Genomic DNA, 144,179 nt, shown 5'->3' with positions numbered 1-144,179 from the left:
TGAAGAGTAGGACATATTACAGACAACACTAGTCAATATTTTTTAGGATTCTAGACATTCTATTTTGATAGGGTATTTGTTTTGGAGGGTCCTAACATTAATGCAATTTTAATTTTTAAAATTTTCATCTGAAATAGTCCCTTAAAAGAGAAATAATTTCATGTGATATATGAAATGGTTTAGTACAATATTTAAACACCATTTTAGGTTCTGAAGAACCTAGGGGCAGGACAGGAATAAAGACACAGACATAGAGAATGGACTTGAGGACACGAGGAGGGGGAAGGGTAAGTTGGGAAGAAGTGAGAGAGTAGCATTGACATATATACACTACCAAATGTAAAATAGATAGCTAGTGAGAAGCAGCTGCACGGCACAGGGAGACCAGCTTGGTGCTTTGTGTCCACCTAGAGGGGTGGGATAGGGAGGGTGGAGGGAGACGTAAGAGGGAGGGGATATGGGGATATATGGATACGTATAGCTGATTCACTTTGTTATACAGCAGAAACAAACACACCATTGTAAAGTAATTATACTCCAATAAGGATGTTAAAAAAATTAAACACCATTTTAAATATAGTTTATGTTGAATAGATGTATTTTAAGAACAGTTTTATTGATATAAAATTGAGGACCCAAGGGTGTGAGTTGGTGGTATGGAAATTTATAACTTTGGCTGAGACGCCTTCTCTTCTTTGACCTCTAACTGATTATGGATCATGTACCAAAGAGTTTTGCCATAAAACTCCCAGTGATGGTTCAAATAGTGGCAGATTAAGCCAGATGGTTAATGAATTTACCAATGGAAAATAGCTCAAATATTATTGTTGTTGCTCTAAGGATGTCACTTCACCTCTTTTACAGCATTTGGCAGATTCAGAACTATCTCACTCATACATCCAGAGGGGATATATCAGAAGAATACCTTGTGAGATATGAGGAAGCAAATGTGGAGGCAGAAATTACATAACTATACAGTTTCCAATCTATATCAGTTCAAGCAGTTTACTAGTAGCTTATAGAGAGGGGAGGGACGTTTAAAATCATGAGTTGGCAGTACATTCTGCTTTCTCTCTTTCCTATGGAATGCTGAATTATCATTCTTCTAGAATCTGATTCCTAAAAATAAAATCCAACCTTCCTGAAGTATTGATATTGTCACCCTGCATTTGCTAACACTTCATCGCAGGACAATGAATTTATTGTGTCTTATAGAATTACAACTTGAGAAAAAGTGGGGAGGATAATCGTAAAGAAACATTCAAGATCTTAAAAAATGAGGACAAGAGCAATTGAATGGTCATTTGGAGTTGGCCTTTTTTCAATTTCCCTGGTCCTAAATGTGGCATCATTATTTTAGGATAGTACCCATAACATGACTAGCCAGAAATAGAGAGAGAAAAATATTTAGTTTGACAAACTGCGCCAGGGGAGATGAAGGGGTTTGGAATGAAGCAAATAAGTTCTTTGAATTCTGCAGGGGGCAAGAGGGAGTTAAGGGGGTGCTAACATCAATCTAGAGCGCCCCTCTTTACTTCAAATGTGGAACTTTGAGTTAGATGAAAATCATTAGAATGAAACTACATTTTAAAACTATCACTTACCTTTCATTTTTATTAAGAAAAAAGAGCTTAATACCTTAATTAATCATGAGTGAAAGAAGTTAAATTTAAAAGAGAATAATTGGCATTCTAAAAATTAGAAATAGGCAAGTCACAGGCTCTGAAAAATGTATTTTTGCAGATGTTATGTAAGAGTCAATTAATTCATGGAACTATTTTTGCCATCCTAGTGTTAGTGTTACAGCATCTTATGAAAGAGAGGTTAAAATGATACATTTAATAACTTTGGAATCATGGTTGGTTATTTTTGTGTTAGCTTTATTAAAAGGTCAGTCTGAAAAGTTCTGTCATTGATAGCACTGTGAATGAACTAACCAAACACATTTAATACAGGGTTGCAGCTAAAGGTGACATCTATGTAACTCTGAATGAATGATTGGTATAACTTCACTGGCACTAATCATTTCATTTTGGCTTCATCTTGGGCTTGTATTATTCTTGTGACATTTAATAAAATCTATAAACCAACTTAAAAAGCTTATTCAACAATTATGTACTTTGGGCTTTTAAACGTATTTTATTTAAGCCAAGAAGTTATTGGCCTCTTCTTTTGACACAATTGCTTTGTGGAGTGTAGGATTCTATCATCTGTTTAATGGAGATTAACAATTGGAATCTATGTGGTCAAATTAGTTCTGTATATTAGACTCAAGTACGTTTTATGGGTATATGCAAAGAACGCTCTCCATCACAGAAGTAATTAAAAGATTTATGGAATTCCTACTTAAAAACTGATCTCTGGCTTTGCTTCTCTTTTAGTTTAAAAACCCATTGATGTATTCTTCTCAGCAGTATAAAAAATAATCACATCATATGCATTGTTCCTTAAATAAGTTCTTTTCATAGTCTAGAACACCCTGCACGATCTGGTTCCTATTTTCCTAATCTAGCCCCCAGTCATTCTTTTCCCTCTCACTATACTGCAAATTGGCTTAACAGTTTTTCAGACTTAACTTGCTCACCTCTAATGGGGAGCTTTTGCATATACTGTTCCATCTGCCCTGCTCTTTGCATGCAGGGCCCCTTTTCATTCTTCAGGTTAATGGTTCTGTTTGTTAATGGGCCTCCTTCTTCAAGGCAGCTTCTGTTTGTTACTATTTATGTGAGCATTTGCTTATCTGTTGAAATTTTGACAACTCCATTAACCTAAAGCTCTGTGAGAGTAGACACTCTTAAACTCATTCACCCTTTGTCCACAGCAGCCAACAAATGCTAGATATGTAATAGCTGCTTAATTAATTGCTATTCAATGAAAACACAACTGCAATAACTCAAAATAAATTGAGTACTTAATTAGTGCATAGCTCTGAAATAGATGCTTTCAAACAATTGCCAGATACTATTGAAACTGATACATGAAAAGCAATGGATTCTTGAAGGTTTTGAAAAAATATAAAGACGTATAAGGCATACTCAGGAAGCACTACAAGGCAGGATTATTTACTTTTGGAATTATATTTCAGAATTATAATAATGGTCAAATATTGAAAATTTACAGAAACGGTGTAGACTCACCACAGGTGATTTCTTTAAATATCCTGATAATATTGGGATTAGTTCATATATTACGGGAACCTCAATACGACATGTAAAAACTAAATCTCAGTTCAGATCTTGGCTGACAAATGTGCAAAAAGTCATTTTTATTAGAATGGGCTGTGACTCAGTGTAGGAAGGTGGAATAAATAATTTAATATTGCTGAATGTTCAGCAATTTGTTAAAGAATTTTTATGTTATAAATAATGTATTTATGACAATTAGTACAGAAGAAAATTTAATTGTGTCATTAGAAGTTTATGAAAGATTATATCATGAAATAAGTTTTAATCAAATCTTAAAGTTGCTTGGTTTATTCTGTAGGTAACCCAGTGAAAATATTTTAGGCAAAGCTCGAAAAGATGCTGGAAGGCCAAGCAAAAATGCCAAGAATTGGGTTAATTGGCATAATACAAGGTGGCTGGGCACAGTTGGGGAAAGTGTCAGAGTAGGGAGAATCCCTACCAAGAAAGACTGTTTGTGCAATTAGCTCTCTGAACTTTAACCCTTCCAGAATAATTAATGAGTAACAGAGGGGATCAAGACAAAGACACAAAGTGATATGGTGGGTGCTAGCAAGTAATACATCAAAGAATGCTTGTAATTGGCCCTGTGGCTTTCATTCTTTGCCCTATTTCTTTCAATCCATTGACTCAAAATAATGGGTTCAGGTTCATTATCAACAGGTTTTTAGCTGTAAGAGTACAGCATTACAACAAAGCTTGGATTGTGGCAGTGTTGATGGCTAAGTAAGAAGTTGTAGTTGGTAACTACACTTTGAGGAGGGAAAATAACAGATTCCTTCTAAATGAATCAACAGCTTTTACGCACATATTCAGAATCTTGAAAGCCTTAAATTCTCCAACTCTACAATGCTGGAATATGATTGTTGTGGGCAGGTATGTGTATTTCTATTTGAATGATTGATGTTTGAGGCTGTGGTGAAAGGTTTATCATCCCTATATTATTTTAAATGAAACTGAATTTTTGGTATATGACACACAAAGACACCAAGGGTTTTGTCACTCCAAGCCTGTAACTGTAGATTATTTCTTATATAAGTTTGCAGAAATTTTGATTTCCTTTAATTATTTACTTTAGATCATAATGGGAGAAAATTTGGACATTTCTAAGATAAGTGGTCTGATTTCTTTTAATTTAGTGAGCTAAACTTAATAAGAACTTATATTGTACACAAGATATGTATATAGTTTCAAGATTTATGCTTTGTTATTTTATTTAATTTTGTGTGATCATAATGTAAGGCAGGGTAAATTTTATTTTTGTACTTCAATACTTAAAAATATCTTTATTAATCACTCTAAAGTCTTTAAAAATTAGCATTGCAGTTATTAATTTATATTACCATACCAGTACAGGTAATTTCAATTGTAGAAATTAGATATCATTATGCAATTACAAATATCAGAATCTAAAACTAATTAATGCATCTAATGTTTATCATTTAAAATTTCAAATATTTTCATAGTGCTTAATATTATCATTTTATCTAACTAAAAATTTAGCTGTATATTTTGAACTAGAATTTTATTAAAAGCTTCTGTATTTTCAGCTATTATATTGTCTTTCTCAAAAGGATATCATTTACTGGTAAACAAGCCATCTATTTGTTGTTAATGTTGCAATCAAATTTCTCTCAGACTTTAAATACATATTGGAGTCAAATACTGAATATTAGATTGACTGAGTTAGACATTTAGCTTTGGGATTCTCATTCATTAGACATCTATTAAAATGTATTGAAAATGATTGATGGAGATGAGATTCACTAGATATATATGTATGTATATGTATGTGTATTTTTGTATGTATATGTATTGTATATGTATTTTTGTATGTTATATATGTATGTTGTTTTTGTATGTTATATATGTAATTTTATTGTGAGATAATAATATTATCTCACAATAATGAAATTATACTAATTACCTAGCATGTATCTGCTGAGACTACAATTTGCCAACAAAATATTTATGACAGTATCACTAGTTCATATGAGCATATCATTGGAAATCATTATGCTTATGATCATGATTCACTCTAACAAATCTATGAATTTACAAATTTAGCTTTTACATTTCCTGGTGGACAGTGTTTCACTTAGCATAGTTTCTTTTGTTTTAGATCATAATGGTACATTAGATTTTAAAAGAGGAAGATACTCATTTTTAAAAATCAGTAACAGAAAGAACTTTTTCATTTGGTTAATAAATGATTCATTAATACATAATATTGGCCAAGTATTTCCTATAGTGAGTTAAAATGTTCTTGGACTTAAAAGTTTAGAGTTTTAAAGACTCCTTAGAGAGCATTCTTTGACTTTAGTTTATCAAGTTAATCTAGAAAAAGGTCCTCCTAGCTCTAATATGCTATGCTAAATCTGGGTGAAATAGCAAATTTAGGAGTGAGGCTTTGGAGGATTTGTCTGTCTCTCAGCGTTAAATTCTCCACTTACCCTGAAGCAAATGTGTATGTATAACATCCATTAATTCTGTATGTGTTTTATGCTTTAATAAGAATTAATTAAGCATTTCCTAATATAACAAGGATTCTAATGGATGGATTGGAAAATCAAAGGTGAATAAATGTGTTATCACTAAGCTCACAGTCTACTGAGGAAAACAGATGTGTAAACAAATAATAACAATACAACAGTGTTCAATACTATAATGAAGATATGAATAAAATTCTTCCCAAGCAGAAGAAAAGAACCACTAAATATACCTGAGGGGGTCTCCTAGAAGACTTCATAGAAAAGGTGGCATCTAAACTTGGGTCTTGATTGATAAATAAGAATTAATCTAATCAGACAGGAAAGGTGAGAGGTGGAGAGGATGTATAAACTTTAGTCAAGGTTACTGAGGCATAAAGAGCATACTAAGTTCAAATAGCAGCAAGTTGCTTAAAAGATTACTTTGAGTACTGAGTACTGGTTGGAAAGTTGTAGGGATATTAGGCTAATTTGTTGTATGGGGTCAGGTTGAAAAATACCTGAATCTATGCTAAAGATTTTGGACTTAATTCTGGGAGCTATGGGGGAACTCTGGAATATCTCTCAGAGCATGCTTTAGGAAGACAAGTGTATAGGCAGTGAGTAGCTGGTCTGGAGAGAGCAGAGACTGGTGGCTGACAGCAAGGACTTCTGGGAGGTAGCTATGATTATTTAGACAGTAAACTATGACCTAATCAACTGAGGCAAGGGCAAGGAGAAGAGTAGGAAGGATTTAAAGAAGATTGCGGAATGGTTCCACAGGATTTTGATACTGCCATGTAAAGAAGATGGTATAGCTGAGAGAAAACCCTGAGGTTTTTTTTTTTTTTTTTGGTGTTTGAGACATTGTAGGTGTAATATTTCTTTGTGGGAAAATAATGAGATGGACATTTAAAAAATAGCATCATTGAGATATAATTCATATACTATTCAGTTCACTCACTTAAAATGTACAATTCAATGTTGTTTTTTTTTAAGCATATTCACAGAGTTGTGCAAAATCACCACAATCTAATTTTAGAATGTTTTCATCATCCTCCCCCCAAAACACCATAACAATTGGCAGCCACTCCTTGTTATCCCCGTTTTCCCAACTCTGGGCAACTACTACTGTGCCTTCTGTTTTTGGTCTATTCTTGTCATTTCGTATAAATGGACTCATACAATATGTAGTGTTTTGTCACTGGCTTCTTTGATTTAGCATAATGATTTCAAGGTTCATCCATATTGTAGCATGTATCAGAACTTTGTTCTTCATTCTTTTTTATTGGCAAATAATATTTCATTGTATGAACATATTTCATTTTATTCATCCATTAATTGGTTGACGGATGTTTGGGTTGCTTCTACTTCTTGACTATTTTGAATAATGCTGCTATAATATATGGGTATAAGTTTTTATGTGGAGGTATTCTCTCATTTTCAATTCACAAAGGTGTCGAATTACTTGGTTTTTATAGTAACTCTATGTTTAACATTTAAAGTCATATTTTCCAAAGTGACTGCACAATTTTACATTCCTACCAGAAATGCATGAAGGTTCCAATTTCTCCACATCCTCATCAATACTTATTATTGTCTGCCTTTTTGTTATAGTCATCCTGGTGTGTGTGTGTGAAGTCATTGTGGTTTGGATTTACATTTTCCTGGTGAATAATGTTGTTCAGCATCTGTTCTTGTGTTAATTGGCTATTTGTATATCCTCTCTGGAGAAATGTCTATTCAAATTCTTTGCCAATTTTTAAATTGGGCTCTTATAATTTTTTTTTAATTTTTGAGTTGTAAGAATTCTTTACATATTTTGGATAAAAGCCCCTTGTGAGGTGTATGATTTGCAAATATTTTCTCACATTATGTGGGTGGTCTTTTCACTTTCTTGATGGTGTCTTTTGAAGGACAAATATTTTTAATTTTGGAAGTCCAATTTACATATTTTTTCTTGCATCACTTGTGCTTTGAATGAAACCTCTAAGAAAGCATTGCCTAACCCAAGGCCACAAAAAGTTGTTTCCATGTTTTTTTCTAAGAATTTTATAGCTTTAGCTCTTATAAAGTCTAGGATCCCTTTTTAGTCAATTTTTGTGTTTAGTGTGAGTAAGGTGTTCAGCTTTATTCTTTTGCATGTGGATATCCACTTGTCTCAGCACCGTTTGCTGAAAAGATTATTCTTTCCCATTTTACTGTTTGAGCACACTGTTAAAAATCAGTTGACCATAAAGGTAAGGGTTTATTTCTGGACATTCAATTCTATTCCATTAATTTATGTCTATCCTTGGCTAGTACCATTGTATTGATTACTGTAGCTTTATTGTAAGTTTTGAAATTGGGGATAGTAAGTCTTCCAACTAATTGTTTGTTGTTCTTTTTTAGTACTTGTTTTGGTTATTCTGGGTCCATTAAATTTCGATATGAATTTTAGGATCAGTTTGTCAATTTCTGCAAAACAGCCCACTGGGATTTTCATAGGGATTTTGTTGAATCCGTAGATCTATTTGGTACACATTGCAGTTTTAACAGAGTTGAATATTCTTATCCATAACCATGGGATATCTCTTCAAATATTTAGAACTTTGTTTTCTTTCAACAATATTTTATAGTTTTAGTATACAAGTCATATTTTCATTAAATTTATTCCTAAGTATTGTTTCATTTTGGTGCTGTTGTAAATGATATTGTTTTCTCAATTTTATTGTTTGCATTGCTCATTGTGGTTTATAGAAATATAATTTTTGTTTATTGATCTTCGTATCCTGCAACCTTGCTGAATTTATTTATAAGTTTTAATAGTTTTTCAGTGGATTCCTTAGGATTTTCTGTGTACAAGATCATGTCATTTGCAAATGTAGATAACTTTTCTTCCTTTTCAATCTGGATGCCTTTTATTTATTTTTTTAGCCTAATTGCTCTGGCTAAACTCTCTAGTACAATGTTGAATAGAAGTGGTACAACATCCTTCTCTTGTTCCTGGTCTTAAAGGGATAGCATTTAGTCTTTCACCATTACGTATGAGCTATGTTTTCTTCAAAGATTCCCTTTATCAAGTTGAGGAAGTACCCTTCTATCCCTAGTTTGTTTGGTTTTTTTTTTGTGATAAAAATGTGTTGAATTTTTTCAGATTCTTTCTCTGCATCTATTAAGATGTTCACGTGGTTTTGATGGGATGGAATGAAATTTAAAAAGAATTAGTCCATGGATACACATAAATACAACATTATAAGACTACTTAAACATTTTTGTAGCAAACATTTTATTGTTAATATGTATTTTTAAGAAAAACGTTTGGGCCCAAATACAAAGGCATGATCTGTGTATTCCATACTTTAGTATCCCATACTGAATATATCTTTTTGTATAAGATTTAAAATACATTCTTTTTGTCTATAAAATAAAAATTAACCAATTTTATAAACACACACAGGTATGAAACTGCAGCTATATTTTTTGCATGTGTGCATTTTCAGTAGAGACAGAATAAGGGCTAATCTTTGGGAAAGACATGATCAATGAATAAATTTACTCCATAGAGTCTTGTTTGTATTTCAGTTATGACAAAAACACATTTTCTTGTTTATGTAGTACTAAGTATTTTACTTAAAATTGTGGCATACATTACTAAAAATGGGTTTCTACTTTGATATGTGGTATTTAGACTTGAGAAAATCAAGTGCATTATCATAGACAGTGAGGCATTATAAGCAGGTGTTTAGATCAGAATATGAAATTATTAACATTTATAGGAGAATTATTTAAAATGAGATTTGTGTATTATGTGGCAGCTGCAGAATTTCTCTCACTATACCCTTTACATAATTATAGCAATCATTATAAATAGACTAAAGAAATCTCTTTATATCTAATAAAGTATACATTTTAGGAAAAGGAAAGAGGGATATTTTAGAAATTCAGTAGTTATTCTTAAAATAATAAGTCATTTCTGAAATGTACCTTTGATTATATAGTCTATTAAAATCTCAGTTCAAGATAAATATTTCTGTATTGCTACATACCTGAGTTGCCCTTTAAATGCCTAATACCTTGATTCATATTCAGGGTTTTTTTTTAACTTTAGTCTGCCTGCTGTGATGAAAGAGTCATCTCATCTTGTATTAATTTCATTTGATATATAGAATATCATTATGTCATAGCTGTTGGGTAAGCTTAAATTTCAGAGAATCTCTAAATTTTAAAAGTAATATTTTACATTTTTCTTGTGTTGGGTGTATTTTTCCTTTTCATAAAAATGTCTATTTTAGCATCACCTAATATAGTAAAAATATTAACTTGTTGAGCATCAGAATATTTTAAGAATTCCCCTTCTTATACAATAACCAAATAAAATAGCTTAAAATGTGTATATGCATATTCCTTATCATTTGAATCTTTGCCTTTTTTTCCTTTAATCATTATGCATGGAGAATACAGATCATGTTCAGATTTATAGCTTAGAGGAATATTTTAAGTCGATTTCATTGTGCATTACTTGAGCGAGCATGTGTGTGTCTATGTGTTGCTTTGGGGTTTATGCCCTTACTTTTTTGTTCTGTATTGCTCTTCTTAGAGGATTATTTCTTCAGATACATTTTTGAAAAAGTATTTTTTCATGCTTCTCTGATAATAGTAACATGAATAGTCACATTGTTAAATTTGATTTTAACTACATGATAAAAATATCGAAGAGTGCACCACAATTTGGTCATAAGAGAACATTATTACTTTAAAATGAAATTTTGTCATTGAAACTTCAGTTTAGATCTAATAGACACTTGTGTTTATTGTTATATATATTAAAAGATGATGTTTCTAATCAACTGCCAAATAGAATATGTATGTTGAATGTGTTTCTTTTTCTTTCTAATGTGTTTATGTTTTCTTCAGATTTATCTCATAACCTAATTATACTCATTTCTGAGAGTATAATACTAGATTCTTAAGTACCAAAACACTAAAATACCTAACTCTATAACTTTGTATTAGGTGATCTGAGAGAATTTATTTGTTTATAAATATTACATTTATAAATAACCTTATTTTTTCAAACAAATACATGTTAGGAGATTTTTGTAGAAGTCAACAAAAATGATCCATTTGTTTGCTTTATTATCTCTTGTTTTGTCTGGTGACAAAAAAGTAATAAATGAATATACTTGACATTTTAATACAAGGAAGCATATTGAATTTTATAGGTTTTACTAACAATTAACAAGGTTGGATTTCTTTGGAAATTTTGAAAATGGCTTTGTACTTATACACACACATTTATATTGCTTTTATATTGCTTTATATATGCATACATTTATGTATATATAAAATAAATACATACGCATATTATATTTTTATATTATTTAATAATGATTTTATTTTATATATGTATATGCTTATATATGTATTTATATTGTTCTGAAGAGCATATCTCAGAGAAAATTAGAGTATACATCATCACTGGAGACTAAAAATGGTTAAATATCTTGATATATTAAAATTAGCCCAGACCAGTAATTTGAGGTAAATTTCTAAAAATATTTTAAATTTGATTAGTAGAAAGATTAATTTTGGTTGGCAAAAGACCATTTAGGAAGCTTTCATAATTTTTCAGACAAAAAACCATGAACCCATCAACTAAAGCAGGGGCAGTGAGAGTGGAAAAGTGGGAAGGTTTTTAAACTATTGATTAACACATAATGATATAGGATTAAACATTAATTATGACATCTCTGGAAAAAGAAGCAGTGCTCACTAAAAACCTATATGCATAAATCATGCCAATCTAAAATTATCGTTAAGAATCATGACAGCAGACTATTACATTGTTGATTAATAGTGTTTTATCAACCTGGCAGTAAGGCTCTAGCAGCATTTCAGAAAATATAGTCTTTGAACTTTTCCTCTTCAGGAATTTTTATCATCAACAAGAAGAGGAAATGTGCATCAAATGTGTGCATAGGATTACTCGACCTCTTCATTTCTTATTGAGTCAATTCTGATGAGACATAATTTTAGGAATTTGTAAATTTTATTTTCAAAATCAGAGTCTTATAATTTCTATAATATTCTCTCATTACTTTCTTTATTCTTTTAATCCGTTTTGTCAGAGATTTGTCTGTTTTGTTAGGCTTTTTTTTTTTGCCCCTCAAACAACCAACTTCAGCTTTGTTGATCTTCTCTAGAGTACCTCTGGGTGCTATTTCATTGAATTTTAAAAATGATCACTCTTTCTATGCTCAACATTTTAGCCAAGAATCAAGTACGGAGAAATGTAACGTTTGTTAACCCCACATTTAACAAATATTAATGAATTGTATGTATCTATTTTTCCTGTTGTCTAAAAGTTGTGTTCTTATTTCTTCTTCATGTTGTGTTTGTATTCATTTTTATTATTTCAATGTGTTCAAGTACAGTATATCCTATTCTTGGAAATATCCTTAGAAAATATGTGTTACTAAAACTGAGAAAGTGGATCTTTGTTAAATAGCCTGCATATAAATTAAAGAACTAGATATAGCTAACAAATTTTCTGCAGTTGCTTTATGATTTTGATGTATTTTTTGCCTTTTACTTTTAGATTTATTATTAAGATTTGTGAAGGCAAAGCATTCTTTTCTGGTAGTGTTAAAGTAGTAATTAAAATTTTATTTCATAGATGATCTGTTCATATACAAGTCAACTTTTCTCCCACTTTATTAGTTATTCCAAAATTTTCCAGTCAAATTATTTTAAAAATCTATAGCTACAGTGTATTGTAATATTGTTTGGAATATTAGAACTTTTAGTGTCAGGGACTCAGCTTAATTATTTCTTTGACATAGATGGTATGTTTTCTAGCTTTTTGTCTTCCCATTTGTTTATACATCCACATTATACACCCACAGTTTACTCTCCTACCCTTTTAGGTTTATAGAGTCAGAATCTCTGAATCCTTGTTTTTAAGTTGCACTTAATGTAATACTTAAACTATTTCCAAGCTTAGCAACATTGAAATAGTTATTAACCCTGATTTAGGGAGATCAGGGCTGGGCTTATAGGAAAAATAATTAATCATCCTGTTATACAATGTAAAGGAAACAGAGACCTCCAAGTCTCCCCACCACCCTCAAAAATACAAAAATGTAATTGCTTCTATCTTGCTAGAAATCCTCATTTCATTTGGCAACACTCCTTGAAAGTCTACCAATTAAACATTCATTTGTGATATTAAGTATTCCCTTTCAAAACAAACAAGAAAAAATTCTCAAATAGTGCATATTTATGTGGATTTATTCTTTTTTAAGTATATTAAATTAGAAAGATAGAGTAGGACTTCTGAGAGGAGAAAATGGTGAGCAAATTCTAGGTCAAGATTTTCAGTGAAGGAAGGGCTTAGGTGATGTCAGTAGTGCACTGTGAGTTAAAACTGAGAGGAGAGCTCCTCCCTTTTCCTACTCCCTCAGGAAATTTAATTTACCGAAGATCCATTTGATAGCACTGAATGTTGCAGGTTAATGGCCAAACAGATTATTAAGTGGAGGAGGACTGTGGTATTAGTGCAAGAAAGACTTTAGTCAACACCATACCTTTGCACTAAAAGATAGATTATTTGAGTGAGTTTGGGAATAATAGCTATGAGTAGTACATAGTAAATCTTTATGTATGTATGTATGTATTTATTTATTTATGGCTGCGTTGGGTTTTCGTTGCTGCATGCGGGCTTTCTCTGGTTGTGGTGAGCGGAGGCTGCTCTGCATTGCGATGCATGGGCTTCTCATTGTGGTGGCTTCTCTTGTTGCAGAGCACGGGCTCTAGGAGCGCAGGTTTCAGTAGTTGTGGCTCACGGGCTCTAGAGTGCAGGCTCAGTAGTTGTGACGCACGGGCTTAGTTGCTTTGTGGCATGTGGGATCTTCCCAGACCAGGGCTCGAACCCGTGTCCCCTGCATTGGCAGGCAGATTCTTAACCACTGTGCCATCAGGGAAGCCCCATAGTAAATCTTAATAAATATTTGCTTAATTAACAAATAAATGCATGATCAAAGAAGGTAGAAGCAAGTGTCAACATTCAAAGCCATTGAGACAGGATAATGTGTCATTAATTGCCCTGCGCACTTGCTCTAAGCAATACAATCTGAAAATCAGTTGAGCAGAACGCTTGTAGTCATGGATACCCAAAATTCTTGGTGGTTTGACTACAGGTTTTTCCATATTTCTCTTGTCCTCATTTCTTGCTTCACCTTCTCTTCCATAATCCAGAGCTAAGAATGGTCAACATTTCACTCAAGGTGCCCTTTGTTTTTACTGAAATCAGAGGCTATACAAACATTCTCAAATTAGCACTTGAAAATCATTGGTTCATCTCTGCCTTATACGTGGAAATATCCATGAAAAATAGGTCTTTCCTAATCAACTGAAATGAGTAAATCAAAGTTTGTGGAAAATCAGGGAATCCTGAGTAATAAAAGCAATGAAAGGTAAAGAGCTTGTCCTGCCTCGTGTTTTACAGCCTTATCCTTCTTCACTAGAGGGGCTGTCCCAAAGATCCTTCTAACTCTCCCCTTTATAAAACTCTATATTAGAACAATAATAATTAGAATCTAAGAAATGTTAGTAGACAAATTGGAGTTTAAATGTTCACTTAAAATGTATTTTACATTTTATATAAACTGATCACAAAGCTCATTATATTATTTAATTTTTATCCTTAAATACAAATTATTCTTAGGTGAGAGAATGTTAAACTCTCAATATTTCACTTGAAATCACCTCTTGGCCAAGATGAACTGTGGTCTTACATAAACTGTACATTGACTTTAATGGGTCATATATGCCTACTGTGTAAACTATGCCTAGGGAATAATTTAGTAGACTGTAGATTGCTTTATCTTCTCAAGACTACTAGGGTACCATTCAGCTTCCAGACACAGTAGACATAATTAATGTTATTTATTCAGTTTCAGATATTTAAAAAAAATTTTAAGTGCATTTTTTAAACATCACATAAAATAATTACAGTTTAGCAAACTTGTTTTATCTGAACTAGTTTAACACTTCCCCAGCTAAGTTCAAAGTTCTTGAGCATTTTAAACTTTTCCTAGGCTCATTACAACTCAGAGGAAAAAAAATTCTCAAATGTAATTGAACATTTTCAAATTAGTATATGTATTGCTATTCAGATTTATCTCATACACATATTCCCTGACAGTTTAAAAAACATGATCTCCTATTTCATCTCCCCTAACCCAGAATTACAAACTAAAAAAAATGTCTTATTTTCTAACATATTAAATGTTGATTAATCTCTTAGGGAGGAACCTACTTTAACCTAGATCTAAAGAAACATTGTAAATTGTATTAATTTCCAATGAGAAATGCAAATACCAAGGGTGCTATATATTTGTGTCCTCTGATGAGTGCATATAATTTTTATAGCTTTGTGATAGGCCTGGTTCAAATGTCTAATGGTGGCAGGTAATGAAAGATGGGTAAATTCATTTCCTCAATAGGGACAGAAGAGCCACCAGGGCCATCAGGCTGTGTTATGTAAATAGGGCAGCTTCTTCCTTGGGTAGGCCTTGAATTGACATTGCCAGCATTCACCAGAAAGATTCTAATTTTACTTGGCTCCCTTTGCTGAACAAGGCTCCTTCTGTTTTATGTATTCTTTCTTTAGGTAAGATAATAACCTCAGTCAGGTTGCATTCAATTTTTTTTAGCTGACTGGGAAGCCCTTTTCTCTAAGATGACATTGTAACTTCATTGTGGTCTGTTATGTCTCATTTCTCCTGCGGACGACAATCTCATGTTCCTAGTGGAACATCATCCACATCAAAACCATATATAAGTGTGCACATATGTATAGACACTTTTGTATTAGCCACTATCATACAGTAGGTGAAGAAGACTGGCAATTTCAAATGGTGAGATAATCTTTGGTTTCAGTTTATAATTCATGCTCTAGTAAGTGAATGTGTTATAATAAAAGTCTGTACTGGATGTAAAACTTTTTGTTGGTTTCCAGTTTAGTCAAAGTTGTACATATTCAAATAGTTCAACAAGGCTTTTATGAAAATCTACCATACTCACCCTCTTCCTCCATTTTCCCTGTGCCAGAAGCAACTCCATTCATGACTTTAGTTGATTTGTTTGGTACTAGTCTCTAAATAATGTAATAAAAATTATACATTTTGGTTTCTCAGTTTTATGCATTATCAATCGCCTTCCCATTCCTAAGACTTAACTCTTCTCTACCCACCCCATAATGCATATACATATTGCATAATATAAAATCTTCCCAGTCCCCCCCACCCCCAATTTCCCTATACAATTATGTTGTTATTTAGGTTAGATAAATATTATGTTTAGATTATTATGACCATGTAAGCACTATCTAGAACTGAACAATATGGTAAATCATGATTAATTTCCTTTACTGTTCAATGTTCTGTTTTTCCTAGAGATATTACTTTCCTTCCTCATTTAAATGATTTTTTAAATGTATTTGTAACTTATTTAGTACCAAAGACTCCCCAACATTGTCTGTGTCTTCCTTCAAGATGTTCAAGTACATCAGTATACTATCAATTTCATCTTTTTTTGGAGTAGCCTGATATTCTCCAGTACAGACTAGTTGTACTTTATACCTGGCGCATAACAGTCATATGGAACCTCCTGCACCATCACCCTGCATGCGCCCATTGTCTCCACCATGTTGGGTCTGCTATGTCCTCCCCCATGTCTTCCTTATAGGTTTAATGCCTTATCTTGTATATAAAATAACATATCCATTTTTTTCATGTCTGCAATTATCTTTTGCTTGGAAATAATTTTCTTTCAGAATTTTCTTGAACCAATTCTCAGTGATGGTTTATTGAGAAGAGGCCATTTGATACTTAATCTTGCTGTATTGCTGAGACTTTTTATCAAGAATGAATCTTCTAGTTTGTCAAATGCTTTTTTTAATGTCTTCTGAGATGATCTTATCATTTTTCTTTTTAATTATGTTAATAAGGCAAATTACATAGATTAAGATTTGAATGGTAAACCAACCTTGTGTTTGTAGGATGAACTCCACTGAGTAATGATTATTTCTTTCATTTGATATATTGTTGGATTATATTTGCAAAAGTTTTGTTTAAAATTCCTGCATTTGTGTTCATGAAGGATATTGATATGGAGTTTTCTTGTTTTGTAACATCTGGTTTTGATTCAAGGTAATACTGACCTCATAGAATTAGTGAGAAAGGATTCCCACCTTTTCAGTTGTCTAGAAAACTTTGTGTAGAATTGAAATTATTTATCCATAAAAGTTTGGTAGAATTCATCAGTGAAGCTATCTGATTTTGGAGTTTTCTTTTTGGTAAGAATGTTAACTTCATATTCTATTTTTTTTAGATAGATGTAGGCTATTCAGCTTATCCATTTCTTCTTGAAGTCTTGTTTGTGCCTTTTAACAAATTTGTCCATTTAATTTTTTAAAAAGTTTTGAGGGTTTTTTGGAATAGAGTTATTTGTAATATACATTGATCATCTTTTCAAGTAGCTGTAGTATCTGTAGTGATATCATCTCTTTCATTCCTTATTGAGTGATTTGTGTTTTCTCTTTTTTACTCTCTTTTTGGATCAGTATGGCTAGAGTTTTATCAATTTTATTGATTTTCTCAAAGAACAGCTTTTGGTTTCATTTATTTCTTTATTTTATCAATTTTCATCCTGATCTTTATTATTTCCTTTCTTTTTTAACTTAATTTGTAATTTGTTTCCTTTTTCCAGTTTCTTAAGGTAGAAGCTGAGGGTTGATATGAGACCTTTCTTCTTTTTAAATATAGTCATTTAGTGCTAAAGATGTATCCTCAAGTACTGCTTCATTAGTACTTCACCCATTTATTTAGCTCACGTAGTTTTGTTTTTATTTTTATTCAGTTCAAAATACTTCCTAACGTCCCTTTTGATTTCTTTTCTGATCATGAGTTATTTAGAAGCATATTACTTTGTTCCAGATATTTGGAGATTTTCCATAAATCTTTCTGTTTTGATTTCCAATTTAATTACACTATGCAGAGAACCATACTTTGTATGACATGATTTCTGTTATATTTATTTATTGCCCATAATATGTTATCTAGGTAAATTTTCCATGTGAATGTAAAAATAATGTGTATTTGTTGTTGCTGGGTAGAATGTTCTGTAAATATCAATTAGGACAAGTTCGTTGATAATCCAACATCTTGCTTACATCTTCTATATTCTGATTTACTGTCTTCTATCTGTTATTAAAAGAAGGTTATTAAAATTTCTAACTAAAATTGTAAAATTTTTAATTTCTCATTGTAGTTCCATCAGTTTTTGCTTCATATACTTTGAAGCTTTGTTATTAGGTGTATAATTGTTTAAAATCATTATATTTGTTTAAATGAATTGACAGTTTCATTATTATAAAATTACCTTCTTTATCCCTGCTAATATTCATTGCTGAATAACCTAGTTTAACTGATATTAATACAGTCACTCCAACTTTCTTTTGATTAGTGTTAGTAAGGGTATAGCTTTTTCCACCCTTTCACTTTAAAACTATTTCTTACTGTATATTTAAAGGGAATTTCTTGTAGGAAGCATATAGTTGGGTCTTGCTTTAAAAAAAAAATGCAATCCTACAATCTTTGCCTTTTAATTAGGGTAATAAGACATTCAATGTGATTAGTAATTTGAGTGGTTTAAAACTATTATTATTTGTTTTCTATTTTTTCCATCTATTCCTTTTTCTCCTTTCCTCTTTTTCTGCCTCGTTTTGGATTAGTCAAATTAAACAAATACTGCTTATGATTGCACTTTATCTCTTTTGTTGGCTTATTCTCTATAACTCTTTATTTATTTCAACGACTACTTTAGGGTTTATAGCTATGTCTTTGACTTCATACAGTTTTCCCTCAAGTGATATAACTTTATGTATAGTGAAGAACCTCACAATAGTATACTTCCATTTCTTTTCTCCCAGCTTTTGTGTTATTTTTTTTTTAATTTTTTTTTTTTTTGCGGTAGGCGGGCCTCTCACTGTTGTGGCCTCTCCTGTTGAGGAGCACAGGCTCCGGACGCACAGGCCCAGCAGCCACGGCTCACGGGCCCAGCCGCTCCGCGGCATGTGGGATCTTCCTGGACTGGGGCACGAACCCGTGTCCCCTGCATCGGCAGGCGGACTCTCAACCACTGCGCCACCAGGGAAGCCCTTGTGTTATTTTTATTAATTTTATTTTTATGTTATAAACCTCACACTGCATTATTATTAATTTTGTTTAAATAATCAATTATATTTTAGAGAGATTTAAATAATAAGAAAAAATCATAAATATGTACCCATAAATTAGTTTCTAGTCCTCTTCTTTCTTTAACATTTCTGATAGTATGGGTCTGCTGGTGTTGAATGCTTTCAGATTTTGTATGTCTGGAAAAGTATTTCACCTTCATTTTCAAAAGATGTTTTTGTTGAGTTTAGAAATCTAGGTTTACCATTATTATCTTTCAGCACCTTAATGACGCTGTTTCACTATCTTCAGTGACAGAAATCTGCTGTCATCCTTATCTTTGTTCCTCTGTACATAACATGTTTTCTCTGGCTACTTTTAAGATTTTGTCTTTATCACTGGCTTTGAACAATTTAGTAATGGTATGCCATGATGTTTAGGGCTTGGAGTTATTTAATTGAGCTTCTTGGGTTTATATGGGTTTATAGTTTTTACCGTATTTGAAGAGTTTTGGGCTACCATTTCATCCTTTTTTTTTTTTTTTTTTTTCTGTTCTCTTTCTCTTTCCTAACTCTGGGAACTACAATTACACATATTTTAGGCTACAAGAAGTTGTCCCATAGCTAGCTGGCACTCTGTTCATTTTTGTTCTTATTATTCTTATTTTACTCTGTGTTTCATTTTGGATAGTTTATTTTGTTATGACTTTAAGTGTACTAATTTTTTTTTTCTTTTTTTTGCAGCAGTATCTAATCTGCTGTTATTCCCATCTGGCACATTTTGCATCTCACACACTGTAGTTTTTATCCCTAGAAGTTCAACCAAGTCCTTTTTATATCTTATATGTCTTTACATAATTTTTCAAACATATCATATGCAATACAGTTATAATGTTTTAATGTCATTTTCTTCTAATTCTTAACATCTGTGTTGGTTTTTATTGGTTTATTGATTGATTGATTTTTATCCCCATTATGGGCTGGGTTTCCTTGTTTCTTTGCATGTTTGATAGTCTTTTATTGGATGTCAGACATCATGAATTTTATCTTATTGGATGCTGGATATTTTTGTATTCTTATAAATGTTTTTAAACTTTGTTTTGGGACACAATTTAGTTACTTGGAAAGAGTTTGAATTTTGCTGGTTATATTTTTAAGATTTCTTTTAAATGGGAGCAGAGCAGTGCTAGATCTAGGGCTATAATTATCCTCATAATTGAGGCAAGATCCTTCTGTATTCTCTTACTGCATACCTGTGAGTCATATGATTTTCACTATGGTTCTCAGCATTTACCTCTAATTTCAAGTGGTTCTTTTTCTGGTTTGGAGTATTTTCATACAAGAATGCACTTATCAGTACTTAGCTGAATGCTTTGAGAGAACCGCCTACAGATATCTGGAGTTCTCTCTCTGTGCAGCTCTTTCTTCTCCAGTATATTTGGAACTCTAGCCACCTTGGTTTCCCCATATTTTCAGATCTTCCCCACTCAGAGTCTGCCAGCTTCTGCCTGGGTTGACTTACTGTGTACCACAGCCTCAAACTCTCTGATGGCAGTAAGCTAGGGAAATCATTGAGCTCACTTTTTCTCCTGAATGTTTCCTGTCTCTCAGGGATCATTTTCTTTTATTGACTGATGCCCAGTCTCTTGAAAGCTAGTGTTTCAAATATTTTGTCTGTTTGTTGGTTGTTTTCGTTAGGAACGTAGATTTGGCCCCAGTTACTCTGTGTTGGTCAGGTGTAGTAACATCAAGTTTATGCTTTCTTAATATTTTTATTAAGGTTTTAGTGAGATTTCAACAATGTGCTGTCAATAATTATAAATTGATCTGTAATAGCTGCTAATTATAATATCAATAAAACCAGAAAAAATATGGTACAGTATGCATCAGATAGGAGCATCTGAAGATGTAGGTTATCGGAGTACAAAGATCACAGAACCAATAATAAGAGTATCTGGTCCTTGAATGAAACTTGCCATTGATCAGTGTGTCACACTTTAAGTTTTCTGTTTATTCTTGATTGTCTTATTTGCAAAAAAGATATTATTACAGTCATAGTATCTTCTTCAAAGACTTGTGAAATCATGTTGCATGTAAAATTTCTTTGAAAAATCAACACTTTATGTACATTTAAGACCTCTTTAAATATTTTCGCTATTAATTTTATAAAATGTTTATTACAAATATTTTTATAGTATATAATCCATGTATGTTTCATATGTTACTTATATATTTTTCAGGAAAAGCCCATAGTATGAAAACATTAAAAGACTCCTAGTAGATTGTAAAATCACTATGTAAGTAATATCAGAAAATATTTGAATATTTAATTTATTTTGAATTTAGACTTCTATTCTTCTTTTACACACGTTTTACTATCTTTCTTGATCTTGATTTTGTCTACATCATTCAAAAAAAGCTTAAATTAAAGATAAGATAGTGTGAAATAGTACTGGAAAAAGCAAAAAAAAACCCCACAAAAAACACATTTAAATGACAGAGATTACTATAGCATTGATTGCAAACTGTGGGGCCTATTGCTTTTAAAAGCATAACATCAAGCACAATGCTAAATTGTTTTAAATATAACTATGGAATTACTGAGAGTAATCTTTTTCCATTTATGTCAAAGATAAAAGATAATTTGTGATGATGCATAGTTATTTTCCTGTCATCATAATCAAACTTATTCTCTAAACTGTGTTAACAACAGGAATGATCAGGGAGCCTACCCACTGATATCTTACTACACATATAACTTGTGATACAAATTTTAGACCACAGTTTATGCTTTCAAAATGCTTTCACTTTCATAAAATGCCATGTGCATTTATATATTCATATGAATATCATATTTAAGATCATGAAATGCATTTACTCTAGTTTAGCAAACTATGAGTATAATTTTTGACTTGATAAGATTTATTCATTACTTTATTTGCTTAAATTAATACTAGCAATAAAGATATGTTATCAAGCTTAGGAACTAAATCTGTGAGTTGGAAAAATGTGAATTCAGATGCTGGCTCCATTAGCAAGGTTGCCAGATAAAACATAGGGTGCCCAGGTCTACATTTATTTTTACATCTTGATTGCAGTATAATTGCTCTACAATGCTTTGCTAGTTTCTGCTTTATAACAAAGTGAGTCAGTTATACATGTACATATGTTCCCATCTCTCTTCCCTCTTGTGTCTCCCTCCCTCCCACCCTCCGTATCCCACCCCTCTAGGTGGTCATAAAGCACCGAGCTGATCTCCCTGTTCTATGCGGCTGCTTCCCACTAGCTCTCTATTTTACGTTTGGTAGTGTATATATGTCCATGCCACTCTCTCGCTTTGCCACAGCTTACTCTTCCCCCTCCCCATATCCTCAAGCCCATTCTCTAGTAGGTCTGTGTCTTTATTCCTGTCTTAACCCTAGGATCTTCATGACATTTTTTTTTCTTAAATTCCATATATATGTGTTAGCATATAGTATTTGTCTTTCTCTTTCTGACTTACTTCACTCTGTATGACAGACTCTAGGTCCATCCACCTCATTACAAATAGCTCAATTTCATTTCTTTCTATGGCTGACTAATATTCCATTGTATATATGTGCCAGATCTTCTTTATGCATTCATCCAATGATGGACACTTAGGTTGTTTCCATCTCCGGGCTATTATAAATAGAGCAGCAATGAACATTTTGGTACATGACTCGTTTTGAATTATGGTTTTCTCAGGGTATATGCCCAGTAGTGGGATTGCTGGATCACATGGTAGTTCTATTTGTAGTTTTTTAAGGAACCTCCATACTGTTCTCCATAGTGGCTGTACCAATTCACATTCTCACCAGCAGTGCAAGAGTGTTCCCTTTTCTCCACACCCTCTCCAGCATTTATTGTTTCTAGATTTTTTGATGATGGCCATTTTGACTGGTGTGAGATGATATCTCATTGTAGTTTGGATTTGCATTTCTCTAATGATTAATGATGTTGAGCATCCTTTCAAGTGTTTGTTGGCAGTCTGTATATCTTTGGAGAAATGTCTATTTAGGTCTTCTGTGCATTTTTGGATTGGGTTGTTTGTTTTTTTGTAATTGAGCTGCATGAGCTGCTTGTAAATTTTGGAGATTAATCGTTTGTCAGTTGCATCATTTGCAAATATTTTCTCCCATTCTGAGGGTTGTCTTGTGGTCTTGCTTATGGTTTCCTTTGCTGTGCAAAAGCTTTGAAGTTTCATTAGGTCCCATTTGTTTGTTTTTATTTCCATTTCTCTGGGAGCTTGGTCAAAAAGGATCTTGCTGTGATTTATGTCATAGAGTGTTCTGCCTATGTTTTCCTCTAAGTTTGATAGTTTCTGGCCTTACATTTAGGTCTTTAATCCATTTTGAGCTTATTTTTGTGTATGGTGTTAGGGAGTGATCTAATCTCCTACTTTTACATGTAGCTGTCCAGTTTTCCCAGCACCACTTATTGAGGAGGCTGTCCTTTCTCCATTGTACATTCCTGTCTCCTTTATCAAAAATAAGGTGACCATATGTGCGTGGGTTTATCTCTGGGCTTTCTATCCTGTTCCATTGATCTATCTTTCTGTTTTTGTGCCAGTACCATACTGTCTTGGTTACTGTAGTTTTGTAGTATAGTCTGAAGTCAGGGAGCCTTATTCCTCCAGCTCCGTTTTTCGTTCTCAAGATTGCTTTGGCTATTTGGGGTCTTTTGTGTTTCCATATAGATTGTGAAATTTTTTTTCTAGTTCTGTGAAAAATGCCAGTGATATGATAAGGATTGCATTGAATCTGTAGGTTGCTTTGGGTAGTAGAGTCATTTCACAATGTTGATTCTTCCAATCCAAGAACATGGTATATCTCTCCATCCGTTTGTATCATCTTTAATTTCTTTCATCAGTGTCTTATGGTTTTCTGCATTCAGGTTTTTGTCTTCTTAAGTAGGTTTATTCTTAGGTATTTTATTCTTCATGTTGCAATGGCAAATAGGAGTATTTCCTTAATTTCTCTTTCAGATTTTTCATCATTAGTGTAGAGGCATGTAAGAGATTTCTGTACATTCGTTGTGTATCCTGCTACTTTACCAAATTCATTGATTAGCTCTAGTAGTTTTCTGGTAGCAGCTTTAGGATTCTCTATGTATAGTATCATGTCATCTGCAAACAGTGACAGCTTTACTTCTTCTTTTCCAATATGGATTCCTTTTATTTCCTTTTCTTCTCTGATTGCTGTGGCTAAAACTTCCAAAACTATGTTAAGCAAGAGTGGTGAGAGTGGGCAACCTTGTCTTGTTCCTGATCTTAGTGGAAATGCTTTCAGTTTTTTACCATTGAAGATGATGTTGGCTGTGGGTTTGTCATATATGGCCTTTATTATGTTGAGGAAAGTTCCCTCTATGCCTACTTTCTGCAGGGTTTTTATCATAAATGGGTGTCGAATTTTGTCAAAAGCTTTCTCTACATCTATTGAGATGATCATATGGTTTTTCTTCTTCAATTTGTTAATATGGTGTATCACGTTGATTGATTTGCATATATTGAAGAATCCTTGCATTCCTGGAATAAAGCCCACTTGATCATGGTGTGCTGTTGGATTCTGTTTGCTAGTATTTTGTTGAGGATTTTTGCATCTATGTTCATCAGTGATATTGGCCTGTAGTTTCCTTTCTTTGTGACATCTTTGTCTGGTTTTGGTAGCAGGGTGATGGTGGCCTCATAGAATGAGTTTGGGAGTGTTCCTCCCTCTGCTATATTTTGGAAGAGTTTGAGAAGGATAGGTGTTAGCTCTTCTCTAAATGTTTGATAGAATTCGCCTGTGAAGCCATCTCATCCTGGGCTTTTGTTTGTTGGAAGATTTTTAATCACAGTTTCAATTTCAGTGCTTGTGATTCTTCTGTTCATATTTTCTATTTCTTCCTGATTCAGTCTTGGCAGAATGTGCCTTTCTAAGAATTTGTCCATTTCTTCCAGGTTGTCCATTTTATTGGCATAGAGTTGCTTATAGTAATCTCTCATGATCTTTTGTATTTCTGCAGTGTCAGTTGTTACTTCTCCTTTTTCATTTCTAATTCTATTGATTTGAGTCTTCTCCCTTTTTTTCTTGATGAGTCTGGCTAATGGTTTATCAATTTTGTTTATCTTCTCAAAGAACCAGCTTTTAGTTTTATTGATCTTTGCTATCGTTTCCTTCCTTTCTTTTTCATTTATTTCTGATCTGATCTTTATGATTTCTTTCTTTCTGCTAACTTTGGGGTTTTTTTTATTCTTCTTTTTCTAATTGCTCTAGGTGCAATGTTAGGTTGTTTATTTGGGATGTTTCCTGTTTCTTAAGGTAGAATTATATTGCTATAAACTTCCCTCTTAGAACTGCTTTTGCTGCATCCCATAGATTTTTGGGTCATCGTGTCTCCATTGTCATTTGTTTCTAGATACTTTTTGATTTCCTCTTTGATTTCTTCAGTGATCACTTCGTTACTAAGTAGTGTATTGTTTAGCCTCCATGTGTTTGTATTTTTTAAAGATCTTTTCCTGTAATTGATATCTAGTTTCATAGCGTTGTGCTCGGAAAAGATACTCGATACAATTTCAGTTTTCTTAAATTTACCAAAGCTTGATTTGTGACCCAAAAAATGATCTATCCTGGTGAATGTTCCATGAGCACTTCAAAAAAATGTGTATTCTGTTGTTTTTGGATGGAATGTCCGATAAATATCAATTAAGTCCATATTGTTTAATGTATCATTTAAAGCTTGTGTTTCCTTATTTATTTTCATTTTGGATAATCTGTCCATTGGTCAAAGTGGGGTGTTAAAGTCCCCTACTATGAATGTGTTACTGTCAGTTTCCCCTTTTACAGCTGTTAGTATTTGCCTTATGTATTGAGGTGCTCCTATGTTGGGTGCATAAATATTTACAATTGTTATATCTTCTTCTTGGATCGATCCCTTGATCATTATGTAATGTCCTTCTTTTTCTCTTCTAATAGTCCTTATTTTAAAGTCTATTTTGTCTGATATGAGAATTGCTACTCCAGCTTTCCTTTGGTTTCCATTTGCATGGAATATCTTTTTCCATCCCCTCACTTTCAGTCTGTATGTGTCTCTAGGTCTGAAGTGGGTCTCCTGTAGACAGCATATGTATGGGTCTTGTTTTCATATCCATTCAGCCAAGTCTGTGTTTTTTGGTGGGAGCATTTAATCCAATTACATTTAAGGTAATTATCAACATGTATGTTCCTATTCCCATTTTCTTAAGTGTTTTGGGTTTGTTATTGTAGGTCTTTTCCTTCTCTTGTGTTTCTTGCCTAGAGAAGTTCCTTTAGCATTTGTTGTAAAGCTGGTTTGGTGGTGCTGAACTCTTTGAGCTTTTGCTTGTCTGTAAAGTTTTAATTTCTCCATCAAATCTGAATGAGATCCTTGCTGGGTAGAGTGATGTTGGTTGTAAGTTTTTCTACTTCATCACTTTAAGTATATCCTGCCAGTCCCTTCTGGCTTGCAGAGTTTCTCTGAAAGATCAGCTGTTAACCTTATGGGGATTCCCTTGTGTGTTATTTGTTGTTATTCCCTTGCTGCATTTAATATGTTTTCTTTCATTTAATTTTTGACAGTTTGATTAATGTGTGTCTTGGCATGTTTCTCCTTGGATTTATCCTGTGTGGGACTCTCTGTGCTTCCTGGACTTGATTAACTATTTCCTTTCCCATATTAGGGAAGTTTTCAACTATCATCTCTTCAAATATTTTCTCAGTCCCTTTCTTTTTCTCTTCTTCTTCTGGAACCCCTATAATTCGAATATTGGTGCATTTAGTGTTGTCCCAGAGGTCTCTGAGACTGTCCTCAGTTCTTTTCATTCTTTTTTCTTTATTCTGCTCTGCAGTATTTATTTCCACTATTTTATCTTCCAGGTCACTTATCCATTCTTCTGCCTCAGTTATTCTGCTATTGATCCCATCTAGAGTATTTTTTTTTTTTTTTTTTTTTTTTTTTTTGCAGTACGTAGACGTCACACTGCTGTGGCCTCTCCCGTTGTGGAGCACAGGCTCCGGACGCACAGGCTCAGTGGCCATGGCTCACGGGCCCAGCCGCTCCGTGGCATGTGGGATCTTCCCGGACTGGGGCACAAACCTGTGTCCCCTGCATTGGCAGGCAGACTCTCAACCACTGCACCACCAGGGAAGCCCCCATCTAGAGTATTTTTAATTTCATTTATTGTGTTGTTCATTGTTACTTGTTTCATCTTTACTTCTTCTAGGTCCTTGATAAATGTTTCTTGCATTTTATCTATTCTATTTCCAAGATTTTGGATCACTTTACTATCATTATTCTGAATTCTTTTTCAGGTAGACTGCCTATTTCCTCTTCATTTGTTAGGTCTGGTGGGTTTTTATCTTGCTCCTTCATCTGCTGTGTGTTTTTCTGTCTTCTCATTTTGCTTATCTTACTGTGTTTCGGGTCTCCTTTTTGCAGGCTGCAGGTTCATAGTTCCCGTTGTTTTTGGTGTCTGTCCCCAGTGGCTACTGTTGTTTCAATAGGCTTCCTGGTGGAGGGGACTTGTGCCTGTGTTCTGGTGGATGAGCTGGATCTTGTCTTTCTGGTGGGCAGGTCCACGTCTGGTGGTGTGTTTTGTGGTGTCTGTGGACTTATGATGTTTTTAGGTAGCCTCTCTGTTAATGGGTGAGGTTGTGTTCCTGTCTTGCTAGTTGTTTGGCATAGGGTGTCCAGCACTGTAGCTTGCTGGTCGTTGAGTGAAGCTGGGTGCTGGTGTTAAGATGGAGATCTCTGGGAGATTTTCGCCGTTTGCTATTATGTGGAGCTGGGAGGTGTCTTGTGGACCAGTGTACTGAAGTTGGCTCTCCCACCTCAGAGGCACAGCACTGACTCCTGGCTGCAGCACCAAGAGCCTTTCATCCACACGGCTCAGAATAAAAGGGAGAAAAAGTGAAAGAAAGAAAGAAAGAAAGAAAGAAAGAAAGAAAGAAAGAAAGAAAAAAAGAAAGAAAGAAAGAGAAAGGAAGAAGGAAGGAAAGGAAGGAAGGAGGGAGGGAGGGAAGGAAGGAAGAAAGAAAGAAAGAGGATAAAATAAAATAGTGTAAGATAAAGTTATTAAAATAAAAAATAATTATTAAGAAAAAAAAATTTTTTAAAGAAAACAGCAACAAAAAAACGGACGGATAGAACCGTAGGACAAATGGTGACAGCAAAGCTATACAGACAAAATCTCACACAAAAACATACACACTCACAAAAAGAGGAAAAGGGGAAAAAAATCATAAATCTTGCTCTCAAAGTCCACCTCCTCAATTTGGGATGATTCGTGGTCTATTCAAGTATTCCACAGATGCAGGGTACATCAAGTTGATTGTGGAGCTTTAATCTGCTGCTTCTGAGGCTGCTGGGAGAGATTTCCCTTTCTCTTCTTTGTTTGCACAGCTCCCGGGGCTCAGCTTTGGATTTGGTCCCGCCTCTCCGTGTAGGTCGCCGTAGGGCTTCTGTTCTTGCTCAGACAGGACTGGGTTAAAGGAGCAGCTGCTTTGGGGACTCTGGCTCACTCGGGCCGGGGGGAGGGAGGGGTGCGGATGCGGGGTGAGCCTGCGGCAGCAGAGGCCAGGGGGACGTTGCACCAGCCTGCGGCGCGCCGTGCGTTCTCCCGGGGAAGTTGTCCCTGGATCCCGGGACCCTGGCTGTGGCGGGCTGCACAGGCTCCCTGGAAGGGAGGTATGGATAGTGACCTGTGCTCGCACACAGGCTTCTTGGTGGCAGCAGCAGCAGCCTTAACGTCTCATCCCCGTCTCTGGGGCCTGTGCTGTTAGCCGCGGCTCGCGCCCATCTCTGGAGCTCCTTTAAGCGGCGCTCTGAATCCCCTCTCCTCGCGCACCAGGAAACTAAGAGGCAAGAAAAAGTCTCTTGCCTCTTCGGCAGGTCCAGACTTTTCCCGGGACTCTCTCCCGGCTAGCCGTGGTGCACTAACCCCCTGCAGGCTGTGTTCACGCCGCCAACCCCAGTCCTATCCCTGCGCCCCGACCGAAGCCCGATCCTCAGCTCCCAGCCCCCACCCGCCCCGGCGGGTGAGCAGACAAGCCTCTCAGGCTGGTGAGTGCCGGTCGGCCCTGATCCTCTGTGCGGGAATCTCTCCGCTTTGCCTTCCGCACCCCTCTTGCTGCACTCTCCTCGGTGGCCCCGAAGCTTCCCCCCTCTGCCACTCGCAGTCTCTGCCCGCCAAGGGGCTTCCTAGTGTGTGGAAACATTTCCTCCTTCACAGCTCCCTCCCACTGGTGCAGGGCCCGTCCCTATCCTTTTGTCTCTGTTTATTCTTTTTTCTTTTGCCCTACCCAGGTACGTGGGGAGTTTCTTGCCTGTTGGGAAGTCTGAGGTCTTCTGCCAGCGTTCAGTAGGTGTTCTGTAGGAGTTGTTCCACGTGTAGATGTATTTCTGGTGTTTCTGTGGGGAGGAAGGTGATCTCCGCTTCTTACTCTTCTGCCATCTTCCTGATTCCCCCGCCTCCAGGTCTACATTTGAGTTTCAGGTGAACAACACATTATTATTTGGTATGTATATGTCCCATACAATATTTGGACATACGCAAAGAATATTTATTTTTCTTATCTGAAATTAAAATATATCTGTGCATCTTATATTTTTATTTACTAAATCTGGCAACCCTATCCATCAGTCACCATTTTAATGACAATCTCCTTATTCCCTCAACATTTTAGCCCCTGGATCTATGTCATTCTCTCTTCAAATTGTTCTGTCTTGGTGAGATCAATTTTTCTGCAGATAATGTCTCCAGTACTTTGGTCTCTTACTTCCTTAACCTCTTTTCTTCCAGTGATCTTTCTCTATTATGTTAACCACCCTTCTACATTAATTATTATATCTAGACCTCACCATTCCAAATATATGCACTTCCCTCATAATATTTAATTCCAAGAATTCCACTGTCCAGCTAACACTTCTGATTTTTTTATTGTACATCATTGAAAATCCACAGCTGTAGTATTTGTTCTTTTTTACTCCACTGGAACCTACAGTCCACTGATCCTTCTACCATTTCATTCTTCATGTTCTTAATTCACTCCTTATTTGATAGATTCCACAGTTGTTCATGGCAGTATGGAATTATTATTATATGGATCCAGACTACCTGGAATTAAAGGACTTAAATCCTGCCTTCACCATTCACTATCTATAACTTTCAACAATTTACTTAGTCATTCTGCCTCAGTTTACTCATCTATAAAATGGCAATACTAATAGTTAAACATGCCACGTAAGGCTATGGTGAAGAATAAATAATTTATGTAATGTGTTTTGAACAGTTCCCTCCTGGTGCAAAGTCTGCACTATAAATTTAGCTGTTGTTATCATTATCATCGTTAACATTATTACCATTGGCAACATCAAAATGCCCTAATTCACACTCTTAAATCCTTTGTCCATCTCTTCCTTCACTTTTCTTGTCTGGCAAAACCTAAATCCTATTCAAATCAAACTGTACTCTGTACATGAACATAGAAAGTAGAGGGAAAAATTTTAAAGCAAACAGGCTGTCTGGTTTCACTTTAAATTAATAATTGTGAACGTCAAATTATCCCTTACTGCTCCCCAGAAATCCAGTTACATGTCCAAGATTCATTCTGTCTCTGTTTCACATGTCTCCTTTCTCACCAACCTTGAATGCCTCTCCTCATTCTTACATTGTACTTCACTGAGGAAGTGTGAACTGTCAGAAAAGAACTTCCAAAAACTCACAGCCATGTTTCCCAGCCTCTTGGAGTCTGTCCACCCTTTGGCTTCCCTCCTTTCACTCTGAATGGACTCTCCGTGACCCTACCTTGACCAGCCCCCCATTTGTGCACTGCATCTCCTCCCCTCCTGGATGTTTGCATTTGGATGGATGTCTAACAGACACCTCAGAGTTAACACATCCAAAACCACACTGCTAAATTTTCCAGCAGATTATCTCATCTCAGGAAATGGCAGCTCCAGCCTCACAGTTCCTCAGGACAAAGCACTTGGCTTCTCTCTTCCTCTCACACCCCACATCCTTTGCGTGAGGCTCTGAAGAGCACCTGATGTACCCCAAAGTTATTTTATCCAATCTTTAGTTTTATAATTTGGAAAAGTAGATGAAACAAATAGTATCATCTATCAAAATTTTGGGAGAGAATTCAACCAATAATGCCTGGAAAGTGCTGGCCGCTGTGTCTGGTGTATAGTAAATATTCAATAAATGTTTGTAGCTATTTTTACTATTATTCATACTACTTCTTTTTCTGTTTCTCCTCCTCCAGACTATGCTAATGTAGGTAAATATACAAACACATGCAGCTGAATATAAAATGCTATGGGCTTAAACATCATTAGACGTGTATTAATACAAAATATACTATTTGCCCCAGTTTTGTAGAAAAGTAATTCCTTTTGGACTGCTTATATGAATTTAGTTTGAGATACCCAAAGAATCTCATCATTTAGTAATGATGTTGTATAATGTAAAAATTCAACTGGAGCCAGACTTCCTGAGCTTGTATTTTGCCTCTAGTATGACTTTGGTCACTTATTTGAACTCTATGCCTCAGTTTTCTCATCTGTAGTACGGGGATTATAATAGTACCTCCTCATAGGATTGTTCCACTGTTTTTCATATTTGTGCGGTTTTAGTGTGGTTACTGAGATATTATAAGTGCTTTATAAGTGTTCACCACTTTTGTTTCTATTTTATTTTTGTTTCTGAGAAGGGGTCTTCTTCATAAGCTTCCAAGGCATGAATTCAAAGGACTGTATTCTAGCTCATTTCTCTTGCAGGTATTATGGTCTATGTATATGAGTATAGTTTTTCACAACTTCAGAAATGTAAAGTACAGTGTAATTTTGCCCCAGATGCTTTGCCGTTTTTTTGTTTTTTTGCGGTACGCAGGCCTCTCACTGTTGTGGCCTCTCCTGCTGTGGAGCACAGGCTCTGGACGCGCAGGCTCAGCGGCCATGGCTCACGGGCCCAGCCTTTCCACAACATGTTGGATCTTCCCGGACCGGGGCACGAACCCGTGTCCCCTGCATCGGCAGGCGGACTCTCAACCACTGCGCCACCAGGGAAGCCCCGTTTTTTTTGTTTTTGTTTTTGTTTTTGTTTTTTTGACATACATGTTTCTGAAACAAAAATGGATGACTTTGGCTGCATTTAAATTATAGGGAGTATAATCAATACCAAATGTCTGTCAATTTCATGCATTCCACAGAGAGCTATTAAACACTAGTATATATATTGTGCACAAAGTTTTGTAGTGGGGTACAATGGTGATTAAACTGAAAAAGCTTTTGCCCTCTTTGAAATTACGGTATGAAACAAGGAAAAGATATTTTTCACATAAATAAGTATAAGCCTATTTCTTTTCTTTTTGCTAGTTGTGTTGGATTAAGGATCTGGCCAACTTTGTAGCATCACATGGTGCCAATTTTTAGGCAGCACTGCAACAACACTGGGGTTCTTTGGATCTGGTGTGCTAGTTTGCTCAGGTTTTGCCCACGCAATTCCTTACATAACTGGAAAAATTGAATTTGGTCTCCCTTCCACTGAAGTAGACAGTGCTGCTCAGTGTAAACAAATTTGGAAAAGAGAAACTTCTTCACGGGTGCTGCTTGTCCCAGTCAAGTATTTTAGATCTTACACAGGCAGGTTCCAGGTAGAACTACAGATCATGCCTCAGAGCCTGAGGCTGGGAAGCTGTCAGTTGCCTGGAATCAGCAGGTATAGGCAGTCAAAGTGCTGAAGAAGAGGATAACATTCAGTGTCTGGCTCTTTACCAGGAAGCAGTGATTCATTTTATTACCTAACATTTAGACCCTTAAATATGCTTCCCAAGTGGTTGCTCAAAAAAACCGAGGAAACAAACACTAGAGGATTTGAAGGACATTTTGCTGATACAGTAGCCAGAGGAAAATAAACTTACATTCTAATAAGATTTTTTTTTTGATTAATTTATTAGTTATATTTGGTTGCATTGGGTCTTTGTTACTGTGCGGGGCTTTCTCTAGTTGTGGTGAGCGGGGGCTACTCTTCGTTGTTGTTGCGGTGCGTAGGCTTCTCATTGTGGTGACTTGTTGCGGAGTACAGGCTCTAGACCGTGCGGGCTTCAGTAGTTGCAGCATGTGGGCTCAGTAGTTGTGGCTCTCATGCTCTAGAGCGCAGGCTCAGTAGTTGTGGCGCACGGGCTTAGTAGCTCCATGGCATGTGGGATCTTCCCAGACCAGGGCTCGAACCCGTGTCCCCTGCATTGGCAGGCAGGTTCTTAACCACTGTGCCACCAGGGAAGCCCCTCTAATAAGATTTTATAACAAAGTAAGTGTAGGTCAGTTTATCTATTCTTGGTAACTATAACACTGTGAAAGGAAAATATATTCTAAATAATTTAAATTTTATGTTCAGAGCATGTAATAAATCTCTTATTTTGAATATAAGAGCTATACGATTAGTACTAATTAAGAGCAAATGCCTATTCTCGTTAAATAGATGCTGTACAAATACCTTAAAATATCAGTTAGAAGACAGTAACATTATCCTACTGCATGATATCCCATAAGACTTGTTCTGACCATGATGGAGAATGTGCATAGAAGGACTTTAGAATACTTAATGAATCCTACTCCTGTCTTCTTTGGGGCAAGTCACTTTTTGTTTAATGTTCAGAGGCCCAAGTTTACAAATTCTGAGTAAAATTTAACATTGTTCACATTGGAAAACTTAGATTCTAATTCTGCCATAAATTTAAGTGATACACTTCTAGAGATTGTAGATTACCTTTTTATTTTTGAGAAAATAACTAAGCATTATTTGGCAGCTGAGGGTCCCGAAATTGGATACTAGTGGTTTTGTAGTTCACATTCGCAGGAAGGCCACATTCAGCACCCAGAAGAGTTTTCTTTCGTAGTGTCACGATTCCCACCCATATATTCTACTTCATTAATCAAAGAATTCAGTAGTGTTTAGTTCATTTTGAGCCCTGCATAGACTGGATATGCATAAGGGGTTGACCTTGGATTTGTAAGGGTATGAGTGAACCCATTGGTGACCTCTCATGACATTTTTAGGTAAAGCATCTCAAATAGTCATACTCTGTTAAATACTAAAACATGCATTTTCATATGGGTTTCCTTTCCTTTTTGTTCTTAACTATTATTTGCAGGTAAAACTATATAATGTTTTTGATACTTTTTCTTTGAAAAATAAGAAATGGTTTATTTTTAACAGATTTTGATAAATGTAAATAGAAATCTCAAATTTAATCATAGTTTGTTCAGCAAGATTTGCTAGGTGAGAGCCCCTTATTTTTACTTAAACCCTTACATATTGATTGATACTATGACAGTTTTAACAATTCATGTTTTAGCCCACCATCATCTCGTAGGAATTTGATGAAGGATTTTTAAATGACTTTTTCCATTCATAAGCTTATTCCCCTTTGTATAACCTTCACTTATAGTGCATATAGTTTTCAAAAACTTTGGTCCTCTGTTTGTAGAGTGTGAGATATCTATTATTAATGAAATATTGGTGGATTTTTTTTTTCTGAATTGTCTTGAGAGAATAGTGTTCTCTTACTCAGAAGAAAGTCCTTCAGAATGAGGTATTCTAACAAAAAAATCATTATATCCACATATGTTCATAAGATACACTATTAAATTTAGTAGTCCCATCACATGTAAGCTTCAGATATTGTTGCTTTAATGCATTCCCTCACTACTTTGATAAAAGCCTTAAGATGTTGCCACTAGTTCTTTGATGATTTCCTCTGATGTTACAGTACCTTTCTTTTTTTTCTCCAAAAAATCTGTTTTGCATAAACATGAGAAGTCAAGGCAGTTTGAGTTAACTGGTAAAAAGATTCTAGTTTTTGCAACAAAAGTACATATATTTGTAATCACATATTATAGCCCTCTCTCTCAATGTAAGGGAAGTTTATTTTCTATTTCTGGAAAATTTGAGCCTTTAGGTTTAAGAGAAGCCCAAATATGTTATTCAACTTTATAATTTTGAGCTTTATTCAGTTATTTCCATGTTGAATTCATGAGATTTATTAATGGAATTTAGAAGGAGAAGAGGCATATTGACCTAGATATTGACTTATTCATTTTTCCCCATCATCCCTGCCTGACTCCTGAATGAGTCCTGCATTCTGTTGGATTCAGGCATGGATAATTTTCTTTTTAATGTTTAGTTCTAGCTTCCAAATCTTTTTGCGGCAATTTCATTTAATAAAAAGCCATTCTGGATTACTTATTACATCCATAATTAGGTTTAATATTCCTATAAGGATGAAATACTAACAAATTAATAACGAACTTAAGTTTGTCCATTTTAACTACAAAGTTCTGCTTTCAACTAGACTATAGTTAATAATATGGTGTTACATACTTGAAATTTGCTGAGAGTAGAAAAGTGTTCTCAGCATTTAAAAAAAGAGTTAACTAAGTGAGGTGATGGATATGTTAATTATTTTGATCATGGTGATCATTCCACAATATATATGTATATCATACTATTTTTAAAGCCAAGCATGTTCTTCTGTGACTCTATTCTAGAAAAGAATGCCATCCTACCAACTATCAGTGGTACCTGTGGGTTTGCATTCGTCTCGTGCTAAAATGTCATTTTTCACTTTGCTACCTATATTCTGTGACTTGATAGTATAGACATCTAAAATCTAACTATTGCATCTGATACTTTTACCTGTATTTCCTTTTCTTTAAAATGAAGCTTACTAGGCACCACTTTCACTATTGTTTTTCCCATGTCACAGTTGTTTTTCTCTAATAACTGATCTGTAGCTTTATATCAGCTTGCCAGCAGAAGGTGAACAGTTGTAGGTCTATATATGGTGTGAGAGATGCATCTTTTGCCCCTTGTTTCAGGAACTGGCTGATTGTGAAGCTTTGCCATATTATTTTTGTGCGTGTGAGTGTGTGTGTGTGTGTGTGTGTGTGTGTTTTCTTTGTTTCAGACCTGTCGTCCAACACAGGGAGCATAGAACCTCTGAAATCCCTGGGTTTTTCAAAACTCAGCTCTGCCTGCTTTGAGTTGAAACCAGAAAATGAAGTATAGTTTTCTACATGATTAGCAAGATCCATACACATGAGAAAAGAATCACTTCTGAGCACACTATTACTTGTTATAGATTTTCAGATATACCAGCTCTGGTCACTGCCACTTACCAGCTCTCTTTTTCTCTTATTTAACATAGGAAGTTTTCAACGGGTTGAATTTTCCAGTATTCTAACTTTATAATTTCTGAAGTATGTTACCTTTTTAAAAACTTTTAAATCACTGCATTTCATATTCAAGTGAAAGCACCTAGCACAGCTCCTGGCACATGACACACATGCCCCAAGTTACTTGAATCTAGAACTGATATCTGAATAGAGTTGTGCTTATATTTTGTAATACTTGGCCGACCTTCTCTAGCAGTTTAGTTGGATATGTATATATATATATTTTTTTTTTCTACTTTTCCCTCATTAGTTGATAGCAAAATGAAAGGAAGCATTACCATATGGGAAATGCCATAAATACAAATGTTATATTGAAAGATAAGGCAATTCACATAGCTTACACCCAGTGTAATTAGTATGCTTACATGCTAGTCTCGATACACCCAGTTATTTATGTTTCAAGAAATATTTCAGTATATTTGACAGATCCTTCTCATTTCAGTGTCACAACAGGAGATAGATACTCAAGTTATGATATTCAAGTTACATTAACTAAGTATCCTGGGAAATTAAGTCTTAACGTTCCCTTGAGGGAAACCTCTACCTAAAAGAATGTGTTCCATTTTAAATTTCCTAAGCCATGGCAGTGTATTTAATTTATCCTAACATTTGAACTCTGACAAAATGAAAGTGAATAATCCAGTGTTAATTCCTTAATATCTGGCATAAGAATCACAGTTCCTACAAATGCAAGAACCATTCATGGATTCTGGCGAATCTGGGTTAACCCATATCAGATAAGTCCCAAATGGCAAAGGCGGAGATGGGAATGTGATTTAGAAAGTGTAGGATGGTTTTCATTGGCCATGATGTTAGTGGCTCTGTGTCGTGAATATGTGGCTGCACATTTGTGCTTGCCAGGTTTGATGTCATTAACCCCGGAACTCAAAGCTGATCATCACGACACTGTGCAATTTAAGCATCACAATAGATTCCTAATATGGGGAAAAAAATAAATAAAAATGGAGTACTTAAAATGCAATTGTAAAACAAAAATAATATTAAAATATCAGGTCTTTCTATTTGTAATTTCTATTTCATGTGCCCTGTAAAAATTGAAATGAAAAGATATTTCCAAATCTAATTTGTGAATTTAGTTTGGCCTCTCTCTTCTGAGCCCAAATGAGGTGAAAAATCTTATTAATAGAAAATATTAATGCTCTTTCTCTCTCTGTATGTACATGTCTTCCTCAACTGACGATGGGATTATGTCCCAATAAACCCATTGTAGAAAATATTGTAAGTCGAAAATGTATTTAAAACACCTAACTTACCAGACATCATAGCCTAGCCTAGCCTACCTTAAATGTGCTCAGAACACTTATATTAGCCTATAGTTAGGCAAGATCACCTAACTCAAAGCCTATTTTATAATAAAGTTTGAATAGCTCATGTTATTTATTGAATACTGCACTGAAAGTGAAAAACAGAATGGTTGTGAGTGTATCTATTGTTTATCCTTGTGATCATGTGGCTGACGGCTCTGCAGCTCACTGATGCTGCCAGCATGGGGAGAGAGCATCTTACCACATATGACTAGCCTAGGAAAAGATCCAAATTCAAAATTTGATGCATGATTTCTGCTGAATTAGTATTGCTTTTGCACCATTGTAAAGTCGAAAATCATAAGTTGAACCATTGTAAGTTGGGGACTATCTGTATACATTTTTTTTAGAAATTAGGGAATAAAAACAAATCATGTTGGCTAATTAGTAAAACATTATCAATTAAACAAAGACTATTCCTGCCAGTGCCATCATTTTCCTGGCATTTGTTGACACCTTTATTGAAGTCCTATGAGCCCCATTTTCCTTTGTTGTATTCCCACATCATGATGCACCTACTGACCAAAGTAAATTTAAATACCACCAGCATTTCTTGTCACCAAGTGTATGAATTATCCCCAGCAGAACATTTATACCTTGCTTTATTCTACTCTCTTTGTCTAGGTCACACCTAGACTTTGTAGATTATTGCATATTACTTCCTATCTTACTTGAGGAACAAGACAATCTTACTCCCCTCTTCCCCCTTCTATTTCTTCTTATTTTACTTTGTCAGAGTAGTTTTATCGTAGTTAAAAATGTCAACCAAAAATTATAGATTAAAACAAGAGGTATACTTTTCTTTTTTTTTGCGGTATGCTGGCCTCTCACTGTTGTGGCCTCTCCCGTTGCGGAGCACGGGCTCCGGACGCAAAGGCTCAGTGGCCATGGCTCACGGGAGGGCCCAGCCTCTCTGCGGCATGTGGGATCTTCCCGGACCGGGGCACGAACCCGTGTCCCCTGCATCGGCAGGCGGACTCTCAACCACTGCGTCACCAGGGAAGCCCCCAAGAAGTATACTTTGATGATTCTTTGGTGTCCATGGGCAATTTTTAAACCTCTAAAGGAATTTAAAAAACCCTCAAAATGGAAATAGGAAACACTTTCTACACTTATCCTTTCTCTATCTCTGATCTTATTACCTTTCCAGATTGTATTCCTTTAAAAATTATTATACTGTTATAATTATTATAGTTTACTCAGGGAAACTTCATGTTTGCTTATAGCAAACTATGAATTTGTGAAGTGTCTCATATTTTTATACTTCTTTGAAAGATGGCAATTCCCTCCTTGCGGATTCCGGAAAGCATTTTGGCATAGATCTTAAGAACAAAAATAACAATACTGATAAACACATATATACTCATACAGAGAGCTTTTCTTTTATTTTAGTTTTTATCTCCCCAAATCATGGTAATCAAAATTATCATCGTCATCTCTCTGGCAGTCTACTCCCTCCCTTATTCCTGTACCTACTCTCTCTTCCTATTTGTATTTATAATGAGTTTCAGAATAAAGTTCATAACTTATTATTGCATGGACTGAATTTGTTTCTTAGGTGACAATACAGGAGAACTAAACTTTACTAAAGAGCGATTCCCTTGGGAAAAGTTGATAAGTTAAAGGCTATTAGGAGAGTTTTATAGTCATTGATCCTAATGACAAATATCCCAGTTCTCTCAATATATGGAAGGATTATGCAGATTAATTTCCTTTGAAGTAGACATGGTCATTGACAGCTTTGGCCAATGAATGACAAACAGAAGTGACAAGTGTCACTTCCTACAGAAGCTTTAAGAACCTGCATATGGTTCATTGCATCCTGTTTGCCTGCCTCAGTGGTGTTGAAAGCATATATGGAGGTGGAGCCTCCATTATCCTGGGTTCTTGAGTAACTGTGTGGAACACAGCCTCCCTCCCCCCCATCCCCCGCAATCCACACTGGACTTAGTATAAAATAACGTTTTGTTTTTAACACTCTGTATTTTTTTGAAGGTTTTTGTTACCACAGCATATCCTGTCCTCCCCTGTCTAGCAGAGAGCAACTGTACAATTTTGGCAGACTGCAAAAGAATTATAATTTCTCCAATCTCTAGGGAGCTGCAGTGTCAATCATGGGAGATGCCTTCTCATTTGGAACTTCCTAATATTACAAAGGAAGAAGCTTTATACTTTTACTTATTTTACGGATAATAAATACATTGTCTTGTCTGAGTATAGGTTAGATGGTAGCCTCCATGGAATATTTCTGATTTCTGGAATTTTATATATAATTTTCCCTTCCCAATTTTAAATATATCTTCTGTCTTTACCTTAAGGATTTATTACCTTCCAAATGCAAATGCTTTGGGGAAGGAGAATATTTTAAGTCTTATTAGGCATTTATACCTTGGCGAATAAAGTACATAATGAATTAATTAGAGAGTTTCCTAAAAATAGTTTTAGATAGTGGCAAAGTGGGGAGATGATAAGGGATCATGGCACCTGTCTGGCAAAAGGGAAAAAGACATAGAGATTGCATGTTAAAGACAAATTTTGCCTACTTCATAATTTTTAGAAGAGCCGAGTCTTTGTTTAATTCTCTGGTGTATGCCGAGATTAAACATAAACTCTAGAGAATTCTTAAAGCCCTTGGCATCATAGAAGAATTAAATTATATTAATGCCTTAAAGGTTTGTAGAGACTTCGTGCTCTTCAAAACTGATTTGTTAGGGACAGAAAAACTTGCAAAAGTCATTTGATTCTCCATTTCTCACAGAGCGATGTTAAGTCATGCACTTCTACTGACACTGTGGATTGATGAGTTGATGTTTGTGAAGTTCATTGAAGTAGATGAGAGCATTTTAGAACTGAAAAAGTACTACTATTGCAATTGTATATTTATACTGATCTTACACGTGTTCCATAGCTCTCATGCCTAGTACGCTTCTTAAGGACATAATAACTTTGATGGAATAAAACCTAAATGCAGTTTTAAAAGATATATTGAAAGTTTGTAAATACTACACTTGCTAATGTGCTAGTGAAATAGTAGAAATCTAGATAAGTTTCAGTGTTAGTATTTTAGTGGGATGAATTCCTATATGTTTGATGTTCTGTAATTCTTAAATGATATTGGAATTTAAGATCAGATTTGATATTTGGTGTTTATCTTAAAGTGCTATTCAGGCAAAGTGTAGAGTAATCACATACAAACAGGGAACATTCACTTTCTAACTTATGCACTTCTGGTAATGAAATCAGACTTTTGAATAATCGATGTGAATTTTTTGCCAAATGACTTAATGGTAATATTAATCTCTCTGTAAAAGGATAATTTCTATCCCTGAGGGACATATAAACTCCAGTTCTATATACTCACATCTGATTTTGTTTGTTTTCTATGGTAATATTGATTCTGGACTTTTTCTCCGAACTTCTTAGGAGAGTTGTATCTTTTCCTTGAATTTAGCTTTTTAAAAGAGAAGTTAGATTTCTTCAGTGTTTATCAGGTTGGAAGTTTTTTAAAAATTAATGATTATCTTAAACTAGGCTACTTGTTGGTAAGAAAAAAGGCATACTTATGGGCATAATGACCCTCAACATCCAGGTATATATGTACAAAATCAATTGCCATTAAAAGGATTCTTTACCAATAATCTTTTATCTTTGAGACTTCTATGAAAGCAGTCTGAAGTTACAATGAATGCATTGTTTTTCTTTTTTGAAGAGCTGGTATGCAATCTTCTTGTCTGCTTTCTACTTACTTGTAGGAATGTTTTTTGAGTCCATTTCCAAAAGTGCATTAGCTGCCATTTGGCAAACAGAAATTTTTTCTTCTATGGTCTGTTCATATGTTTTTAACTTAAACATTATTTATCATAGACATTATCTATTACTGATTGTTACCTTAGTGCCCCCAAATATGTTTGACTTTAGAAACGAAGCAGCCTCTACTTTTGTGGCATTTCTCATTTCAATATCCCAGTCCTTCACAAAATCAGATGTAAGAAAACAATCCATTTATTCCTTGCATCATTTTTGTTTGCTATTTCATGTATTCATCTACTAAATTACTGTTTCTCCACCTTTAACTAACTTAAACCATAGGTAATTTATCTTCCAAATTCTATTAGATTTTAATCTCCTTGAGGGTAAGGATCACAACAGCTTGTCTTTGTATCCTACTGCCTGATACATGGTAGACATTCAGTAGAAGCTGATTAATTAATAATAGATAAAATATTGGTTTTGATGGAGAAGCTACTGTGAAGAACATAAGGCTTAGTATTTAATATACACTGTCTATTGTGTGACAGGACTAATTATAAGTACTTGGAGCATATGCTGTCCATGTTCTGTCTATACTTCCATATACCACTTACCATCTCAGGCTTGTCTTCCAATTGCCTGCAATGGAAGTTTTGTCAGAAGGCTGCCCTCAGCAGAACAGATTCCACTTTGCCCAGCTGCAGCTTGGGCAGGATATGCTTGGGTGTTAATGTTCCCTTGGAGGCAGCCTGAAACCAGTGGCTGATGGATTTTAGGGGGGGGTCTAAATATCCCAGGTCCTTTGTTCCCTGCCTGGAATAAATATAAGCATTTTACATAATTTCCAGTGTCATGAAACTAAGAATTACCAATACAAAGAAGAAAAAGTTATGGTCCAATCCAGCAATAAGTACATCTTTAGATAAGAAGACAATCAAACCTTTATAATACAGTGTAACGATTACCTACATGTTATATGATTTAAAGCTAAGGAATAAAAGCATTTCCCAAGATTTTTTTTAGTCATTAAAAAGTATTTTTCTTAGAAAGATTTTAATCTGTATGTGGTCAAGTACATTAGACTTTCTTGATATTTTTCTCTACTTTATGAATTACAAAATAGTCACATTTTGGGGGGTGATTTTGAAAATTTTATATTTGCATCTTCAAGATTTTGAAATTGAGTTTTTGATATAGTAGAAGTATGGGTCTCTCTCTACTTCTCTCTTCCTCTCTCCCTCTCTCACAACAAATTGTTAGCTATTTGCCCTTAAAGTATTTATTGAGAAATATATGTTTCCTACTGATGTGAAATACAACCTTCAACATATACTAAATTTCTAAAAATGCATGTTTGCGTTTTCTGTCTACTGTATGCCATCAGTAAGCTGTTTTGATTAGTGTAGTTTTACAGTATGTCCAGTATCTCATTAGTCAAGTCCTTCTTCACTATTTTTCAATTTCAAAATATTTTGGCTATGTTTTTCATTTATTCTTCTTAGTAAATAATAATAGAAACACCAATAGACTGTAACTAGAATTTTGATGGATATTATATTGAATTTACAAATTTATTTGGGATTAAAATATACTGACATTAATACTTATAGTAGAAAGATATGTAAAGTTCCGTTTGTTCACACGCACAAGAGCATTTAATTCTTATCTTTCAAGAAAAACCTACAGACAGGAGGTCAGACACAATCTAGACTTTGAAAAAGGGAGAGTCTTGCATCAGGACATTCTAAGCAGAAGGAAGGAAGGATGTTTATGATGAGGCTTGAAATCCAGACTTAGATTTGGTTGTGAGGACTTTTATATGTTATTCTAGAGTAATGGGAATCAGTTTAGGCAGTAGGAATCTTCTGATGGTTACAAGTAAGGAGAATAAAATTATCAAATCTGTGATTTAGAAAAACAACGCTCTAATCACGTGGTTGTTTCCTCTGACAACCAGCCCTCATCCGGAAACTATTTTGGGGCCAAAGAAGTCACCTCTTCAACATAAGCTCATGTACTAGTTGAAATGGGCTTACATGATTAACAAAAGATGCTCTTCTCACCCCTATTAAGAACCGTGAACCAGGAACCAAGGATGAAGACCAAATATTTATTTCTTATTATATCACAGTATCACACAAAGTAGTATACTATCCTTAAATGTTTTGGTGTACAAACTATTTTTAAAATCAAAACTATATTTTAATACAAATTACAAACATGTTTATTATATAAAATATAGAAGCTATAGGTAAACAAAACTTTTAAAATATCTTAAGTGCTCCTCTAGTCCACCATTAAGATATAAGCGCTGTTGACACATTGTTGCCTTTTGCTTCAGGTGTGTGTGTCCACGTGTGCATTTCCAACTTTTCAAAAACCAAAATGTATGCCCTTATAATAACAGAGCTTCAAAACTTACCTTCTGAATCACACAAATGTGTTTTAAATTATAATTCTATCTGAAGCAGTTTCTAATATGAGTTAAAATCCCATATGTTTCTCTTTCTTAACAATGTTTCTTATTAATCTTGTTTTCTTTATTTCTAAAATTAGCTTAAATCAATCACCTTTGCTTTAAATTAAGTACTTACTCCTTCCCATCACCTTAGGAGATTTAAATGTGTGATAACATCATAAGAAAATGTAAGGTGACTCAAAAATTAGTTATTGATAATGAGAGAACTTTTAAAATTTTTACTTAATAGTTTTGCAGTTCTTCAGAGGAGACACAAAGTGCTGAGACATTTTCACATAAACCTCACTCCTTGACAAACATCAATGTCAATTTAATTGCATGATTTTATATTTATTTATTTATTTATTTATTTATTTATTTATGGCTGTGTTGGGTCTTCATTTCTGTGCGAGGGCTTTCTCCAGTTGCGGCAAGTGGGGGCCACTCTTCATCGCGGTGTGCGGGGCCTCTCACTATCGCGGCCTCTCTTGTTGCGGAGCACAGGCTCCAGACACGCAGGCTTAGTAATTGTGGCTCACGGGCCTAGTTGCTTCGCGGCATATGGGATCTTCACAGACCAGGGCTCGAACCCGTGTCCCCTGCATTGGCAGGCAGATTCTCAACCACTGTGCCACCAGGGAAGCCCAACTGCATGATTTTATAAAACACAGAGAGGAATTTGAATGTAACCTTTGCATGAAGCTTTAGTAATTATGTTATATGTAATGATGTAACTGTTATAAAGTAAATGCAAATTTTCACAGCACAAATTATAGTGTGGGAACAAAGTTGTATCTTTAGGTTTTTACTTTCATGCAGGTAACTAATATATAAAATGAGACCTCTTTAGATGTTTCATTTATAAAGGTAGTGAGTGAGTAACCAGTACTCACGTCCCTTAAAAATACGTCACACTGGGATATGAAAAATAATAATAAAAATTAGAAATCTTGTAAGTTGAAATATATATCTTCCAACTACATAGGAAAATAAAATATTCCTGGACAAGATGAAAATTATCCTGGAATTTGAGAGAAAAATCATATGTAAGGAAAATGTGATTATATGAAATATGGGAAATTTAATGACCTAAAGCAAAAACTCAAAATCTGTTAACACTCTTAACAAAACTGCAATTCTTAAAAACTGAAAATTGGTGCAGGTCAGCTTTTTGAAGAAACGTTAAGTGTGAGACTTGACACATCGCAATAAATGTGGGACCTTAGTCCATTTTGATAACAACCATTTACTGCTTGTGTTTATTCTGGGAAGAAATGTTGATTATGGGGCAATAATGGGATCAACTAGAGCTTTTACTGTGGTCACATTACTGTGGAGTACTTTTGTTGGAGTGCTATTTCTCAAATTGGTAGCATATTTCACATAAAGAAAGGAAGTCCCCGTACATGAAACTGCTGTGTCATTTCTTCTTCCTTAACTGAAATTCCAACCAAGGTTCAGGAAATGCCCTAATGAGCCACTTCTCTTTTCTCTTTCCTCAACTAAGTGGATTCCAACCAGTCCAAACTATTCATTATTCATGATCAGGACGTTTACTTTGGTTGTCTCCTGTGGCATGGTGCTTATGTTATGGGAAGAGGGATTATAATTTGGTGCTGTTTGTAAAGGTGATAACACTGATAGAATCCAGTCATTGCTGGTAGGTAACTAAACTGGCAAGTTAATTTTCTGTACTTTAAACTGTGAAAGACAAGTCTAATCAATACCTATTTTACTTTGATATGTGTGGCTTGCTGATAATTATAGTTTCATCTTGCGTGATCACTGGATATCAGGATATTAGAGTAGTTGAGCTATGATTTGCTCTAATTTGGGTAAAATATATCTAAAACTCAATCTATTAATGTCTTATTTTAATCAAGATATAGAAATCACTGTTTTATTTCATGATAACCAAAGGAATTTCTTCTTCCAGTTTAATATTCCTGGATATTTACTAAATTGGAACATGATTTAACATTTTATTGCATCTTTTATTTTATGAGTAAATGTTAATTTCTACTTTTAGCAATATATATTTTATTGGCTATTAAAGGTAAGAAAATATGCATACTATTCATAGCAGAAATAACACCAGATAGTATTTTAGCATATATTATTTTTCCAGCATTAAAAGTTATTCTGTTTTTTATGGAGATTTGAATCTGAAAAATTTGTGTAGGAGATGTCAAAATCCCAAAGCAATAACTTTTTATTATAATAGTTTTCAATTAGTTTATTAGTAATAGTTTTCAACTGTAATAATTAGCAGAGTTGTAGTAGGGACCGGAAGATTATATATATATTTGTTTATATATATATATGTACATAAAAAATATATTTTATATATATTTGTTTATATGAATTATAATCCCATGCTTTCGGTATCATCTTAAAATGTTTCATTGAGAATACACATTTTGAGAAGAAAATAAACCTGAGGTAATCTTTAATTCATTTTGGGTAGCTTTTTAGTAACTTATTTACTAGAAACTTCATTTAAAGTTAAGAGAATTTAAAATAACTTTCACAGTTCTTCCCTGTTCAGAGACTGTGTCAACAAAGCAAAGTGAAACAGAATATAGAGTTCATTATCAAGATTATTCAGACAATTCTGCTTCACTTCTATTTTAGATGAATCTGAGTGTAGCTTTACACTTTCAAGTAACTTTTGAATTAATACTAAATCTTTTACTTTTTTTGGTGGAAACTACCTTAAATAGGCCAAACTTTGTAATCTCCATTTTGAGAATGAAAACTTTTTTTAGCTATAAAACAAATAGAATAGAGATAATTTTCATGTTGTCTATTTCTTTGGTTTGATTATCATTACTTTTTTAAAAATGTCTATTTCATTACAAAGCAGTAGAATAGTTCAATGTATGAGTAATTTTATTGAACTGGAAGTTGGAGCTGATGTCAAAAATGAAACAAACTGATAAAAGTTCCTTAAAAATCAGCTTAATTTTAATGACTGTGACACAAGTGTTTATTATAAGTTTTAGATAGCCAAAATAATTATGAGGTATTTAAATCTGATGGAAATGTCTAGCATTAGTGACATTTTCAGAAATTGTGGTAATTAACACAGTGAAAATGGAAAATAATTTTGAAAACAGTGGTTTGAATAGTTAGAAAGGAGAAACTGAAAGAAATAAAATATTCTTACATGATAGTTTCAAATAAACTAGTGAAATATGATTCAAAGGAATAATGATGGATACTGATAAAGTAATAAATATACAAGTGGATGTATAATCGTCAATTCTTTATTAATCAATTATAAATAGAAGTCAATTTTATTTTTGTACAAATCATTGTATAAAATGAAATTCACTAGACATACCAGATTCTTCATGGAGGAAAATTTAATTAACTCTTTATAGTAAAAAATATTGGATTAAGCAATGGAGTGATAGCAGATCCAGAGAAGCAATGTTTACAAATAGCAGATTGCAAATTTTATACTATTTGGCAAAAAAACCCAAAACAAATGTATAGTGCAAAATATAGTTCTTGCTCAGGTTTTACTGATTATATTTACTAAGATTAGGAAGAAGAGTCAGTGAGGCATAGAGCAGAAGATGTATGAGGAAAACAGTAAGAATCACAAGTGTTTTCAAAAACATAACCTGTGAGGGGAGAGCTTAACAGTAGTCTTATAGAAAAATGAGTATCAATAAATGAACATACAAAAATATCCCTTATCTTCTAGAGTTGTGAATTACCAGCCTGTTCAGGAATCTGTAGGTCAGGGTATAGGTGTTTGGAGATACACCAAAATTGGTCAGACATTATTTTGCTTGTGAGAACTTAGTTGATGATAATTTTGTGATTCCATTAAATTGTAGCTATTGGAGCATGGATGTCTTGGCCAATTACTCATCAGCCAAAAAGAATGATATGGGAATGTATTACAGGTAGTTTATGTTAAACATTAGGAAAATTGGGGGGATCTGTATTGAAAAGTGAGATAGTAAGATAGGTTGTGGAATTTCCTTAGGTGACAATTTTAAGAACAGATTGGTTAAGGACAGAAAACCCTAGGTTCTAATGTTGTAATTGTTCTCAGAATACAGCAGGAGGTTGAGCCTGTTGATCTTAAAGCCCATTAGGTTGCTGTTTTTCTTTTTATCACTTCACATTTGAAAGAACATGTGAAATTCAAAAATAGAACTAAAAACGGCAATTGAAAGGAATGAGTCTAGGAAAGAGATTGAGGTTTAATACGAATTTCCATCTCCCCTTACGTTTATTCCCAAGAGTTACCGTGGAAGAGTGTTTCCAAATCATTTCTTGCCTTTCCTGAAACACTCCTCCTCAGCCTGTGTACTGGAACAGATTGTGATTCACTTTCTAGCTTCTTCCACTGAGCCAGAGAATCCTTCTATCCCTCCCTTTGTTCCTTTCTTTATTCCTTGTTTTGTGAACATGTTTCCAATACAAAAGTTCTATGCACATGAACAATTAAGTTCTGAAAGATATTTAGCTTCCTTGTGTGGATTTCCATCCAGAAAAGCATTTGAGCCAGGGTTATGTGTTCAGTCAGACATTTCACTGTATCCCTTTTTTTCTCCATTGGTGAAAACTCATTCTATCAGACATCTTTCCACACTCCCCAAAAATCTAGACCAGTACCTGTTTGCCTTGAAAATCTCTCTATAGACAGGTAATGCTGTCAGCTAGTGTCTGCAGGGAATTCCTCAGCAGCTAGGATGTTTACATTCTCGGCTCCCTTTGATCCTGTGCAAATTCAAATAGATTTGAACCTACTGAACTATTGAGGTCTGTAACAGAAGTTTTGTCAGTAGCATTTTTACCATCAGACTCTAAGGTTTGGTAAACTTTTAGGCTTCTCTTTAATTAGTCTTAGGCTAAGAGGCATCTCTCAAATGTTTCTCTCCATTTAATCAATCACTTTTCCTCTTCTATAGCTTATGATTGTCCTACACATATGTAAGGCACTTTTCACATGATGGATGATTTTCTCTTTCCATCAGAGCAGAGATGTGAAAAGCATGACACATTCAGGGGTCTTTGATTATAGCTTGGAATCATTGTGGGGAATAACATAAAGAAGAGCTGGAGAGTTAAGGTGGGGGCAGACCATAAGAACTATGCTTTTAAGGGTTGTACAGTTTTAACAAGAGTAGCTTGTTCTGATTGTGTTTTAGCAGGATATCTCTGGCCATTTGGAACACAGATTGGTGGGATGAAAGACCAGAGTCATAAGTTTTAGATTTTGTTTATAGAGTGCTCCTGTATCTGCTTTAAGACAGCAAAGACAATTATGTGTCTCTGGATAATACTTTGCAAAGTGGTTGTACCTCTGGCAACAACAGAAGGCAAGTTCTTTACTAAAAATATTGTAGAACCTACTTCATAAGAAAATCAAAGGTGGTGGACTGTGTCATTTTCCACTGTAAAAATAACCACTTAAACTGAACATGGATTAGCTCCCAAACCAGTGGGCCAAGGAAATATTTGCAAGTGATTCAGTGATTTCTTTGTGGTTGCTTTGTTTAGTGCTGATAGAACACACTGTAAAATAGGAAGTCAGAAGTTAAGCATTTTTAGCTTGCTACTAACTTGCCATGTGACTTTAAATAAGTCTGTGTGTGTATATGTGCGAGTGTTAGCTGAATATTTTATATTGAATTAATACCTAGCGTGGAGAGTGAATGAACGGCTGGGGCTGGGCCTGAGTGTGAAGGAAGAGGGGTCTGGTTGTGTTAAAGTCTCCTGTGCTTGAAGAGTAGTTCTGAATTTGCTCCTAGGATATCAATATTAGATTGGTCATGGGAGCTCTAAGATTGGAAATAAAGGTCACAACCCAAAGGGAGGACTTCTCTGCTTCTCCCTATGGGATCCCTGATCTCACATTTCTGACAGATTTCTAGAGCACAGAACATAACCAGGGGCTACTGTCTCATATATTCTCTCCTATGAAAATAGCCTTGGAGGACTCTGCCTTAGGAAAGAGCTCTCAGAGCAAAATGAAGTAGAGAATGAAGCAACTCTTTGCATAATTTGCCTTTTCTTCATAGGTCACATCTACTTTTCCATATTTTCTAAAACTGCATTGCCAGTTCATTCTCATTTCTATTTGTTTCAATAGGAAACACTGGTGTACTAAGTAGTATCTGAATTCATTTAGATTCAGCCCCACTGAACACACCAAGTGAAATATGTAACACAGCCAGTTGCTTAAGATGTATTTGTCTAAAGACAAAACAAGCAGCAACAATGACAAAATAGCAAGCAAAAATATCCTATAATATGTTAGGAGAAGGAAAGAATTTATAAAATAAATGCATAAGCTGAAATATTAAGTCCTCTATTGAGGGATAAAAGAGAGACAGTGAATGTTAATTACTTCTGCTTGATAGCAGTAATCTTAGAAGGAGTTTTAACCAGTATCAAAATCAGATATTGTACATGAAATAGTCTTTTCTCTTCCACAGTTGATAATAGTTAACATCCATTGGGCTCTCATCATGTACTAAAGACTTTATCACCTCATTTGAGCCTGACATGCCCTTGAGGCAAGTCCGCTATTGCCATTGTTGAGAAAAGTGAGGCTTTTGAAAGATAGGTAACTTTTCCAAGGTGACCAGTGGGTAAGTGATGGAGCAGCGACCTGGATCTAGGTCTGTAAGGGTCTTAGACCTAAGTAAACTCCGTAGTCTTTTCTGGGGAACTTTTAAACTTAAACTGTATCTTTGTTGTTCTACTTTATTCATTTTGAACAAATGTTCTACTTTATCCCATTTTTATAGCAGAGAAGGGGAAACAGTTCAAGGGAGAAGGGTTGGGGGAAATCAGAAATCACAGCTCTGCTAAAAGTGGTTCCTAGGCTTATACATGGATAACGAGGTCTTTGACTACATTAAATCTGCAAAAGTGGCAGTTGCAGCGGTAACAAGGGACCAGAATAGATGGCTCTATTTCATAAAAGAAAGGGGCAAAGTGAAGAGACTCATTAATGTTGAAGCAGTAGATGGATAACCAGTGACAAATATCAAGCAGATTTGCTTCAGTTTGGTCAGAGAAAGGTCATTGATTATTTTTGGTTAAACTGGTTCACAGAGGCCAGGTCTCCACTAAAAAAGGGAATTAATTGCTTCCATTTCCCACTAATTGCCTCAACATTTCCCTATGCGTTGTCATTGGAGATTTGGTCAGAGAGGCAAAAAGTCAAAAGTCAGAGTTTGATGGAATCTACATAAAAAGGGAATCTGAGGAGACCAAATTATGGCATTTGGTGTAATAATGATAATGATATTTAGCATTTTTCCCTGGGAGTGCTGTGGATTTTTAGAGACCTTTTCAATCTTTAATCAGACCACAGGGCACATTTAAGAGAGTTCACTGCTTTTATTTCCATCTAGAGAATAAGGCATCACAGAGAGATGAACTGACCTAGGGCAAATCTCCTGAGATGTTAAACCTCTATGTTGGATTACACCCTCTATGTTGAGTTTTAGCTGGAAGGCTGGGCACTTCCCAGAGGTATCATTCATTCATACTCCTTCAGAGTCTAGACTTTTTGTACATTACTCTCTGAGATTACTACCTCTGTCAATGGCAGAAAAATCACCCAAGAAATTGGCATGAAATAGTTTTGATGTCACAAGAATTACTTAGTTTTCAGGCTATTAATTGATTCTTGAGCCATCTTCAATTAATGAGATATTCTACCTGTATTTTCTTAATTAACCAGTCTTTAAAATCCTTTATAGCTCTAAATCCTTTGGAATCTGTGAGTTTTGTTGTCCAGAAATTTTGTACTCTTTTGGAACCCAAAGTGGCAGTGTAGAGAGTGGGAAGAACATGGGGTCTGGATATGCCAAGTCAGCGTTCAATCTTCCTGGTTCCTCTGATTTACTTGTAATACCTTTGGAGGCCCAACAGACAAATGTTGCTCTTTAGGAAGTCCCAAACCTGCAACATCAGCTACTCTTCTTTGCTGGAAGAACCAGAAATATGTTATTATTAGTTAGATATTTATTACATTGTAGGTTCTTAGAAACATGGTGTATTAGAATGAGCATAGGTTTTAAAGCAAGTCACTTAGGTTTCAAAACCAGCTCTGTCATAATCACCTGTTTGATCCCAGACAGGTCATGTAATTTGATTGAAACTCATGTGTAAACTCATTTCTTCATGTGTAAACCTGGTATACCTCATTGGGTTTCATATTAAATAAGGAAGTAAAGGTAAATCACCCAGCTCAATGTCCACATATACTTATCAGCCATATATCTATTAACATCATTATTAGAAATGATAAAGATATTAAATGGTAAAACTATTAATTGGGGCATGACTTAAAACATAAAACCCTAGTATAAAAGAAGTCTAGTACTTTATAAAAATCCTTCCTTTGAATAAGATACTCTCACAGTTATGGTGAACTTGAGGTGGACCATCTTCTGGTCAGATGCCTCACTACAGCAAGTCCTCCTTACCTTCCCCAATAAAAGTGCTTTACTCACATTAAGTCATTTAGTAACCAGAACAATTCTGGAAATTAAGCAGTATTATTGTGCTCAGTGAACAGGTAAGAGTGTTTACATATGGGGAGGGAAATATGTGGTCCAAAGTCATACAACTTGTCAGTGAGGAGCCCAGCTTTGAAGCCAGGTGGGCTGATTCCAAACCCTATAATCCTAACTGCTCCTCTAACACTGCTTTGGAAACATCAGACTGCAGTTCAAGGTTGTCATTTGTGCAAGCTGAGAAATTAAATAGCCCTCACCCTCATTTTTAAATTAAGGGGATTCTTAAAGCTTATCTTTTGTCTGACAGAAATGGCTCTTCGCACCAAGAATCAAAAACCATTGTTAACAGTGATATCTATGTCACCAAACCCTTCCTTGGATTCTTTCTAAGTGTTTCTATTTAATTTCAAAAGGTACAACCAGCTCTTGTCAGAACACATATCAGTCCTCTATAACCAAGAAATGTTAGGAGCTGGGCATATGGTTTCTTCCTGCTCCCATGGTGCTTTTCCCTTGTCTGCCCCTGCCCTTGCCTCCCAGGCCCCATGAGCCTTTTCTCCCCAGTGCTGAAGCTGAGGTCCAGCTCTGAGGGGAGCCCTAATTGTCAAACTCGTTGCTCATAACTTTTTTGACTTGTTTCTCTTAAACAATGTAACTTAATAAAACTCTTTCAAATACTTAAGCAGGGCACAGCTACTAACACAGGAAGAGCTAAGACCGTGTACACATGGGAAAGCTGGTTTGACTGTTTTGATTAACTTGACCGCACAAGTCAGTCAAAAAGTAATCACCAGTGAAGCAAACCATTCTGACAGATTTTTGGCCCACAGTGACTGCGTATTTGACCGGCTTCAGCTTGAAGTGGTCAGATTGACTGGAGACAGTCTAACTGGAAAATTTAACTTCGGAGTATGTGTATACCAGAATCTACTTTAAATAACTTTATTCGAAATCTGTACATATTTTCCTAGGACCAGTGAGAGAAGTTTGAAAGTGACACATTGCAGCATTTGACTTTCTAGAGTGAGATAGATGTCTTGCCACTTGCTAGCACTGGCAATATATTTATAGGCTACAAAACAATCACATTTCACCCCATGCACATATAGAGTTCAATAAAATTGAAACTCTACCTTAACTTGGCCAAGTCCTAATGTAAGGCATTATATTCTCTTACTCTTCTGAAGGGTTGGTGATAGACTTATGACAGCAAATGACTTCTCAGATATCAGGTTACCAATTCAGTCATTAGTGACTTGGGGTAAGGCAAAGTTGACCTTGCCACTGAGAGTAGTCCTTCTAAGAAGAATTTATGAGAGAAAGAAAAACAAAACAAAACCTTTGATGAGAGGCAAAAGAATCTGGTTGACGTTATTATTTGAGCTGCTTTTTCAAAGCAAGCCCCTTTATATCTATCTATCTATCTATATACCTATCTATCCTTATGTTCCTTTAGGAAATTTACTTTGAAATGAGCTCCAGCTTTGGGCAAGACATAAACAACACTATAAGGATGGAAAGAATGATTTATTCTCACATTATAGTATTGGATTTTATGGATTTTAACCTCAATAATGAGGTTATTGTCTGCTGTAAGCACATTTTTATAAGGTCTGGTTTATGCTAGTTGAACATCCTAATACATTTATGTTGAGATTTTGAAATATCCTGTTACTGTTTGAAAGACATTCATGTGCTTCTCTTCAACACTCCTAAAATTCTAACTTTTCCCATGGAAATGTTTTGTAAATGTTCAGGACTTAGATGCTATCTCATGTACTTCTATTAAAGTTCAGTGGTAAGGCTAGATAGAACTTAAAACCAGAGTGTTAGTAATGACTAAAATAATGATACTTTTCTTAAAATAGCTTGCTTAATAGTCATATTTTCTCTTGTGTTAGAGTCACTTGATATATAATTCTATTTTTAAAATTTTGTGATTAATAGAGAGAAAGGAAACTTACTTTAACTTTGCTTTCAAAGTTTATGCTTTCTAGTCATTTTACGATTAAGAGGCTTTAGCAGTAAAGCTCTTTGACCTGAGTAAAAGAGAGAAATAAATTAAATCTCACCGTTTGAAGAATGCTATAGAGAGTCCACTGGGGTATATATTTAAATTGTATATGTTCTCTACGTTATAGAATCATTGTTAATAATGTTTCAATGATCATCTTGATGCTTCAAACCTTTTACACATCTAGGATTATTTCCTTAAGCTATGCAAATGTACGAATTTACTTCCCCGGCAGCAGCTCACACAGATGCCTATTGCATTGTTCCCTCCTCAGCCCTAGGTATTATCATTTAAAAATATTTGTTAATTTGAAAGGAAAACAGCTTCATTTTAATAATCAATTCTGATGAGGAACAAAGACTCAGTAGTGAGACCAGTGAGGCTTTGAACTCAGGATTTGCTTCAGAGCTCTTCAACCTATCCTTTATCTCCACTTTCTCATGAAAGTGCGGAGAAAGGCTACTCACCTCACAGCTTTCTGCGAGGATTGTATGAGACATGGTGGGTAGCACTCCGAGCTCTGTGCCTGACACAAAGCAAACTTTCTCTACTTACCAGCAATGTGTGTCATTATTATCATTATGATTATTAACACGCTTTTTCACTTTCCGGAGAACACCAGCATAGAGATGAGCAGACTTCCATTGATTTTAACTCTGCGTGCTGCTTTGTTAACATGCTTAACATGAGCCTTAATTAGCTTATCCAAAAAATGGGTCAAATAAGGGATCATAATCATAAGGGATCAAATGAAAAATGAAGTTGAATAGGTAGGTGGGGGACAACCTATCCATAGGCCACGATAAGGAAACTGAACTTTATTCTAGATGAAATGGGGAGCAACTGAAAGATTTTTAATCAGGAGAGAGGTTAATCCATTTTATGATTTAAAAAGTCCATTCTGAAGGGTGTATGAAGAATGGTTGAAGAGAGCAAAGGAGGGGGCTGGGAGATGAGTAATGAGAGATTCACAGTAAGGGATGACAGTGGCTTGTACTAGAGCTCTGGTAGTTAGAGATAGAGATGACTATATTTGAGGTCCATTTGTGCGTTAGAATGGATGGGGTGGATTATATATGAGGGTAAAGGAAAATGAAGGACAAAAGGAAGACTGCTCAGTTTCTGAGTTGAGAAATTGGATGAATAATTATGCCATTAACTGATTTGGAGAAGAATGAAGAGAAACAGGCTTTGGGGAGGATTATCACAAGTGGTTGGACATGCAAATTTTAAATTTTGCGATATTTGCGAGATTTCTATTTATCTAATATACATAAACCTCGGCCTCCCAGAGAGAAACTTTGGGATTTATGTTTTGTTAGTGTGTAACTGGTATTTATAACTAAGGGAATAGGCGATATCATCCACATACATGAGAAAGAGGTGTCTGGTGCTGAGTCCTGTGTCATCTCCAACTCACTTTTCAAGTTACTGCATTCCAGTTTCCATTTCATAGAGAGTTCTGGAAGAGAATTGCAAATTTGGGTATCATTAGCATATTGGTGGTATTTAAAGCCAGGGGAACCGATGAGACCCTCTTTGGGGAGAGTGTGGAAAGAGAGAAGTGCCTAGTGCTGAGCCCCGAGGTCTCCTCATTTACAATTTGCGATGTCCCTCCTGTCCCTGCAGGCTGACTTCTATTCTCACTATGTCCCTGAGATCATTCTCCTGAGGGTCACCAGTGACCCAGTTATTTCCCAATCTGCCAGCAATATCTCCTGCTCTTTCTATTTCCTCATCCCTGTGCTGTTTGACTCTGTTAACCACTTTTTCCTTGAAATTCTATCCTACTTTGGCTTTGTTATATCATTCTGTCCTAATTTTCATTATACTTTCTTGAGATTTCTTTAGTCCTTTCTGCCCATTACATGTTGATATTCCTCAGAGTTCTTTACCTGGATTTTGTCTTTTTAATTCTAGTTCTTTGTCCTGTGTGATTTTAACTAAAACCCTGATTCAGTGATTTGTTCTAAGCTGGTCACCATATCTGTTTCTCTAAATCCACACATCTAGCTGTTTACTAGGCATCCCTGTTGGATGTTTCACAACCACTCTGATTTCATTATGTCCAATACTGAAGTTATCATCTTTCCTTCTAATCTTTTGCCTCCACTTTTATTCTTTATTTTGATAAATGCCATCTTCTCCACCACTTCATCATATGTGAATCTTCCCCTTCATCACACATATAAATGAATCAGAAATCCTGTACATATTTTAAAATTTTTATCCTCTATATTATGGGTAATATTTAACCTATCTTTTTAATATCAAATACTATTGCCTTAGCTTGGGCCCTCTATTCTTCTCTCCTGGAATATTACTAAAAACTCCTAATTGTTCTCTTTGTGCCCTGGTCTTTCAATAATTCAGTTTCCATATTGTTGCCTAAGGGATATTTCTGAAATAATAGTTGATCATATTACTGTCCTGCTAAAAGTCTTATATGGCACATCAGGGCTATAAGCACAAAGCTTAAGGTTGTATTTATTTCTCTTTATGAGCTGGCTTCTGCCTAGTTTTCTATTTTCATTTGTCCTCACCTACACTTTATTCAGATCATACTGAGGAAGAAAGAAGGGAAGAAAGGAAGGGAAGAAGGGGGTAAGAAAGAACATTTTGTCTTTATAACTTCTGCTATTGGAGCATTTTAATAACATTGAGAGCTTAATTAAAGACATTAGATTTGGGGAACTGAACTCTGTAGGATTTTCCTCAAATGACTTCAGCTATGATGAGGAAATCCCATAGCACCAGAATTTCCAGGCAGGGTGTTTCCTAGAAGCCATCATCAAGATTCTTAATGCTACAAGAATGAGAAACTCAGAATTTAAAAGGAGTACCTATTAGTTTCCTATTGCTGCTGTAACAAAATTACCACAAACTTAGTGATTTAAAACAATACACATTTATTATCTTACAATTCTAGAGGATAGGCATCTGAAATCATTTAAACAGGGCTAAAATCATAGTGTCACCAGGGTTTAGTTTGTTTCTGGAACTTCTAAGGGAAAATCTGTTTCCTTGCCTTTTCTAGCTTCTAGAGGCTGCCCACATTCTTTGGCTTAATTCTCATCACTGTGTCATCTGCTTCCATAGTCATATCTCTCTCCTTTATCTAATTCTGACACTCCTGTCTCTCTTTTATAAGGACCCTCCCTTGAGATTACATTGGACCTATCCAGATAATCCAGGATAATTTCCCATCTCAAGATCCTTAATTTAATCACAGCTACAAAGTTCCTTTTATAGTGTAAGGTCAGATATCCACAGGTTCTGGGGATTAAGATGTGGACATCTTTGGTGAAGGAGGCATTATTTCACCTACCACAGAATAATTGAAAATAAATGGAAAAAGTTTAAAAAGGCTAAAACAAATATGTTCAAATATATTTTTGTTTTCAATGAAAAAGTTTTGTTTTACTTAGTTTGTCTGCTCAAATTAGTGTGGAAAATAGAATCCTGTATCCTCATATATGAAGTTTCAGTAAGAATATTTTCCATATATTCCAAAGCTATAATATTAACTAGCACTTTGATTTTTCTTTATTTCTCAAAAGTAATTGACACAAAAGAAAGCTATTACAAAGAACTTCTTTATTATTTCAACTCTTACCAACTTTATATACGCAGTTATTCATTTCTTAAATTTATCCCCGAGAGCAGGAAGTTTAAAGATACTGAATAGAATAGTCATGATATTTATTTAGAATAAGCCAAGCTGAAATTAATATTATTTTCTGCTCTTTCCACCTGCTGCCTTCCCATCCACCCTTGTGAAAAGGAGTAAAAGGTTTTTGGGAAAGGTAACAGTAAAATGATATAAGGGAAATAAAATTTCTCCTGGGTAAGGAGGCTAATACTCTTTAGAATAGTGTATATTTAATACATAGATCTAGAGACTAAAGTGGAGAAAGCATCTTAAATAAAGGAAACACTTATCGAGAGTTCATATTTTCTGATGGTAGCTTTCAATTATAGCATTACCTCACTTGTATGGAAAACCCAGGTCTTGCACCATAAAGTGGTTACAATATAGATGAAGTGAAACACAAAATAATACAAAATCAAAAGTGAATCAAGCCAAACTCAACTAATAATGGGGAAGCAACCCCAAAGGTTTTTCCGCTACAGAGTAGAGTCAATTGATTCATATTTGTATACAGATATGGGACATATTTTTTCTAATTGCAGGGCCTGGAGTTTTACTATTCTTGTGCGCTGATAATAAATAACTTGCAGTTGAAAGAATACCCTCCTTGTACTCAAAAGACAAGAAGTCAAATTCACTTTTCTGCCTGTGTGATTGTAAGTGAGTCTGATAACCTGTTTGAGCTTCAGTTTCTTTGTCTATAAAATGAGGATAAAAGTCTTTACTTAAATCGTTGGAGTGTTTGATTCAACTTGTGATGGTGGCTTCTATTATCTTGCATTCTGGGGCTTTCAACTAGTCCATGAGGTCCTGTGATCAATCTTCTCAGCAATTTGATGTTTCATGGCTATATACTTTCCATAACCATAAAAAAATTAAAACGGAAGTATATATTTTTGATTCTAGAGGAACATTATTCTTCAGGGATAAGTGGAAAGTAAAACTGCAACTTTGTAACTGAAGGCCTTTCGTACATGAGGGCACAATTACTTGAGGAGTTTGATTTATGTAAATGTAGTAACAGGTGCCTTTAAAACATAGAGAACCAAAAGTAATTATATGTACTAGTTAGGTAAAACAAAGACAAGATAAAGTTTACTTTTTTTTTTCTCCAGAAATGCTAGTAATATCTACGAAAATTGAGTGATAAAATGTACTTATGAAACAAAGCCATTTTCTGCCGTTTGCCAATCAAAATGAATAATTTTAAAGTCTCATTTTCAATTAGATTATTTTAATATTTAACTACCTAAAATGCCCCAATCATATTTTTTAGAAAATGGTTACACTATAATACTGCAGTTCTAATGATGACATTTTATTATGATAAAAATGACTTCATTAATTGATGACCATATATCAACTCATAAAGTAGATAAGGGATATAAAAAGTTTTCAAGTCTAAGATAATATAAACCAATTTGAATTGTTTAGATTTTCTTTTTTTATGATCCTTTTATTCTTACAAAGTACATAAATTTGTTATAAATTTACCTGCATTAAGTGGCCTATGAATTTCTTTTATAAGGTCTGCATAAGTCGGCAATATATTGATGTTATCCCAAATCTTACCATTAAGATATACTAAAAATTAAAAATGTAATGTATTTGCAGCATAATGATACAAGAGATGACAAGTATTATATGGAAGTTTGTCCCAGATATTCCTATTTATGGCTTTGGATCTATTTTAGAACGTGTAAAAAAATTTTTTAAAAAACATTGATGACTTTCCAAGATATTTGAAATATGACCTTTTGAAGAAGTCAGTGTTGTTTCTCCTTTATTCTCTGCATCCTTGAAAGAACATTCACAACTTCATAATGAAAATGATATCAAAAAGTCACTATATGGAAGATGAAAAATAGTACATTTAAGCATTACATGAGAGCTTTGTTTTAAGTTGAAAGTAACTGTGAAGTATAAATCATCATTTAAACACAATTGTTGATTTCTGAAGCAAAATGTCTTTTGTTTTATAAAAGTCTTATTAATAAATATTAATGTTTAAGTCTTAATGCCATTAGATAAATATTTTTTAAAGAAGTTAAGACTTTTTACTGAATCTAGCTTAAATAATTAACTTGTATATTTCCACATTTACAGGAAACAATTTAATTGTATGAGAAGCTTCTAAAAAGAATATAAACTGTAGTATTAACTTAAATACAGCCAAAGCACTAAACATAAATATGTCTAATAATATCAAAATATAATGTTACAACTGGACAATTCTTTCTTATTAAAGGAAGAATACATCATTCATTCATTCAGCTGGTTTGTTGAATTGGAAAGGACATTTCCTCATCTCGTTATTTCTCCAAGAGAGAATACACTCAATTTTAATTTAATTTTTGATACACTATAATTTCTGAAAACAAAATGCAGTTAAATATTGTACTGAAGTTTTAGAAAATAATTGTGGAGGCCCAATTGAGTATTTATTTATGATATTGTAAGATTAAATAAGATAATATATGCAAAGTATATAGCATAGTCCTTTCTATAGGCTGTTCACCCAATAAACAAGAAAAGGTACAAAATCTATTATTTAAAAACCTAGGGCTAGATGTGTTTCAAAATTATCAATACTTTAAATTTTGAAAGGTAATATGGTACATATTCCTTGATACCCTGCAGAGTCCAAGACAGCATCCCATAATCAAACACATTAATATACCTGCAACAGTACATGTGAATATCTACTGTAAGTAGGATAAAGAAAGACTTTAACTAACCTTACTTCATTTCAGGTTTGATTTTGCCACCAATTGGGTTTGTGTCAAACATAAAAAAAAAAAAGAAACCTCCTACTTTCAGAGCTTTTTGGATTTTGGAATTGCAGTTAAGAGGTAGAGGACTGATAGAATTGTAATGCAATTGGACGAGGAAAATAGGGCTGTATCTACATCAAAAGGTTGAATGCATAATTTTAGAAATAGGGCAAACTGACTTTATTAAGGAGGATTTACCTGACAATGTAACACACACAAACTTCAAATAAGCATTTTGCAAAATGTGAGAAAAAAATCAATGGAACCAAAGGGAAAAATAAAGTTTAGAATCGGAATAGATTTCCCTACGTGTAGTTAGAACATGGGAGTTAACCATCTTTGGCACTAGGTCCTCTCATCTTCTATTCTGTACATCCTCCAACGATCATCTCAGTTATCACCTCAGTGTAGATGTTATGTAAATTTTATCCAGAGTCCATACCTTACCTCTGAATTCCATACCCATAAATGCAGCTGCCTACTTCACATACCTTCTTGGACACTTTCAAAACATCACAAACTCAACGTGTTCAAAACTGACCTTATAATTCTATGTCCCCCTCAAAAAACCTAGTCTTCTCTGTGAAAGCCATCACTATCTATTTAGTCACTTAAGCCAGAAACCTCAGGTGTCATTTCTTAATCCATTTCTAAACATCTCTTGAATCATCTACTTGTTTCCATGTGACTATGCAACCCTTATCACATGACCCTAGTTCAAGCAGCCCTTTTTTCTTTCCTAGACTCTCTCATTTTACCTCTCTAAAATTCATCCCACTGAACTGCTACTGCCCCTTTTCTTATGATAAAGAAAATAAGACATCTTTCTATACTGAAAAGATGGCATGAATTGGCCCTACTGGCCTCTCCAGCCTCATACCACACTCTGCTCTAGTCCTATCATCTCCTTTCAGTGCATTTTTTTCATCTTGTTTCTTCCCACCAGGGTCTTCACATATGCTGCTTTATCTCTCTAAATGTTTTTTTTTCTACTCTTCCTCTCTTTATTTCCTACTCATCCTCCAGATCCAGCCCTATCATCCCTTCTCTAGGAAAGTTGTCCTTAACTTCTGTCTAGATCATCTTTTTCTACAGGCTCATAGTCATGTGTATCTCTCCTGCCTATCACTTGTTACACTTGAAAATTTCCAGTCATTTGTGTGATTATTAGATTAAAATCTGTCTCTTCCACCTGTCCATAAGCTGCATGGGGAGAGGGACCATGTTTCACTTTATTCATCATTGTTACCCACACAACTGGTTACTGCTATATATAGCAGCCAGTATGTATATATAGGCACACACATATCTATTAAGTGAATGAATCAGTGAAATTAATAGCAGAAACTGTCATTTGAATGACTCTTTCCCATTTTATCTAGGTCTTCCTGCTTGATTTTGTGACACCTTTTACTTTCACAGGGTTTATCACATTGTGTTATAATTATATTTTAATTATCTATTTCTCCTAGTAGACTGTGAACTCTTTGAAGACTGGGTTATGTCTATTTTGTTCATAATTATATCCCCAGAGCTTATCACAGTTGCATAAAACCTGATGTGTAGTGGCACTCAAAAATATTTATAGAATTAATGAATACTAAGCCTGAGAATGCATTGTCAAATATATTTTAAAGTATTATGGCTTAAGTTATCTGCATTTTTCATATTAACTTATTTTCGTTATTGATGATATTGCCAGTTGACTTTAGTGTGTACATGGCTGCTGTGTAATTTTGAAGCCAGTGGGAAGTGGTCAGTGTCTGCTGTGATTCTTAGTTGATATTTATGGCTCTAAATTTCTATATACACATACATTTATAAAACAGATCAGACTAAATAAACCACAGTTATTTCTGGCATTAGTTCTAATTCTTTTAAAGATATAAAATGGTAATTTTCCTGAGATACTAACATAAACAAAGCAAATCAATGCAAGTATAGATGGAGATAGATGGAGTTGTAAGGGAAGCTTAGTCTTTATAGTAATAATATAAGTCCTCATAGAGTGCAAGCATTTTTACTGCTAGAACACTATTGAATTAGGAAAACTATGCTTAATAATATTCATGCCTCTTTAAAGTCTCTTAAGTGTGGATCTCTTCTAAAGACACACCATTGGAATTATCCAAATTCAAGTGATAGGGACTGAAGGAATATGTTACAATCACATTTTATATTATTATCCATTAAATAGCTTTGGATTATATAATGCTCAGCTGAAATATGCTGACAGTTATTCAGAAACCTAAGTAAAACTTTTGATGAACCCGGCCCTACTTTGTTCAGTAGTTATATCTCAATCAGACAAGCTCGACTGTATAATTTTAGGTTTAGTCAGGATGAGATTTATGGGTATATCATATCCAAGGACTGCTGTGAAGAAAGTAAGATTTGAAGAAACGAGTTATTAATCTTTGCTACAGAATATTAACAAACGTCATGTGGCTTTTATGAGTAGGTATCTATGAGGTAGTAGATTCATAAGCCCCCCAAAATAGATTTCTTCTTATATACCTCTGCTACTAGGAACATAATTAATAGTTACCTATTACTCACTTGTGAAGTCCAAGCTTTTACTTCATTTATTAATTTCAACCTTAGTACAAAATTAACAAAATTAAATGAGGGTTGTCATGTTGTAGTGAATGGGATTGTCTGTCTTGCTTTTTGATGGGGCTGTGTGTATACACCTGCCTGTATGTGTGTGTGTGTGTGTGTGTGTGTTTAGCGGTAGTGCATGTGTTTTTATTTACTATCACTACATAGTAAATATGTATAGAATAAATATTTTTCTTGCTGAAAATATTTCTGTTTTTGCAGATAGTCTAAACACATTCATTAAGTAGGTGCCCATATTTGCCTGATTGATTTGTTTGGCTAGTCAAATTAATGGTGATAAAATGTCTTGTTATTCAGATGATTGCTTATGTGATGTTTGCCACGAATTTTTAGTTTTGAATTTCAAAAGGCCAGTACCCAGAGGGTGTTTCATCTCCTCCCAGATTCTGTGCCCTCAGTTTAGATAAGTGATCTCCAGGTGGATGGTGACACATGGATCATAGACCTGCTTTCTGGAGAGGAATGACTCCCTTGGGATTGGCGTTAACAAAGGACAAACTCTCATTAAATGTTTGCTGAGTGAATGTTAAAAGAATTAGCTGAGGGCTTTTATGATTATCTTATGGTTTCTCTATAAAAAGGTAACTTCTTAAAGAGGCTATCATATATATGCATATATATGAATTATGTTTAAAAGTATTTATATGATTTGTAGCAATATTTAAGAAGATATGATACAAGTAGACAATACTATAGACAGAGAATCACAGGGTTGGTGAACTCCTTCAAAGTTGTTTTTGTTTTTTTGTACAACTACCCACCCAATTGTTTCTAAAATTTCCTCATTCAAAATACTCTGCTTGTCCGCCTACCGATGCAGGGGACATGGGTTCATGCCCCGGGCAGGGAAGATCCCACATGCCGCGGAGCGGCTGGGCCCGTGAGCCATGGCCACTGAGCCTGCGCGTCTGGAGCCTGTGCTCTGCAACGGGAGAGGCCACAACAGTGAGAGGCCCGCGTACCATAAAAAAACCCAAAAAACAACTCTTCTTGTTGTTTATCTACTGGATAGGACTGAAACCCATATGAGAACTAAATCAAAAGACTACAGTGTGGAACAATGAAACGTAAATTGGGAGAATTAATTCACGTATTTAGGAGCATAATTTGAAAACCACTGTGTGAAAATAAGAATGCCTCCTTCTAGCCAGCACTGCTTGCCTGGCCCGCATTACTCCATAGCTCTTCTACCTACCAGGAGATTTTAAATACAATGCATATAGGGCCACATAACATTTTGTTAGCCTTAATTTCTAATTAAATATTTGCTGATTTACATAGTTGAAACCTCCCAAGACTGGATCTAAATTCTGGAATTAAAAAACAAAACAAACAAAAAAAACCTTCAGGTATCAGATACCCTAAATCATCTTCTGTTGTGTCAGAGAATGAGAGATCTGACCTTTTTCTATGGCATTGGGCTGCTGGTTCATGAATTTCCATCAATGCTCTCAATACTCAGGATTCCTGCATCTATTCTAGTCTAAAAATAGGAGTAGGAAAAAAAACCCTACAGATACATAAATTTTTTTAACATCTTTATTGGAGTATAATTGCTTTACAATGGTGTGTTTGTTTCTGCTATATAACAAAGTGAATCAGCTATACATATATCCCCGTATCTCCTCTCTCTTGCGTCTCCCTCCCACCCTACCTATCCCACCCCGCTACGTAGACACAAAGCACAGAGCTGATCACCCTGTGCCGTGCAGCTGCTTCCCACTAGCTATTTTACATTTGGTAGTGTATATATGTCAATGCTACTCTCTCACTTCGTCCTAGCTTACCCTTCCTCCTCCCCATGTCCTCAAGTCCATTCTCTATGTCTGCGTCTTTACTCCTGTCCTGACCCCAGGTTCTTCAGAACTTTTTTTTTTTAGATTCCATATATAGGTGTTAGCATACGGTATTTGTTTTCCTCGTTCCTCGTTACTTCACTCTGTATGAGTCTCTAGGTCCATCCACCTCACTACAAGTAACTCAAATTTTTTTCTTTTTATGGCTGAGTAATATTCCATTGTATATATGTGCCACATCTTCTTTATCCATTCATCTGTCGATGGACACTTAGGTTGCTTCCATGTCCTGGCTATTGTAAATAGAGCTGCAATGAACATTGTGGTACATGACTCTTTTTGAATTAGATACATACATTTTGTATTTGTGATTGTGATTCCCCAGTGATTATATTTTCTACAACCAGAATGCTTTTTTCTTCCTGACCAATTTCTTCCCATTAGCTTGTTGTACTTGCAGGAATTTATGTATTTCTAATTTTAAAAAAAATACTTCAATTGACCCATTAAGCACATTGCTCTGGTTCTCTTATTAATGAATCTAAGCATTTTTTAAAGCTCATCAATACATGCATTTCTAATTTTTAAAAATACCCACATCCCTTTATTAGAATATGAGAACTTAACTACATTTGAAACATATTTTAAAAAATAATTGGATGTTTTAAGCTAAGTTTCATTTTTGTAACTCCAAATAATGGAACTTTTTGAAAAAAAACAACATAATTTCTATTGAAAGCCTAGGTTGAGATAATTGATTAACCAGGTGATCCTCTAGGTTAGTGTATTTAAATATGGAGTCTGAAATATAAATTGATTTGGAAAACATTGCTCTGCCTGCTCTAAGTGCTGTCTAAGGTATCTAGGGTCAAGTCAGATCACTATAAAGTTATATGTTTGGGCTTTCACTTGAGCTGATTCATATTATGCTTTGGGCCTTTGATCAAGAATAAATGTAGTGGATGTTATGGTGCATGGCCAACATTATCCCCTTCATGACTGAACCACTCTTGCCTCCACCTGATCCTGTTTCCCTCACCCTACTGCAGCGCCGATTCTGAGAGCACCCCCCAATAAACATCCTACAGGCAAGTTTCAGATTATGTTTCCCAGCTAACTCAATTGAAGATGATAAATATTTATTTTTAAATATGGGCATATAAAGAACTTCACTGCCTATTTTGCAAGTTGGAATTTTGTTCAAGATATCATTCAAGTCTTCCATGAAAATATCTAGTTTATAAATTCTCAGATATTATTCTGAAAAATATTTGTCTCTCCTCAGAGCTGGCATGATTTAATTACTTATTAAGAAATATATATTAGGTTGAACTATACAGAAGGGACAATTCGTAGATCAAAAATTTTCAAATATCTACAATTTCACAAGGCTCCACCTAATATGTTTTTAAAATTTTCCTTTTTCCTTGGCTGTCAGGATGCTCATGGGTAAATTTTGTACTCAATTGCAATATTAATCTTCAGCCTACATTTTCTGGTATAAATACCTCTCACCACATTTATGCCTCATATTTATTTATAATGTTTTGGAAAAGAGGGAGAATATAAGTAAATAAATTCTTTTAATTTGAAATAAAACAGATCTCTGCACATAGACAAAACCTTGGACTTAAGCTGACCATCATTATTTTTAGTTTGTAATAACAGCATGCCAGAGAGATAATGCTGAGTTGGCATAATTCAGAGTTAGGAGATAATGTTTTACTTATTACTCTCAATAGCAAAACTTCCCTACATCTGGGTGGTCTTAATCTCTTTGATAGTCCAAAGAACGAAATCACAATCTACAGCTGCTCTAGCCTTCTAGGTGAAGACCTTGGTATTCTGATTATGGTTTACCTACTTCCTCTATTGGGTTCCCAAAGCTCTCTGTGGTCACCCATAGTTATTCACACACTGTACTTTAATGATTCATTCATAAAATCACTCATTGAATACATGTGAACACATATTTTTAAGTGCCTGCTGTGTGCCCCTCTCTGGGTTATGTATAGGAAGTATGGCAGTCCAGCAGCCAGCAAGATAAATGCAGCCCTTGCCCTTGGAGATCTCTTATTTTTCTTCCCTGACTAGACTACGAGCTCTTTGAAGGCAGATACTGTGGTTATCTCCCTTTTACCTTCAATGCACGACTCAGTGCACACACACTTGACACTCAAAAATATTTCTTAAATAAATGAATAAATGAACAATGGCAACATATAGTTTCATTTACTTCATCTCACCAACTACCAAGACCTTCAGTGAAACCAATCCAATAGATAGTTTTATAGTTGTGTCTTCAGATCCCAGGCAACTTAAAAGTATTTTAAAATTGACTGCACATGGTTTAACTGATGTTTTACAGTTAGTTGTCTCATTGTTCTGATATCAGTCCATGCTTGGAAAAGACGGAGGTTTACTGGGGAGTAATTTCATTGCATTCCATTTAATCTTCCCTGGCTCCACTGATCTTTCAGATTCTCATGCTTAGTTTATAGATGTTGTATACAGATGTTGTATATAGATGTAGGATCCAAGAGAGTCTTCACTTTGCCTGCTAAACCCTTGTAATTCCCTATAAATAACCAATAATTTAGGCAGAATTAGAATTTCATATTTTTTATTGTGTCTCTGTATAGAGTGATCTAATGAGATGGTAGTTTTGCTTTGAGAAAGGAAAAGTATTCATGTGAATTCCTTTTCATGACTAATATTTGTGACTGTCTCCCAACTTCTTTTCTTCTTTCATTTTGATCTTTTACATTTGAGTTTTCCTTCTTTCTGTCCCCTATCCCAGGACCATCTCCTTCCAACACCTGATTTATAACCATTTTCTCTTTCAATTAATTTTTTAAAACCACTGCTTCTTGTGGCATTCTAAATTCATTGTATACATTACTGAGCTTTTGCTTTGTATTCCAGTCATTTCAATCAGGAGCCAATATCATGTAGTATTTAGGAAGCCAGGCCCTGCATTCCAGTTCCATCTCTTACTAGCAGAGTGATAACAGCCACACCATTTAACCTCTCTAAGTCTCAGTGGCTTCAATTATATGGTGCAATGGGGGTGCTATCGATACCTATCTCCTAAGGTTGTAACAAGGATTAAATGAAACAATGTGCGTAAAATGCTTGGCACAGTGCCTGATTCCTGCTGCATATTATTATTTTTATCATCATCATCATTTTTGCTGTAGTTGATATTAATATTGCCCAAGTATATTGTAAATTCCTAGAGCCCTAGGATCACATTTATGACTTCCCTTGGACTCCTGATGTAACACAAAACACAATAAGTACTATAATGATGCTTTTAGCATCCATAGATGAAAAATGAATTAGTTAATGAATGTTGTAAATTCTGATTCAACATACTTTTCTTAAAATAATATACAATGTTCTTCAGCATTCAGTTACGTTGTGTGAAAGTCATTCAGATTTGTGAACCTGAAAATGCTGTTTATAGTATATATTTTGTAAATGTATATGGATTAAGGATTAATTTAAAACTGTAGGATAATCTAAATAGCTACTCCCCAAAAATTACCACAACCATTTTAATGAAATGTTGTTTTACAACTTTAAAGCTCACAGCAATATAATTAGTAATATGTGTAATCTTTATTACCAATCTTAATCTTTTTTATATGACTAAAAAATTACTTTATGGTAGTACAATTAAAATAATGCTAAAAATGTCAGCATAACAGAATTAAACTAAAGTAACTACTACAATATTGTACCCCAAACCAGCTAATTTAAATGCAAAGTACTTTGTAAAGGCTATTTATCTGAGCTAATGCATGTTAAGGGATTTAAGGAGTAGTTTGTGTAGCTGAAATAAAAGGAAAAATAAGCACTGTACAGCAATCTTTACTATTGTTTAACACGAGGGAAATATTAAATAGGTTTATATATAGGCCACTTGAGGAAAATGTATTAGAAGTCACATCTCAGCATAGTAAATATAAAGGGGACTGGCAGGCAATACTATTTTCAGAGGTTTTTAAAGGGAAAGCTTGAAATACTTAAAATTGTCCTTATACAAATAATGGTATATCATTAACTATGATAGCTACACTGAAGATGCCCAGAATTTTATGTCTATGATTTGAAAAAGGGATTTCAATATACTGGATAGTTGCTTAGTTGGCACTTGACACTGCTTAGATTTTTCTCTGAATGCTTCTTTCTGTCAATTCATAATGATTCTACCAAAGTATTGTTATTATAAAGTGAGAATATGGAAGAGTTTAAAATTAAGATTTTTTAAAAATTAAAATAAACTCAGTAGAGAAACACTGGAAAATACAGAAAACTGAAAAAAATCACCTAGATTTTCACCACCCATAAAGTATCAGACAATATTTAGTATATATATTTCTAGTCTCTGCTCCCTCATGGATAATTTTTTTAAATCTTTAATTAAAAATAGAGATTATAGCCAATGGAATATTTATATGTAATATAAAGGAATACAAGAGATATATGTTATATAAAAATCACTAATAATAGTAGATCAGCTGTGTTTTCCTTTTATTATTTTAGTCATTCTTTTTCAGACCCTCAAAAAGTTTTGCTGGGGCTTCCCTGGTGGCGCAGTGGTTGAGAGTCCGCCTGCCGATGCAGGGGACGCGGGTTCGTGCCCCGGTCCGGGAGGATCCCGCATGCCGCGGAGCGGCTGGGCCCGTGACCCATGGCCGCTGGGCCTGCGCGTCCGGAGCCTGTGCTCCGCAACGGGAGAGGCCGCAGCAGTGAGAGGCCCGCGTACCACAAAAAAAAAAAAAAAAAAAAAGTTTTGCTGCTTTTATATTTATTCCAAGTTGGTTTCAGTTGCATATTATTTTAAGAGCTATTCTTAAACACTTGGTTAGCATTTAAAATATTTTAGTAAAGTTTAAATGACTTCTCAAAAACTATAGTCCATTAATACCTTATGTAAATTATGACAAGCATAGACAATAAATTAGAAACAAACTAGATGTTATAGTGTTTATTGTCATGATCCAATTGTTGAAAGTGGAATTCATTTACCAGATGATGCTACACATTGCATTTGTTTGGTTTTTATTTGGTAGGTCCCAGCACACCTGGAAAGTTCTGCTAGGACTCAGCTACAGAAAGTTCAGAGACAGCAAGTAAAACCTTTCATGACCCTTGACCACCAGATCGTCCACCAGACTCTTAAACGGTCACACCCTCCAACACCAAGCAGTGCACTTCTGGTACAGCATGGACACCAGTCTCCCGAGAGTAACACTGGACCCACTGGAAATCCACTCACCAAGTTGCTAACTCTTGGGAAAGAAGATGACAATGTGGAATGGCATGTATGTCTAATGGCTACTTATGAAAATATATCATCAGTTTCTTGGGAAAAAAAATACCTCAAGAAATTGAAGTCAAATTTTTATAGTAAACATTCCATATGCAAATTTATTTAACAAAAGGATGTCTTAATTTATTAATTTGTAATAATTAGTTATGCCCATAAGAATTGTTATGCATAAAACATAACAATTCATTTTTTAACACTCATTTCAGTTTTGTAACAATGTGAGTCAAAGCAGGTTCTAATAGTAATATGTTAAGAAGATTTAGCTTTAATTGTAATGGTTTTCTGATAACTTTAGTTAAAACATTTATCAACAGTTACATTATCTGAAGTACCCATTAAGATAAAACAAGCAAAAGAATAAATAACAGTAAACATGTGCTCTAGAAATGTTTATCAGAATGAGACTAATAATCTTCTTGCACTTAATATTTTGTAGAATTATATTGGAATTTATTACTATTGATTATCCATTCATTTCTATTTTCAACAAATACTTGCCTACCATTTACTAAATAAGAGGAAATTAGAGGTGCTGAGGATACAAAATTAATGAGTGTCTAGCTTCGTGGAGTTCATAATTATTGTGACTTGCTTGTAAATGAACCTTCAAAAAATACTGAAGAATGAGTAAAAGTGGGAGAAAACTAGAACTAGAAAACTAGAACTGGGAAAAAGAGTTCCTTTAATATTTCAATGTAGAAAAACTACATCAGTAACTGAGCTTTCTATTCTTTTCTTTTTCTTTTTTTCCATTTGATTTTTAGATGGAGACATGGTTCTATGATCTCCCAGATTTAATCTCCCAATCTACATTCCTGGTGATTATTACTGATTTCAGGTCACTGCTTTTTAGCTAAGTCTGTAGCCTCCAGGTACAAAAGAGATGCTCAGTATATCATTATTTGAATTCCAAATGATAGAGGAAGATTTTCTTTTGCAAATTTTATGTTAATCTAAAAAAGAGAAAAGAATAAGGACCTGGTAGATTGTTTAATAAAATATAAAACAACCACAAAACAGGACTAGTTGAAATCCAAAACTAAACATAGATCTCTACATGTATATTTACTTAAACTTTTCAGTAGTGGATATACAAAGAATTTTCAAAAAAAAATGTAGAACTAGGTTCTCTATTCACTCTATGAATATAATAAAAATATATGTAGGTTGAAAATCATCTGTACAGTAAATATTAGAACTCACCCAATACAACTTTTCTTACAACCACCTTCTTCCCAAGTTCATTTCCTTGTGTGGAAGAGTGATTCCCAAAGGAAAAAACAAATCGCAAAGGATATGCATATGCCAGTCAATTCTAGGCAAAACCCAGAAAATGATCTTATTATGTGTCTTATGAAATATGTCTTCTAAAAGGATAAGTAACATATATCAGTCTTCTCGGTTTTTCTTAGATAACATTTTTATTCCTTAGGCACACAGATTACCTTTTATTTTATAATAAGTTTGTATAAGAGAAATTTACCTGATCTTAGTGGACCTTTAGGTGGTGTCAGTCAAAAGGAGCTGCATGGCTGGGAAGGGTTGAAAGCCTCAATAAGTGCAGTGGTCTAGGGACAACATGCACATTGGCTGCAGACAAACACTTTCTATTTTTTTAACCATTGTTCTTTAAACTGTGTATATAAGTCTCTTCAACCATTAATGTCAATCACAATTTTATTCCATCTGTTATAGTTTTAATGTGTGTTTTCTTTGAATTTGACTTATCGTGTACACATTTTCACATAGTGCCATCAATTCCAGTCTTGCTATCTTTAGTAGCTAAGATGTATCCTACCTTGTTGCCATTTCCTAATATTCTTTTTTTTTTCAAACATCTTTATTGGAGTATAATTGCTTTACAATGTTGCGTTAGTTTCTGCTGTATAACAAAGTGAATCAACTATATGTATACATATATCCCAATATCCCCTCCCTGTTGCGTCTCCCTCGCACCCTCCCTATCCCACCCCTCTAGGTGGGCACAAAGCACCAAATTGACATCCCTGTGCTATGCAGCTGCTTCCCACTAGCTATCTATTTTACATTTGGTAGTGTATATATGTCAATGCTACTCTCTCACTTCGTCCCAGCTCACCCTTCCCCCTCCCTGTGTCCTCAAGTCCATTCTCTACATCTGCATCTTTATTCCTATCCTTCCCCTAGGTTCATCAGAAACTTTTTTTTTTTTTTAGATTCCATATATATGTGTTAGCATGCGGTATTTGTTTTTCTCTTTCTGACTTACTTCACTCTGTATGACAGACTCTAGGTCCATCCACCTCAATACAAATAACTCAGTTTCGTTTCTTGTTATGAGTCAGTAATATTCTATTGTATATATGTGCCACATCTTCTTCATCCATTCATCTGTGAGTGGACACCTAGGTTGCTTCCATGTTCCAGCTATTGAGAATAATGCTGCAATGAACATGTGGTACATGACTCTTTTTGAATTATGGTTTTCTCAGGGTATATGCCCAGTAGTGGGATTGCTGGGTCATATGGTAGTTCTAGTTTTAGTTTTTTAGGGAACCTCCATACTGTTCTCCATAGTGGCTGTATCAATTCACATTCCCACCGACAGTGCAAGAGGGTTCCCTTTTCTCCACCCCTCTCCAGCATTTATTGTTTGTAGATTTTTTGATGCTGGCCATTCTGACTGGTGTGAGGTGATACCTCATTGTAGCTTTGATTTGCATTTCTCTAATAATTTGTGATGTTGAGCATCCTTTCATATGTTTGTTGGCAATCTGTATATCTTCTCTGGAGAAATGTCTATTTAGATCTTCTGCCCAGTTTTGGATTGGGTTGTTTGTATTTTTGATATTGAGCTGCATGAGCTCCTTGTATATTTTGGAGGTTAATCCTTTGTCGGTTGTTTCATTTGCAAATATTTTCTCCCTTTCTGAGCATTGTCTTTTCATCTTGTGTATGGTTTCCTTTGCTGTGCAAAAGCTTTTAAGTTTCATTAGGTCCCACTTGTTTATTTGAACTGTGATTAAAAATCTTCCAACAAACAAAGCCCAGGACCAGATGGCTTCACAGGCGAATTCTATCAAACATTTAGAGAAGAGCTAACACTTATGCTTCTCAAACTCTTCCAAAGTATAGCAGAGGGAGGAACACTCCCAAACTCAATCTACGAGGCCACCATCACCCTGATACCAAAACCCGACAAAGATGTCACAAAAAAAGAAAACTACAGACCAATATCACTGGTAAACATAGATGCAAAATCCTCAACAAACTACTAGCAAACAGAATCCAACAGCACATTAAAAGGATCACACACCACCATCAAGTGGAGTTTATCCCAGGAATACAAGGATTCTTCAATATTCACAAATCAATGTGATATACCATATTAACAAACGGAAGGATAAAAACCATATGATCATCTCAATAGATGCAGAAAAAGCTTTTGACAAAATTCAACACCGATTTATGATAAAAAACTCTCCAGAAAGTAGGCATAGAGGGAACTTGCCTCAACATCCTAATATTCTTTGATTGGTGCTAGGAGTCATTGTCACAAAGCAGAAAGTTTGGAGTCTTCAGAGTCTTCAGAGTCAGGCACCATGAGATTAGCACCACCACTTAGTTGTTGTGTGGTCTCAGTCCTTAACCAACCAATCCTTAATCTCTCACCAACATTTCAATGGTTTGAAGAGTTGTCTTATATATAAATTTATATATTTATTTACATTTTATTTTTGGCTGTGTTGGGTCTTCATTGCAGCAAGTGTGGGCTACTCTTCATTGTGGTGTGTGGGCTTCTCATTGCAGTGGCTTCTCTTGTTGTGGAGCACGGGCTCTAGGCACACGGGCTTCAGTAGTTGTTGTATGTGGGCTCAGTACTTGTGGCTCGCGGGCTCTAGAGTGCAGGCTCAGTAGTTATGGCACACGAGCTTTGTTGCTCCACGGCATGGGGGATCTTCCTGGACCAGGGCTCGAACCTGTGTCCTCTACATTGGCAGGCGGATTCCTAACCACTGCACCACCAAAGAATTCCTTGAAGAGTTGTTTTGATGCTTACATTTCCAGGTGGGTTGGGGGGAGCTTCTGTCAACTTTTATTTTTATAATTATTTTAACATTATTTTATTTTTTCAGCTTGATTGTGAAATAATTGACATAATCATTATATATGTTTGAGGAATACAGCATGATGATTTCATTTACACATACTGTGACATGATTACCACAATAGGTTCAGCTAACATCCATCTTATCATATAGATACAGTAAAAAAAACAGAAAGAAAAGAAAAAAAATTTCCTCTTAACGACTTTCCTGTATGTCATACAACATTGTTAAATATAGTCATCACATTTTAGTACATTATATTATATAAGTACTAGTTGTAGTACTTATATAAGTACTAGGGTACTTATTTATCTTAGTACTGAAGTTTGTACCTTTTCACCACCTTCCTCCAATTCCTCACCACTCCGACCGCCAACTTCTGGTAGCCACAAGTCTGGTCTCTTTTTTTTGTTTGTTTTTTAACATCTTTATTGGAGTATAATTGCTTTACAATGTTGTGTTAGTTTCTGCTCTATAACAAAGTGTATCAGTTATACATATACATATGTCCCAATATCTCTTCCCTCTTGCATCTCCCTCCCTCCCAACCTCCCTATCCCACCCCTCTAGGTGGTCGCAAAGCACGAAGCTGATCTCCCTGTGCTATGCGGCTGCTTCCCAATAGCTATCTATTTTACATTTGGTAGTGTATATATGTCCATGTCACTCTCTCACTTTGTCCCAGCTTACCCTTCCCCCTCCCCGTATCCTCAAGTCCATTCTCTAGTAGGTCTGCATCTTTATTCCTGTCTTGCCCCTAGGTTCTTCTGAATATTGTTTTTTCTTTTATTCTTTTCTTTTAGATTCCATATATCTGTGTTAGCGTATGGTATTTGTTTTTCTCTTTCTGACTTACTTCACTCTGTATGACAGTCTCTAGGTCCATCCACCTCACTACAAATAACTCAGTTTCGTTCCTTTTTATGGCCGAGTAATATTCCATTATATATATGTGCCACATCTTCTTTATCCATTCATCTGTTGATGGACACTTAGGTTGCTTCCATGTCCTGGCTATTGTAAATAGAACTGAAATGAACATTTTGGTATATGACTATTTTTGAATTATGGTTTTCTCAGGGTATATGCCCAGTAGTGGGATTGCTGGGTCGTATGCTAGTTCTATTTTTAGTTTCTTAAGGAACCTCCATACTGTTCTCCATAGTGGCTGAAACCAGTTCACATTCCCACCAGCAGTGCAAGAGTGTTCCCTTTTCTCCACACCCTCTCCAGCATTTATTGTTTGTAGATTTTTTGATGATGTCCATTCTGACCAGTATGAGATGATATCTCATTGTAGTTTTGATTTGCATTTCTCTAATGATTAATGACGTTGAGCATTCTTTCACATGTTTGTTGTCAATCTGTATATCTTCTTTGGAGAAGTGTCTATTTAGGACTTCTGCCGCTTTTTGGATTGGGTTGTTTGCTTTTTTGATATTGAGCTGCATGTGTTGCTTGTATGTTTCGGAGATTAATCGTTTGTCAGTTGCTTCATTTGCAAATATTTTCTCCCATTCTGAGCGTTGTCTATTCATCTTGTTTATGGTTTCCTTTGCTGTACAAAAGCTTTAAGTTTCATTAGGTCCCATTTGTTTATTTTTGTTTTTATTTCCATTTCTCTAGGAGGTGGGTCAAAAGGATCTTGCTGTGATTTATGTCATATAGTGTTCTGCCTATGTTTTCCTCTAAGAGTTTGATGGTGTCTGGCCTTACATTTAGGTCTTTAATCCATTTTGAGTTTAATTTTGTGTATGGTGTTAGGGAGAGTTCTAATTTCATTGTATTACATGTAGCTGTCCACTTTTCCCAGCACCACTTATTGAAGAGGCTGTCTTTTATCCACTATATATTCTTGCCTCCTTTATCAAAGATAAGGTGACCATATGTGCGTGGGTTTATCTCTGGGCTTTCTATCCTGTTCCATTGATCTATCTTTCTGTTTTTGTGCCAGTACCATACTGTCTTGATTACTGTAGCTTTGTAGTATAGGTTGAAGTCAGGGAGCCTGATTCTTCCAGCTCCATTTTTCTTTCACAGGATTGCTTTCGCTACTCGGGGTCTTTTGTGTTTCCATACAAATTGTGAAATTTTTGGTTCTAGTTCTGTGAAAAATGCCAGTGGTAGTTTGATAGGGACTGCATTGAATCTGTAGGTTGCTTTGGGTAGTAGAGTCATTTCACAATGTTGATTCTTCCAATCCAAGAACATGGTATATCTCTCCATCCGTTTGTATCATCTTTAATTTCTTGCATCAGTGTCTTATAGTTTTCTGCATACAGGTTTTTTGTCTTCTTAAGTAGGTTTATTCTTAGGTATTTTATTCTTCATGTTGCAATGGTAAATAGGAGTATTTCCTTAATTTCTCTTTCAGATTTTTCATCATTAGTGTAGAGGCATGCAAGAGATTTATGTACATCCATTGTGTATCCTGCTACATTACCAAATTCATTGATTAGCTCTAGTAGTTTTCTGGTAGCAGCTTTAGGATTCTCTATGTATAGTATCATGTCATCTGCAAACAGTGACAGCTTTACTTCTTCTTTTCCAATTTGGATTTCTTTTATTTCTTTTTCTTCTCTGATTGCTGTGGCTAAAACTTCAAAAACTATGGTGAATAATAGTGGTGAGAGTGGGCAACCTTGTCTTGTTCCTGATCTTACTGGAAATGGTTTCAGTTTTTCACCATTGAGTACAATGTTAGCTGTGCGTTTGTCATATATGGCCTTTGTTATGTTGAGTTAAGTTCCCTCTATTTATTGTCATTTGCTTCTAGGTATTTTTTCATTTCTTCTTGATTTCTTCAATGATCTCTTGGTTATTAAGTAGTGTGTTGTTTACCCTCCATGTGTTTGTATTCCTTACAAATTTTTTCCTGTAATTGATATCTAGTCTCATAGCGTTGTGGTCAGAAAAGATACTTGATACGATTTCAATTTTCTTAAATTTACCAAGGCTTTATTTGTGACCCAAGATATGATCTATCCTGGAGAATGTTCCATGAGCACTTGAGAAGAATGTTTATTCTGTTGTTTTTGGATGGAATGTCCTATAAATATCAATTAAGTCCATCTTGTTTGATGTATCATTTAAAGCTTGTGTTTCCTTATTTATTTTCATTTGGGATGATCTGTCCATTGGTCAAAGTGGGGTGTTAAAGTCCCCTACTATGATTGTGTTATTGTCAATTTCCCCTTTTAGGCTGTTAGTAATTTCCTTATGTATTGAGATGCTCCTCCGTTGGGTGCATAACTATTTACAATTGTTATATCTTCTTCTTGGATTGATCCCTTGATCATTATGTAGTGTCCTTCTTTGCCTCTTGTAATAGTCTTTGTTTTAAAGTCTATTTTGTCTGATATGAGAATTGCTACTCCAGCTGTCTTTTGATTTCCATTTGCATGGAATATCTTTTTCCATCCCCTCACTTTCAGTCTGTATGTGTCCCTAGGTCTGAAGTGGGTCTCTTGTAGACAGCATATATATGGGTCTTGTTTTTGTTTCCATTCAGCAAGGCTGTGTCTTTTGGTTGGAACATTTAATCCATTCACGTTTACAGTAATTATGGATATGTATGTTCCTATTACCATTTTCTTAATTGTTTGGGGTGTTTTTTTGTAGGTCCTTTTCTTCTCTTGTGTTTCCCACTTAGAGAAGTTCCTTTAGCACTTGTTGTAGAGCTTATTTGGTGCTGCTGAATTCTCTTAGCTTTTGCTTGTCTGTAAAGCTTTTAATTTCTCCATCAAATCTGAATGAAACCCTTGCTGGGTAGAGTAATCTTGGTTGTAGGTTTTTCTCTTTCATCACTTTAAATATGACCTGCCAGTCCCTTCTGGCTTGCAGAGCTTCTGCTGAAAGATCAGCTGTTAACCTTATGGGGATTCCCTTATGTGTTACTTGTTGTTTTTCCCCTGCTGGTTTTAACATTTATTTTTTGTATTTAATTTTTGATAGTTTGATTAATATGTGTCTTGGCATGTTTCTCCTTGGATTTATCCTGTATGGGACTCTCTGTGCTTCCTGGACTTGATTAACTATTTCCTTTTCCATATTAGGAAGTTTTCAACTATCATCTCTTCAAATATTTTCTCAGTCCCTTTCTTTTTTTCTTCTTCTTCTGGGACTCCTATAATTCGAATGTTGGTGTGTTTAATGTTGTCCCAGAGGTCTCTGAGACTGTCTTCAATTCTTTTCATTCTTTTTTCTTTATTCCTCTCTACAGTAGTTATTTCCACTATTTTATCTTCCAGGTCACTTATCTGTTCTTCTGCCTCAGTTATTCTGGTATTGATCCCTTCTAGAGAATTTTTAATTTCATTTATTGTGTTGTTCATCACTGTTTGTTTGCTCTTTAGTTCTTCTAGGTCCTTGTTAAACGTTTCTTGTATTTTCTACATTTTATTTCCAAGACTTTGGATCATCTTTACTATCATTATTCTGAATTCTTTTTCAGGTAGACTGCCTATTTCCTCTTCATTTTTTCGGTCTGGTGTGTTTTTGCCTTGCTCCTTCATCTGCTGTGTGTTTCTCTGTCTTCTCATTTTGCTTAACTTACTGTGTTTGGGGTCTCCTTATCACAGGCTGCAGGTTTGTAGTTTCCATTGTTTTTGGTATCTGTCCCCAGTGGCTAAGGTTGGTTCAGTGGGTTGTGTAGGCTTCGTGGTGGAGGGGACTAATGCCTGTGTTCTGGGGGATGAGGCTGGATCTTGTCTTTCTGGTAGGCAGGTCCATGTCTGGTGGTGTGTTTTGGGGTATCTGTGGCCTTATTATGGTTTTAGGCAGCCTCTGTGCTAATGGGTGGGGTTGTGTTCCTTTCTTGCTAGTTGTTTGGCATAGGGTGTCCTGCAGTCCAGCTTGCTGGTCGTTGACTGGATTTGGGTCTTGGCATTGAGATGGGGATCTCTGGGAGATTTTCACTGTTTGATATTACATGGAGCTGGGAGGTCTGTTGTGGATCAGTGTCCTGAACTTGGCTCTCCCATCTCCGTGGCAGAGTCCTGATGCCTGTTTAGAGCACCAAGAGCCTGTCCTCCACACGGCTCAGAATAAAAGGGAGAAAAGAAAGAAAGAAAGAAAGAAGAAGATAAAGTAAAATAAAATAAAATAAATGTATTAAAATAAAAAATACTTATTTAGAGAATAAAATTTTTAAGCAGAAAAAAAAAAATGGCAAGACAGAACCCTAGGACAAATGGTAAAAGCAAAGCTATACAGAAAAAATCACACACAGAAGCACAGACATACTCACAAAAAGAGAAAAAGGGAAATATACATATATATATCATTGCTCCCTAAGTCCCCCTCCTCAATTTGTGATGATTCGTTGTCTATTCATGTATTCCACAGATGCAGGGTACATCATGTTGATTGTTGAGATTTAATCCAGAGATTTAATCCACTGCTTCTGAGGCTGCTGGGTGAAATTTCCCTTTCTTTTCTTTGTTCTCATAGCTCCCAGGTTTCAGCTTTGGATTTGGGCCTGCCTCTGTGTGTATTTCGCCTGAGGGCATCTGTTTGTTACTCAGACAGGACGGGGTTAAAGGAATCGCTGATTCGGGGGCTCTGGCTCACTCAAGCCGGGGGGGAGGGAGGGGTACGTAGTACGGGGCGAGCCTGCGGCGGCAGAGGCCGGCAGGATGTTGCACCGGCCTGAGGCACGCTGTGTGTTCTCCCGGGGAAGGTGTCCCTGGATCACTGGATCCTGGCAGTGGCGGGCTGCAGAGGCTCCCGGGAGGGGAGGTGGGGATAGTGACCTGTGCTCGCACACAGGCTTCTTGGTGGCGGCAGCAGCAGCCTGAGTGTCTCATGCGCAGACAAGCCTCTCAGGCTGGTGAGTGCTGGTCGGCTTCGATCCTCTGTGCGGGAATCTCTCCACTTTGCCCTCCGCACCCCGGTGGCTGCGCTCTCCTCCGTGGCTCTGAAGCTTCCCCGCTCCGCACCCCCGCAGTCTCTGCCCGTGAAGGGGCTTCCTAGTGTGTGGAAACCTTTCCTCCTTCACAGCTCCCTCCCTCGGTGCAGGTCCCGTCCCTGTTCTTTTGTCTCTGTTTTTTCTTTTTTCTTTTGCCCTACCCAGGTACGTGGGGAGTTTCTTGCCTTTTGTGAGGTCTGAGGTCTTCTTCCATCGATTAGTAGGTGTTCTGTGGGAGTTTTTCCACGTGTAGAGGTATTTCTGATGTATTTATGGGAAGGTGATCTCCGAGTCTTACTCTTTCGCCATCTTGAAGGTCCTCTGATCTCTTTTTTTTTTTTTTTTGCGGTACAAGGGCCTCTCACTGTTGTGGCCTCTCCCGTTGCAGAGCACAGGCTCCAGACGCACAGGCTCAGCAGCCATGGCTCACGGGCCTAGCTGCTCCACGGCATGTGGGATCTTCCTGGACCAGGGCACAAATCCCCGTCCCCTGCATCGGCAGGCGGACTCTCAACCACTGCGTCACCACGGAAGCCCCTCTCATCTCTTCTTCTACGAGGTTTTTTTGTTTTTGCTTTAGTTTCCACATATAAGTGAGATCATGCAGTATTTGTCTTTCTTTGTCTGACTTCCTTCACTTAGCATAATGCCTTCAAGGCCTGCTTTTGCTGTATCCCGTAAGTTCTGGTTTGTCGTGTCTCTATTTTTGTTTGTCTTAGTAAACTTTTTTATTTCCCTTTTAATTTCCTCTTTGATCCATTGAATGTTCAGGACAGTGTTGTGTAATTTCAATGTGTTTGTAAATTTTCTAGTTTCCTCTTGTTGTTGATTTCTAGTTTCATGCCATTGTGATTAGCAAAGACAGTCTTATTCCATTCTTCTTGAATTTGTTAAGACTTGTTTTGTGGTCTAACATATGGTCTATCCTAGAAAATGTCACATGTATACTTGAGACACATGTGTATTCTGCTGTCAATGGATAGAATGTTCTTTATGTATCTTTTAGGTCCAGGAAATCTATAGTGTTGATCAAATCCACTGTTTCCTTATTGATTCTCTGTGTGGATGATCTATCCATTGTTGAGAGTGGGGTAAACAAGTCTTCAACTATTATTGTTTATAGTAACTATACCCTTTATTTTTCTCTTTAGCTCTGTTAGTTTTTTCTTTATATACTTAGGTGCTGTGATGTTGGACTCATAAATAGTTACATCTTTTTGATGCATTTACCCCTGTATCATTATATAATGACCTTCTTTGTCTCTTTTTACCATTTTTAGTTTAGTCTGTTTTGTCTGATGTAAGCAATATAAGCTGTCTACCCCTGCTTTCTTTTGGTTACCACTGCTTGAAATGTCTTTTTCCATCCCTTCACTCTCAGTCTATTTGTGTATTTAAGGTGAAAGTGAGTCTCCTGTAGACAGCACATTTTGGATCTTCTATTTTTAATCCATTCATCCATACTATGTCTTTGAATTGGAGAATTTAATTCATTTATATTTAAAGTGATTACTGATAGATAAGGGCTCACTACAATAAAATGTTTTTAGTTGTTTTCTGGTTATTTTGTAGCTCCATCATTCCCTGTTTCTTATCCTGCTATCATTTTTTGTATTCTGCCTTTTGGTATCAATATGCTTTGACTTCTTTATTGAGTTCTTTTGCGTAATTACAATACTATAAGATTTTCCTGTGGTTATCATGAGGCTTACATAAAATAACTTAAACTTATAACACCCTATTTTAAATTGATAGCAAGTTAACTTCAATAGAATTTGTATTCTTTACACTTTTACTTCTTCTCCCCATCACACTTTAGGTTATTGCTGTTAAAATTTATACTTTTTTTAATATTGGGTTATTAATAATAGATTATTCTATTTCTTAATTTTGTTTAGTTATCTGTCTATGTTTTCTTGTAGGTCACTAAACTTCCTTAAAAGGATTATTCTGAATTCTTTATCTGACAGTTCATAGATCTCCATTTCTTTAGGGTCAGTTATTGGAGTTTAATTAGCTTCCTTTGGTGGTGTCATATTTACCTGATTTTTTATGATCCTTAATTCCTTATGTTGGTATTTGTGCATTTGTCAGCCTATGGGTAGTACTTGAAAATTTGAATGAGGAAGAAAGCTCCTGAAGAACATGAAAACAATGAGGAGAGTAGGAAACCAAGGGTGGGATTGAGGAGATCACCCACATTTAAGGGGTGGTCAGAGGAAAAGGACTGTAAAGGTAAAGTAAAAAGATAACTAGTGTGGTGCCACTGAAGGAACTGGTTTAAAGAAGGAGGAAATGACCCACACATTCAAATGTAGTGACTGAGTCTAGTAAAATAAGGACTGATAAATATCTATTGAATTTATCAGTTAAGCAGTCAAAGAAAATAGCAACAAAAGGAATTTCAGTAAGATGGTGAGCAAGAACCATTCTACTTTGAATTCAGAGTTAACAGGAAGTAGAGAGATAGAACTCCTGGGGAGTTAGGGGTGGTTGGGCAGGAAGATAATAGGGTAAAAGCGTAGAGAGTCATAATGAAAATTGTTCAGTTGATTTGCCATAGGGGGTCTAAATTGGATCTAAATGGAATATTGCATTTGATGAGTGAGATAATTGAATTTAAAATTTCAGAAATGGAGTGGTATAGACTAGAAGGTGATAGGACCCAGGCATGGCCTAGAGAATAGGTGAAGAGAAGGCTAAATTCAGATTTATGACTTTGAGAGTGGTGAGCTAAAATATTCAACTACAATTGAATTTATTTTTCATAGATTTCTGACAGCTGTTGCTACAGAGATTTTTAGGTTTTTTAGGTTTCATGGTCATTTGGTATTATTTTAAAATTATTTTTCCTTTAACATTTGATCTTGAATTTTATATGGTCTAATAATAACATTGCTACTGTTGCTTTCCTTTTGGTCATTTTTGTGGTACATCTTTGCACTTTATTTTCTGCTTTCTCTATTGTTTTATTTTAAATGTGTCCCTTATAGACAAAGTATTACAATACCTTTGAAAAATCCAATTTGAATGATAATTTCTCGAGCACTATGTTAACTCATTTACATTCTTGTAATTACTTTACCATTAGGATTTAATACTTACCTTTTTTCACATTTTTTTTTAATTACTATGCTTTCTGTTTCCTTATTTGCCATCTTTTTTCTATCCTCTATTGGATAGGTTAAATTTCTCTCTCGCTCTTTTTGGTTACACCTAACTTAAGACACATAGCTATATTTCTTCTTTATCTGTGTCATTGTTTAACAATATCTATGTCATACCCTTAAGTAAAAGTCTATCTGAGTATGGTCTTCTCCTTCTTGTTCTCACCTATCTTTCTGAATTGATATTTTTAGAATGAATACACACACATACATTCTTCTTATTTAGACCACAAACATTTTACTGTTACTTCCTCATTCTTATATTTTGTATTGATTTCATAGTTTTATTTATTATCTGACTAGTGTATTTCCTGAAAGAGTGTTTTCCGAAGGTCTTTTTGCCCTAAAACTTCTGAGTTTTTATGTCTAAAAAAAGCTTTATTTCATGCACATACTTAAAGGATATTTTATTGGTTATAAATGTCTAGGTTCAAAATTCTTTACCTTTAACACTTCAAATGTTATCCCATTGTTTTCTTGCACCCAGGGTTGTTGAAAAGCTTGATTCTTAGTCTTTTGTAGACCTTTTCTTATAATCTTTTCCTTTGTCCTTGAGCCTCATTCTTTCCATAACTATTATTTCCATTTTTATTTTAGTCAAAATATTGTGTTCTTCCTTTGTATTTCATCATCTTCATTTATCACTTTGAGGACACTTATTCTGCTGATTTGTAATTCTTCTTTTGTCTAATCTGTTCATTCTGTTTCATCTGATATAAAATGATGTGTTTGTTGTCTTTCTTAAAGTAGCAACTGGATTCCAAGGTGATTAATTATGAAGATTCCTGGAAGCTGTGAAGCAAAGTTTTGGTTTAGATTTTAAAGTCAATTTAGAATAATGGAAGAGACAGCAACTCCAGCAAATTAGGGGAAAAGATAGTCATGTAGGTGGATGACAGAAATTATGGATAGAAGTGTTAGAGGCAAAAGTAGAGTCCCCAAGGAGGATGAACTTTGACATGTAGGAAAGAAGGGTTTCCTTCTGGAATAGAAGAAACCTGAGTATGTTTATAGGTAAAAGGAAAAAATGAGAGATGCAGGAGACTGAGTAATTTATGATGTAAGCTTCCAGAAAGAAAAGGGACAAATGACATGTGTAATTTTTATTGAAACTATCAGAAATACTCCAAAGTAAACCATTTACCATGAATTGTGTTTAGCATCCTTCTTCCCTCAGGTTTTCTTCACATCTGTTCAATACAAATTTGTTGTCCATTTAATGGTGGAGTAGTAATAAGAAAAATGTCATGAAATTAAAATTTGAGTTTGGTAATAATCAATAATATACTTGAAAACTTTCAGAAAGTGGACTAACCAAAAGAAAGAAAACATGTATATTTATTTTCCTAGATCCTTTAGAGATCTCTCAGTGCACATGGAATAACATCTAAAGTCCAGAACAGGGCCTAGAGCCACACTCTGGAATATGGTACCCAATGACCACATGTGTGTATATGTGTGTGTGTGTATTTTTTTTGTGTGTGTGTGGTACGTGGGCCTCCCACTGTTGTGGCCTCTCCCGTTGTGGAGCACAGGCTCCAGACGCGCAGGCTCAGCGGCCATGGCTCACGGGCCCAGCCACTCTGCGGCATGTGGGATCTTCCCGGACCGGGGCACGAACCCATGTCCCCTGCATCGGCAGGCGGACTCTCAACGACTGCGCCACCAGGGAAGCCCCCTATCAAAACATTTTAAAAGAAAAATAAAATTTGTAGGAAGTCATCTCTCTACAAGCTAAGTATCCGAGCTCTGGCTCAAGGTATTCATGATAATCACTCTATTTATGCAGATACTAATTTCCAAAGGACTAACCTAGGGTGATTTGCCCAGCCATCACCTGCCAGCTGGCGTAAGCTAATGCAAGGAAAAGCAACACAGATCAGAGTGGCAGGATTACTTCATTTTAAGTTCTAAAATATTCTGCGTTTTGATACACATATAATCTAAATATTCTAAAAAAACTTTTAAAGATTGCTAAAATTTTTCTCTCTGAACTCAGACTGACGTGCAACTTTTATCATTATGCACAATATTCTAAATGTATTATATTTTGCTAGATGGAGGACGTTATTGAGGATATAATCGGTACGGAATCAAGTTTTAAAGAGGAAGGAACAGACTCTCCTCTGCTAATGCAAAGAACAGTAAGTGTTTCCAGACCTGAGGAGGTCAATGAGATTAAAATCAATAATAGCATATGATGATAAAACAAGAAATTTCATTTGATTAATAAGTGGTGTTTTCTTCTGCACTTTTGAAACAGGTACAAGATAGATAAATATTAAAAAAAATATTTATTGGGGCAGAAAAAAGATACATAATTTTATTGAGGAAGATAATAGGACGTGTACTATTCTATCTGTCTATCTATCTATCTACTTACCTACCTAATCTCTATAAACACCATCTAATTATATATCTAGTCTGCTATAGCATTTTCTGTGAAATCTTCAGATTTCCGTTTGAAGCACAACATATCATAATACCCTCATAAGTTCATGGCTAAATTTTAACTATTTTACCATGACTAACAGCTATCAGATTCAGAGGCTCTACACCTTATAGAGGAAAGAAAAAAATTATAACAACAAAAATATAACTTTACTTCTGGACCAATAACCAAAGGTTAAAGATGAACTGAAGAAAGGTAGAAGAGCCTCACACTACTTTAAGGCATGTAGACAGATTTCTGTGTTGAAATCACAAATTCCTGGAATAATATGCAGTGAAGAGTTATCTTATCTCCTATTTGATTACTGTTGCCTTCTCATTGTTCATTTATTAATCTCTAGAAATGAATCTGTAAAGGGTGTGCAAGCTCTTTCTATACAGTTTGAAGGGTTGTTGTTGGTTTGTTTGTTTATGGTTTTAGACCTTTTAGAAAACATGAGAAAAAATATGAAAGATTGTGATTTAATTGTTAAACATTGCATTTAAAGAAAGTGAATTCTGACTAGATACTGTTCATCAGTAAATCAGTGGGCTAAGTTGTATTAATATTAACAATGGACATTTTAAATTTAAAACTTTAAGAAAAAAATTAGACAAAGCATCCCTCTTTTCTTTATTAATTCCCAAATAGACTACAAAAAGGAGAATTATCTCTTTCCTCCTTTTCTCTCGTACAAAGGACCTCCACTTTATAACAAGTCATTAATACCACTATTAGACAAAGATCAAATGAGGTTTAAAATATAGGGTTTTTTTGGTGGATTTTTTTGTTTTTTGGCTGTTTGTTCGTTTGTTTTTTAGAATGAAGTGACAATTCTTTCTACCTCTTCTCTCTTCAGGTTTCAAGCAGCATATTTATAGGAAATCTAACAAATTATCTATATAAATGTTATTGATGCTAAGTTTCCCCATCTAATTCCACAGCATGAGGTTACTATTTTCTTAACTAGTATTCAACTTCTGGGTTTGAGGAAATGATATTAATTTCCTGCAATCTTCTCTTCCTTGTATGTGGTACTTATTTCATTGAAATTGTATATTGAAACATTCTCTTTGTCAAATTATCTTACTTGTTTTGTAGAGGTTGCATAGATTGCTTATTCCATGCAAACTGGTGACAGTGACTATTGGGAATTTGCTTTTGATATACAGAATGTAAAAGATAGATACTACTGGCCTATTTGTACTTATATAAAGAAGTATCTGCTGTTGGCCAATCAACAATCATTGATAAATCAAGATCAAGATATAACCCCAAGCAGTTCAACTGACCAAATATTTATTCAATAGTTATTATATGCAAAGCACAATACATGCACTATAGGAAACTAAAAGTTGAGTGAGACACAATTCACATATCAAGAGGCAACATGATAGTGAGGCAGTGCAGTGAGGCACACCTGAGAGGCAGGGAGGGAAAGAATATGGATCTTGGTATTAACCCAAGTTGTCAGCTAGGTACTGTGCAAGTCACTTCTCTTTATTTCACTTTCTTCTTCTGCATTATGAGAATAATTGAAAATATTTATTGCCAAAGCTATTTTTATATTAAATCTTGGTAGATGGCATATATATATATATATATATATATATATATATATATATATATATATAATTTTTTTTAATGCTAGTCAGAGAGTTGCCCTGGAGTTTGACTAAAGTAGAAACCATGCGAAATTGAGATATTTTTGGAATGCTTTAGGAAAAGATGATATTTGAGATATAGTTATAAAGGAAGGTTAAGATTTTAAGAGGTAGACATGAAGGCAGCAAAGTATAACAAGTTGAGAGAACAACATAAGAAAAGGCAAGAAGTCAGAAAAAAAGAATGTATAAGAATAGGTGGTAGAACAGAGATAGGAAATTCTGAAGGATATTTATAGTTCATGTGGATAAAAATAAAGACCTGTTAGATTCAGAGGAATGCTTTGAGTAAGCATTTTAGCTAGTGAACTTTTGGTTGTAGATGATAGAACCTGGCTTATATGGGGCTTAAGTATGAAAGGAATTTGTTGGCTCATGTCATCCACAAATTCCTAAGTAATATTGTATGTGAACATCCCTCCATAACTTTGCCTTTGTTCTATACTGGCCTTATTCTCAGCTGTTGAGCAGACACTATCACAGCTTATTCCTAGCTATGCACACAATTCTTCCTTGCTAACCCAGTTTTTTTTCAGACATCCACTCCTTCACAAGGAAGAGGAAGTTTCTGATTAATTTAAGCCAACCCTGGTGGCCCCGTTTCCCTGGCCAGAGATTGTTTTAAGAATGAGCTTGTGTTGCAATTCTGGCAAGTTGAGCAGGTTCCTGGGGTCTTCTAGAATTTACTTCAAACTTTAAAGGAGACCCAAGAAAGAGAAGGTTTTGCCTCTCCATGATGTTGTAAGACAATGTGACTTATATAGTCATTTTATTGCCCAGAAGGTAAATAAACTGAGGAAAAACTAAAGAAACAAAGGGAGAGGAAAATCCAAGCAGAATGCAAAGAAATACTGCTTATATGCCCCTGGAGAATTCTTTACCTATGGATCTCACACATTAAGTAAGATTTTTTTCCCTTTATTTTATAAGCTAATTGTGTCAGGATTTTCTGATTGTCATAACCAAATGCATCCTGGTGGATACATTAAGTCAAGCTTAAAAACTTAAGAGGAGAGCTTCCTTTCCCGCTTAGTTCCAGTTCAATCTCTGGGCTAATTCCTTGTGGAGCAATTTCTGTCATATATCTAACTGTCAGCCAATTTTTCTGGGTCTTGGGCCCATGCTAGAGCTGTGAATCAAGCAGCTCCACAAAACAAATTATCTAGGTTAAGAGTGAGAACCAGGAGAGCAGGAGTTGTTACCAAAATAAATATAAATGAATTCTAGAGAGGCTAAAACAACAGATGCCCATAATGGTAAGCTTCAAAAGTGAGGATATTTATCAATAATAATAATTTTTCTTAATGTCTCACTTACTATGTCACAGGCACGTTGCTGAGTATTTTACATATTTTCTCTAGTTCTCACAGAAATTGCAAAGTCTTAGGGGCAATCTACTGATTGTGCTGTTAGTCACTTTGGGATTCTTTTGCTGTGACTTAAGCAGAAAACCTTGAGTGTAGATTTATCCCAGGACCACTGCATATAGGCTTAATTAAAAATCATGTTCTAACTTCTGTTGGTGGAAAGCTTGGAAGCTGCTAAAGGGTAGCTTGCACCACTTGTGGTGGTCCTTCACATTTCCCCAGATTGAGTGGAATAGTTCAAGGTTTTCACCAATCAATTTAGCCCAGGTATTTCTGACCCAGAAATGAATATTGAGTGATTAGTGACTAGACTCAGAATAATTGAGCAGAAGTTACCTCTCAATTTCTATTTGACCAAGAGAACTAGGCAACTGTCAATTTGTTCTTACTGCAACAATTTTGTAAATTGGACTGAAAAGACCCGAAGTGCAAGAAACATTCAGTGAAATCAGCTGTGTTTTCATCAATACCTTAACCTCTGTTTCTCAGTCACCTTGGTGTCAATGGTATTTTTCTCCTTCCTATCCAGCCATCCCTTCACATGGTGATATCTTAGATCTTGTTATTATGTATTTCTCTATCCTATAACATTTTTATTTCATACTTTTTGACCATTACATTCTGTTTTTCAGTGCACCTACTCTAATGTTCTTACTTCACCAATTGCTCAAGTTTGTGGAGACTCCAAATCAATTGACTCTACCACTGTTTTCAATAGCTATTATTTCTCACTCATGACATTTTTTTTGATATAGAATATGTTTATTATACATAATCTAGGTATGTTGAGTATAAAATATCAGTGCAAATAATTACACACACACATTATTAGGGTTAAGTGTCAGGTTAGGGTTTTTGTGTCTCAAAGGCTTGTGTTGTGCGACTTCTCAGTCTGTTTTCCAGATGATCGCCATTCTCAGATACAACATTTGGAAATCAGTGTTTTCTCACGTTCGGTCCTCTGCCTCTTTGGTCATGCATACGCTTGCCTGTGCTGTTGAAAACCTTTTCAGTCATCTGGAGCCCCAACTGGCTTTATTGTGCTTCTCTTTCCCTTGCTTGGGGACACCAATCCACAAACATGGTTCTAAGACTGAGGTCCAAGAATGCAGTACCTATGGGTTTCTTCTAGGCCTGGCCTGGCTTCAGGTTTTACGTTGCAGTAGTCGATTTGGTGTGAGTTTCTTGTTGTAGGTGGCACGAGAAAGGAATCCATTGAGATGCTTGTGCATGGAGCGGTCCTGTCTCCCCAACACCATTCATTGCACAGACTATCATATCCCCACGGGACCTTCTCACCTCCTTTGTCAGAGACGAATAGACACACAAGCGTGGCTTTCTTTCTGGGCTCTCCTTTCTCCTCCATGGATCTATGTGGATGTCTTGTGTGCCTATACCATGATGTCTTGATGATGGCAGGTTGGCAGGCTAGTTGGAAATCAGGCAGTGTGGGAAGTCCGAAGTCTGTGCTTCTGTCTGAAGAGAGTATTGACACTCTCTAGGTTCTTTTGTGTTTCCAGACGCATTTTGGAATTCTTGGTTGTACTTGTCTGAGAAAATCCGTGGGTATTTTGAGAGGAATGGCATTACATCTCTGGATTGCCTTGGGGGTGTGGAATCATTTCCACAAGACGGACTTTTCCAATCTATGATCACCACCTATCTTTCCATGTTTTGTGTGTATTGTTTTCATTTTCTTTCATTGGTATGTCTGTCGTCCAGTTTTCTGAGTTACGGGTCTTGTAGGTCATGGGTTAGATGGACTCCTAGGTATTTTTTTTTGTGTTGTTCCCGTCATTGTCCACAGGGTTCTCTTCTTCCTTCCTCATTCAGATAGTTTGTTGTGAGTGTACAGAAAGGCAACCGATTTCTGTAGTGTCGATGACGTTTCTACCCTGCAATCGAACTGAGTTTCCTGATGAGTTTCCTGACGAGTTCCTGTTTTCTTTTGGGGGCGGAGGGGGTCACCTTCAGCATTCTCTGTGCAGAGAATCAGGTCCATTGGACTCTTTCCTCTGCCGTTGGATACCTTTTCTTTCTTTTTTCCATGCCATTAATATGGTGAGGATTTCCTCCACCTTGGAAAATGAAAGTGGCCAGTGTATGCAATAACTGGCCCCCTTCTCCTTCCTCTGTCTCTATCTCTCTGAGACCTCCAGGAAGGGCAGGACAAGGCCAGGGTTGCGTAGAGCTCAGCTTGGTGAGCTGGATCGCTGTTCGTCTGCCCCTCCATCCAGGGCGTAATTTGCTCTACCATCTGTGGCCGGGGGGTGTGGTCGTGTGGGGTTGGGAGTCCCGTCAGCCTTTTCCCTCTTTGAACCAATCTTTTCTTCATTATGTGTTGGCAAACTGCAGTCCACCAGACGGGTTGTCTGAGGCCAGCCTTTGATTCGGGCTGAATACCAGCCTCTGTGGGTCACCCTGTGGTGCCCAGCATACAGCCCCACCCTGCTCACCTTTGTACTCCAACTGGTTGTACTCTGGGTCCTCCAGCTGACCCTGGGGGAAGCGTGGCGTGGTGCTCCAGGTCAGTGCCAGCTGTGCTGTGCTCTTTTCAAAGCCCGGGATTGGGTCCCGTGGACCTCTGGGCCCTGATTCTGGAGAACCCTCCATGGCCACACTCACCCAGAGCCCACACTGGCCCTCGTGGGCAGTGGGGGCAGGGGGTGGGGTGGGCTGCCCCGGCCCCTCACTCATGACATTTTGACAATTTCTTTCTTAACCTATTCTTGGTCAAGTACTATAACCATTTCTCTTGCAAACACTCTTAGCATATACCCATTTTTCTTCATTTTATTCTCCTAACAAAAGCCCAACCCTGATTAAATTTATTTTTCATCTTACTACACATCTTCACCTGAGTAGCTGAATGGATAAAATTTTACCACATTGCTCGTAGTACTCACCTCCAATACATCACCAAAATTTCATAGGGGCTTTCACTACTACCAGACAATACTACAGCTATTCCTTGGTGAAAATTCTCATTAATTAAGACAACATTATACTTTCTCTTCTCTTCTCAAATCTCCACCATTCCCCATCCATTCTCCATTTTCTAGCTGATTTCTCTTTCACAACATACTTCAGAGAGAAAATATATGCAATCAGATTAGAACTTACTTGTTAGCTTTGCATCACAAATTCTATAAGACCACCTGCATCTGTTTTGATTTTCTCTGCCATCCCTTCTGTTAGAATAGAATTGTCCCAGCTCATAATCTGAAGCCAGCCCAACTACTTGTGTCCTAGATCTCACAAATTCTTACCTTCTCAAGCACTTTCCCTCTCTAAATAGCAACTCCTCCTATATCGTCAGTCTATTCTGATGTATTGAATTATAAATATCAGCATTACACTTGTCTTTACTAAGATTCCCCCCAAATAAAACCAAATCAAACAACTCCCTTTGAATGCAGTTCCTCTCCAGCTACCACACCATTTCCTGACTCCCTACCCCTCAGAACTCTCTGTGCTTCCATTTCCTTACCTCCCATCCTCTACTGTCCAATACAGCTGTTGCCCTTACAATTCTAAAAGAGCTCTTAAAACCAAGCAATACCAAAGCCAATGGTAAATTCTCCATTCTCACCAGGCTTGGTTTCTCTGTGGCAGTAGCCATGGTTGACCACTCCCTCCTTCTTGAAGTATTTTCTGGGATTCTGTAGCACCATAGTTTTTGGCTTTTCACCCATCTTACTGGTTCTTTCTCTTCTAATAGACATCTACATGCTAAAGTGCTCCCAGGCTTAGACTTCAGTCCTCTTTTCTCACATATCTATACATTCTGTTGGTGACCTCAACCCTTCTCTAGCCTAGCTGTCTCCCCTAATGCTAGATTTGTATGTCTTACTGCTACCCTAACATCTTTTGTGCTTCCAACAGACATCTCAAACCTAATCTGACTGAAAAGAAGTTTTTGTCCCCCTCCTTATCCATCTAGAACCAACACCCTCCAAAAAAAGTAATTCTTCTTCTCTCTCTTACTTCCACACAACCACATTTATCAGTATGCCCTCCTACTCAGCATCCCAGATTTCCTGAATCTCACAGCTTATCAGCTCCTCTACTAAAACCCTCTTCCAGGCTATGATCGGCTCTCACTTGAACTTCAGAACTAAGCTCTCTGCTACTTCTTTCCCCCTTACGGCTGTTGATCACACAGCAGCCAGAATGATCTTCACATAGCAAAACTCAGATCCTGTTTCTCTGACTGCTGAGCATTCTGTTAACTTCCTGAAATCCTCAGAATATAACCAGGATCCTTTACCATAGTCAGCACTTCCCTTTAACTTTAGGCTCTGGTCTTGATAGCCTTCTTCCTACTCCTTGAATATGACATGCATATTATCATTTTAGGACCATGAAATTTCCTTTTTTGGGCTTGGAATGATTTTGTCCAAATCTTTGCATGACTATCTCTTTATGCCTCAGATCTTTATTCCATATCAACTTGTCAGAGAGGTCTTCCACAATCCCCCTATTTGGAAGACCCCATCCCACACTTCCTAAATCAATATCTTATTTAATTCCTTGGGACACTTAGGATTAGAGTTACAAAAATTATCTTGTTTTTTTATTTTATTTACCTATTTATTGTGTGCTCCCACCCTTAAAATGTAAACTCCTGGAAGCTGGTGATCTTGTCTGTCTTGTTCACTGCTGTGTCCCTAAAGCCTAAAAGAGTGACCTGTTCATTATTTTATTCTCAGTACCCAGCACAAATGTCTAGCACATCATAGGTGCTCAGCAAATGCATATGAAATAAATACTTTAAAATTCACACACAATATTTTTTAAAATTGTTCCCATTATACATTACCATTTAGGAAATGTTTTAATGGCTAAAAATCAGCAGCAATAAGGATAACAACAATAATAATAGCTACTATGCCTTGGGTACTTGCTATGTGACAAGGATTGTGCAAAACACTTTTCATGAAAATTTAATCACCACAACAAACATATGAAATAGAGACTATTATTATGGATTATCATTTTACAAATGAGGAAAGAGGCTTAGAGAAGTTCAGTAACTCACTCAAGTTCATATAGTTAGTGAATGGCAAGAGAGGGGTTTGAATCCAATCCTGTATGACACCAAATGCACAATCTTACCCACTCTGCTGTGCTAGCAGCCTCAGAAGGAAGCCATTTCATAGAATTGTAGAATCTTAGACTCTGAAGGGACCTTAGCCTGATCCGATCCTCTGTCACACTCCAGCCAAAGGATTGTTTAGCCTCTGAGTTTAAATCTGTCTCCCTATAATTTCTACCCTTTAGTCTTAGTTTCACCTCTCCCTTTCAGAGATGTGGTTGTGCACAGTAACTCATTTCTTTTATCATAGATGGGTATTTTTCAATCAAGTGTCTGTAAATGCTGGTGGTGTTTGACAATCCCAGTATACTGTTATAGTTCAAGACTATTTCAGAGACAAGGGCTGAGTAAATATTAACAACCCCCTGTGCTTGGTTGCAACTTGAAAGGACTACATAACACCAACAAGCAAGCTTTTGTCAGTCACAATCTAGAGCAGATTAGACTTAAAGTCCAAGGAAGAACCAAAGTTCACCTTAGAAGTTTCTGCACAGCTCTCCCAGTTATTGCTTGCAAGTGTAAGGAAAAGAAAATGATGAAGGAGAAAGAGAAAACCATTGCTATTGTGAAGGTTATAGACACTTCAAAGTTAAAACTGGTGAGCAAGTGCATTTTGGAATTCTTTCAATGTTTGGAGATGAAACCACCTTAAATACTGAATTTAAACTTTATAAACTAATAGTCAATAAAATAAGGTATGTAGAAGTTGAGCATTGAAAAGTGTAACATATAATCTGCTGTACTGACAAGCTTATTTACTTAGAAGATAGTTTTTAATGCTTTGGCTACAGTAAAAATATTTTTATAGTCTATTTAGTTAAACAATTGTTAAAAATAATGTTATATTGTGACCTTTTTATCAAAAAGTGAAGGTTCTACTAATTATTTGTTGCAGCGTTTACATTTGGTACTAAACAGATTATATATATATAAACTGTATGATGCAAAAGCATTTATTATGTTACCATTCTCTGTTTTGTATTTTATCTTTTCTATTTGCTTTATGAACCAGCTGGTCAAGGACAGGAATCTCCCACTCCCACCCAACAGATTATTTTTATTCACTTATAATAGAACGAAAAAAAAAAAACTCAGTGGGATTTCTCTTTTCAATGTTTATCATTCAAACCTCATAGCCCTGCTTCAGCAAATAAAATAAAGTTAGGGGGAGATCAATTGTACATGTCCTAAAACTGGAAAAATCTAGTTTACTATGTTTAAAGGTAAACTAGAGGAAAGAATAAATACACAAAAGGAAAGAAAATATTCTCTTAAATGCCAGTTTTTATATATGCTTACATTGTGTGATATATGCTCTCCTACAGTGTTCACTCTTTATTCCTGAAGTTTATCTTCTTTCTATGCCTACAATTATTCTATCTAACAGTCTCAAGCTCAATTTTGCCATTTTGCATTCACAGTAAATGTCTTCAGAGAAAAGCAAAATAGGTCCAAACAACTCAAAATCCCCTCACTTTCCCATGAAACTCACACTAAATATTTGATATAGATATAGATATATAGATATCACACATACACATCTATGTATGAGTTTAGAAGTTTTTCTTCATTTAGCCTCTATACTGAAAAATTGTCTGGAAATATATGTATATATATATATATGATTTTTTTTCCTTTTTTGTATTTATAATGAGATTATCTGGGGGATAGATACACACACACCACACACACCCATATGTAACATACATATATGCATATTATATGTATGTATGCGTATACACAAATGCACATGTATGTATCTCCAGGAAATTCTCAGGGTTTTACATAATCAGTTTTCAGAAACATGATGAGTGTTCCTGGGTACTATAGTACCCTCTCTCTTGCTGAGTGAATATAAATGAAGAGGGGTAAAACAACAAAAATGAATTAAATTATTGAATTTGTGGTCAAGTTTCCTCATACTATAGCATTTTGGTGAAGAAAAAAATTAAGCCAGGTTGCTGTAGGGAGAATGTTGGAGATGGTTTGGACCTTAAGTTGAGCCTTAGAGAGTAGGTTGTAGTTTGATACTTAAAGAAAGCGTGAGGACATTTGAGGTGCAGAAAATAACAGTGGGAAAGAATAAAACTGAGAAAAATATTCTCCAATGGGATCCAACTTTTTTGAGTTTTCAAAACACTTCTTACCATTAAAAGTGTTAAGGCAAGAGCCCTTCCACAATAGGATAGGCAGTAAAGAATCCAGCCTCTGTGTTAGACGGACCTAGGTTTTAATCTCAAGTCTTTTATTTATTACAACTGTATGATCTGGAGATAAGTACTTAATTTTTCAGTTTTAATTATTTATATTTAAAATGGGAACTATGAGACTTCACTCACAAAGTTATTATAGAGATTACCTGAGAAGCTGTTTTTTGTTATTACTGTGAAACATGCTTATCTGAATATCTGGTGTATAATAAATACTCAACTATCTATGATGTTGCATATATATATTATGATATTGCTTGTATTTTATTATCTTTTAAAAATTCTCCATATGCGGATTCATAGGTTCCATTTGGCAACATTCTATCCTCTTGCCTCTTCCCTCCCACTGGAGTGGGAGATCTATTCTTACAAGCTGTGACATAGTCTACATATGTGTATGTGGTGATGAGAAATCTTTCAGAACTTGAGAGTAGTGGGAAATAATGTTGACCAGATAATGTGGGGCCACTTAATGAGATTTTGAAAGCTGGACACAAGGGTTTGAACTTAATATATGAGTTAAAGGGGAGAGGTTTAAATTTTAGGTTTTTGAGCTGAGAGAGATCAGAAGAAAGTTGTATTTTTTAAAACATGAGTTGGTTTGAGAGGAGCAGTTGGAAACTAACTGAGAGGGATGGAGGACTACTGGAGGAAGGGACATATCTTAGGCTGAAGGCCCTGAGGATCTTGAGATATGAGGATAGGGAAAAAAATTTAAACTGACCAATGATTTAAAAGAAAAAAATGTCATAACTGGGTAATAGATTGGACTTAGTACATGGAGAGGGAAGAGGCCAAAACAGAAAAAAACATATGTGGAATTTAGGTCAGATCATTTTTGCTGCCCTTTACTGTATTTGGCCTGAGAGTAAATGGTTATATGAATATTTGTACAATAATTTTGGACCCAGATTTTATTTTCTCATAGGGAAACACTGATTTTAAACACAGGCAAAGCTGTATTTTCTATTATTGAAAGTTATTGTCCTCTCACAAACTAAGAATTTTATAATAAATGGGATTGAATTTTATCAGATACTTTTAAAAAATCTATTGAGATGATCATAGAGTTTCTTTTTCTTTTTTAACGTCATAAAATATATTTATGGGAAATCCAACTTGATTATGGTAAGTTACCTTTTTTATATTCTCTTGAATTAAAATTACTAATAATATTTTGCTTAAGATTTATAGAATGAATGAAATGGGTCTATAATATTTGTTTCTCATAATGTTTTCATATGGTTTCAGTCTCAATGAATTGGAACATATTTTCTCTTGTCTCTATTGTCTGGAAATGTTTGTACAAAATTGAGATGGTATGTTTCTTGAAAATGTGACAGTTTTGCCCATAAAACTGTCTAGTCCAGATATTTTCTTGTGTAATATGTTTAAAGCTTGTTTTGATTTCTTCAGTAATCATACGACTATTCAAGACTATTAATTATTTGTGTAGTAAGTTCTACCAAATAATACTTTTCTAGAAATTTATGTATTTTTCCTAAACATTCACAGTCATTGGAAAATTATTATAGGTAATCTCTGTTATTATCTTTTTTATTGTGGTAAAACATGTATAACATAAAATTTGCTATTATAAACATTTTAAAGTGTACAATTCAGTGGCATAACATAAATTCACATTGTTGTGCAACCATTACTGCTATACATTCCCAGAGCTTTTTCATTCTTCCAAACAGAAACCCTGAACCCATTAAACAATAACTCCCCATTTTCCCTTACCTCCAGCCCTTAGTAACCTCTATTCTCCTTTCTTCCTGCATAAATTTGACTATTCTAGGTACCTCATGTAAGTGGAATCATACAATATTTGTCCTTTTCTATCGGCTTATTTCACTTAGCATAACATTCATACATGTTGTAACATGTATCCGTACTTCATTACCTTTTATGGCTGAATAATATCCCATTATATGTATATACCACGTTTTATTTATCCATTCATCTATTGATGGGCATTTGGATTGTTTCTACCCTTTGGCTCTTTAATGCTTCTATGGACATTGGTGTGCAAATATCTGTTTGAGTATCTACTTTCAACTCTTACTGGTATATACCTAGAGGTGAGAAATTGTTGGTCATATGCTAATTTTATGTTTAACTTTTGAAGAACTGTCATACTGTTTTCCACAGTGGCTGCATCATTTCACATTCTCAGTGGCAATGAACAAGGGTAATATTTTTTCCATAGCCTCACCAACATGTTTTCCTTTCTTTCTTTCTTTTTTTTTTTTTTTTGCGGTACGCGGGCCTCTCACTGTTGTGACCTCTCCCTTTGCGGAGCAAAGGCTCCGGACGCGCAGGCTCAGCGGTCATGGCTCACGGGCCTAGCCGCTCCGTGGCACGTGGGATCTTTCCGGACCGGGGCACAAACCCGTGTCCCCTGCATCGGCCGGCAGACTCTCAACCACTGTGCCACCAGGGAAGCCCTCCTTTCTTTTAATAATAGTCATCTTAATGAGTGTGAAGTTGTAAAACATTGTGGTATTGATTTATATTTCCCTAATGACTAATGATGTTGATATCTTTCAATGTCCTTATTGGTCATTTGTGTATCTTTTTCAGAGAAACGTCTATTCAAGTTCTTTGCTCATTTTTTAAGTTGGATTGTTTTTGTTGTTTTTGTGAGTCATATGAGTTTATTTTATGTAGTCTAGATATTAATCTCTGAACAGATATGTGATTTGCAAGTAATTTCTCCCATTTTGTGAGTTGTCCTTTCACTCACTTGATAGTGTCTTTTGATGTACAAAAGTTTTAAATTTTGATGAAGTCCAATATATCTGTTTTGGTTGTTGTTGTTGCCTGTAATTTTGCTATCATATCCAAAAAATCATCACCAAACCCAATATCATGAAGATTTTCCCTCATCTTTTCTTCTAGGAGTGTTATAGCCTTAACTCTTATGTTTAAGTCATTGATCCATTTTGAGAAATTTTTGTTTATGGTGTAAGAATCCAACCTCACCTTCTGCATATGGCTATCTAGTTTCTCAAGATTGTTTGTTGAAAAAACTGTCTTGGTCTTGGCACTCTTGTCAAAACTCATTTGACCATATATTAGAGGACTAATTTCTGGGCTCTCTATTCCACTCTCTATGTCTGTCTTCATGTCAGTACCACACTGTTTGGATTATTGTTGCTTTGTAGTGAGCTTTGAAATATGGAAATTTGAGTCCTCCAACTTCGTTCTCTTTCAAGATTGCTTTTGCTATTCAGGGTCCTTTGAGATTCCATATGAGTTTTAATATGGGTTTTTCTATTTCTGCAAAAACCACTGTTAGGATTTTAATAGGTTTGGATTGCATCTGTAGATTGCTCTGGGTAGAACTGTCATCTTAACAATATTAAGTCTTCTCATCAAAAAACATGGGATATCTTTCCATTTATTTATATCTTCTTCAATTTCTTTAAACAATGTTTTTTAGTTTTTAGTGTCTAAGTCTTTTCCCCCTTGGGTAAATTTATTACCAAATATTTTATTCTTTTTGATGTTATTGTGAATGGAGTTGACTTCTTAATATGTTCTTTGTTAGTGTGTAAAGATGCAACATATTTTGCATGTTGATTTTGTATCCTGCAACTTTGAATTCAGTTATTAGCTTTCATACTTGTGTGTGTGTGTGTGTGTGTGTGTGTGTGTGTGTGTGTGTGTGTAGCCTCATGATTTTCTAAATATAGGATCATATCATCTGTGAACAAAATCATTTTACTTACTTTTTTCCAATTTGAATGACTTTCTTTTCCATGCCTAATTGCTCTGGCTAGGACTTCCAACACTAAGTTAAAAAGAAGTGGCGAAAGAAAGTGGGTGGTGTCCCAGTCTCGTTTGTTCCTGATCCTTGAGGAAAAAAACTTATAAATCTCAACTTGTACTGTGGTTATATCCTCCTTTCATTTAAGATATCATTTGTTTAGTCTTCATTCTTTTTAATCAGTCTTGTAAGAGGCATGTCAAGTTTGTTAATTGAAAAAACAAAATAAAACTTGTCTTTTGCATTGTTTTGTTTTTCACTGATTTATGATCTTATATTACTATCTATTTTACTTGCTTTGGGTTATTTGGTTATTCTTCTAACTTCTTGAGAAATTTATTTAGTTTATCAAATTTCAAATTTTTATCTGTTTTTCTCATATTTAAGAGCATAAATTTCCTTCAAAGCATTATTTTGCCATATTCCAGAAGTTTCTTTATGTGTGTTTTCAGTATCTTTCATTTATTTTTAAATTACAGTATGATTTGGTCTTTACTCTTGAGTCACTTAAGAATTTCTAAATATATAGGAAATCAAGGACTCTATGAAATGTTTGAAATTTTTTGGGGGGGAGGAGTTGGTTTTAGTATTTTTTCTGAGTACGTGATCAATATTTATGTACGTTCCATACGTACTTGGAAAACTGTGTGTCCTCTAATTTGTAGATGTAGAACTATATACATGTATTAGGCCAAGACTTTACTTTTATTGTTCACATCTAGAACATTACTGATTATTTTTGTCTACTTGACTTTTCAAAAAACAGGGAGAAATCTCCCAATATGTTGATGGATTTATTAATTTCTCCTTGTAGCTACAAACATTTTGTTTCATATTTTGAGGTTATTCTATTAGGTACAAGCCTGCTCATAATTGCTGTGCCTTTTTGGAGTTTTGAATTCTTTATTATTAGATAGTGACTCTCTCTAGCCCTAATTTTTCTAATTTTAAAGCCTATTTTCTCTGATATTAATGTAGTTCACTGGTTTCCTATGGTTATAATTTGCTGGACATATCTTTTCCCATCTTTTAATTTTCAATCTTTTGTGTCCTTTTGCAATGTAGTGGTGTCTCTTGTAAGCTACATAGATCTAAATACTGTCTTTTTAACCAAACTGTCAACCTTTTAGCTGAGGAGTTTGACCTATTTACATTGATTATTCTTATTGATATATTTTCATCTGTTCCTCTCATCTTATTTTATTATTTAAGTGAGTCCTATATTTTAATATGTTTTTCTTTAGTAATTTTTTTTTTACCACTTTCACATCCATTGGCTTTTTTACTACTCCAATCCAATCATACTGATATTATCTAGACTTTAATACTGAGTTATATTGTTATACATTTCATTTTTTTTTTTTTTTGTGGTACGTGGGCCTCTCACTGTTGTGGCCTCTCCCGTTGCGGAGCACAGGCTTCAGACGTGCAGGCTCAACGGCCATGGCTCATGGGCCCAGCCACTCCATGGCATGTGGGATCTTCCCGGACCGGGGCACGAACCTGTGTCCCCTGCATCGGCAGGCAGACTCCCAACCACTGCACCACCAGGGAAGCCCTATACATTTCATTTTATCTTTGATTTTGATTCCCTTCTTCTTTTTTAGACTACAACCACTTTACCAAGATATTTGATTATTTTTTATGACATATTTTATTATATCATATTTACTTCATGCAAAACTGTTTTCAGTGTTAGTCTTTGAGGGAAAATATTCTTAAGCGTTTTATACCTCTAAGAATATTTTTCATCATGACCTCATATGTGGATGATATTTGGGCTGGATATAAAACTCTGTATTTTAAGTCCTTTTCTTTAAACATTTGAAAAATACTGATTCACTTTCTTCTTTCATCCATTTTGCTATTGAAAAATTTTTATGTTAATCAGATTCTTATTCCTTTGAGCATAATCTTCTCTTTTTCTCTTTAGGCTTTTCGATCTTTCTCTTTGTCATTGTATACTCTTAAATTTCACTATAATGTGTCTGGGTGTACATTTTTCTTCTTTGATATTCTATAGGCCCTTTGATTTTTAAATCAAAATAAAACAATGATAAAATAAGATGAGATAAAATAAAAGACTTTTTGGTCTTTTATTTAGTGTTAATTCTAGGAAATGCATCTCCATTATTTCTTAAAATTTTTTCTTCCTTCCAGTTTTATTTATTCTTTTTCTCTGAGAGTCCTAATACCTGTCTGTATTTTAGTTCTAATAATTCTATCCTACATACTAATTAGATTTTCTTTCATATGCTTTGTTTCTTGGTTCTTTTCATCACCCTCCTGAGAGATTACTTTAATTTGGTAATTCCTTTATTTCTTTCTAAGTATATGCATTATGCTGTTTTTCCATAGTTTTATTTTGTTCAAGTATTATATTTTCATGGCTCCTATTTCTGCTTCATCACTTCAGCCATTTTATGCTTTCTTGTTATTATTTTATATTATAAATTATTACAAGTTATATTATAAAGATATTATAAATATCTTTATTTCTTTTAGAATGTACACAGGTCAATTTTAAAAACTTGGTTTCATGTGATCTTTTACTTCTTATTTCTAAAATTTTTGCTTTTGGTGTTATTTCTAACACTCCATATTGTTTAACTTTTAAAATAGTCATTTTCCCCTAACGTTTTGATATATTGACCTGTGAGCTAATTTTCTTTAGGGAATATTGGCTACTCTGAAAGGTAGCATATGTGTGGAAAGGCCAGTGCTCAGTCCACTTAAGTCTCTATGATCTTAGTAATGAGATGTGACTAAAATCTAGGGTAGAGAATCTTGGACATCAGGAACCACTGCCAATCACTTCTCACTTCAAAGCAACTTCTTAGATCAGGAGTTCACTTTTTTCTACTGGAAAGAAGAATTGTCTTGAGGAGTATGTTTTTTACCTTGTTGAAAATATTTATAATTAATTCTTTATTAGATGTCTTTAAAATTTGTGAGTTTATTTCTAATAATAATATTTCCCTATTGTTATGTCAATGATTTTGCTTTTCTGAAAAAGTAACCTGTGTTTTAACCAGAATAATAAATACTTCTTCATAAAATATCTATCCAGTTGCCTACTACTCTATAAAATAAAGCTAAGACTTAGACCTTAATACCTAAGTAACTTATACCTTTAAAAAAAGTAGTTATAATTTTGCTTTGTAAACCTTTTCCAATGTCTATGTAATCTTTAAATTTTCACTAACACTGTACCCTTATATCTTTTAATGGAGAAAAGGCTCTTTAGATTATGTGAGATGTATTACATACTTTGAAATTGAAACCAATTGTTTAATGATATTCAAAAAGTGATTAGCTATTTACATGAAATAGAGTAGTACCTACAGCATAAAATTAAATAGGTTATTAATCATTGTGCTTCAGGGCATAAATTGACAATAACCAAGGTCAGGAGAGGATGTAATATACCCACAGTTAAGCAGGATTAGATTCATTTTCAGAATTCCAGACCCATTTCTAAGGAAAAATGTATTGGGTACAGTCTGACGAGGTAATATGGACCCAGTGAGATGCTATAGTTAGGAATCTGTCATTTTATTGTTGCAGTGTATATGTAATATGGCGCCTTTTCTTCTCAAACATTTCTGCTATTTGCCACTGCTGCATTGAAATCCATCGGAATTCAAACTCTTCAGAGAAAAGTGCCCTTTTCCTAGTTCTTTCCCCCTTCCTTCTCCCTCACTCCCTGTCTTTTTGTTCAGCATGTCCATTACGTTTCTCAAAGGCACAGTGGAAATGAACAATTCAGGTTGGTGATGCCCCAGCTTATAACCAACAGGGTTTTCAAAAAAAGATTTCGGAAACTTTTAAATTTTACCAATATAACTAAATGACTCACATGTTAGGGAAATATCTGCCTTTAGGATTTCTTCCTAATTGTGTTGTACTGATACTAATACTCATCATCTATCCAATTTGGTCAACTTTGTCCCTGTCCCTACTTTTCAGATGAGGAAATTGAGAGGGAATAAATATCCCACTTAAGGCACTCCCTTCTAAGGTCCCAGAAGCAAAAATACATTTTAAAACAATGAATTTATATAAAATAAAGATGAGGAGTCCAAATAGAGTAAATAATGAGAAGAACCAATATATGAAAATATACATCAGAATACCATATGCAATCTATAATGTCCTTATTGATATGCACATACACTTAAATATTAGCCTGATTTCCACTGTATTTTCAATGATTTTTTTCCCTCAGAAATATACAATATTATTATATAGTTTAATAGATTATTATGTCAGAAACTAATTTTGGTCTTCACATTTATTTTCAGTCTGATTTTATAAGTATTAAAAAATTTCCCTCAGTTTGAACTGGAGTTTTACAAAAAGTGGGAATAAGATGTTAGAGTCTCCATAATAATCTGGTTATAGCTTCGCTTGGTTACTTGTATTATTTTTAGTTCTTTAGGAAAGAAAAAAGATACTGCTTATTCAGCTCTTGGTTGACTTCCCAGAAATGAAATAAAGATACTTAGAATGGAAATATTTTAAACATTCAAATCTTATATTTTAAATGTAGCTTGTTCTGGAATAATGAATATTAACTTGAGTTACAAATATTATTTAAATTTTTTTCTTGGGAGATCAAATCAATAAGCACATTTTAACTAACAAATTGGTACGATTTTAAATTGTGTATGAAGTATCTTAGCTTTCTGAAAAATTGTTCCCAAGAAGCACTTTAAGAATTGCAGTGTTGCTATAATTAGACATACCCTATATCCACTAGAGGTAAAAGCAGTTTTAGACTACTTTTGGTTACCAGCTAGGATATTTATAATAATCTAGAACATTAAGTGTACATTGAGAAAAGTATGCCTTCCAGGAAGGAAAGAAAGTTTTTCACTTAATTAACAGTGTAGAACACCTCTTGACTGTGAGTTGCTGGTAGCACTGATGGTATTAAGAAGGCTTCCAAAATGTTCAACCATTATACCTAATTTATGATATGCAATGAACTTTCCAGCTTTGCTAATATGTATATTGATTTTTGTCAAAAATGATATTTTCAATCTTTTTCATTTATAACCAGGTAATGCTGGATCAAATTCCCATAACTTTGTAAATATTAATCAAAATTTTTCTTCGTGAGTGAACTAATTTCTCCTTTTGCTTAAATACAAATAGCTTTTTTCAACATAACTTATCCATAAGCATGCCACAATGATTTTACAAAGTTAAGGCATACTCACTTTTGTTTAAAATTAAAATGCTATATATTACAAATTACTATTAATAAAGTGGTAAATTTAAAATGAACATCTAAATACTTTGTCAATATCCAATGAAGATTTGATTGATCTTTTCTTCCTTTTTCCTCTAAAGCTTTCTGGAAGTATTTTGGATGTGTATAGTGGTGAGCAGGGAATTTCACCAGTTAATATGGGCCTTACAAGTGCTTCTTGTCCAAATAGTCTACCAATGAAAAGAGAAATTACAGGTAACATTGCTTTTATAGTTTTATCCTTTTTAAAAATCAACTACATAAGACATGAGTGACATATTTCCAAGCTAAAGAGGATTTTAAAAATATTATTAAAATAGTTAAAATGGAAGACATTTAGAGAGTAAATCCATCTTTTTTTCCTCTATGGCAACCAAACAGCAAGCTAGCATAACTTACAGTTCAATTGAATTAATTAATTATTTTAGGAATTGGGTGAATATACACATAACTTCTATTCATATGTATATGACAGTTTGACTAAGTTCTTCACTTAACATAGGTTCATTTTGATATTGAATAGATGCAATTTATTAACATGATTGCAAAAGAACAGATTAATAGATTAAGGAAAATTAGATTTTCCCCTTTTTAGCTTGTTTTATGGATTTCATGATTCACATTTAACTTTCTCATGTGGGTAAAAACCCCTCAGTTTTCAATAGTAAATCTCAAAATTGTTACAACTCAAAGGAATTATAGGGGCACTGTCAAGTTCCTCCAATATGTTGATGTGGGAATCAAGAGTCAGAGGAGTTATTTTCCCAAAGTCATACAGCTGATTAGAAGCAGAAGTGGATCAAAATAAGGATTTCATGGCTTACAAGACCAGTGTTAGTTTCTCCATAAGAATAAAATAAAACTCAGTCGAAATTTCTATAACAAATTTTTAGTTTGGAGCTCAAACACTGGTCTTTAAATATTTTTATATAGTTAATATAAACATTTTTAATAAATGCAATATATCCATTCTTGGAGTCTAACCAATAACTCAAAAATATCTATGCATTCAAATTATTTAGACTAAAATTAATGACTGTAGCCTTAACTAAATTTAAATAAATGTATTTCTATTTTAAAACTAGAATAATTCAAAGAACATTGTATTAATTATCTATTGCTATATAACAAATTACTCAAAATTTAACAGCTTGAAATAATAAACATTATCTTATACAATTCCTATGGTTCGGAAATTCCGGAGGTGACCTGTAAAACTGGTTTTGGCTCAGTCTCTCATAAGGTTGCAGTCAAGATGTTGGCCAGAGGTACAGACATTTGCCACTTGACGGGAGAGAGGATGCACTCCCAAGGTGGTTCACTCACAGGTGTTCCAAGTCGGTGCTGCTTGTTGGCAAGTGGCCTTGGTTCTTTACCACATTGACCTCTCCACAGGACTGCTCAGGTGTCCACATGACATGACAACTAGCAATTCAAGGGACACCAAAGTGGGAAGCTGAAAATGTCTTTTATGATGTAGTCTGGGAAGCCACACTAATCATTCCCACAAAATTCTGTTGGTTTCACGGGTCAGCTTTATTCAGTGTGGAACGGCACTAACAAAGGTGTGAATATCATGAGTGAGAATCATCGTGGGCCATATTGGAGACTGACTATCACAAATGCTCACAACTACATAGCACATGAAGTGTCACTTACTGAAAGTATGGAGCTGTCCAATAGGAATATCTGAGAAATGTATTTAGTTCCAATTCTTAGGATGTAGAAATCATAATTTTTTATAAAAAATTTAGGTTGTAATAATTTTGAATAATCTTAAAATTCTGAGAACAATACTAATAAAAATGATTAAGCAGTTTAATATTTTCTGTGTGCTGTACCCATTTTAATCATCACAGTGATTATCAGGTATTATATCAGTTTTACAGATAAGAAGCCTGAGACACAGAGAACTTAGGTAGCAGTTCACAAGGCTATTAAGTGGAGGGCCAGAATACAAATCCAGGTTTTACTGCTTAAAGCCCATAGGTTTTGTCACTGCCTTCTTACTAAAGAGCACTCTGTTCCAAATTTCTGAATATTTGCAAAAAATATGTATATATATTTTACCACTTGGAGCAAGTAATATTGTATTTTCACTAGTATTTCTGAATTATGTTGACTGGAAGGATTGTAAAGTAGAAATAAGTACTGTTTCAATTGTCTTCCTTTCGATCAGAAACTGATACTCGAGCTTTGGCAAAAGAGAGACAAAAAAAGGACAACCACAACCTCAGTGAGTATATTTTCCTTTTTTCAAAACAAAATTAATTAATGCAAGAGGAAATGCAGAATTTAAAATGTGTGATGTTTTATTGTTGCCCCATAAATATTTTGAGGTCAGATGACCAGAAGTGTACATGCTCACTGGTAGAGCTATGTTGGGAAATTTAAACAATGTGAACTCTCAGAAAAGCTAGACATTTTTATGAAGTTCAGCACCTCAAGTTCTCTCCTTGATCATTCTCTCTCTCTCTCTCTCTCTCTCTCTCTCTCTCTCTCTCTCTCTCTCTCTCTCTCTCTCGAAGACTGCAGGTGAGCATTGAGTTATGTCTGAACTCAGTTGTGACTCATGACTCCAAGGTTTAAAGAGATAAAAGTGACTTTAGAAAATATACACCATTTAAATAGCAAGAAATGTGACTCCAGGTTCTTATCTTTCTGTGTCTATCTGCTCCTCCCTTCCTAATGATAAGGCCTCTTACGCCTTCCTGGGGGTCACATGAGATGGGTAAATGCAGTCCAGGGAAGTTGTTGAGGGGCAAGTTGAGCTTTAGAGTGCTTTGTCATGTCTCAAATGCTTAACTGTCTTAAGTGAGCTTGACTAATTGAGTGTGAAGCTTTTTTGTTCTGGGAGCCAAATCAAAAAATGAGAAAAAAATAGAATAGAATAGAATTAAATAAAAACTTTAAAGCCCTAAAACAAACCAGGGATTTCCTTACATGTGGTTAGTTGAAATTGATTCTACATGTACCCGTGAAGCCTGCATATATCTGTTCATCAAGCATCTGCCTACGTCACAGAGTAGGTTGGCTGTGTGACTGAGAAGAGGGCTGACCTGTGGTTATAACAGTCCTTAGAGTAATTGCGGAGAGGGAAATGATTTGATTCTGATCACTTAGTGGCAGAGCAGATAAGTGTTGGTGCAGTTTATGAGACAAGTAGAACCTGAAAGACAGAGCTAGTTGTTGCCAGAAGGAATTAATAATACATCAAGGAGATAAAGGCTTCTCTCTTAGTTTTAAGCCTGCTAACTATTACCTTCCTTGCTCCTTTCTTCTCTCCTCTACATTTGCACTTTAAATAACAGGTCATTTAATGTAAAGTATGATAGGTGCCTGGTATGACCATTATCAAAGAGTTTTCTAATTTGGATTCTCTTACTTAGGGATCTTCCTTTTTGGAGATATCAGTGTTACAAAAAATTAATATCACATTTTATATATGAATCTAGGATATCCCTTAACATTTGTGAGGATCATGGCTGGAGGACAAATAAAGTCCCACTTACCAGATGTCTAAATACTTAAAAGCTATAACTCAAGCTAGAAATGCTAAATTAAGTATGTTCTATCCTTCCTAAAGATTGGAAGGCCAGGTGTGAAATAAGAATTCTCAGATCCTTGGAATTCTGAGTAGGAATGTCAGGGTGGGGCAATGCCAGCCTTTAGCCAGCAGCCCATCTCACTTCTCTGTCTACCTCCTAGAGGCCACTTGCATTTCTATGCTGCAAGTGGCCTCAGACACGAGTGGGAACCCCTCATTCTGTGTATTCAAGTTCTATACATATCTCTGCAAACAGCTGCCCTTTGTCTGCATCTTGGGACTAGGGTAAGCACCTTGGTGTCCTGATCCTCCCTCAAGAGGATGGACCTGGGAAGCAGCCTGAACAGGCTCAGGGTGTTTGGGAAGATATTCCTGTTGCAAATTACCCGGAATGTAGTTTAGAAGGGGGATCCCTTTGTCCTGTGGCTGCCTTGCTCAGTGTGGATGGGTATGGTAAGAAAAGGCAAAGGGGGCTCCTCATCAGTATGGGGTCTGAGAAGAGAGGCCCCTTTTGCTTGGATCTAAGGACAGGAATGAGTGAATATATCAAAAACTCGGTGACGAGTGAAATCACATGTAGCATGAAATAGTTTAGTAATTTCTTAAAACTTGACTCCTTTACAGACAACTAGTACTGGAGATGAAAACATTGAGGAACCAAACTTCTCATCATAATTAGCCATTAAGTTTTACTGGGCACAATCTAAGAAGAGCTGGGTAGGAATTTCTGATATTTTACGTAAGGTGCATCTAAATAATAGATTTTGATAAAACATTATAGGACTAAACCAGTCTCCTATTTTGAGATAAAACTGTGAACATCCTTCCTAGCTGCTCTTCATCTTATATTTAAAAGTCTGTTTTATAATATAGGAGTGAGTATGTGTGAACATAGACTTACTAATAAATTCTCACTGTAAAATATAAATGTATTTCTATCAGCATTATCTTTGTTTATTTTCTTTTCAGTTTTTTATATGGTGTCAGTTTTTTGAATCACATGCATAGGAAAACAGGATTGGTAAAGAGGGAAAATAAACTCTCCCAAGAATCAATTATATCCTAATTTCAGAGGAATCCCAATGTATTATTTTTGAAGGTCAAGTTCATTCATGGTAAATTGCTTTGTAGAGTAGGTTCACCAAGACAATTGATATTTTTTTCATGACTTTCCTTGTTTCTAGTAGCAGATCTTATTTTTGAAGCACGTATGGTTTAATGTTTTTGACATAGTTTTCTTCTTCTTCATGACATTTTACTTCCTTCATTTCCCTAAAAAGCTTTAAAAATGTTATCTACTTAAACAATATTATGCAAAAGTTGTGGTTCCTGATACTGGAAATATAGAGCACTGGGAATATAGGACTACTCTGTGCTCTATAAGACTGTTCTTAGGTAAGGGTCAATATAGAAAACTCTCCTTATTTGTATATTTGACATTTATTGAACATTTACTGGATGCACAAAATTTCCATAAGCAATGGATGCATAGAAATGCAAACAGAGAAAACAGTCTCTGAATAAAAACCTACATCAGTAGTTCTCAAAGTGTAAGCCCTAGACAAGCAGCATCGGCATCACCTGGGAACTTGTTACAAACGCAAATTCTTGGGTCCCAACCCAGTCCTACTAAAATCAGAATCTCTAGGTGCGGGGTACAAATTTATTTTAACTATCCCTCCAGGTGTGTCTGATGCATGCCAGAGTTTAAGAATCACTGCTCTATGTATTATTGAAAGTTGTTAAATTAGAAAACTATATTTATAGTCTAATCAACGTACATTTATTTAGCACCTTTTACATGCCAAGGCCTCTGGAGATACAAAAGAAATGGTCCCTGCCCTCAAAGAGGTCATAGTCTATTTGGGCACACATACCTACCATGTAGCAAACTTTGTGTTAGCCTTTCAGTGACGTGTATGAGAAAGGAGAGTATATAAATATATATATATATCAGTATGAGTGAATATTATTGCATTTCAAAGAATGATAAAAATGTTGTTTTTGAGAGAAAATGTTTTAAAATAATTGTGAATAATAGACTCACAATTCTAATATTGTTATTTTTACTTTTAGAATAAAATGTGTTTGAATTTTTTATTTTTGAGAAGTACCCTTTTCACTAAATGAAACTTTTTTGCTCATTGTTTTTCAAAGATTGTTAAGAAAGTTTACAGCTGACCAAAAATGAATTATGCTTTAATGAGAATAATCAATAATATTTCTTTTTTAATAGTTGAAAGAAGAAGAAGGTATAATATTAATTACCGAATCAAGGAGCTTGGCACTCTTATTCCAAAGTCTAATGATCCGTGAGTTCACCAATCATTTTAATAATGTTATGGTTTCAATCCCCCCCCCAAAAAAAATGGGTGGGAGAGAGGGGGAGGGGAGAACCAAAGACTAGGAAACTAACCAGCTGTGGTAAAGATAAGGCTACTGCTGGTCTCATTTTTAAATATCTATTCAAGGCTGACAGTTATTAAGCATCAACGTTGTTACTAACACTTGTCCTATTGAGCTATAGGAAATAAGTAAATTATTTCTTCTCAGTATTTAGTGGATTTTTCTGTATGGCACCAATATTTGCAAATTTAGTGGTAGTACCAAATGCTTTCATGATACTGACTGGCATCCTCAATTTATGATTATAGCACTCCTTCCAATTTAAGATTTATGTGTACGTGAAAATTGGAATGTTGAATTTTCAGAGGTTCCAAAATTCTGGCGATATGCAAGCAGAAAAAATAGAATTGTAAAAACAGGCTGATTGATGCCAGTCAATAATCGGTTATTGCAATTAAATTTTCAGCTAGGTTATGGTGTCATACAGTCACAAAGTCAGTTAAACAAGATGATTGAGGTTGTAAATTTCAAGAAATAGTTGATAAAACAAAATATCAATTTAGCATGTTAAGTGTTTCTCTAAAAACATGAAAACATTGTAGCATTAATAATGACTAGAAAAAAATGTTTTGTTCAGACTGAGAACTGGACTCTCCAGATACTGGCAAAAATCCATTATTCAGAAATGATGATGTTTGATAAAGTGATATTTGTGAAATTTGAAAGTATTCTTTCCCTAAATGTAAATGTGCTAGTTCACTTGGACAATTCATCCATTTATAATAGAAGGGAATGCCATATTTATTCTTATGGGCATAGTAGATAGTGAAGGCATCTCCAGTAGAATGGCAGAAAGAGCACTGGACAGAAAGTCTGAAGAACTCAATCTTGGTGTAGGTCCTACCAATAATTTTCAAATCTTTTGAAGTCTCTAAGCATGCAACTCTTTCTGTTAGCAGAAGGGAACATCCATTTTCCAGATAAGACTTTTTTTAACACTTAAAATATAAATGCACATTTATTCACCAAACATTTGATGTAAGACCAAGACCTTTTAGTTTGAATGTGTTTCAATTTTTCTTTCTTACATAAACTGCACAAAAATGTGTAGTCTATTTCAATTTCTTAAAGATAAAACAAAAACCTAAGGGCCAACCACCTAAGTGTAGATGGATATTTTTTAATGTTTGCACTCTAATTTCTTACAGCATATTTTTTAGCAACCTATCTCTACTGACATTTTACTTGAGTTTTTCCAAAGCTTTTAATATACTTTTCCTAAGAACAATAGCTATCTTTATAAATGCTTTTTCTTCTTTTGCATTCCATTAGTTAACATACACATAATTTAATTATACTATCACAATAATAAGTACAATGGGCATTCATTTAACAGCCTGTCAGTAAGCACATGTCACCACAAGGATAACAGAAGTACCTGCGTGTCTCAGAAAGTAGCCTAGTGTCTGCTTTGTTCTGTCAACAGTCAGTGAGTATCACAAAGGGAATGGAGAACATTAATTAATCCTGAAAGTGATTAGATAAGGTCAGTTAAGAGAGCTTCCCTTCTAACCGGTAGAGCTAACCCAGGTAGTGCCAGGCCCAGGTTATATGCAGAAAACAGATGAGACTCTAAAATTGGACTCTGAAGCCTGACTGAACATCTTTAGATGTCACCATGCCTGTAAAGCACCAACTATATGGCTGGGTTTTTATAAAAATAAAATCAAGTAATATGTATGAGAATATCTTAAAAATTATAAAGCTTGTGTGAGGGATAATTATTACTCTACATTTTTATAGAAGATTTGGTTGTAAAATGGCTCCTTTCTGGTTCTAATTCATTGTCCAGAACAGGGGATGGAAAACTTTTCCTCTAAAGGGCCAGATAGTAATTATTTCAAGCTTTGTGAGCATAAAGTCTCTCAAAATTATTCAACTCTACCATTGTAGCGTGAAAGCAGACATAGACAATATATATATGAAAGAGCATGACTGCATCCAATGAAACTTTATTGACAAAAACAGGTTGCAGGCTATAGTTTGTCTACCCCTGATCTAGAATATGGAAAATCAATTTATCACAGAATCACATCTGAAAGGGACCATAATTGGGAAAGCTTCATTTTAAGTATTCTTAAGGGACTTTCTCTTCTTTGTGGATTTCAGAAAGAGGAATTATTAATTGTTTTAATTCTATTATATTATATGTAGGCACTGAAAACATCAGAGTATTACATATTACACGTTAGAAGGATAGTAATACCTCATGAAACCTTTGTTGCTGTTATAAGTACAAAGAGCGTGCTGGGTCACAATAGAAAACACATTTCTTATGGCAGATGCATTTGAAAAAGTGGGAAAGCCACAGATTTGCAGATACAGCACTGAACTGAGAGAGGAGACCTAGGACTCATCTTCTAAACACCGCATGCTCTTGGGCAAGTAGCTGGAACTCTGAAGCTTTGGTTTTAAAAAGGCTCTGAGGACCTTTCCAGCTCATGGCTAGAATCAACTTACAGTTTGGCTTAGCAAATGAAAGCTAATACCTGAAAGCATTTTGAATTCTATGAAGTTGCCATTTTTGTGTATGAAAAACATTCAGAAATTTGTACTTCTTTCTTCTTTGCTGGGTCAAAATAGTATGGTCAGAAGGGAAAAACTATAGTAAAGAGCTATTGTTGAGGTATATATTTTGAGAAAATGAAATGAAAAGCACACAGTCTCTTAACTGTCAGTGAAAAATAAAACCAAACAAAACTAGCAAATACAAAAAGTGAAGCATTTCTACAGATGTGTGGTAGTGATTTACTTCATATGTGCTTTTAATCATATTTACAAAAAAAGTCATATTTGTAGATATAAAAATGCCAACAGAGCATGAATTATTCTAGTTGTGCTATCAAATTATTCTTTTCTTTCTACTTTTTTATATATAAAATTAAGGTATTTTTGTATTGATTTTTTTTATCTTCTACAGTCAGAACTTTCTCTGGCCTTTGTGTAAGAATGGCAGTTGAGGTAGTAAATGAGACCTAACAAGACTTTCTAAATCAGAAGTTATAAAATGTTGATCAAAGCAAGAAGAATCAGACGTGTCTTGGTGTTTTCTTTCTTTTTTATTTTTTTAATGCTTCTAAGTGAATGGGCACCCCTAAGATGACAACAGATTGTACATTTTCCATAGTTTTGCCTGGCAGCATTCTTACTCCAACTTACATATTTCTGTTACCTGCTTTAGCCCTATATACATTCAAGCTTTTAACTTTCTCAACGATGTAAGTTCTTCAAAGAAAATTATTTTGTAGAAAATGAAAAGCCGGTATCAACATTCACTCCTTAGGTATGTCTTTGTATGTGTTAGTGTTTATAGTATAATGTCATATATAATGTTTTTTAATGCCTAACTGCATGAAATTATCTTGGGAGAGAGGTAAACATCTCTTTAATATATTTGGAAAACTTGAAATATTTTCAGAAGAAACCTCATATATTAAAATGGCTTTAAATAGAGTGAACTTTTAAAACATTTAGTGAAATGACATCAAGTAGATATTGTAGCAAAACCCATTGTGTGTTTTCTACCACAACTTTTTTTTTTAAAATCTTTATTGGAGTATAATTGCTCTACAATGGTGTGTTAGTTTCTGTTTTATAACAAAGTGAATCAGCCATACATATATATATATCCCCATATCTCCTCCCTCTTGCCTCTCCCTCCCACCCTCACTATCCCACCCCTCTAGGTGGTCACAAAGCACTGAGCTGATCTCCCTGTGCTATGTGGCTGCTTCCCACTAGCTATCAGTTTTACATTTGATAGTGTATATATGTCCATGCCACTCTCTCACTTCGTCCTGGCTTACCCTTCCCCCTCCCCGTGTCCTCAAGTCCATTCTCTATGTCTGTGTCTTTATTCCTGTCCTGGCCGAGGTTCTTCAGAACCATTTTTTTTTTTCGATTCCATATATATGTGTTAGCATATGGTATTTGTTTTTCTTTTTCTGACTGACTTCATTCTGTATGAGAAAGACCATACTTCGAAAAGAGTCATGTACCACAATGTTCATTGCAGCTCTATTTGCAATAGCCAGGACATGGAAGCAACCTAAGTGTCCATCGACAGATGAATGGATAAAGAAGATGTGGGACATATATACAATGGAATATTACTCAGCCATAAAAAGAAATGAAATTGAGTTATTTGTAGTGAGGTGGATGGATCTACCACAACTTTGAAGGTTTATTTTAAATCTAAATAAACAGTACCTTAAACTTCAAAGTTGACTAGGGTTATTGTTTTCATCCTATTCCTTCTGTCCTTCAAGTTTTTCTTCCCATGAGAAGAAATAAAACAAAATTAGGGCCTTTAGGCTCCTGTTGCTGCTTAGAGTTTTAACTCAGGAGTTCACTACACTTTTCAGTGACAGATAACTTCTTGGTTTAATGACAAAAGTAGCCTCTTTTCCCCCTACCCTTCCCACCACTAGATAATTCACTGTGCTTGGAAAGATATTAACAGCTGTAGTGGCCCCAGAGAACTGACAAAGCATTTTCAAGCTTGAGACAGACGTGGCAATGGTTTGGTGCTTTTCAGTAGAAGATGGCTTATTCCAGCATTCTCACCTAGTAAGCATTTTCACCTGTGGTAGAATAATGTATCTTCCTTTAATTTGTTACAGCTAATGGAATTGTCGTCTAACCTGAACTTCCAATGAGGCACATGCCAGTCAGGTTCATAAACTACATTTTCCCACTTCTGAACATTTAATAAATACATATTAAGTTCCATGTATTTCATGTAGATCACGTAAACCAAAAATACATGCAGTGTAATGTCTTTTAAAATTTTCCCTACAAGTTTACTTTCTGTTGTATTAAAAGAAATCTCATGATTCTAAATGGAAAATTCATCCAGATTTTTCAACAGCTCTGATTAACTTTTAGCAATCAGTTTGGCCCTATTCTCCATACATATTATGAATTGTCAGATAGTATTAAATATATTGATGTATGTTTTTAGATATTAAACTCAGTAGCCTGTCTGTAGTTCCAAATTTATCATCTCTCCTGTCTAAAAATAAGTTTTAATAAAATATTTTTTCTATGCTACAGTCTGAAGATTATTGGCAATGTTCAACTGTATTTACTTATTGTACACTTACTTAAAAATAGATATCCAGCTTTTTAAAAAAAAGTTGATGCTTTTTGTGCAGAAAAATTTGCCTAATGACTCTAGAAAGTTTTGCTCTATTGCATAAAGTGATGTTGCCAAACTCCAATTTGTTTCACAATTACTCAGGATCACCATTCAGGAGGGACTTTATTTTTCTTTTCCTAGAAGCATAAAAGCAACCTTATAGAAAGTAGGTTAAAAGATTGGTGCATTTGAAATGATCTTAAAAAAATTTAGGCTTAAGTCCTCAGTAATGTACATTTCCTCGTTCATTAATGCAGAAATACTGCACATAGATTTTAATCTCAGAGTTAATAATAAAAGCAATTTTCACTAAAAATATAAAAACTGTAATGGTAGAATCATGATATTGCATTTAGCTCTCCCACAAAAAGTCACTTTATTACTTTCTTTTGACACTTATTTTCATTCTGGGATTAATTTTACTATATAAGGGCTTCTTAACTATTCTATTAAAATTTCTATTCAGAAGCAATAATATCTAAGAGTGAATAATAGTCATGTAAATCATTATTTCATATTAATGTGAAAGATTTTGTAAGTTCTTATGAATTCTGCTGACATGCACAATTGTGAAAAGGTTATCTCTCCTTTCTACAGTGATATGCGCTGGAACAAAGGAACTATTCTAAAAGCATCAGTGGAGTACATCAAGTGGCTACAAAAAGAACAACAGAGAGCTCGAGAATTAGAACACAGACAGAAGAAATTAGAGCAGGCTAACAGGCGCCTTCTACTCCGGATTCAGGTTTTTATAAGAACGTTGCCATGAACCATGTAGCTTACATATGATTTATCCTTCATCAGTTTTATTCATTGGTCTCATTTATTTTTTTCTCATTAACAATTATTTTTTCTTCCCAAGGATAATTTTATTGCCTTTTAGAAGTTCATGAATTAGATTGATTCAATTAGGTTTTGATTAGAAATCTAGGATCAAGTTGGCTTTAAAAGTATATAATGAATGACAATAACTAATTGCAAAAATGCAGAAAATAGAATCAATTTTATAAACACACAAATATTATCCCAGTCAAAAAATAATAATAAGCAGAACCTTTGTTTCTCTGGATAATATTGGACATTAAGTTCTCCTCTCCCCCTTTTATTTCTATAGTAACATTGCTATGGATTTCATTGCCTTAAGGCATATTATGCCAGTTTATATTGTTACTCCTCATCTGTTCATGTGACACAAAATCTCAGAATATAGGTTTTCAGAAGCCTCAAGATTTTTTCTTTAATATGTGAGCAAGCTTACTGCCAGGTAAAACACTCCTGTTTCCATGAAATGGACCTATAGAGAGAAATTAATCAGGAAGAATGACTAGAAGATTTCCACTATCTCCAAATAGTTGTACTGTAGCCTAAGCCACTATGGGACCATTATATGTCATGTATTCCTTTAATGAACAATCTGAGTAGTTTTTTAAAATCTGAGTATTTTCCTCAGGGTTATTTTTCAGGCATTAGAAATATACCACACTCTGTTATTTGCAAAGAATATTTATAATATGTATTAGTCTTCATTTTGAGTGCTTGTTAATATTTTAAATCTATTTGTGGCTTATTCTATAGAGTTGAGTTTACTTTCAAAGTCGTTATTTAATTATTCTTGTTTGAAATTGCAGGAACTAGAAATACAGGCTCGTGCTCATGGTCTGCCAACGCTGGCTTCACTTGGCACAGTTGATTTAGGTGCTCACATCACCAAACAACAGGCCCATCTTGAGCAGAATTCAGTAGACTATTGCCAACAATTGGTTCTGTCTCAGGGGACAAGCCCTGAGCTCTGTGATCAAGCTATGGCCTTCTCTGATCCTTTGTCACACTTCACAGATTTATCATTTAGTGCGGCTTTGAAGGAGGAACAAAGATTGGATGACATGCTACTGGATGACACAATATCTCCATTTGGAACAGATCCTCTGCTATCTGCCACTTCCCCTGCAGTTTCCAAAGAGAGCAGTAGGAGAAGTAGCTTTAGCTCAGATGATGGTGATGACTTATAAGAAATAAACAGGCTCAATTCATCAACTGGGAATCAATTCTATGCTGGTGCTATGCAGTGAAGTTCTGTGTTTCATATATTGCTTTGGCTCAATTTTTCTGAAAGGAATATATTGTTCATGAAAAACTGATTGGTTAGAAACAACAGAATTCACAGGAAGAAGCAGCACAGTGTCGAAGAATTATTAAGAGCAAAAAAGATTTTTTTTCTCTGAGTCCAAATCTACTTAAATTTTGTTTTCCTGGAAAGAGGCACAACATAAGAAAAAGCTCTCTACTGATATTTTAAAAGTAGTGACTTGGTGGTGTACTATTGGAACTAACAGACTGCAAAGAATAGACCTTCTGAAATATACATTTTCTTACTTCTGTCTCCTTCCTATTCAGCTCTGACAATGTTAATTTTCAAGAATCAAGATCAACAGATCTGGTTGTTCATTGCCTTTTTTCCACTGTCTGGGGGATAGTTGTCTAAAGTTCAAGCCTTATAGGGGAACTAATTAAAAAATAGATTATCTACCACTTATAATTGAAAAGTGAATCTACAATAAACATTAGAATTTTCCACAATAAAATACAGAATATTTATAAAAACTTAGGATTCTAAAATTAGACTCTAATTCCCTTGGTCAGTTCAATCACACTAACTCTAAAAGCATCTTTGCATATTTATGGAGACATGCTCTGTTCAGAAAAAGAACACATTGAATGCTGTCCTCAAGAATACTGACTAGAATTGTTATCGCTTCACACAAGCATACCCACCGCCCCCCCAAACAGGTACACAATGCAGATAATACATGTTCTTTTTTTCCCCCTTCATTCTTCTGATTTTCTAATCAGCATCTGAAATTGCACTCCAAATCCTTTTTACTTTATCAAGAAGAGATATTGGATAATCAGTTTCAGCAAATAAAATATCGAAAGCCCCCCTACTAGGACAATTTGTTAATTTGTTAAATAAAACTTATCACTGTTTCCAAAATTGGATTTAAATTAATTAGTTGATACAATTTTGCTCCAAATTGATGAAATACTGAAAACTGGATTGCCAACTGACAAAATAATTAGTAAAACAAAAAATCTTTCTTATTACATTCAGCTCTGAGCAGAGGATAAAGTTCTATTCCTGTGAGTACTTAGAGTACCCTACGATCTCTGTTAGCCTTGTTAGCATTTATTATTTATATCTATGGTGCTTCACTCAAATTATTCTCTCTTGAGCTTCTTCAAAGCATTGGGAATTGACTTACCAAGGATGTTACTCTGTGCTAGACCTGCATGAATGATTATCTGATCAATGAGTATTTATGGAGGGATACTCAAAATGGCAGTAAGTTCTGTGAAAATATAGAACAGATGAGCAAAATATGGTCTTATTCCTCAGGGAGTTAAAATGATTGCATGAGAAACCACAACAAAAGATAGAAGACATTTAAAATTAAAGCTTACATGGTGCAGCATAAGCTGCAAATACAGGAGGTCAGAAAAACTAAAAATGAAGATTGGAGAATCACAAAAATGTGTGGGCATAGCAGAATTTAACTTCTTTTAAAAAGCATACATTTGGTGGAGGGGAGGCTATACAGGTGAATAATATCAACCAAATGATAAAAGCGAGAATAAGTTGGGGAAGTGTCTTCATGATACATTCATTAGAAAGATCTGACCACCCTAGAAGATGTCTGTTCGGAGTCCTGAAAAATACTGGCGACAAGTTATGAAAGCCCTTGAAAACCAAGATGAAATGATGTAGCAGGAATAGATTTTTTTATTAAGAGGAAGAAGCCTAAAAACTAAAATGCTACTGTATATTACTAATGTGATTGACATGTAATCTTTCATGAATATTAACTTTGGGTTAAACTTTTGAAAGGGTGCTTCAGGTATTACATGAAAAATACGTCATCACAAAATTTGAGATTTTAATGCTAATGAAAGTGGAAAATATTAGATCTTTATGGTGTGCTTATTATCTCAGGCTTAGCTTACAATTAGCTCAGAGTTTGGAGAATTAAAATAATTTTCATTTTTTGACATGAAAAAACTCTTAATTTATAGGAATAGTTGTCAAAGCCAGATAGATAAATTCATCTGAAATAGATCACGTGAAAGAGAGCCATAAGATACATTTCCTCAAGAATTTTCAAGAGAACATTTTATACTTTATGACAAAATTCCACTTTATTATCCGAGTTGATAAGTTAACATTGCAAATCATAGAGAAGGAATATATCTTGAAGTCAATGGAAAACACATCATTCTAGATAGAGGCTAATTTCTGTTCTCATTTTATACATTATTCTAATTTCTTCATATTCTGAGAAAACTTACACTGAGGATTTCTTTACTCTGTCATCATTTTCCATTCTGCTAAAATACTACTACTCAGCCTTGAAAGCCATTTCTCATAATCGTAGCTAGTGAATGGTTTGACACAGGATGGTAGAGTCTGGATGAAGGAGATCTGTAAAGGGTAATAATATTTGCTACTACTTACAGATTATAATAACTATCAGCGGATTGTAAAACAGGTAATGGATTTTTAAAGACAGAGTGAAGAGTAGTGTTGTGTCACAGTCAACTGAAGTAAATTAAAAAATTAATTTTAGTCATTAGTTCTTAACTTTTAAGGCCTTGATAATCTATTGAAAGTTATAGACTTTCTCCCTGGAAAAATATGGAATATATGTATGTATATATTATATATATATATATATATATATATATATATATATATATATATATGTCCCAAAATTTGTATGTGTTAAGAGGTGTGGGGGATCTCCTGAATATCTCCTTGGATCACAGATGAAGAACTCCCACATCAGGTCTGTTGCTCAATTGATAGCATAGTAGCTATGTATCTATCAAGAGCTAAGTGTACAGTTAATGTCATATGTAATGATGGAGGAGGGAGCCCTAGTTATCTGAATATCATTATCCCAGCCCCAGAAATGATAAGGTTGCATAGGTAAGTGAAAGTGTACCAAACACTAAACTATTCACTAAAGAAGTTGTTCACTTATAAAGTAGCCCCTTTCTAACATCCCCTGTTATATATATGCCTCTGTTATATGCTTATACATTTATGGGTCAGTTTCTCTATGATACATAGATGTTGTAACCATCTGACAATAACATTTTAAAGTTATATAGATATATATAACTTTATATATATATATATATATAAAAGTAGAAATAATGTAAATTCACAGGCAAATTATTTGAATATCTAAGAATCAAGAGTGATCCTTGGGAAAATTGATGCCTACAATATGTTTTCAGAAATGAGACTTACAACAGTAAAAGAAGCATATTGTTTACCAAATAATTTTGTCACAGAAAATATCAGCTACCACTGAACTATTAATACACAATTAACTGAGCCTTGTTCATTCAAATAATTATTACATAATTTCTATAATAATAAAAACTTTGTTAAGAATTAAATAAAACAATTTAAAAATTATTTTTAGTTATCTTTTCAAGATAAGGTCCCATGCAATCTTTTTTCTCTAAAATATTGGCTTCCTTTTCGTGGACTCACACTAAACAACCTTTCCAACTCCCAGTTGTCTTAAAATAACAAGGGCCTCTTACGAGTAGATGTAGCTTTTCATATTTTTTTCTTCTTAGTGTCCTTTCTTATTGAATTTTCCCCATAACTGGAGAATATATGTACAGATCATATTTTCTCAGTTTACAGATGTGAAGTCAGTGACTATAGCTTTCTAGATGTGGGTACAAGAGCTCTAAATAATAAATAGCCCGATGAGCTGGGGACATTGAGAAATAGCCTTTCTCCTCCTTTTTAAACTCATTCTTTTCCACTCATATGACTGTAAATAAAATAGTTAATAGCTCTTACTTAAAAAAAAAATAGACATAATGAGTTTCTTGATTGGTGTGCTCATTTACCTTCATTGTCAGGGGAGAAGTTAGATTACACAAGGTAAAAAAGAATTTATTTTTTTCTTTGTTTTGATAGATTGAGCCATGCTTGAATTTTCTTATACTTCAAAGTATCATGAAAATATTTTTTGCTGCTTTGGTATCGTGGAATTTTGATATTTAGATAAATGGCAAAACTAAATGTTCCAATGTTTTTACAATATCTCTAGGCTGATATTTATCGACCTTATAATATCTAAGATGTAGATGAAAACTGGAATCAATTAATCTTTTGCTATGTTATCAACACTAGATCAACCATCTGGGTTTCTTGAAAATACCTGAAGGATTGGATTTTGCTTCAGTATTGATAATGGTACAGCCTATATCTGCTACATGGAATTACATCCTTTGCCCTTCTGGTGCCCTGCTTGTTGATAAATACAAGATGTCAATTTGAGTTAGTGTAAGTTACATATACAGAGGTTTCATTTCATTTACTTAATAAATAATACATTTAGAGTGTTGCTGATCTAATGCATCTTATGACCTTTCTGTAATCATTATTCATTGTATACACCCATATCTTATCATTTGTATGATTTCTAATTTGTAAACAAAGTATTCAAAATGATAAAAATAGTTTTCTTAAAATTTTTCTGTGCTACATTTGTTTTCTGTGAGAGTCATAGAGAATTTTAGTATATAGGAGATCATCAGAAAATAATTATTTTGATTAAAAACACCTCCCACTGGATTCAACCAATTTAATGATGAAATACTGCTATCTGCTGCTTTATACATAAAAGGGAACTTTTAATCTTTTTCTTGTAAAGGGATCTGTGTATGTATTTCTACATATCCAAATGATTTCTATTGTGTTTTCTACTGATGAAATCTTCAGTAATATATCTTTTTTCCTACATTTATCCAACATGCTTCAAGAATAAAGTTAAAGACTTTTGTGTTTCCAATTCTACCTCTCCTATTCCTGCACTACCATTTTATTTCAAAAGTTCTGTATTTTCAAATTTGCTTTTGCCACAGAAATAAATTTTATTTGTATATCGTTTAAAGCTGGTGATTATATATAACAAACAAAATAGGAAATATGCGAAATACACTGAAAGAATTATATGCAATCAGGAAGTTACATATTATATTATTCTTTACTACATGACTACTGAAGTTTAAAAGCTAACTAAATTCAAGGATCTCATCTAAAAGCACTGCAGTTGCTTATGGCATACAAGGCTACAATTAATTCAGCTATTTAATCTTAATAATAACAATGTAGTTAAAAATCTTTGACTTTAATAGCATTTTATATATATGAATAGCTGAAGTAATATTCATATAATTTTAATCTAACATTGGTTAGATCAAGAAAACATTGTTAGTATAATAAGGCTGTAGAATTTGTAACTATTGCTATTTTTCATTTTTAATAACAAAGTAATGTCTTATTTTCTAAGAAAATAGAGAGCACTTGTGTTCTCTAACACATAAATGAATGCTTATACACATACTTTTAAAAAATGTACCGAAATTTTCTTTGCATATGTATAAAATGAAAGCATAGAATCATTAAATGCTTTAACATACTTTTTGTTCTGCCTTTGTGTGTAGATTGCACTGGAAAATATAGAATGTGGGTTAATCATCTGAAAGGATACTTAACAGCCATGAGACTTCACAACTGACAACTGCTTACTTCATAGTCCATGCTGAAAACAGTAATCCAGTATTTCCTTATTAATGAAAGTAATTGTTACGTTTTAAAATATAGTCTCCTGCCATCTGCTTCTTAAGCTGTTATGATTTCGATTTATGGAAAATGTTCATCAAAATGTTGCAAAATTGCTAACAGGCATACTTGTAGCAATGAAATCACTAAGAAACTCTGCAAAATCTTTTAATATACTAGATAGTCCCCAGACAATCTAGGATAAACAGAATACTGTATTTTAATATGTAAAACATTTTAAAGCTGCTAATTGGTATTGACTAGACCTATCCCTTGATAATGAAATTAATAAGAATTTCAGTTAAATGTTAAGACTTTCTAATATTTAATACCATGTTTGTGAATTTTTTTCTACACACCTGCCTCAGAAATAATAAAAAGGATGGCTCTGAGTTGACTATAAAAAGATGCTATTCTGTGTTCAAATATAGGTTCATTGATTTTTTAAAAATGTTATATCAGATAAATTTTTTTCTTAATGCATTATCAATGCCAAAAATACTGATCAATGCAATAATTTCTGTGTAGAAAGGAATAACCACTCTAATAAGGTACAGGTAAGTTAGGATGATTTTCTGACACTACATAGACTGAAAAAAGGATGACTGAATGGGTTCTATACTTGATTGTTTATTGTATGTGTATGTATATATGTGGTGTATTTGGATACAGACACATGTCTGCCTATGTGGGAGCTTATAAAAAAGTCTTCTAATCTCTTGATACTAGGAAAGACTCCACATATAAGAATATGCTATTCTTATGTTATTTTTTTATTGGAACCTACATGTAGGCAACATTTGAAGCTATCTGCAAATCCCTTCTGCTAGAAACACACACACTCACACACACACACACACACACACACACACACACATACACACATACACACACCCCTTACTCTGAGTTGAGTCAAAAAGATGGAAAAAATGAAGAAAGTTGTAACAAGTTTTAATGTTTTTGTTAAAACAAGTGATGTTTGCAGCTATAAACCTTTTAAATATATTACAAACATTGATTTTATTGACCACCAAAAGGAATATTGAAACCCACCTAAAACATTGTTATTATTATTATCGCCTGCAGAGTTCTAGCTGTGGGGTGGTTAAGTGGTAAAATACAATAAGGTTTATGGGTTAAGGACTGGATACCCATCATGTTAAATATATATCAATTTCATTAGTTGGCAACCATAAGACAAGAGTACAGCATTCTAGATGGTGATGATTTTGATAGGACTGACCACAATGTGGTTAAATATAATTCATGTAATAAGAAAAAGGTGCCTGCAGCCTATTGTTCCTAGCATGGATTAAAATTTACATTTTGCTTCTCCTTGTGTCAAAACATCTGGTGCCTGCAAATGCTAACATTTTGTTAAAAAGTTTCACAAGCCAAGAAAAGTAGATTGGAAACATTGCATGTGAATCATTCAAGCGTTATAATAGAATAAGAGCTATGTTCAGAAAAAATTAAATTGCTGCAAACAATACCGTAGTCAAGATTATAATTTATTTGCTTACACAAGTGAAAGGTGATGCTGTGTGTTTCCGTGGAGAAAAATAGTGTTTGAGTTATATGGTTGTCTCTTCAAAAATACTTATTTCGTATAATTACATAGAACAAGTAGGTTTCTAAGTCCTTCAAGACTTTAAAATCACTCTAACTATGTTAGAAGCAGTATGTAGTTGTATAAAACCCATTGTAATATTCCTAAGGACAGGAAGAGGGGATCCCTGAGACTTTATTCTGACATTAAATTTCTATTTATTCATTGGTAAATATAAAAAGTAGGTTTCAGATATAGATGAATTACCTTTTCTTAAAAAAATTTTTTTTACTGAAAAATTTTTTTTATTGAATAGATTTTTTATTAAATTAAAAAAAAATTTTTTATTGAAAAAAATTGAATTTTTTTTCTACCTAGGTCCTCAAATCAATAAAGATAGTTCTTCCAGCTTCCATTCTAGTCTGGCCTTCTGTTATTTAATCTAAGACCACTTTAAGATTTTCCAACTTTGAGGATTTTTCTCACTACCCTAATCAACGGTTATCATTGTCATGGTCCTTTATGGCTATAGCAGCTAGCTGCTACTTAAAATCTATCTTTGTATTGCTGTTTTTCATAGCCATGCATATATTACCTTCAGTAGATGGATGAGCACTGGAAGCAAAAATTAGCTTTCTCTATATCTCACATTATTTAACACAGTGTCTTGCTTAACATGCTATTTTATTAATAAATGATTAAGTGATTGTTAATTATAGGTGAGGGAAGTGTGCAAGTGTAAGATTCTTCAGATAATGAAATGGTGATCACTCAAGGCTGTGACCATTCATTGAAATGAATCTCTTCCAGTCTCTCTTTGTCAGTTCTTTCAATTGCAGTGAGATAAGCATTTGTGTCTTCTTTTGGTTTATCTAAAAGGTGAGGTCCGAAGTGAAAATAATATCTAAATGCTGCAACAATGGATATAGAGAAATCTTCTACTCTAGAATTCATCCTTTAATTCATTCACTGTTTCTTTAATAAGCATCCCCCAAAGAACAGTGAGTGTTGATGAGGGGAATATAAAAGATGATATTTCAGTAAAGTGTAGTATGTGCTATGCTGGCATGATTAAGTGTGCTAGGGAAGCACAGGTCAGGGCATCTGGACCAATCTCAGGGAAACTGAGACCTAAAGGCAATATGAGGGCTAGCCTGTTTTAAGAAGGGGAGGTGAGAAAGAGAAGGGGAAGGGTTCCTTAAATAGAGACAATCAGTCAGATTACTATGACTAATTCAGGAGGCTCATGAGTGCTTTTGGTATAGGGAATGTAACTCTTTGGGGTCAGAAAATTTAGACGTTTTTGGAGTAATTAGCCTTAAAATCTTCTCAATTCTTTATCACATAAGACCCAAGTTATTCAGGTACTAGGTCAGAGGACCTTTGTGTCCCTTCTCCTAGGCCCAGAGTAAGAAAGTACGTGTGTGTGTGTGTGTGTGTGTGTGTGTGTGTGTAGGAGGTGGAAGAAGAAGTATACTGAGAAGGTGAACCGAGACATACTATTCTCAAATAGCTTCCCAGACAGGGGATCTTTTTCTTATTAGTATTAATCAAGGAGATGGAGACTGCTCATAGTAGACTTGATATTCAAGTCTATGAGTGTGAGTGAGGTCTCAGCAAAAGGAAAAAGAGAAAAAGAAGGATGGAGGGGCTAAGAGTAAAATATAGTAAAGAGGAGGAAGAAAGAAGAAGAGGGAAGGCAAAAGAGAAGGGGAAAGGGGGAGTGGAAGACGAGGACAATGAGGAAGAAGAGGAGGAGATGAAGACGTATCATTTCAATGAAAAAAAGCCTATCTGTTTTCTTTTAAATTACTCATAAAAGGAAAGGAAGAAGGTTGAGTCTCTGAATGACCTTTTGCTTTTCAATTTTTATTCTCCACTCTAGATCTTATTGCTTTCAGCAACTCTTTTGAGTAACACCAATCACTTTAGGTATTTTTCCAGAGAGATCACATTCATTTAGTAGACAAGAAAATGTGAAGGTTCTTAGAGACTTTCAGATCAGATGCGGAGACAGCATGTAATATCTGAGATATCTGTAATAATTTGAGAGCCCCACAGTGTTTGTAGTCAGACAAAGTTGCTTCAAGTCCCTGCACTACAATTTAAGGTCTGTGTGACCTCGAGGATTCGCTTAATCTCTCTGTGCATCAATGTGTAAATTGGCAACATATTAAGTTGTTAGTGAGGATTAAAACAGAGAAATTGCATAAAGAATTTAGCACAATCCCCTGCATATGTTTAGTTAGCACCCAGTAAATAATAGCTATGGCAACTATTATCAACTATTTGCTATTTCCTAACAAGTTTTTATTTATTTAATTTTTAGGTAAGCTATTTGGTGGCATGCTATTATCATAGTTTCTGTTAACATATTCAGCCATGTCTTTCTGTCTGTCTATCTAGCCATCTATCCATCCATCAAAAAACTTGATTATTACAGAAAGAATTTGAAGTGCATAGAATTTTTATAATTTTCAAGGAGCTTCCCTATACAATAGTTCACTTATACATCATAAATATTCAAAATCTCAGCATAAAAATGATGAATGACAGGACTTAGATCACATAACCCAGATCACAGCTTCTCACTCTAAACTATTTGCACTTTTCACCACAAAAATGGTGTTTGTTGGACATTATTACAGATACAGAGACATTGTAGTAAATAAGACCAAGATGCTGTAGGTTTAAATAGGGAATATAGGCAATTAACAAATTAAAAAATAGAAAACAGCAAAATTTAGTAAAAATATAATATTCTGAAGTACTATTAGTCCTATGAAGAAAATAAAGGATGATAATATTATAGACTGTGATGAGAATAGAGATATATGCTTTGAACACATAATCAGGGAGAGTACCATAGGTTAGGTGACATTTGAACAAAGATCACAAATCTATGAGTGTACAAGTTGCACAAAGGACCAGGCTAGGTAGAAGAGAGAGCAAATGTGAAAAGGGCTCACTGTGGAAACAACTTGGCCTGCCTGAATAATAGAAAGGCCAATGTGCTATATTGTAGAGAAAGAGGAAGAATATATTAGGAAATGTGGGTACAGAGACAGAGTCTTCTAGTTCTGCAGATATCAACTCCATAGCTTCCTGCTACAGCATAATCTTCCAAATGGATCTCATAATAACAGGACAGTCTGGACTTTCTTGTAGGCTAAAATTATGGCCATACGTGTCTGGTAATATTAAGCTGTTTATTCCCCAATTTTACCATGACTAGATTATTACCTGTTAGGATATAAGCAAGTTATTTATTACAACTTCTCCTTTACAGTACTAATTAAAGTAGTGTGGTTAGCACACTGGTGTCTAGGATATTTCTTGTCAGTCATTTGTAGTACTGAATGTGTTTCTCTGCCAAATACCTTGCAGATAAAGACGACTCATGAGTATTAGAAGGCATTTACTGCAAATATATCAAAAGTCTACTCTAAAACATTTGAATGTTGGCAAAAGCATTCAGGGCCTTCTTCAACAGTATGAAAATGACATAGATCATCATTCATTCCAGCCCTTCCCCCTTGAGAAGAAGCTGTGTCACTTTGGCAGAACAGATTCCACCCCGAGTTTCGAGTATGTGTTCTTGCAATAGGGGTTGGTTCAGGTAACTCAGGCTTACAACAATCAGCTCATGGCTTTTCCTTGGCAACATAATTGGTAGTAAAGGGTAGTAAAGTTCAGGAAGCTCAAAACTCTCATTTAATCACTTCGAAAAGTGATTTGCTTGCTGTGTCTCCATGTTTGTGAACAGAGCAGTATGGGGGACCAGTTAATGATGGTGGCCATCCCATCATATGAAGGAAAGTCAGCCCAAGAACAAAGCTGATATATGTGGGGACGAAGGAGCTTTGAGAATTCCAGAGAGACATGGCAGGGACACCAACTGACTCCCACCTAAAGCCTACATTATCACATGTATTTTTAAGTTCTGTGGTTTTAAAAAATTCTTCTTTAATATTTCAGCCAGTTTGGGTGGGGATTTCTGTTACTGGTAAATGAAAACATAGTAATAGATACACCAGGACTAAAGGGCCATTGCCTAATCTTCTGACAGACTTGGCCTTGTGTGTGACACATGGTCACTTGCAGAGCAGCAGGCGTGACTCCCATGTGTTGATGTTTAATTCGGGAACGGGATTGAGAGATTCTCCATCTGAGCTCTTTGCAAGCATCATAAAGTAGTTCTCATACTGAAACCCCCATTTCCTTGTCTTAGGGACATGTGTCCAATATGATAAGTCCCTCTAAGCTTGAGATATGTGCATGAGGAAATTTAGGATGTCAAAGAAACACTTCTTTTTCCTTTTCAAATGCAGCAAAACTTGGTCACAATTCTTTTTTGCATCCACCCCCCCTTACTGTTCCTAGATTATTTCTCCTATTGGTGAAAATAATTTATATCATTTAAAAAGTTGTTCTCTTGATATTCACGGAATGCAAGTAATTCTGAACACAAAATGGGCAGGATTACTGTGAAACTGTAGCTTCACCCATTCACTCATTTATCTATTTATCAAACATCTCTTGATTTCCTGCCAGGTGTCCTACGTTTTACATTCTATCAGTGGTTAACAGTGATAATGTTTCCTTAGTTCCCATCGTTAAGGAACTCATTGGTGAAGGAGAGGAACCAATATACCCACGATTACACACAGGATCACATAGGAGGACCCAGTAACCCAGACTTACAGGGGTCAGGAGAGGATTCCTGAAGGAAGTGGCTTATTCCCTGAGTGTATGGTGAATGCCGCTATTCCAAGTCATGGTAAGCAGATTTCTTATAATTTTTAGTAAATTACTTCTTTCATTTTTTAAAGTAAACTAGTATTTATGATTTTTAAAAGAAAGAGTTAATAGCTAAATAGCCCAAATATATAAAATAATATGAACAATATGATATATAAAAAGATAAATGTGAAATTATATATTAGTTCAAACTTCTAAAATATATACAACTGATTTATTTGTAAAAATAAATACAAGAAAACTTAGATATGAACACTCATATTCCCATTATGTAAAGAAAGATTTCTACTGATATTTTATCTGTTATATGTGTATATGTGTTTGTGCATGTGTGTGAATATGTGATTCAGTGTACATAACATGTATAAGATTTGTTTTTGCAAAAATAAGATCATATTGCGTTTTACTTTTTTCACTTATTGTGTTAGGGGTATCTTTTTTGTCATGGAATAATCTACATTGTTATAATGGCTTCATAAGTGTGTCTCCTAGTATACATGTAGAACTTTTTCTCTAGGGCACATATCTAGACAATTAATAGCTGGAATGTGGGGTAATATCCTTCAAAGTAGGAGTATTATTTTGTATCCCTAGTTGAAGCATTTGATCATTCTCTGTGGCCACAACTCAGCAATGCTTAGTTTTGTCTTCTGTTTTATTTTTATCAATTTAATGGGATAAAATGTTACTGTTTTGCCTTATTTTACATTTCACTGACTACTCTAGGACTAAATTTTTAAAATATTTTTGGCCATTTGGGTTTCTTTTGTGAGTATCTCTTTCTATCCTTTGCCTCCTTTGGCTGTTTTATTGTTTGTTGTCTGAAACTATTTTTAATTGATTATAAGGATTTTAAATATATTCTGGGTGGCAGTTCTTTGTTGGTTGTATCTTTGTAGGTATGTTTTGCTAGTCTGTGGCTTTTTTTTTTTTAACTTTGTTGGTGATATGTCTTTTTAAAAAGAAATTTTAATCTCTGATGTAGTCAAATTTTTCAATCATTCTTTCTGAGATGTATTTCTTATATCTTATTTAGGAAATTTTTTGCACTCTTGTTGATTGAAGATATTCCATATAATACCTTTTGATAGTTTAAAATTTTTATTTTACACATATGAATCAAAATCTTCTGGAGTTTATTCTTGTATATATTATAAGATAGCAATCAAATTTTCTTTTATTCCAACTTATTTCAATATCATTTCTTCAGTAATCTCTCCTTTCTAAAATGATTGTATTGTACTATGTCATGGTATATACTTGGGCAATTTTCTGTGTTCTCTTATCCTTTTTGTTTTTCTGTTAAATATAATTTTGCCAGTATCACACTGCTTTTCTGCTGTTTTATAATAAGCCTTAATAATAGGAGAATAGGTTCCTAGTTCTTTCCTTCAAAACTGTCTTTTTGTCTTCATGTGAGTATGAAAAATAGTTGTCTATTTTTGCAAATCACGTACATATTGTTATTAAAATTACATTTAATTTAAAGATTAACTGAGGGAAATTTACACCTTTAATGTGTCAAGCCTTTCCCTCTATAGCAAGTTTCATGTAGCTAACAGTGTTTTGTAATTTTTTTCTAAGATCTTCCACATTTTTTATTAGGTTTATACCTCTGTTTTAAAATTTTCTCTTCCATCAAGATGCAAATTCTTTTACATTAAAATTTTTCTATGCTTACATTTGGGGTAGAGGAAAGCTATAGATTTTTGTATTTCTAGGAACTTGTCCATTTCATCTGAGTTTTCTAATTTGTTAGCACACAGTTATTCACAGTATTTCTTTATAATCCATTTTATTTTTGTAAGATTAGTAGTGAACTCTCTTTTATTCCTGATTTTAGTAATTTGAGTCTCTTACTCAAATTTCCTTTTTTTCTTGGTCAGTCTAAGCCAGTGATCCTTGTATGTTGACATTTAATCAAAAGAATCATGCTGGATTTTTGTTGTTGTTGTTAGTTATAATTATACATTTGTAGATGTTCTTGAATTTTCTATGTTGACAGTCTGAAATTTTATTTCTTCCTTTGTAATGCTTATATCCTTTAGTTCTTTTATAAGTATCAGTTTATTGACTTCTATCAACAGTAGAGTGTTAAATTAACAATGATTCAGGCTTCTTGACTTTAGCAGTGTCAGTAAAAATTACCCTTTCACGAAAAAAGTATTCAAAATTGGAAAAATGTAAAAGAGAATACTGGATGCTTTTCCAGTGATTGTAACTTTGATTGACTTTTTAATTGACTAAATGATTTTACAGCTCTGAAGGGGTAGATCTGAACCGGCAGAAAATTGATTGTGATGTAAATTATTCTTGTATTAGAGAAAAGCAAATGATCCTTGTCCATAGCAGTGCAAAGGAATTTTGTCTGGTAGTCATGCAATTGATTTTTTTATACTCATTTTCTTTTATTATTTTTTTACATTTTTATTGGAGTATAATTGCTTTACAATGGTTAGTCTCTGCTTTATAACAGAATGAATCAGTTTTACATATACATATGTTCCCATATATCTTCCCTCTTGCGTCTTCCTCCCTCCCACCCTCCCTATCCCACGCCTCCAGGCGGTCACAAAGAACTGAGCTGATCTCCCTGTGCTATGCGCTGCTTCCCACTAGCTACCTACCTTACGTTTGGTACTGTATATATGTCCATGCCTCTCGTTCGCTTTGTCACAGCTTATATCCTCAAGTCCATTCTCTAGTAGGTCTGTGTCTTTATTCCTATCTTACCCTTAGGTTCTTCATGACATTTTTTTTTCTTAAATTCCATATATATGTGTTAGCACACGGTATTTGTCTTTCTCTTTCTGACTTACTTCACTCTGTATGACAGACTCTAGGTCTATCCACCTCATTACAAATAGCTCAATTTCGTTTCTTTTTATGGTTGAGTAATATCCCATTGTATATATGTGCCACATCTTCTTTATCCATTCATCCGATGATGGACACTTAGGTTGTTTCCATCTCTGGGCTATTGCAAATAGAGCTGCAATGAACATTTTGGTACATAACTCTTTTTGAATTATGGTTTTCTCAGGGTATATGCCCAGTACTGGGATTGCCGGGTCATATGGTAGTTCTATTTGTAGCTTTTTAAGGAACCTCCATACTGTTCTCCACAGCGGCTGTATCAATTTACATTCCCACCAACAGTGCAAGAGGATTCCCTTTTCTCTACACCTTCTCCAGCATTTATTGTTTCTAGATTTTTTGATGATGGCCATTCTGACTGGTGTGAGATGATATCTCATTGTAGTTTGGATTTGCATTTCTCTAATGATTAATGATGTTGAGCATTCTTTCACGTGTTTGTTGGCAGTCTGTATATCTTCTTTGGAGAAATGTCTATTTAGGTCTTCTGCCCATTTTTGGATTGGGTTGTTTGTTTTTTTGTTATTGAGCTGCATGAGCTGCTTATAAATTTTGGAGATGAATCCTTTGTCAGTTGCTTCATTTGCAAATATTTCCTCCCATTCTGAGGGTTGTCTTTTGGGTTTGTTTATGGTTTCCTTTGCTGTGCAAAAGCTTTGAAGTTTCATTAGGTCCCATTTGTTTATTTTTGGTTTTATGTCCATTTCTCTAGGAGGTGGGTCATAAAGGATCTTGCTGTGATTTATGTCATAGAGTGTTCTGCCTATGTTTTCCTCTAAGAGTTTGATAGTTTCTGGCCTTACATTTAGGTCTTTAATCCATTTTGAGCTTATTTTTGTGTATGGTGTTAGGGAGTGCTCTAATCTCATACTTTTACATGTAGCTGTCCAGTTTTCCCAGCACCACTTATTGAAGAGGCTGTCCTTTCTCCACTGTACATTCCTGCCTCCTTTATCAAAGATAAGGTGACCATATGTGCGTGGGTTTATCTCTGGGCTTTCTATCCTGTTCCATTGATCTATATTTCTGTTTTTGTGCTAGTACCATACTGTCTTGATTACTGTAGCTTTGTGGTATAGTCCGAAGTCAGGGAGCCTGATTCCTCCAGCTCCATTTTTTGTTCTCAAGATTGCTTTCGCTATTCGGGGTCTTTTGTGTTTCCATACAAATTGTGAAATTTTTTGTTCTAGTTCTGTGAAAAATACCAGTGGTAGTTTGATAGGGATTGCATTGAATTTGTAGATTGCTTTGGGTAGTAGAGTCATTTTCACAATGTTGATTCTTCCAATCCAAGAACGTGGTATATCTCTCCATCTATTTGTATCATCTTTAATTTCTTTCATCAGTGTCTTATAATTTTCTGCATACAGGTCTTTTGTCTCCTTAGATAGGTTTATTCCCAGATATTTTATTCTTTTTGTTGCAATGGTAAATAGGAGTGTTTTCTTGATTTCACTTTCAGATTTTTCATCATTAGTGTATAGGAATGCCAGAGATTTCTGTGCATTAATTTTGTATCCTGCTACTTTACCAAATACATTGATTAGCTCTAGTAGTTTCCTGGTAACATCCTTAGGATTCTCTATGTATGGTATCATGTCATCTGCAAACAGTGACAACTTTACTTCTTCTTTTCTGATTTGGATTCTTTTATTTCCTTTTCTTCTCTGATTGCTGTGGCTAAAACTTCCAAAACTATGTTGAATAAGAGTGGTGAGAGTGGGTAACCTTGTCTTGTTCCTGATCTTAGTGGAAATGCTTTCAGTTTTTCACCATTGAGGACGATGTTGGCTGTGGGTTTGTCATATATGGCCTTTATTATGTTGAGGAAAGTTCCCTCTATGCCTACTTTCTGCAGGGTTTTTATCATAAATGGGTGTTGAATTTTGTCGAAAGCTTTCTCTGCATCTATTGAGATGATCATATGGTTTTTCTCCTTCAATTTGTTAATATGGTGTATCACTTTGATTGATTTGCGTATATTAAAGAATCCTTGCATTCCTGGAATAAAGCCCACTTGATCATGGTGCTTGATCCTTTTAATGTGCTGTTGGATTCTGTTTGCTAGTGTTTTGTTGAGGATTTTTGCATCTATGTTCATCAGTGATATTGGCCTGTAGTTTTCTTTCTTTGTGACATCCTTGTCTGGTTTTGGTATCAGGGTGATGGTGGCCGTGTAGAATGAGCTTGGGAGTGTTCTTCCCTCTGCTATATTTTGGAAGAGTTCGAGAAGGATAGGTGTTAGCTCTTCTCTAAATGTTTGATAGAATTCGCCTGTGAAGCCATCTCATCCTGGGCTTTTGTTTGTTGGAAGATTTTTAATCACAGTTTCAATTTCAGTGCTTGTGATTGGTCTGTTCATATTTTCTATTTCTTCCTGATTCAGTCTTGGCAGGTTGTACATTTCTAAGAATTTGTCCATTTCTTCCAGGTTGTCCATTTTATTGGCATAGAGTTGCTTGTAGTAATCTCTCATGATCTTTTGTATTTCTGCAGTGTCAGTTGTTACTTCTCCTTTTTCATTTCTAATTCTATTGATTTGAGTCTTCTCCCTTTTTTTCTTGATGAGTCTGGTTAACAGTTTATCAATTTTGTTTATCTTCTCAAAGAACCAGCTTTTAGTTTTATTGATCTTTGCTATCGTTTCCTTCATTTCTTTTTCACTTATTTCTGATCTGATTTTTATGATTTCTTTCCTTCTGCTAACTTTGGGGTTTTTTTGTTCTTCTCTCTCTAACTGCTTTAGGTGCAAGGTTAGTCTGTTTATTCAAGATGTTTCCTGTTTCTTAAGGTAGGATTGTGTTGCTATAAACTTCCCTCTTAGAACTGCTTTTGCTGTATCCCATAGATTTTGGGTCGTTGTGTCTCCATTGTCATTTGTTTCTATGTATTTTTGTATTTCCTCTTTGATTTCTTCAGTGATCAGTTCATTATTAAGTAGTGTATTGTTTAGCCTCCATGTGTTTGCATTTTTTACAGATCTTTTCCTGTAATTGATATCTAGTCTCATAGCATTGTGGTTGGAAAAGATATTTGATACAATTTCAATTTTCTTAAATTTACCAAGGCTTGATTTGTGACCCAAGATATAATCTATCCTGGAGAATGTTCCATGAGCACTTGACAAAAATGTTTATTCTGTTGTTTTTGGATGGAATGTCCGATAAATATCAATTAAGTCCATCTTGTTTAATGTATCATTTAAAGCTTGGGTTTCCTTATTTATTTTCATCTTGGATGATCTGTCCATTGGTGAAAGTGGGGTGTTAAAGTCCCCTACTATGAATGTGTTACTGTCGATTTCCCCTTTTATGGCTGTTAGTATTTGCCTTATGTATTGAGGTGCTACTATGTTGGGTGCATAAATATTTACAATTGTTATATCTTCTTCTTGGATCGATCCCTTGATCATTATGTAGTGTCCTTCTTTGTCTCTTGTAATATTCTTTATTTTAAAGTCTATTTTGTCTGATATGAGAAATGCTACTCCAGCTTTCTTTTGGTTTCCATTTGCATGAAATATCTTTTTCCATCCCCTTAGTTTCAGTCTGTATGTGTCTCTAGGTCTGAAGTGGGTCTCTTGTAGACAGCATATATATGGGTCTTGTTTTTGAATCCATTCAGCTAATCTGTGTCTTTTGGTGGGAGCATTTAGTTCATTTACATTTAAGGTAATTATTGATATGTATGTTCCTGTTCCCATTTTATTAATTGTTTTGGGTTCATTATTGTAGGTCTTTTCCTTCTCTTGTGTTTCTTGCCTAGAGAAGTTCCTTTAGCAGTTGTTTTAAAGACGGTTTGGTGGTGCTGAACTCTTTGAGCTTTTGCTTATCTGTAAAGATTTTAATTTCTCCATCAAATCTGAATGAGGTCCTTGCTGGGTAGAGTAATCTTGGTTGCAGGTTTTTCTCCTTCATCACTTTCAATATGTCCTGCCACTCCCTTCTGGCTTGCAGAGTTTCTGCTGAAAGATCAGCTGTTAACCTTATGGGGATTCCCTTGTGTGTTATTTGTTGTTTTTCCCTTGCTGCTTTTAATATGTTTTCTTTGTATTTAATTTTTGACAGTTTGATTAATATGTGTCTTGGCATATTTCTCCTTGGATTTATCCTGTATGGAACTCTCTGTGCTTCCTGGACTTGATTAACTATTTCCTTTCCCATATTAGGGAAGTTTTCAACTATCATCTCTTCAAATATTTTCTCAGTCCCTTTCTTTTTCTCTTCTTCTTCTGGAACCACTGTAATTCGAATGTTGGTGTGTTTCATCTTGTCCCAGAGGTCTCTGAGACTGTCCTCAGTTCTTTTCATTCTGTTTTCTTTATTCTGCTCTGCAGTAGTTATTTCCACTATTTTATCTTCCAGGTCACTTATCTGTTCTTCTGCCTCAGTTATTCTGCTATTGATCCCATCTAGAGTGTTTTTCATTTCATTTATTGTGTTGTTCATCATTGTTTGTTTCATCTTTAGTTCTTCTAGGTCCTTGTTAAATGTTTCTTGCATTTTGTCTATTATATTTCCAAGATTTTGGATCATCTTTACTATCATTATTCTGAATTCTTTTTCAGGTAGACTGCCTATTTCCTTTTCATTTGTTAGGTCTGGTGGGTTTTTATCTTGCTCCTTCACCTGCGGTGTGTTTTTCTGTCTTCTCATTTTGCTTATCTTACTGTGTTTGGGGTCTCCTTTTTGCAGGCTGCAGCTTCGTTGTTCCAGTTGTTTTTGGTGTCTGTCCCCAGTGGCTAAGGTTGGTTCAGTGGGTTGTGTAGGCTTCCTGGTGGAGGGGACTAGTGCCTGTGTTCTGGTGGATGAGGCTGGATCTTGTCTTTCTGGTGGGCAGGTCCACGTTTGGTGGTGTGTTTTGGGGTTTCTGTGGACTTATGATGATTTTAGGCAGCCTCTCTGCTAATGCGTGGGGTTGTGTTCCTGTTTTGCTAGTTGTTTGGCATAGGATGTCCAGCATTGTAGGTTGCTTGTCGTTGAGTGAAGCTGGGTGCTGGTGTTGAGATGGAGATCTCTGGGAGATTTTCTCCGTTTGCTATTTTGTGAAGCTGGGAGATCTCTTGTGGATCAGTGTCCTGAAGTTGGCTCTCCCATCTCAGAGGCACAGCACTGACTCCTGGCTGCAGCACCAAGAGCCTTTCATCCACACAGCTCATAATAAAAGGGAGAAAAAGTAGAAAGAAAGAATTAGTAGAAGTAAAAAGAAAGTAAGAAAGAAGGGAGGGAGGGAGGGAGGAAGGAAGGAGGGAAGGAAGGAAGGAAAAAAAGAAAGAAGATAAAGTAAAATAAACTAAAGTAAGGTAAAATATAATAAAGTTATTAAAATAAAAAATAAGAAAGAAAAGAAAAAAATTTTAAAAACAAACAATCGACGGATAGAACCTTAGGACAAATGGTGGAAGCAAAGCTATACAGACAAAATCTCACAGATGCATATGCATACACACTCACAAAAAGAGGAAAAGGGGAAAAAATCAATCTTGCTCTCAAATCCACCTCCTCAATTTGGGATGATTCGTTGTCTATTCATGTATTCCACAGATGCAGGGTACACAAGTTGTTTGTGGAGCTTTAATCCGCTGCTTCTGAGGCTGCTGGGAGAGATTTCCCTTTCTCTTCTTTGTTCTCACAGCTTCCAGGGGCTCAGCTTTGGATTTGGCCCCGCCTCTGCGTGTAGGTCGCCTGAGGGCGTCTGTTTTTCGCTCGGACAGGACGGGGTTAAAGGAGCCGCTGATGCAGGGGCTCTGGCTCACTCAGGCCATGGGGAGGGAGGGGCACGGAGTGCGGGCGAATCTGCGGCAGCAGAGGCAAGCGTGACGTTGCACCAGCCTGAGGCGCGCCGTGCGTTCTCCCGGGGAAGTTGTCCCTGGATCCTGGGACCCTGGCAGTGGCGGGCTGCACAGGCTCCCTGGAAGGGAGGTATGGATAGTGACCTGTGCTCGCACACAGGCTTCTTGGTGGCAGCAGCAGCAGCTTTAGCGTCTCATGCCCGTCTCTGGGGTCTGTGCTGTTAGCCGCGGCTCGCGCCCGTCTCTGGAGCTCCTTTAAGCGGCGCTCTGAATCCCCTCTCCTCACGCACCAGGAAACAAAGAGGGAAGAAAAAGTCTCTTGCCTCTTCGGCAAGTCCAGATGTTTCCCCGGACTCCCTCCTGGCTAGCCGTGGCGCACTAACCCCCTTCAGGCTGTGTTCACGCCGCCAACGCCTGTCCTCTCCCTGCGCTCCGACCGAAGCCCGAGCCTCAGCTACCAGCCCTGCCCGCCCCAGCGAGTGAGCAGACAAGCCTCTCGGGCTGGTAAGTGCCGGTCGGTACCAATCCTCTGTGCGGGAATGTCCCCGCTTTGCCCTCCGCACCCTGTTGCTACGCTCTCCTCCATAGCTCCGAAGCTTTCCCCCTCTGCCACTGGCAGTCTCCGCCCGCGAAGTGATTTCTAGTGTGTGGAAAGCTTTCCTCCTTCACAGCTCCCTCGCACTGGTGCAGGTCCTGTCCCTATCCTTTTGTCTCTGTTTATTCTTTTTTCTTTTGCCCTACCCAGGTACGGGGTGGGGGGGTTTCTTTCCTTTTGGGAGGTCTGAGGTCTTCTGCCAGCATTCAGTAGGTGTTCTGTAGGAGTTGTTCCACGTGTAGATGTATTTCTGGTGTATCTGTGGGGAGGAAGGTGATCTCTGCGTCTTATTCTTCGGCCATCTTCCCGGAAGCTCTGATGCAATTGATTTTTAATACAAGTTTATTTTATGTGTATATGAAGGTTATGTTTTAACTTTTTAAAACTATGCTTTGACAATGAAAACATTTATACTTTTTTTAACAATAAACATGAAACTTGCTATAAATTTTTAGTAAATTGTTTTTATCAGTGTAGGGAGGTTCAATCTGTTCATATATTTGGTGGAGGAGGTGTATTTGTCTCTCTTTTTTTTATTTTTTACTTTAGTTTTTTTCTGTCTTTTTATTTTACGCATATGGATATCCAATTTTCAATTACCATTTGTCAAAAAAATTACTCTTCTTCCATTGAATTGTCTTTGTACCTTTGTTGAAAATCAATTGTCCATGTGTTTGTAGGTGTATTTCTGGACTATATTCTGTTCTATTGACCTCTTTGACTAATTCATGTCAATACCACACTGTCTGGATTACTGTACCTTTATAACTTGTCTTGAAAGCACATAGTGTAGGTTTAAGAACTTATTTCTTCTTTTTCAAGATCCTTTACTTTCCCATATGAATTTTAGAATCAGCTTGTCAGTTTTGCAAATAGACAGCTGAATTTTTGATTGGGATTATTTTGAATCTATAAATCAATTTTGGAAGAAATAGCTTCTTAACAAAATGGAGCCTTCTGACCCCTGAATTTTGTAGAGTCCATCAGATTTTCTACGTATTGTCTGTGAAAAAGGACAGTTTTACTTATCCTTTCTCAAAGTGGATTTGTTTTATTGTTTTTTCTTGCCTGACTGTTTCATTGGCTAAACCCACAGTAGAAATTGAACAACAGTGCTGAGAGCATAACTTCTTATATGTTTCTGATCTTTTGGGTAGAAAATATTCATTGTTTCACCACTAAATATGTTTGGTGTATGTGTTTCATCAATGCCCTTTGTCAGGTTGTGGAAGTTTCCTTCTGTATTAGTTATCTTTTGCTACATATATAATTACACCAAAATTTAATGGTTTAAAACAATATTTATTATCCCACAGTTTCTGTGGGTCAGGAATCCAGACATAACTTAGCTGTATCCTTTGATTCTGAGCCTCTGCAAGGCTGCAGTCATTTCACTGTTCATCTGGGAAAGAGCCACTTCCTGGCTCACTCACATGGATGTTTGTTCTGAAATGTAGTTGAGTTACTTGGAAAAAAGTTTGATCCTTTTGAGTCTTACTTCATGACTTTTTGGGAGTCTGGAGCAGTGCTCAATCTAGGGCTAAATATTCCCCATTATGGCAAGACCTTCCTAAGTACTGTATGCAAACCCTATGAAGAAATTTTTTCAATTTGCTTCAGAAAGCAAAGAGTGATATAAAGAAATTAAAGTTCAGACTCAGTCAAAGAGTCGTCAGTAAATATCTCAGGCTTTTATTTGAGTAAGTTTATGCCCCAGGAGTCAGGATGCCTGACTAAGATGCCTCTTAGTCAGCCCTAAGAGTAATGGATCTGCCTTTGGAGTAATAGCAAAGCTGAATCATTCTCATTTTAACAAGCCCTAATAACAAGTCTTGATAGCTGTAATTCACTTCCAATAATGTAACATTTTGCCAAAAGAAATATTTACACTCTACAGAGGAAAATAACATAATCCAGAGTTTTTCTACTATAACTTTTACAACTTTTGGAATATAATTTGCTATCACTAGACCTGTGAAGAAGGAAAATGTTACTGATAAGCAAGAATTTTTTTTTAAGTCAATAGGAGCAAATCCAGGGATGATCCTGATATTGGAATTAGCAGAAGATGACTTCAAAAATAAGTTAACTTTTCAAATATTTTTACTTCTGCAAAAAATTTTATTTTGGATTTAGAAACTAATTAAAAACCTTTGTTTCTCTTTCTACTTCTGTGGTAACAATTCTAACATTCTCATAGGTAAATGAATGGCCTTGTAAAAGTAGGAAAGAGACAAGTGTAAGAAAATAAAAAGGAGAAACATCATAAAGTTTAATAATGCATTATCCTTATTGAAATTGCAAATTTAAAGATAAATAAAATACAATGTTATGCCTATCAAATTGAGAAAGATGAAAATAATTATTAAGATGACACTCTATTACTACTTGAAGGGTTTAAATTGTATATACTCAGCAACATGGTATTATATATCGGAAACCTTAAAGTCTTTAACATTTTTGACACTAATTTCATTTCTCAAAATATATCACAAGAAGACAATGTCAATTGCAGGCAAAGATTTATATGTAAGTTTGTTTATTCTAACCTTATTAACAATAGCAAAATGTGAGGAGCACATAAATTTCCTATAAAGTTGAATGATTAATTAATTGTTCATCCTTATTAAGAAAAAGTAAGAGCAGTCATTTAAAATATTCATTTAATTATTTAAAATAAATAATATAAATGTATATGACATACATGTATATGCATATATGTATATAATCATATATATACAGTACATTCTCAATTATTTAAATAAAATTATATACATGAAACAACTAGAAAAATGTATAGCAACATTAATATTGATCACTTTTAGCTGCAAGACTATAATTCAAAGTTATTATTTTCTTTTATACATGCTTCTGTATCTCCTTCCAATAGTGATAGGATAGAGTGTCTTATCCTCTCTTTCACACACTCAGAAATTCCCACTTTCTTGCCCTTGTGCCCTAAGCTCCTCCAGAATGGGCATCCCTCTTATCTCTGCATGCTAGTTAATCTTCATGAATCAGTTCAAATTTCATCTCCTCCAAGAAGCTTTCCATAGGACTTCTGGCTGGAAGTCATTTTTACCATGTCTAAACTGTCATAGCACATTATCTCTACCTTCTTTATGGCCTTATCACTTTCCATCTTGGATTATAACTATTTATGTATAATAGAATTTAAGTTCATTGAGAAAAAGGATCTTTTAAAACTTTTTTTGTGTATTTCATAGCATCTAGCTTAGCATGTGTGTTTAAAAAATCTGTTGAATGAATAAATTTATGAAACTATAGATAACAATCAAAATCAATAATTCAATAATCCAGAATTTACTTTGTAAAAATTTGTGTTCATATTTCAGAATATTGGCTATTTAAGCTCTTTCTTAAACAACAATTTACTCTCTTAATGACAAACATATATATGATGATTTTCACTTATTAGTCATTGATGTGGGTATTCTATTTAAATTAAAGTACTAAATCTTCTATACGAAGAAATTTAGGCATGGAGAAGTTAAGTAACTTGACCAAAGTCACACAGCTAGTAAGAATTGTAACCCAGGTAGTCTTATTTTTGAAATCTTGCACTTAGACATATTACAGTGTTATAAGTTTTTCTTGCATCTTCTGAAATGTTGTATACCTCTGCAAATCAGTGGCTATGAAAAATTTTTCTTCTGAGTGGAACTAAGGTTTGGGGATGAATTACATATATATACATATTTATATTTATTTATATGTATATGTGTGTGTATATATGAGGGTGTGTGTATAAATATATATATATATATTTTTTCATGATGAATGGAATTCAATGCCCAAACAATTCAAATTAAGTGCTAACACTGGCTTGCCACAATATCAACTGCCCATTCGATTTGCCTTCATGTTTAATCTTTGGATTAATTAACTCTAGAGTTATTACCAGAAAGTGTCTTGAAAATGCTCTCCATATAGTAATCGATGCCTTTGCAAATAAATGCAGATAGTTTATTAGACAGTTAATTATTATCCTTCTCCTGCAGGAATAAAACTAGAACAAATTTGTTTCTGTGGAAAGGGAAATATGGCAGCAACAAACAAAAATGATAGGACATGGCTCTACAGGTGACAATCCAGAAGAATAGCTCTTGAGTGCCCTATCTGATTCTTGGGAAACTAGAGGTAAGCTTGGGGTTGATGGACATTGCTGTTCAATGCCTGAGAGAGGAAAGTAGGAGATGCTCAAGTCTTAACTTATTTTAGAATATTCCTGGGAGATTGACTTTATTTGGGGTAATTAATCTGAAGAGCCAACCTAGAATATTCTGAAATTACTTGTGATATCCTGCTATATGTTATCTTAGTTTCTTTGAGAAAAAAATTAAAATAACACATGGAAGAATTGTTTGGCTACAATCCAGGCCATCTGGCTTAGTCACATAGACACATCCACTAGGACAGGTTACTCAAAACAGAAAAATATAACTAAACGAGCTAGAAGACTGGAGTTCCTCTTCATCATCAAAGATATGCCCAGAATAGTTGAAGAACTACCATTGTCAT

General features: G+C 35.0%; 1 protein-coding gene across 3 annotated transcripts; it reads left to right on the top strand.

The window, feature by feature from the left end:
• Window positions 1–45,189: 45,189 nt before the first annotated feature.
• Window positions 45,190–119,027, top strand: TFEC (transcription factor EC). Of its 3 annotated transcripts, none has more exons than XM_065883876.1 (7): window positions 45,190–45,315; window positions 70,099–70,350; window positions 105,425–105,539; window positions 107,503–107,559; window positions 111,107–111,182; window positions 117,014–117,161; window positions 118,045–119,027. In XM_065883876.1, exons 2-7 carry the CDS (start codon window positions 70,171–70,173, stop codon window positions 118,423–118,425), a joined length of 957 nt encoding a protein of 318 aa, XP_065739948.1. In that variant the 5' UTR covers window positions 45,190–45,315; window positions 70,099–70,170; the 3' UTR covers window positions 118,426–119,027. The 3 variants fall into 3 exon arrangements, with proteins under 3 accessions (XP_065739948.1, XP_065739947.1, XP_065739949.1); XM_065883875.1 differs by lacking the exon at window positions 45,190–45,315 and adding an exon at window positions 85,579–85,665 and having other exon boundaries at window positions 70,171–70,350; window positions 118,045–118,425; XM_065883877.1 differs by lacking the exons at window positions 45,190–45,315; window positions 70,099–70,350 and adding an exon at window positions 94,614–94,679 and having other exon boundaries at window positions 118,045–118,425.
• Window positions 119,028–144,179: the final 25,152 nt, after the last annotated feature.

This window comes from Phocoena phocoena, chromosome 9, assembly GCF_963924675.1.
Source record: "Phocoena phocoena chromosome 9, mPhoPho1.1, whole genome shotgun sequence".
In the NCBI taxonomy this organism is placed as follows: domain Eukaryota; kingdom Metazoa; phylum Chordata; class Mammalia; order Artiodactyla; family Phocoenidae; genus Phocoena; species Phocoena phocoena.
This window is presented reverse-complemented; position numbering and strand designations above follow the sequence as displayed.

Excerpts from the sequence above, each read along its gene's own strand:
- TFEC (XM_065883875.1), top strand. The coding sequence starts at position 70,171 with ATGACCCTTGACCACCAGATCGTCCACCAGACTCTTAAACGGTCACAC. Across the intron at positions 111,183-117,013 it reads ATTCCAAAGTCTAATGATCC|TGATATGCGCTGGAACAAAG; the intron begins GTGAGTTCACCA and ends TCCTTTCTACAG. Across the intron at positions 117,162-118,044 it reads GCCTTCTACTCCGGATTCAG|GAACTAGAAATACAGGCTCG; the intron begins GTTTTTATAAGA and ends TTGAAATTGCAG.